The sequence below is a fragment of the Barbatula barbatula genome (assembly GCF_947034865.1).
Source record: "Barbatula barbatula genome assembly, chromosome: 22".
NCBI classification, from domain to species: domain Eukaryota; kingdom Metazoa; phylum Chordata; class Actinopteri; order Cypriniformes; family Nemacheilidae; genus Barbatula; species Barbatula barbatula.
Window position 1 is genome coordinate 13,317,020 of NC_136785.1, and position 141,208 is coordinate 13,458,227.

Sequence of the window (141,208 nt, forward strand, 5' to 3'; positions counted from 1 at the left end):
TTGTGGTGAGGAAACCTTCCCTAAGACGTTTAACACAGATCTACAGCTTTTTAATAAAAAAAATGTGTAATGTAGTTCCTGTGAAGTGTTTACTGCTCCCTACACAGACAACAAACAAGTATAAGAATAAATACGGCAAACTGTGACCCAATAAGTTAAGATAACCTCAAAACTTTAAAGTTTAACTCTATTCTTTTGAGTAAAGAACACAAACACATGAGGACAGTCCGCTCAAAAGAATTCATTTTGAGTAAACATTTTTTCATGATTCCATTTTACATTTACTTGAGTTTTACTTTGAACACGTTTGAACAAAAATGTTGTCTTGAAAGAACAACAGTCAATATTCTGCTGAAGCTTTACCAATCTATTGTCTTCAGATCTAACATTTGAGAAATCTGTTTTCCTCCTAAGGAAATGCTCTACTCGTCTGTACAATGATAACCTTTTAAAGTCACTGATGTTACAAAACTCTTTATATAACAATAGAACAGAATACTGAACATTTATAAGCTTCCTCCAGTTGTAATCTTGATATAAATACTGTACATCAAATAACACTTTATTTTTAGATTTACTTCTATAATCCAGTCCACACAAAGTATGCTGGAAATCACTCTGACGTCATTGTACAGTTACAATTTTTGAGTCGAGTGACAACTTATTTTTGGAACTCAAAATATCAAAATCGTGAAGTTTTGACAGTTCGCTTATAATGAGTAGATTATACTGTTCGGGAATACAGTAGTCTGCCCTATTTTAGGATTGGTGGAATCAAATAGCAATGAAAACTAATGTTGTTATTAAACTATAAGACGCAGCCAACATTTAGTGTTGACATCCATTAGGAAGCCTGATGCCTAAAGAATTCACATAGTCATGTTCACCAATGTAATTGCAGATAAATTGTAGATTTACACAATTTGTAGTCCAACAAAATCTAACGGCAAAAATGTAACTATTTTACAATGCGGCTAATTCACGTGGATTCGTACGATCTCGTTCGTACATTTTGGTGCGATTTGCTTTCGCGCCAGTGACATTAGATGAAGTGGGTTTAGGGGCGGGGCTTCTGTGTTGCTTTTTTTCTAGCAATCATACGTTTTGCACGATTCGCAACGTACAAATGCATACCAATAAGCCACCTTGTAAAATACACATGCAGTCCTGAGAGATCTCACGTTTTGGATGTCTGATACTGTGTGAACACATAAAATATGTAACTGTATTAAATTAAAAACGTTCATTTTCTACGCGTTTTAGCTGTTAACTTAACAGTGGTATGGTGGCTAGAAAATTTAAACCTTTAAAAATGCGTTATCGTGTAAAATACTAAAACGGCGGCAACGGCATGTGTATTACCATGAGAATCTTCTTTTGTGTTCTGCATAATAAAGAAAGTCCTACATGTTTGAAATGACACAAGGGTGTGTAAATGATGACAGAATTGTGAACTGTTGCTTTAATATCTCTCATCTTTGGTAATAGTGTGAACAGCATTTTCTGCACATGCAGATGAATTGGGAAAATGAAGCAGGAGATAAAGGTAGCGGTAAAGGTAAATGTATTTATCTGTCGTAACAGAGAGTCAAGCTTAAGTTTTCTCTTCAGAATGGGTGCAGGAACGCATCGCCTCATTAGCTTCAATTGATCTCCAGTAGTGGCGAGGCGTCATGTGTGAGAGACATATCTACAGAAGAACTGCAGCTCAATGGTTGGTTAATAATTCAGTAAAATACCCATAATGAAAAATAATTATTCAGTACAATCCATATATTTGATCAAACAATAGTGTGTGAGACAGGAAATGCATTAATGAAGAGATCCCAAAGAATAAGCAGGGACTGAAAACAAAACGTTACCTGTGCCCTAACTCGCCTGAAACGTGTTTCTTTCTCCAAATAATTATTCATAATTTCTGGTTACCTTGGTGTGTGTGTGTGTTTTCGATGGATGGTGCCCGAGACAATCACACGAGGTGATGACAGCGCCCCGGCTACAAACAGGGTCCAGCGGTCAATAAAGCTATTACCCACCCAGTGAGAGACGCTGACCGATCCCCCTCACAGATATCTCAGCTACACAAGGCGATATGAAAGAACAATCTTCTGCGTAAGATACAGAAACATAAATGACACTTTCTCCCAACAGATATCACCAACGGTCTCTTTCTAACAGTAGGCTGTTTAACTTGATGAACACATTGGTCTCTTAAGTCATACATTTTTAAACACAGTCATCAGGGTATTTGATCAATCCAAGCATGAGCCCGCTGGTCAATAATGCAGTGGAAATTAGTCTTTGTTCAAAAATTGGTCATCTGCTAGCGTACTGGCAGTTTAACGTTGTGATGCATCTATTATAAATTCAGGCTACAGTGTATTGAATAAGGCTTATGCGTACTTCAAGGTCAGTGGCCTCTAGAGGAGGAGCTCCTATGGTGATAGATCCATTGTACTTGGTCTCACTTGATCTCTCTTCGTCATGAAAATGACTTTTTTTCCTTTACCCAAAGTCATTTTACTTGTGGCGAGTTCACACTTGTACTCAAGCGTAAGGCAGATACAGAGATGGATGGGAAGGACAGCAGGCACAAGATGAAGCGATGATGGAAAAAGGTGAAAATGGTTTATTGAATAATCTTAGTTGCGCTCCCGTGCTCAGTCTGACTTTGTCGGAGTAGAAACATACTGTATTTGAGTGTGTTATGTGTTGTCTCATGATGTTATTGAAACCTTGAGACACCCATTTATCTACTTATGAAAACAAACAAAAAGGTTAGTTAATTCACATTTGGATAAGAAGTAATAATGGAATTTACAATCAATAAAATACAGCAATGTATCACATAATTTAAATAGAATACATGAATGAAAAACCACAAACGTGAATTTTAGTCACAGCTCAGATAACACGCAGGTTGTTTTTCAAAAACTCACATCTCACATGTTTTATGCCAAAATACATTTTAATGTTTGGTTTTCGACGTTCTTTCAAATATTTTCTTTGGTGTTCTGCAAAAGGAAGTCATAGGGGTTTAGAATGACATAAATAAATTACAAAAGAGTTTTTGGTGAACTAAAAAAACGCCATTTTTACAGAATGTTACTGGGTTTTTTTCAACAAAAAAATAATTACAGAAAAAGACCCCGAAATTCACAGGTCATTTTAGACGGGTGAAAACATAATTTTGCAGTTTATCTCTGTCGCCAGGCTGCCAGAACATTTTCATTTTATTTTGTAACAAGATTTTATCTTTTACAGTTTATTTTTGAAATACGGTAAAAACTGTAAATGAATGAAAAGAATTTACAGGAAAACTGGAAAAACTATTTACTATATGTCCTTATATCCTGTAATTTAACAGGATTTTTTTATTGTTATTATTTTACATTATATTTCTGTCAATCCAGCTGAAAGAAAATTAAATTTTTTGGTAAAAGTAAACATTTTGTTTGCTTCGAAACACAATTGGAAATGCATTTGGATGTGATGCTGCATTTTCCTTTTAGGTTTTATAAACAAATGACCGTTTTAAATGCCAAACCATTCGGGGTATCTAACATCAAGTAGGGCTTCGTTTTCAACTCATTTAAATGCAGAGGTGTCAAGTACTTGTCGCATTTTACTTGAATTGTTATTTTGGGGGATTTGTACTTTACTTGAGTACAATTAAACTTTTAGTACTTTTACTTAATTACATTTTTAAAGAAAAAAAGTTATTTTATTTCATTTTTGGAGTCTCTTCTTCCCTTACTACTAATGAAACTAACTGAATTGCGCTGATAACCAGTTAAACTTAAATGTTATTTATTCAGCTGATGAGATTCGTTTTAACATTCAATGAAATTTGCCAGACAAATTCATTGGTCATTTCGAAGTGACGTCATGTCACATCCATAACCACAATGCACTGCACCTTGCTCGACCTGGACCTGAGAGAAATAATCAGTGGAAGAAAATGGAGGAACACGATTCATCTGCTAATACAGTTCAAAATCCGCCACCGGATCAAGAGCACCCGTGACCTTCTTGTAGTGGAATGAATAAGGATTCGTATAAGATGAAGTGTGTTCTTTGTCTCCCGCTCACCAAGGAAATATCTGGACTAACAATTTTGAAAATCAGCTTCTGCTGAAGTTAAACCAGAGGTTTTACAACCTTGAGCAGCATGTTGCATATTAGAATTGGCGTGAGTTAAATACAATTAAATACAATCAGTTCTAAAGCAGGATTAGACATTGCATGGTTTCATTCACTTCATATCGTAAATTGTGAAAGATTAATGCATGAACAAGAATCTCTAGTTTATTTACATTTACTTTTACTCAAGTACAATTTCAATGTGGTACTTTTTTACTTTTACTCAAGTATGTTTCTGGCCAGATACTTGTATTTGAGTAAAATGTTCACTCAGTACTTGTACTTTCTCTTGAGTAACATTTTTGAGCACTTTTTACATCGCACTATAGCTCGCTCAGCACTGTTCATTAAATCAGCTGCATAGATAACTGGTCTCGTGAGGTTCACTTATGCAGTTATTTCCAATAACTGGGGCTATTAAGGGACTAGCCAAAGGTATTTACTTGAAGACCATTGCGATATAAAATATTTATATCTTCTGGCTGATACAAGCAGGTACTTGTAAATATTAGAATATATACGTGTGATGTAGCCGACAGTGCCGGCTTCTTACTTCAAATATAAATACTTTGGACAAATATTAATGAATTATTATTCACTATTATCTTATTTTAAATTGGTGATTTAAGTATGACAGAGCAACTTTTTCCGATACAGAAAGAACAGAATAATTCATGGTTAAAGTCTCTAATGAATGCTTGGGCTCTCTTCTCCTTCTAGGTCAGTTACTGTGAAAAGCGATCTTCTTATCAACATATTCGAAAACATGGAGGAGTTTGTGTATGTGTGATTGTATTGTTTCAGGAAAGTGAGAGTGGAAAATCATGAGACAGAAATAAAGTATTTTTAAATACTTATTATAGTACATATGCATGTCATCTTTGATAATCTATAGGACTATATGTCCTGTCTCATGACTTCAGAAGTGTTTGAGAGCTTTGTGCTCTTGTGTGATTATCCATTGATAACAAATCATGTGTGCTTGATTTACCCAAGTAATGGAGTTAGTCTCCGTTAGCTTTAATACTACTGCATTTTGGATGTAAGGCAGGACGGCCTGTGGAACTCCTTTGGAGTGCTGAAGACGACTTCTGCTGGCAAAACTACTTCTCTTTAGTGAATTTTCATCTATTAAAGGCATTCATGACTCGTTTTCCTTCATCATAACGGATCTTTTATTGTAAATCCCCTACATCACTATGGATCATATATATCCTGATACAGAGCTCTAATATTAGAATTCATTTCTGACAGACGCAACTTGAATAAAGACTGAAAGATTAAAGTGTTTGAGAAGTATTACTAAATGCATTTACAGCAGAGAAATAAGAAAATACTGACTAACAAGATTGCAATATTGAAACTCAAATTATTGGTATAATGCGTTTTGTCGGGGCAACTAAAAAGAGGAATGCTGTCTAAACCGGACTCATTTTTACGGTAATGCATTACATACAGCAGGAGATGAAATTGCTACAATTTCGTTACACAGAGGTCTAAAAGTAACCATTTTCACTCGAGACGTGTTTGATACAGATGGGCATTATCACTGTTGCTGTATTGTTTCTCACTGCTCTTATAGTTGCCAATATTTATTTACGGTGTAAAACAAACAGCAAAGGTGAAACTACATAAAATATTTATAGTGTAGCTTTAGAGCTCAGGAGATTCCTAAAGTGCTTTTCACACCCCCTTATTCAAGGGAAGGATATGTCAGCTTTAAAGGTGATACTGAAGCATGTGCTACTGACTGCGTTCCACAGAAGAAAATTAGGTTATTTACATCTTAAGAAACATTTTCATTTTGTTTACCTTAAACTAAACAAGTTCACACGTGACAAAAAAAATCCAAGTATTAACACATTGTCACACAATGTTCCTGCACACAACAAAGACGCTCATCTTATTTGGAGATCTAAAAATGCCATGTTTATTTGAAATCACAGTGTCACCTATACATAAAAAAAAGTAACAAATTGAAGGTGCAAATAAGAGCTTTCCCCAGCTAAAGTATTGAGCACTTGCCTCTGGTTAAAGCAGAAATCTTCCCCAGACTCTCTAGTACACATAAAATGATCAAATATAATATTTTAACACAAATAATAAATCATCACACATTACAAACATCCTCTCGACGATGCATGAAACCTAAGGAGCCAATTATGGAAAAAAGCTTATCCACAATTTGTGCATTTTGAAAGCTGGGAGAGTCCAAAAAAAGTCAACAGCCATACAGAAACACACCACCTTAAATAGTTTTAAAAGAGTATGTACTGCTACCACTGTTATGAATCTTGTTGAACGGTGTGGATATATTTTGCTTTTATCATTACAGTAACAGCAAGCTTTAAGTGGACCGCAGCAAACCAAACATTAAGAGTTTGGTTGTCTGAAGCCAGAGCTTGCATGCATTGGGCATCTCTGTGTATAGCAGCCTTGACACCAAGACCTGTCAGAACCAGACTCAACTGAAACCAAATGACAGTGAACAAACATAACTCTTACTGCCAAATTAAAAGATAAAGTTCTTTAGTCATCCTCGTCTTCATCATCCTCGTCATCTTCCTCCTCATCGTCATCATCATCATCATCGTCGTCGTCATCCACCTTGGGTTTAGGTTTGGATTTGGCAGATGATGCCCCTCCACTTCCTTTGCCCTTTTCTTTGTATTCAGCCACGTCCTAAGCAGAAAGGCCAAACAGTAGAAATTAAAATAAATAATTTAGCATCACTTGATTTAAACAAAAATGGTTTTTCCAGTTCATTTGCCCAACAAATGGGCTGCACCCAACTTCGGGTAAACATTCACAAACAATAGAGTACCTGTAGATTATGTCTGATAACAAGCAAAAGAAACGGAGAACCGTAAATTTGGCTCTTCAATATTTGGAATTTAGACGGATCCCAAGCTCATAAGGTTTCTTTAAATGTGACCAAACAACAGGTCCAACAAATAGTTTAATAAAAATAACATCCAAAATTCTTCCAATAGCTTATTTAACTCCAAAAATATAAACTAATAATATAAATCCTTGTATATTTAATTTGACACCAGCCAAACACACACCTTCTGATACTTGTCCTTCAGTTTGGTGGCTTTTGACAGGAAGGGCTGCTTTTCAGAATCGGACAGATTGTTCCACATTTCACCAAGTCTCTTGGCTACATCTCCAATGCCCAGGCTCGGATGCTGGGCCTTAATACTAGGCCTCTTCTCCGCACAGAACAGGAAAAACCCTGAACTGAAACCGCAAAGACAATTGACAGTTTAACACCACTTGTAACTTCTCAAAAGATCTGCACCCTTTAAAGAGCTCAGAAACACATACGCTGGCCGCCTCGGAGCATTGGGGTCCTTTTTCTGCTTCTGACCCTTCTTTCCTGGATTGTAGGTCATCATTTCCTGATCATAACGGACCTTGTCCTGTTTGGCAAAGTCATCAAATTTTGTCTTTTCTTTGGGTGACATGGTCTGAAAGAAAACAAATTTAAGACACCACGGTTAGTCTTCTCTCCAGACGAATTTGGAAATCTCAGGACAAGCCCCTCTACTTACTTTCCATCGCTCTGAGCACTTCTTGGAAAACTCTGAGAAGCTGACATTGACGCCAGGGTTCTTCTTGTTGTGTTCCTCGCGACACGTCTTCACAAAATAAGCATAGGCAGACATCTTGCCTTTGGGCTTTCCAGGCTCACCTTTCGCCATTGTTGCTGTACCACTCAAATATCACCACACCTGGAAAAGACAGATTACGAACCATGAGTGGAATAAATTAAAAGCAAATTGCCATTTACGCTGACTTAAGATAAAGCCACCGGCAAGGTGATGCGTTCTAAATTCACTGCAAACCACAGTGTCAACAAAACTGATATTTCATAGTGTCATAAACTGCAACATGTACTTATATTATAAATTCATCTTCCGCCAAACAACGTCGTTCCTGGCAACACAGCGGCTAATACTAATGCGATGACGTCACGGGTGCGTTTACGTCGAATTACTTCGAGCCAATCGCTGGACCAGAATTATAATAAAGAAATTATGCAGGAAATAATTTATCTCGAACTATAATGTCTTTAAGATTTTGCTTAAGCAACAATTTAATAGCATATGCAGGTCATGTTTTCGCGCTTATGTTGCGCCTGCTTAAATAAGGTCCACGTCGGCAGATTTATTAAACTTCCATTTTGTTAAGCGCAGTCATGAGAGAAAGTACGCTTTATTTTGGACGGCGAAGCTGTACATTGCTGATAGTTTCGTCAATACGCGGTCTTTCATCCTCGCGAGTAGTTTTGCGGACGGTTGCGTGTCGCATACAGTGCGTCGAGAGAGGCCGCCCTGGTCCGCAATCAGGCTTCATCTATTAAAATGGCCCCCATCCGTGGCGTGGAACAATGACTTGCATGCGTTCATCTGTGGACTCTCAGAAGACACAGTTTAGTCGGTTTTATATGCGCGAATTTAATGAAACTCGTTTAAACGGGAAGAGTTGTGAACGGCGTCCCCCCCTTTGCAAAGTTTTACCTCAGCATTCGAACGCTTGCGAATCCTACTATAGCGAAAGATCGGCTCATGAATATTAAATTACGTACTGTGGCGTTTACTCGGCGCGCTTTAACGATTGGCTAAACATCACAAGGGTGGGGGAGGCGTCAAAAATCCCTACTATGGCGTAGGCTCGTATTCGTGCGTTGCGTGACTGGACACTGAAAGGGAACGTAACGAACGCCGTCCCCGGGAGACATTAATATTTATGAGCGAACCCTTTGCCATAGTAGGATTTGCAAATGAGTGCCCGGCACAAACCCGTTTGTAACAAAGGCAGAGTCAAACCAGTCATGACTGGCACTGGCTGTCAACAGCGCTTTAACGCATCAATCCTTTCCACGACTAGCAAACACACAACCGTGTAAAACTTGAACTACGTTTAAACGTTAAAGAGCAAACGCAGCGAAGCGTCGCGACGAACTCCACGGCACCTTTTCAGGGCATTTAACAGCTCGTGGTTTATTTGAGACCGATTTTAACATCGCCATTTTAAAAGCACGCTCGTCACTAAACTTCGGCTTAACCGACACATATGACGATAATCGCTGGACGACGTAGTACCGACAAGCAAACTAGCACCGAAAGAATGAATTGCGCTCTACCATAATCATTTCACGATAAAATAAAAAAGGTACATAAGAGAAACGGGCATAGTTATATATAAATGCTACACAATCACCCCAAATAAGCATTTTCTAAATTACAATAACGTTGAAACACGGACACGCGGCTCAAATAAAGAGTTTAAAATAGCGCGTCTCACAGATACCTTCTGATAACGCTTGTCCCTTCGTCTGTCCTCCTCAGTCACACTAAACGGCCTCGCGCTTCCTCTCTTTAGAAGACCACACAGCCTCGCGCTAGCTCACTAGTACGAGACCTGCCTGATTGGTCAGTCGCGGCGTACGTTTAAAACAGCCTCCACAACTGCGGATTGGATGAGAGAGTTTGCATATTCATACGCCGTGTGCCGCAATTGGTCGAAGGCGTGGGCCGAGCCTCATTATTCAAAAGAAAGGCGGGAATGGCTATCAAAACAACAGTTTTAAAGGTCTGCGGAGAACCACGTGTGAGCGTTGACTAGAGATATTATACATGGCACCGCTGACCGAATGCTGACAAATGTTAAGAATTTCTCAAAAGTCGCACATGGTGTTGTCTGGACAATAGTCCAGATGCTAAAATACAGCAGAACTGTTTTGATCAAGTTAAGACTCTTGGACTGGACAATGCAAAACACGTAATAATTGAACTTCAGATGGAAAAGTGCGGGTTTCTTCTTGAATTAGCTCCTTTGTTTGTCATCTTTGCAATTCAGGTGAAATACTTTTTAATGCAAACATCTGAGCCTGAAAAAAATCATTATAGAAGAAAAGTGTTAGAAGCTTTTCCATCTGAAGTCTTCAATTGTGATTTTATTTACAGGAATAACTGTGTCTACACAAGTGATGAGGATATTTATACATGTTTATTATAAATACACAGTTCAAATATGACGTGTTTTCGGGAAAGAAACAAGCTTTGTGTAATTAAAAGCGGATGTGCAGAACATTGCAGCATACATACATTTTTAGTAACAAAACTCAATGTTTAACAAATGTTTTTATACAAAACTGATAAAATAGTCAGTTAAAGCATTTGGGGGTATACAAATCAGACAAATATGTTGTACAAAACGTAAGACATACTTCTTAAAAACCTTTCATTTCTATAGTAAAACGTAATAATTTTACAAATTAGAAAACCGTTGGAATAAAAAACGTATGTATACATGATAGTGTGTGTTAATCCTAAAAAATCGAAATACTTTTTTTTGTTTTAAGTAAAACTTGGTGCTGGCAATACAAGAGTTAAAAAAAAATTAGTAGCAAAACAATAACAATCTGTACATGCTTCATGGACTGCATTTATTATCAAAACCGTGGCAAAATACTTTTGTGCTTCGGAAAGAGACTGTCTGGAAACACAGGCTTTGGTGTTGAAATGTCTGACAATGAAAGCTGATGAATTCCGATGACCATGCAGGCTTCTGCAAAGAAATACTGTAATTACAATATATCTATATTGAACTGTATATATGCCCTTTAGGCAGTGGTTCTGTGGCCTTTGGGGGGCACCATTGACCATAGTAGTATATATTACAAGATTAGACAGGGATTTTATCATACAGATATAAACACACTTTATTTCTCTGTAACAACAGATAACAAGACCACTGAGATCAACACTCAGACAGTAGTCTGCATTGGCATCCCCTCATGCTCGGAGGAAGAGGAAAGAGATTGAGAAGAAGCTGCGTCTTGTTTCAGCTCTTCCACCCTCTTCTGCAGCTCTGATCTCAAAACCAACAACTCTTTTAGACTCTGATGAACAGGAACCTGACAGAAAAAGAATTTTAATGAGACCTACAAAGTTAAGACCAGACTGAACATGAATCATCCTCTTGATATCGTGCTCACCTGTGGTCTCATGTGTGGGTTCCAGCGTACGTAATAACTGACCCAAAGCTCTAGATTTCTCAGACTGGCTACTGGGTACAAAACGTGGTGCTCATAGTTCACATACAGAGGATTTGTAAAGTCCTCAACCTGACTGTTAACGTATGACCACAGGGACACAGTCCTGCTGTGAACCTCCTGCAAAAAAAGTAACAGCAAGTTTATGAAAACACCTTCATTTACGTTTTAGTGACTGTTGATTAATAACATCTGATAATAAACTGGTTAATGTTTAAACGGGCCGTATATAGACACACTGACGTCAATAGACTCGAATCTCTCATGGAAACTCAGGTGACTAAAATGTAAATCCCTTAAGCACTAAAAATACTTTTTTAATACAAAGTGAAACAAAAAACATGTCTAAAATAAAAACTAAACTAGTGTCAACACCAATGCACTATATCACTACGTTTATTTACTTTTGCCTGAAGTAAATGTGCGGTCCCTTTAAATTTGGATGGATTCTGATTGGCTGTCCTCGTTTCATCATTCCTCTGAATAGAATAGCCATAACTATGAAGATACAATTTAAAGTGATTTATAAAACTTATTCTTTATTAAAGAGCAATAACTAAATATACAAGATAAAGACAGGTCTCTTACAATGAGTAAAAACAACCAATTTGTTTCCTTTTTAGAATATTAAAAAAATGTGTTGCTGAAATTGCATACATTAATATCTGTGAAAACTAAACCCATTTAGTACATTCCATTGCCATATATAAGAAACATGAAAAAGAAAACGACTAACTTCAGCTTATGCATGATATATTTAGTTTATATAAATTCGTTTTAGTGTTTCTTTACTATTATAGCAATATATTTGTCCACATAAAAATACTGTAGTCAATCAGACTTTTATTTTGGCAAGATGTCGGAAGATGCTTATTTGTTACTGTGTGTTCACACCAAGCGCGAATGAAGCGTTAAGCGTGAGTGATTTACATGTTAAGTGAATGCATTGCACTGTAGTTAAATGGATTCAAAAAAGCTAAGGCAACAAAAATTGCCTCGGATGATTTTTTTTGTATTCGAGTTACTCGAGGAATCGTTTCAGCCCTACTTTGTGCGAAGTGCTGTTGTGCTTGCCTTTGAGACTCGCTCTTGCTCGCTGTTATAGAGGAACGTCCCAAACAGGCAGCTGTACAGATGATCGAGGACAGTGATGAGAAACAACTCGTTGAATTCAAAGGCAGAAGGAAACTACAAAGAAAACAAATGACTGGATGGCACATGGTGCTACATATAAACACTTGAACAAATGAAATGTAACAATTCGACCACCCGTCTGGTCAGTATATTCAATTAAACAAAGCAATGCTTTTAAAGAGCCACAGTTTATACTTGTCGGGGGAATCAACATACAAGTGACTAAAAGTGGGCGTCTTACCTGTCGGGTCATTTGCCAAACACAGTCTATGAACTGCGCAAAGAGAGGAGAACGCTCAGAGTTGGCATGATTCCCGTCTCCATGTCCCACACGCTAAAAGACACAAAACATTTGAAATGCATCCGAATTTGTTGTATCTACTGCAGTAACATACTTGCATACACTTAGTGCCAAGCCCGGATTGGCTAAACGGGAGGGCCTGGAAGATTCTCGGTAGGCCGGTCTGTTTTTTGGGTGCGAGGGCCGGTGTTGTTATGCCACAGCAGGGGGGGGGGGGCTGGCCATGTTGCATACTGGGCCGAAACGCAAAGACATGGGCCGAAACGCAAATGCGGACAGATTACAAATGCAAATCGGAATGGCCACATCTAACCCCACTGTCGACGGAATGGGTGGAGGGATGCCAGGGCAAATTTTACGTCCCAATCCGCCCCTGCTTAGTGCGAAGTATCAAAATACATGCACGCATGGACCTGAACTTTTCTGGTTATGGAAGCTAGTTTTTTTTGGGTAGCATTCTCATATCAACGATATGATTTAGTCCGTGTCGCTGTGAACCAGAATCAGCATTTACTGACCGAGGCAAAGCGGTGTCCAAAGCTCAGCCACTCCTTTTCCAGCAGCACCTGGAAGCCCCGGAGCGAACGGTAGTGGGCATCTAGCATGAGCATGGCCAGAGAGGTCAACTGAGCCGTACGGTCCCAGCCGTCACTACAATGGACCACCACCGACGTCTTTCCAGACTCGATTCGGTCTGCGATACGAACCGCACCTGCCAGCAGGAGCTACAAAGACAACATTGGATCATTTTCTAAGCATTAAAGAACATCTATTTATACAGTGCATATTTATTTAATAGCATAAAATGCCAAATTGGCAAGTGTATTTGCACACATAAGCTAAATTAACACAGCATATTGTCCAGTAGTGCGACCCGAGTTCAAGTCCTGGCTTGAGGTCCTTTATAGGCTCCTCCCCTTTCTGTCATTCCATGTCGTTTCTACACTACAGCCAAAAATAAAGCTGTGAAGTCCAAAAATATTACTTAAAAAGTATAGTTTAGCCTTCTAAACAAGCACCATGTGAGGTGCATTTGTGTTTGAAGTAAATCCGTTTGTTGTTAGGAGAAACAAAGTTCCGTTATTAGTTTAGCCAGGTGTTGACATATCAAACCGGTCAAATGTTTTGTAAGCACCACAGAGTAAACAATGTAAAAAGAAAACTGTGCTTCGTCATAAATAAGCCATTTGTAAGCGGTTGTATCTTTTTTGAAGCACCGTACAAGGAAAATTTCATAAAAAAATCATTCACCTGTACGACCCTTATGAAACGAAAATATATGGGCATATACAGGAAAATAAAATGCAATATATTCAATAATACATTTATATCATATATTGGAACCTAGTGATTATATTTGTCCATATATAAACAGCAGCAATTCCTTTTGTATTATTTAATATATTGTAATATAGCAACATGGTGTTATTCAATATATTTTCAAATGTATATTAAATGATGTAATATATTAAAATATAACATACAGCAAAATATATTTTCTTTGCATAAGGGGGGATTACTTTAAAATTGAAAAAAGATTACTTACATCAACAGAAGACAGACAGCAATGAAACTTTGTGAGTACACATGAAAGTCACATGTTTTCTGAAACCGGTACTAATGACCATCTCATGTGACCAAGAATTGGGTTTTAATCCAGGCATGACTTTAAAATGTTTACCAGATTCTTACCCTGATGTATTCCAGCCAGTGTGTGGAGTCCACCGATGAGAACCAGTGTTGTTGGTCGATTGCAGGATACACCACCTCCTTAAGTTTTCGAAGTGATTCTCTCATGACATGAATGTTGGGGATCTCCAGAAAGTTCAGCTCCACATTGATGTAGAAACTCTCATTCTCGTATCCTCCGTCTTTGGCCTTTAAAAGAGGAGCCGGTGAGTATTTGTGTATAAGACAACTTATACCTGTTCGAAGATTCAGTTTAAGATTGTACCCGTCCTCTCTGTTCTGCTTTTTTTATAGAGGAAACAATCACTTTTTTATATTTAAAAAATATTGTTGATAGACATAAAAATCTTCCTCCGAGGTCACCGTGTGCTAGCCTGTTGTTTACCATATGATTACAAACGGTTGAGTTTAGAATAAATCGACACTCTGTTTTTGTCCAACCTGTTACGTTGTGTCCACCCTGTTTCTCCTTTGTCCACCCTGTTCACTTGTATAATGTATGTTAATTTTATTTAATGAATACATTTACTTGCAAGGAATGAATTGGCAAAATGAGGTCTCTTATAGGACTATATAGCATTAAAGAGTCTTTTTATACTAAACGAAATGGATTAAAATTGTGGCGAAAACATAGCAAGGCTTTTTTTTAAAGATAATACTCAGTTTCTTTTTGGCCCTTAGAAAATATTATATTGCATTTTTTTATGGAACGTTACTGCTCTGAAATGGCACCAAATAGTAGAAATGATCCCATTTTCTTACTTTGTTGGTGTCGGCCACAGTGCTCTGTCTTGCATCAAAGATACAGAGTTTGTGGGACTGAGCATTGGCGTCGAGTATCGTCTGTAGGTAGCGCTCGTCCTCTCGGCAGCGGCGGTCTGATGGGCCCACCTGAGGCTGACCGCAGCGAACTATAGCCGCCTGGCTTTCAGGGTGAATCCAGGACAGCACCTGAGAGAAATATCACAATAGTTATTATAACGTCACGCAGGGCTGGCCATGGGGATTGCTGTTATTGCATGTGAGAATGACAAAGTAACATGGAGAATAAAATACAGAGCATCTGAAAATACAGAGCATGGTGTTTGCCAAACAAATTTAAAGCCAAAATGTAAAGTAGTGTTAGTTGTTTATATCTGCCTCACAGCACTGTTGCTTAACATTGAGTCAGTAAGGAGTTAAGAAGAAAATATTTTCATGTAGTCGCTCAATAACAGATTTTTGTTTATTTCTAGCCAAAGTGATAGTATGACATTTAGGCGTGCCTGACCCCCAGTTAACTTCCGGTTTGTGTTTGGCTAGTGTCTAATAATATACGATTTATATTTCATTTAATTTGTTGATATCAATTTGTATTATTATATTACTGTATAATAACTGTGTAATTGATTTGTTGAATGTTTATTATAAATTAACAATTTGTTGAATGGGTCCTGTAGTTTGGATCACATTTAAGGAAACCGAAAGGGACGCTGACATCTAGCGGTTGAGCTTGGTATATTCAACTCGGTTTCTTTTGTATGATATCAGAAATGATCTACAGGCACTCTATTGCTTGTGAATGCGTACTAGAGGTTAAGATGGGGTTACAAAAGTGCGCATGCACAGTAACCGTCTATACAATTCTAAATGAAAACATCAAATAAATGTTTTGATTGGTCAAAGAAATATTTTTAAATACCTTACACTAAAAATACAATTTAGTCTTAAATGACATGTTATAAACTAAATATTTTAATTAAAGTTAAGGCAGACCGGATTCCTAAATGTTTGTCAGACACCAACACGCACGCATCCACACACACGCATCCACACGCACGCATCAACACACACGCACGCATCAACACACACGCACGCATCCTCACACACGCACGCATCCACACACACGCATCCACACGCACGCACGCATCAACACACACGCACGCATCCTCACACACGCACGCATCCACACACACGCACGCATCCACACACACGCATCCACACGCACGCACTCATCAACACACACGCACGCATCCTCACACACGCACGCATCCCCACACACGCACGCATCCACACACACGCACGCATCCACACACACGCACGCATCCACACACGCACACATCCACACACACGCACGCATCCACACGCTCGCACCCATCCGCACGCACACATCCACACACACGCATCCACACGCATCAACACACACGCACGCATCCACACACACGCACGCATCCACACACACGCACGCATCCACACACACACGCATGCATCCTCACACACGCACGCATCCACACACACGCACGCATCCACACACACGCATCCACACGCACGCACGCATCCACACGCTCGCACCCATCCGCACGCACACATCCACACACACGCATCCACACGCATGCACGCATCAACACACATGCACGCATCCTCACACACGCACGCATCCACACACACGCACGCATCCACACACACGCACGCATCCACACACACACACGCATCCACACACACGCACACATCCACACACACGCACGCATCCTCACACACGCAAGTATCCACACACACGCACGCATCCACACACACTCACGCACGCATCCACACACACGCACACATACACACACACGCACACATCCACACACACGCATCCACACGCAAGTATCCACACACACACACGCACACATCCACGCACACATCCACACACACGCACGCATCCACATACACGCACGCATCCACACACACACGCATGCATCCTCACACACGCACGCATCCACACACACGCACGCATCCACACACACGCATCCACACGCACGCACGCATCCACACGCACGCACGCATCCACACGCTCGCACCCATCCGCACGCACACATCCACACACACGCATCCACACGCATGCACGCATGAACACACATGCACGCATCCTCACACACGCACGCATCCACACACACGCACGCATCCACACACACGCACGCATCCACACACACACACGCATCCACACACACGCACACATCCACACACACGCACGCATCCTCACACACGCAAGTATCCACACACACGCACGCATCCAAACACACTCACGCACGCATCCACACACACGCACACATAAACACACAGGCACACATCCACACACACGCATCCACACGCAAGTATCCACACACACACACGCACACATCCACACACACGCACACATCCACACACACGCACGCATCCACATACACGCACACATCCACACACACGCACGCATCCTCACACACGCAAGTATCCACACACACGCACGCATCCAAACACACTCACGCACGCATCCAAACACACTCACGCACGCATCCACACACACGCACCCATACACACACACGCACGCATCCACACACACGCATCCACACGCAAGTATCCACACACACGCACGCATCCACACGCACGCATCCACACGCATGCACACATCAACACACACGCACGCGTCCACACGCACGCATCCACACATGCGCATTCACACACACGCTTCCACAAACACGCAGGCACACAGGAGAGGCTCACAGGGAAGCGGCGTTTGGATCTGAAAGCTGCCACTCTCTTCAGCTCATCTTCTGTGACGTTTGAAGGCATGACCAGCAGGGCTGGGTACGTCTCACACACTTCATAACCACTGTTCACTTTACTGATGATCCAGCTCTCATTTGGCAGACCCTGTTATAACAAACATAAAGCATAAAGCCATATAAGCTGAGAAAATTACATTACTTAACATTTTTGATATTTTTGGCAATATATTTTAACTCCTTGTCTATGTGCGTATATGCACATTCAAAATTCATAGTTCTTTTATATAACCATTATTTCGCTACAATCATTGAACAATTTTATCTGTGAGGAGTTACTTGTATACCTGTCTCTTGTACTCAGCGACTGGGTCATAGATCTTCCAGCCATCTTCTGGAAACTTCTCTCGACACTTATAGGCAAACAGAGGCTGAGCGCAAAGAGGATTTATACAATTAAACATGTCACGGTGCTATGAAATAAAGTGTGTCAGATGAGTGTCTTGTCCTACCAGGTTGTGGGATAAAGGGAAAGCATACTTTGACAGTATTTCAAACACCTCCACATTACTCTGTCCTTCCTTTCTGTAAGCAAACCTGGCGTTCCTGATGTCCTGTAAAAAAACGAAAATGGCAGGGATGAGGAAGAGACAGTGACAGGGTGAAGACAGCTGATGAGATGAAGAGATTCTTTGCCTTGCAGACTATTTCAAGTCCCTGATTGTTCTCTCCATGGCTGTGAACAGCGATCGACTCCAGCCTGCTTACTGCTCCAAGATTAACGTCCAACACGAAGGGAGGATCCTACACATCACAAAAAGAAACGGCATTAATAACAAAGCAAAACACCAAGGTTATGGGATAGAAAAGCTGTGACCACCCTTTGCCTCACGCAGTTCGACACATCTCCTTCGCATCGAGTTGAATAGGTTTTTGATTGTGGCCTGTGGAATGTTGGTCTGCTCCTCTTTGCTGTGCAAAGTTCAATTTTGGCAGGAACTGGAACACGCTGTCGTATACTCCCATCCAGAGCATCCCTAACATGCTCAATGGGTTACATGTCCGGTGATTATGTTGGCCATGCAAGAACTGGGATGTTTTTAGCTTCCAGGAATTGTGCACAGATCCTTGCAGTATGGGGCGATACATTATCATGCTGCAACATGAGGTGATGGCCGTGGATCGATGTCACAACAATGGGCCTCAGGATCTCATCACGGTATCTCTGTGCACTCAAAATGCCATCAATAAAATGCACCCGTGTTCGTTGCCCGTTACCTACGCATGCCCATACCACAACCCCACCGCCACCACGGGCCACTCAATCCACAACGTTGACCTCAGCAAACCGCTCACCCTCACATTTACATTTAAGCATTTGGCAGATGCTTATAATCCAAAGCGATTTACATTGCATTATACTATACATTTGTATGTGCAATCCCTGGGATCGAACCTATTGCATTGGCATTGCTAGTGCCATGCTCTTACCACTAAACTACAGGAATCCCACACAACGCCATACATGGGATTAATCCGTGAAGGGAACACCTCTCCAAAGTGCTAGGGCCCATCGGATGTGAGCATTTGCCCACTCAAGTCAGTTGCGAAGAGGAACTGCAGTCAGGTTGAGCCCCCGAAGAGGACGACAAGCATGCAGATGAGCTTCCCTGAGACGGTTCATGACAGTTTGTGCAAATCTTCTTTGGTTGTGCAAACCGATTGTTGCAGCAGTTGTCCGGGTGGCTGGTCTCAGACGATCTCGGAGGTGAAGATGCTGGATGTGGAGGTCCTGGGGTTGTGTGGTTACACGTGGTCTGCGGTTGTGAGGCCGGTTGGATGTACCTTTGGAGAACGACTCAAGGTAGAGAAATGAACATTCAATTCACGGGCAACAGCTCTGGTGGACATTCCTGCAGTCATCGTGCCAATTGCACGCCCCCTCAAAACATGCGATATCCGTGGCATTGTGCTGTGTCACAAAACTGCACATTTTACCGTGGCCAGCCTAAGGCACACCTGTGCAAGAATCATACTGTCTAATCTGCATCTTGATATGCCACACCAGCAATAGAAAAACCCTGGGATCCTACATAATCTCAAAAATAAGCATTGCATGGATAGTTTGTGAATTAAACAAGAAAAGTGTGTTACCCGAGTCAAACTCTTGAAGTACAGCTTGTAGTCAGTGATGGTTAAAGTGCCCTTCACAACACCAGAGAACGGGCAGATATACATCACGTCTTTGACTATAAAAACACACAAGGTCTTATATGAATGATCTTTCGAATATGCACACAAGATCAAATAAAGGCATTTGAAAAAAACACTAACTAGAGCAGCTCTTGATTATAATCTTACAACTTTTATTATGACTTGAGTATGAATCAAACTCAAGCTGAAGAAGTTGTATTAGGACACATTAAGATGCTGAAGATGTCTTTTACCGATAGCTTTGATAGATTCTCCTGGTACACGTGGAGCTTCCTCCATCTGAGCCTGCTTATTTCCTTCTCTCAATGCCTGAAAGATAACACAACACACACAGACGAGAACACATATATAAATAGATTGATGTAATATTAGAAAATAGATTGTTTTTAAACCATCGGACGATATCCCACTGTGAACATTTTATTTTATCAACCGATACCGATTATTTGCCGATATATATCGGTGCATCTCTACAAACAAGTATGGTTTTAGGTTGGTTTTATTTGCATTGTGTGGTTGGAAAACGCCAGAACCAAAAATGCCCTGATCTGGTAAGTGCAAACAGATTCAATGGTGAGACTTCGCATGAAGTCACCATTCCCAAAGCAACCGGTCTGATGCTTTGTAAATGTATGAGCGAGTCTAAAGAAATGTTAGACTCCACCGGATGAGACTTTATGGATTTACTGGGCCAGAAGCCAACCCCCTAGCAACCACTCAGCTCACCCTAGCAACCGCACTGCAACACCCTGACAGTTTATATGTCTCTTTCAATGCATCTTTCTCTGAGCCCTTGTTCACTGAAGACCTGCAATGAGCAGAAGGGAATGAGCCAGATGAGAAGGGGTGGGGTTGGTAGGCCTGACAGAGCTGTTTGGCAGCCTCACAGACACTGAGGAATAAATGAATTCAGTCTCTCAGTTAAGACAACAGCTACAGAACAACGACAGCACTGTTCGACCTTCAACCAAACAAAAGATCTGTTCTGAATTATGGTAATGAAGCCCTGACACAGAGTGGTGACATTTCATAGAGACGTACGAGTCCAAAACATCTGTACAATCTGAAGATAAGAGAATGTGACATAGATATGAAGAGAGACATTTTGCCATCATTTATTTACTCTCATGACAGTACAAACATGTATGTCTTTCTTTCTTCTGCAGAACATAAAAGAAGATATTTTGAACAATGCCAGTATCCAAACGGTATTGACCCAATTGACTTCCATTCTATGGAGACAAGACCACTTCTCGAAATATCTTCCATTGTGTTCCTCAGAAGAAAGAGTCATATACAGGTTTTAAAGACACATGGGTGAATAAATGAACAAAACGTGAGCACTTATGCGCTTACAGTGATAACCTAGCAATGCAAAGTATGCAACTGTGCAATAATTGTTCAAAACATGCAAGACTCGTGTCACGACCAGATAAAGAAAAGAATAGGAAAAAAGAAGCTCCTTTCACCAGGTACCTGCCAGAAGGAGCCAGGAAGGATGTGGTTTAATTTTCCGTACATTACTTGGAACCAAGATCGCCCAAACTCCACCCAATAACAACCAGATTTTGCAAAAACAACTGAAAAAACGTAGGCCTATGCATGAAGAATGTTCGAAAACTTTAGAAAAATGTGACATTGGCACGCTGGACTGCAAGTACATTGTATACACGGTTTTGCTTGACTTGTACAAACTGACAATTTCCAATGTATTTACACAAGATACACAAATGATTGGCTTTAATTATTCATCTATGCACTGTACACGTTGTTATGAAATCAACACACACACACAGAAAGAGAGACTTGCCGAAGAGGGGGCAGTCTGCTGAGGGTCAATGTCCAAGAGAAATCCTTTAACTTCCACATCACAGTCCTGTGTCAGAAAACACCACAACACCACAGAAAGAAAGAATGAGAAGGAAAACAAAGCAGAAACATGTCACCATATCAGAGAAAACGAGAACGAGACTCATGCAGAAGTAATAAAATAAAAGTGTAGTCTAATAAAGGGGTTATATATGTTTTATTACTTGAGGTCAACTTGTTGTTGAGGTGTTTTTTTTTCTAACTTATAAAATTTATAAATGCTTCTTTGTAAACGACATCACTTTACTGCTTCGCAAAGAACTCCGGAAATAGTTGTTTTCTGAGTTTTACTAGATGATCTGCATGTGCATAGTACAATGAACTCTTTTATTTAAAAAGATTAAGGAACACGAGTTTCCTGATCTGAAACTCATGATATGAGCCCCTTCAAAACCAGAAACAGTCAGAAATTCGAAATGTCAATGTCATTAAAAAAGGAACTGTTTCTTAAATTCCTTGCCGGAAATGACCAGACACTTACTTTCATATTTCATATGGAGTTCTCTATGAAAAAAATGAATCCAACCAGTTTTGGAGGAGTATATAAATAGCAACCGAAGACTAATATGACACAGTTTATAAGCATGGTTCAGATCCACTGTGGTTTTGTGATAAAAACAGCGGTTGCGTGAAGTGTGCAAGACAGTTGTCCCATAAAAAATGCGACGGGTGGAGATCCCTTGCAATTTAAAACCTGTTTTGAATTAGTGAGCATTTGCCGTTTTTTGGTTTGTCTCTGTATACTGTGTCTATTACCACTTCTGTGTTCTTCTTACTGTAGTAAATAAAAGGGAAAAAACAGGAAACGCTACAGGTGTGTCATCAAACACACAAGTAGTTCTGCACCTTATGATCCTCTTCCTGCACAAACAGGGATCTGTGATGTATATATAGCAAACACGTCCGTACCTTGTACTCTCTAGAGATTATCTCTGAGCTGATGGGTCCTGAGAATTGACTTGACATTGTGGCTGCAATCAGTTGTTTACACCATTCAACATGAGCTCCTGTGGGACTGTGATACACAAGAAGTCTTAGTGAGTGTAAACATCAATAAAAGTACTCTTAAGAAGTGTGGGGTCGCGTACTCACAATATGACAACGTTACATTCAAATTTGAGTTTTCTAAATGAAGGAAATGAAGAGGTTGGGCATAATTATATGTTTGTCTATAAAGTTATTTTAAGATTATGAATTCTAAGTGACACAAACATTTTGACGGCCCTTAAAAGATGAACCATGACAGCGTTAAAAGTGTAGTAAGGTTTTTGGGGTTTATCTAGGCCAAACCTTGCAAATAAAACCAAAAACGCTGGTTGCTTGCAGTGCATTAGATATTCTACATATAATCAAAGTTCGTTGGATGCATCGTTACCTTTTTCTGGGGTTAAATTGACAGATGATTATTATTTGATACGTAATACAAATAAGCATTTAGTAAGTTTCTAGTAATGAGTATTACATTTTAATTGTCAGCTGGATATCTATGGAGGGGCCCAAGAAGAATATGGAGGGGCAATGCCCCCAGACCCTATTTCCCCAGACATTATTATAGTTAACAGTTGCTGTATTATTCTAAAAATAAGACATTTAACAAAAACAATATCAAAACAGTGGTTGCTATAAGCGAATCATATGACTGTTCTCAAGCGGTCACTCTGATGTGTGGATTTCTCAGAGGTTATCAGCGGGGGTGTGCTGTTATGCGCTTTGGATGTGCTGTTGTGTTGTGTTGTGCGCTTCGGATGTGTGTTATGCGCTTTGGATGCGTGTTGTGCGCTTTGGATGTGCTGTTGTGAGCTTCGGCCGTGCTGTTGTGCGCTTTGGATGTGCTGTTGTGCGCTTTGGCTGTGCTGTTGTGCGCTTTGGAAGTGCTGTTGTGCGCTCTGGATGCGTGTTGTGCGCTTTGGATGTGCTGTTGTGAGCTTCGGCTGTGCTGTTGTGCGCTTTGGCTGTGCTGTTGTGCGCTTTGGATGTGCTGTTGTGCGCTTTGGCTGTGCTGTTGTGCGCTTTGGAAGTGCTGTTGTGCGCTTTGGATGTGCTGTTGTGCGCTTTGGATGTGCTGTTGTGCGCCTCGGCTGTGCTGTTGTGCGCTTTGGATGTGCTGTTGTGCGCTTTGGCTGTGCTGTTGTGCGCTTTGGAAGTGCTGTTGTGCGCTTTGGATGTGCTGTTGTGCGCTTTGGATGTGCTGTTGTGTTATGCGCTTTGGCTGTGCTGTTGTGCACTTTGGCTGTGCTGTTGTGCGCTTTGGCTGTGCTGTTGTGCGCTTTGGATGTGTGTTGTGCGCTTTGGCTGTGCTGTTGTGCACTTTGGATGTGCTGTTGTGCGCTTTGGATGTGCTGTTGTGTTATGCGCTTTGGCTGTGCTGTTGTGCACTTTGGCTGTGCTGTTGTGCGCTTTGGCTGTGCTGTTGTGCGCTTTGGATGTGTGTTGTGCGCTTTGGCTGTGCTGTTGTGCACTTTGGATGTGCTGTTGTGCGCCTCGGCTGTGCTGTTGTGCGCTTTGGATGTGCTGTTGTGCGCTTTGGGTGTGCTGTTGTGCGCTTTGGGTGTGCTGTTGTGCGCTTTGGGTGTGCTGTTGTGCGCTTTGGCTGTGCTGTTGTGCGCTTTGTATGTGCTGTTGTGTTATGCGCTTTGGGTGTGCTGCGATGCGCTTTGGCTGTGCTGTTGTGCGCTTTGGATGTGCCGTTGTGTTATGTGCTTTGGATGTGCTGTTGTGCGTTTTGGATGTGCCGTTGTGTTATGCGCTTTGGATGTGCTGTTGTGAGCTTTGGATGTGCTGTTGTGCGCTTTGGCTGTGCTGTGCTGTTGTGCGCTTCGGCTGTGCTGTTGTGCGCTTTGGCTGTGCTGTTGTGCGCTTTGGCTGTGCTGTTGTGCGCTTTGGATGTGCTGTTGTGTTATGCGCTTTGGGTGTGCTGCGGTGCGCTTTGGGTGTGCTGTTGTGCGCTTTGGATGTGCTGTTGTGTTATGCGCTTTGGGTGCGCTGCGGTGCGCTTTGGATGTGCTGTTGTGCGCTTTGGCTGTGCTGTTGTGCGCTTTGGATGTGTGTTGTGCGCTTTGGCTGTGCTGTTGTGCGCTTTGGATGTGTGTTGTGCGCTTTGGATGTGTGTTGTGCGCTTTGGCTGTGCTGTTGTGCGCTTTGGATGTGCTGTTGTGCGCTTTGGATGTGCTGTTGTGCGCTTTGGATGTGCCGTTGTGTTATGCGCTTTGGGTGTGCTGCGGTGCGCTTTGGATGTGTGCTGTTATGCGCTTTGGCTGTGCTGTTGTGCGCTTTGGATGTGCTGATGTGTTATGCGCTTTGGATGTGTGTTGTGCGCTTTGGCTGTGCTGTTGTGCGCTTTGGCTGTGCTGTTGTGCGCTTTGGATGTGTGTTGTGCGCTTTGGCTGTGCTGTTGTGCGCTTTGGCTGTGCTGTTGTGCGCTTTGGCTGTGCTGTTGTGTGCTTTGGCTGTGCTGTTGTGCGCTTTGGATGTGCTGATGTGTTATGCGCTTTGGGTGTGCTGCGGTGCGCTTTGGATGTGTGTTGTGCGCTTTGGCTGTGCTGTTGTGCACTTTGGATGTGTGTTGTGCGCTTTGGATGTGCTGTTGTGCGCTTTGGCTGTGCTGTTGTGCGCTTTGGCTGTGCTGTTGTGTGCTTTGGCTGTGCTGTTGTGCGCTTTGGATGTGCTGATGTGTTATGCGCTTTGGGTGTGCTGCGGTGCGCTTTGGATGTGTGTTGTGCGCTTTGGATGTGCCGTTGTGCACCTCGGCTGTGCTGTTGTGCGCTTCGGCTGTGCTGTTGTGCGCTTTGGCTGTGCTGTTGTGCGCTTGGGATGTGTGTTATGCGCTTTGGATGTGTGTTATGCGCCTTGGATGTGCTGTTATTTATTTGCACTGACCTGTCTGGAGTTTCAGCGCTTAACTGTGTTGAACTCGATCGCTTGTCCATCCTCCACCGTGAGCGATATCGCATCCGTCGCGACTACGTCTCATATCCAACGATCATATGTGTCCGATGCTCGTCTTTGCTCTCCTTCAAACTTTGTGACCCTCCCACACTCACTCAAAAGTATAAATCCCACTATTAAGGCTTGCTCGTGAATACCAATTAAGTTTGAGCTTTCCAACCGTCCAATGGAAATGTCCTGTTTATGAATGTTAATAAGCTAGAGCTGACGTCGCTTTGGAATTATCCAATGGCAAAGTCCGCTTCATGAATAGTAAAACGGAGAAATCAATCTCCTCCTTCAACAGCACCGCCACGCCAGCACCGATAAAGACCTACAAACTACGCTACCCATAATGCAACACTAGAACATGAGAACACGTTTAAAAGATATGAAGAGGATTTTACTTTCGATGAAACCTTTGTATTGTACCGTACAGCATTGTATTTTATTGAGTATAATTTTGTTTTTATAAATAGATTTTTTTGTGTTGTGTTTTTTTAATACTTTGATCATCGTCTTTCTGGTGTTTTTAAAATGTTTTATATAAATAAAATTGTATTTTATTGTATAAAATTATGTTTGTTTATTGTGCATTGAGATAAATATAAATCAATCAGCAGTTAGTTTGTATTTATTTAAGCCATAATAACTCAAGACATAATAACACAATAAAATCCTGATTTTTTTAGTAATCTCAATTTGGAACCAAACTCTTCATATTTGCGAGGCCATGTTTCATTGAATTATTACAAGTTATATTCCTTTATAGTTAATAAGAAAACTTGAATGAATAACAACATTGATGCATTTCATTTATTGATATAATAAAAACACTTCCACCAAATATGCATTTTGAACATGATTTCAAAAGAAAAAATGAACTACCCAAGTGTTTCCGTCGACTCCAAACTTTATTGTTATGCATAGATACAAAATACACTTCTGTGAAGTAAACACACTTCAGCGTTTACTAAGGATAAGAAGGAGCAGAGGGCATTAGATGAATGGGAATGTGTACTGTCCACACGTCTTTATGCCCCCTAGAAAACAAAGGTTCAACGAGCCAGCGTGGGTTTGAGAGTCTTGTAAGATATTTCTGATCGAGTCCAGTCAAGCAGGCTGCTTTCTCTAGCTCTCTCATCTCTTCACGTGGCACATTCTCAGGACAGAGCCACGTCTCGCCAACATCCACAAGACCTGCACACATACAAATCATACAGGTTATAAACTACAGTGACAAGTACACTATAACAGAGATATGAGACACTGTACAGACATTTCTACGAGTAAATGTAGTTATTCTAACTAGTAATATGTAAATATATGACTTTATATTTTAATTCAAATACATACTATACACTCAACTAAAGGATTATTAGGAACACCTGTTCAATTTCTCATTAATGCAATTATCTAATCAACCAATCACATGGCAGTTGCTTCAATTCATTTAGGGGTGTGGTCCTGGTCAAGACAATCTCCTGAACTCCAAACTGAATGTCAGATTGGGAAAGAAAGGTGATTTAAGCAATTTTGAGCGTGGCATGGTTGTTGGTGCCAGACGGGCCTGTCTGAGTATTTCACAATCTGCTCAGTTACTGGGATTTACACGCATAACCATTTCTAGGGTTTACAAAGAATGGTGTGAAAAGGGAAAAACATCCAGTATGCGGCAGTCCTGTGGGCGAAAATGCCTTGTTGATGCTAGAGGTCAGAGGAGAATGGACCGACTGATTCAAGCTGATAGAAGAGCAACTTTGACTGAAATATCCACTCGTTACAACCGAGGTAAGCAGCAAAGCATTTGTGAAGCCACAACACGCACAACCTTGAGGCGGATGGGCTACAACAGCAGAAGACCCCGCCGGATACCACTCATCTCCACTACAAATAGGAAAAAGAGGCTACAATTTGCACGAGCTCACCAAAATTGGACAGTTGAAGACTGGAAAAATGTTGCCTGGTCTGATGAGTCTCGATTTCTGTTGAGACATTCAGAACTTGGCGTAAACAGAATGAGAACATGGATCCATCGTGCCTTGTTTCCACTCTGCAGGCTGGTGGTGGTGGTGTAATGGTGTGGGGGATGGTTTCTTGGCACACTTTAGGCCCCTTAGTGCCATTTGGGCATCGTTTAAATGCCATGTCCATCCCTTTATGACCACCATGTACCCATCCTCTGATGGCTACTTCCAGCAGGATAATGCACCATGTCACAAAGCACGAATCATTTCAAATTGACAATTTCACTATACTAAAATGGCCCAAATCTCCATCAACTGCAAGATGCTATCCTATCGATATGGGCCAACATTTCTAAAGAATGCTTTCAGCAACTTGTTGGATCAATGCCACGTAGAATTAAGGCAGTTCTGAAGGCGAAAGGGGGTCAAACACAGTATTAGTATGCTGTTCCTAATCATCCTTTAGGTGAGTGTACAGTGTTTGTGCAAAGGAAACCCTTTATTATCCGTGGTAAAATACTCTAATAGAAAGCTTTCATAAAATGTCGGCAATAGCAAATACATCACAAGCAGCACAAAGCAGAATATTCCTTTTTATACATGTGTTATTACAAAGATGTATTCAGTTTAACATTATAATTTCAATTGAATTATTCAATAAATACCTGCAATAACACCACGCCCAAACCTTTCTCCCGACTTCAGAAGTTGATCAATTTGTATGGGTGTCATTCCCAGTCCATCTGTCAGGATCTGTCTCCAGTCTTCCCCTTCCCAGTTCCTCTGTGCGATGTGCACCGCTAGAGTGCAGTTCCGCGTCTCCGCCAGCAGGGGTCTCCAGCGGGTCTCTATTGTTTTAACACCATTCAACACAATAGAAGCGTACGGCTGCCGAAATGATAAACAAGACACTTCTAAACTCATTCTTAGACGGCATTTATCATCACTATCTACACGCTCAAATAAGACGCTACATCCAACCGCAACTTGCCCACCGGTTTGTGGTTTGTTCAATGGGTCACGGCTGCCGTTTTTAAAATAGGAACCGTGAAAGTCCGTCCATATGTGAGATAAACATGTCACGTTTAAACACAGAACAACACCTCGGTGGCGCGACTGGATCCTACGCTTCCTGTTTTTAAACCGCTGCTCATAAAAGACGAGACACTTCTATGAAATAAAGGACAAATTATAGAAAGAGCGCCCCCTAGAGCAGCTAAACGCAAGTGAACTGGAAGACCGGGGCTAGTTGTCACACGGGAAAGGTGACTCACAAGATCTGAATTTGTGTTCTTTTCTAGGAGTGATGACCTCTGGGAAATATTTTTGAGACTAAAACGTGCCCAACCAATTTGGCTACAATTGTATACACTGTGGATTATTGAGAAGATACTCAAAGGTGTATGTAAATCATTCTTTCAGATATAAAAAAGAAATAAAGTGGCAGTTTTCAGACTTGACATCAGATGTAAAGTCTTTGTATGAAACCTTGGCTTTCTACAACATGCCAACCATAGTTAACATGTATGGAGGACCAAACCTGCAGAATAAACATATATATATATATATATATATATATATATACATGAATAAATAGAGAAACAGATGAATAAATGTGGTTTATAGGAAAAAATGAATAAACTACTTGATAAAATAAATATCATTCATTGTTAAAATATATTTTATATATTTAAAACATTAATATAATTTTATTAAAAATGAATCATATTTATTTTATCAAGTCGTTCATTCCTTTTTTTATTTTCCTATCAATCAAATGTATTCATCTATTTATTCATTTATATATTTATAATTTTTATATAAAAAATGTATTTCTGCAGGTTTGGTCCTCCATACACTTGTTCAGTTGGATCTAAGTAATTGTTAAACAATATTATTATCTATCGATATATTTTCCATGGCTGAAGTGTCCAAATGTTTGCCTCTGCATGTCATTTAGAAATAGCGCCGTGTAGCCTATTTGAACAAAAGCACTGTAATACAATAACAAAGCTGTTTTCAGAAACCATGTCATTAACATTTATTTATTTACTTTAATGTAATATTCTTGTGGGTTTTACAGAATTCGATCTTCTCAAATTCTACGTTTAGATTAGTCCTGTCAACATGTTAAAAATGATGTCATCAATACGTCAATATATTATACCTCAACCTTTTTAACTTTTTATTCGTTACAGCAATTCAAGACACGATTTAAATTACTAGTCAAAATTTAAAATAGTACGTTTTAAAATTATGTACAGCCAATTGAACTACACTTAAAAATGTACAGCAGCAACATGTTTCTACAATGTATCGACATCTTCTGTTCAGTACAAGATGATTCACAGTACCCAAACAAAGTCAAGAGTGAACTTGAGATTTCCCAAAATAAGCAACGAAGCCGCTCCACGATATAGTGTGTCTCTCATTGTAGGTCTCCAGACCGCTTACTCTCTCTCATCCTCTCAGCCTCCAGACAAGCTATGGTCCTTATGACCATTTCTGTTTTCTATAGTTGAAACGGTTGGACGTTTCTGGATCTTCCTCTGTGATCTGAGCTTATCGAGCCCGGTGGCTCTCCCCTTTTAGTGGTCAAAGGAAGGATATCGACCTTTGTAGTGTTTCCAGCTGTGGCTGAACATTCAAAGCATCTCAGTCCCATCAGTAGCTGCTTTCATGCCCTGTGAGGATGTACAGATTGCTCACGGCAGATGGATCGTCCGTTGGGGTACTTTGCAAGATTATATCCCTGGAAATGCATATAACAGCTATGTAATTAAAGTTACAATCAGTAATGATATGTTATTAAAAACTACGGCACCTGTTTGTTCCCAAAACTTGAAAAACTCGACTTCTGTCTGTAATCTCCTGAGTAACCTGCGACAAACAGCGAAACGTTTCATATTTTCTTTCTTCTTCATGAATACAGTATTTAGTTAGTAGACAGTACGTTTACCTCATTCGTTTGTAGACTCCTTCCTTTCAGACCGTGTTTCCAGAAGGCAAGAACACTGTCCTGTAAACACACTATATAAAAAAATAGATGACTGGTTTTGAAACACCAGGGGTCTTTATCCTGAAACACAAAATGGCTTACCAAGCGTCTGAATAGGAAAATCCAAAATCAGTTCAGAAGTCCTCTGATCGCTCGGACATCCCTGCAGATTCACAACCTTCACTGTGTCTGTAACGGAGATGAAGGATGTTTGTAGTTTCATTCAAAGCTCTAGCGCTTCTATTCTATTATGGAAACACTTTTATTTAAAAATGAAAAGCAAACCAATGTTATGAACATTATGATCAAATCGGAGACACAATATCATGGATTACACTGGAATGACATGGATTTGAGACACACAGTATCGCCTCCTGAAAGTCTAGTGTGACCACGGATGCAAAGTACAAAAACATGCATTTAAAAATGTCTTACTCTCCAGAGCGATAAGAACAGTGTCCCGGTCCAGTTGTATAACTTGCTTGACCTCCAGAGACTCTCCCTCTGTGAAACCACAAAACTTCACTCAGTTCAACAAAACACCACGGATCGCTTGATCATCACGTAGCTCACTTGAAAGATCATATACAGCCAGGTCATATACAGGTTAAAGTCATTTTCAAACCTTTCCTAAATACATGTAGAAATATGACTGTTGTGGTGCTTAAAAGTGAACATGAACTTGTTTTGTATGGCGTATTTGAGAGCAAGAATTGCAGAGCGTTATTTTGACCAGTTTTCGTTTGCAAATAGAAACAATTGCCCATTTCACATACTATCCATTCTAACTAGTATTCGAAAAAAGAATGAGTATGATCCCAAATCCTAGTATGCTGAAAAGAGTATTCTCAAAGTACCCAGATGGTCTACTGTTTCCAGTGAAAACTCGAAGTGTGAATCCATGTCAGGGGCGGTCTGGCCATCTGGGTCTTTTCCTGGTGGGCCGCATCTAAACATGGCCCAAAACGCGAATGAACATGACGCACTATTAGTGCATGGTATAACTAGGCAAATTGGGACAAAGCCATGATTTTGATTTCAAATTTGGTCGAAATATCGTTAGTAGCTCACAGAACGAAATAAAAACGATCATTTTATCCAAAACATCAGAAAAACTGATTTTGAAATGGTCCTTTTAATTTTTCCCGCGGCTGTATATAACGCGCAAGTAAAAGCAACAAGAAGAGACGCTTCTTTTAAAGTATTGTAAACACAACAGTGTTTGTCAACAACATGAAGAGGTTATAGATTGTAAATATTAACTGTAAAATATAATTGTGGATCTATCCACTTTAATAACACCTGGCGGACTGTACGGCGTGTCATCTAGATGCATGATGTCGAAGTGCATCTTTCCACTGTTGTCTCTTTTGTTGGGTGGGGTCCACACACCCACACAGACCTGTGGCAGCTCCTCAGTTTCCTGTACAAACAGCTCAAAGATGGGCAGAGACTCTGGCAGACTCAGAGAAATGTGCTGAGCAAAAATAAGAGAAGGGAGAAGCAACGTAAGATATAATAAATATTTCTGTCTATTTCTATTTGAATATCACTTATCTCTCCTTTCTCACCTTGAGCTGCATGAACTTCTCCAAAGGCTCGTACCACATGAGAAGAACCAAACCAGTGGGAACAGCGGCGCACAGGAACACGCTGTCAGTGTACGGGTTTCGCACTAAAAGCAGAAAAACAAACGTCGCTGAGTGCACACAAAGTGATTTATAAGATGCAAACTGTCATTGGTCCTCACCTACACTGCATCGTCTGCAGCCCTTGGTGTCTGGGATCTTCACCGATATGGCATATTTTCTGCAGAAAGATGAGAATTATGGCTATTTTGCGAAGTCTCTAGATCTTCCGGCCATTGTGTTCAAGGGTGTGTTATCACCACATAACCGCAAGATCTCGTTACGCTGTGGTTAACAAAGTGTTAGCCAAACCTTTGCACGTTTTAAATGCTTCAAACCTCGAGTTGATCCTCGTGCTCAGGCGATGGGCGTTGATGGCGAGATGGCCCTGTCGACGCTGCGTGTTCCTGCGATGCTCGAAAAGTGCCGGCAGACTGTGAGATATCAACTGCGAAGACTTCCCTGCGCACATCACGGATAAATGAAGATTTGCACGTCGTCCTTATATTATTAAATATCCGTGTTGACATACCTGAGATGGTCATGAGGACGTTGTTCATGGCAAACAACCAAGTGCATCTCTGAGGAAGCAACTGCAAAAGACAAATCTCAAATATTGGTTGTGTGCCGTGGGAAATCGTATCGAAGGTGACGCGTCATGTGTACCTTCTCTATGGTGTCCTCGTGAAGTTCATTAACGTTGAGGGTGTATATACCCTCCTCCGCACCCAGCATAAGGTATTGATCTGTAGGGTGCAAGAAGCAAAACTTGAATAGACGTACTGTATGCACGGCTCGAGAAAGATTTAGGGTAGACATGGTATTATGGCGGTTAACATTACCTCTGGTCTTTGGTAGGACCCATGTAACAGCACAGTAAGTCTTTAAAGGACAGCCATTGAACACTTTGGAGAAGCAAGCTCCCATCTTGAATGCGTGGAATAATGGGTGTTACATCAAAGAAAGCGTTCACAATTGCATTAAGACTTTGACTTGGCACTCACGTGCACTTGGGGTGTAGGTGGCAGTCCATGGACAACAGATTTCTGCAATTAAAAACAGTTTATTCTACTTTAAACAGTAGATAAGACAAACAAAAAGGAAAAGGTGAATCATAGGGCGATGTCAACTGATAGAAATGACATAAAATGTCTACTTATACACAATTTATTGCACATATCCTTATGTGAAATCCAGGCAAAAGTCAACAAAGCATTTGAAAGCATTATTTTCACTATCATTTCAATCCCTGGTCTTACTCAGTCAATATCAAATATATCAAAGTTATATCTTCACATAATGTACTGTACGTTATGTACTATGATTTTAGAAAGAAAACAGCGAGTCACAATAAAATGACTTTCACATCTTTGCACAAAATGTCTCCAAAAAGATTGTAAGTGACGTTATTGTGGCAGAGAAACTGTGTTGTTTTTAAAACACTGCGTCAGAAATCAATGAAACATACCGTCATTATCAATTACATTAAATTGACTTGGTGGCTTTACTTTTGTTATAAGCGCCCACTCACCGAGTCCTCCGTTTTTCTCCTGAGGGTGCTCCATTCCGGCGAGAGCGGACGCTCGAGCGCAGGGAAATTATTCCTGTTTCCTCCTGGATCTGGAGCGACAGAGCTCTCTGAAGCGTCACAGATGCATTATTAACTACTTATAAACATACAGCAAATCCTCAATTGCTACATTACATTTCACGGTTAGTGTAGCACGTATGCTGATGCGGTTTGTCTGCTGTCCATACATGCAATTGTTGTTTATCTTTAAAAGGAATTGTTTTTTATCACTACCACAGTGGGAATATGTAAATGGTAGTTAAAAGTGCCCGAGAACGGTTTGCTTTCCAAAGTAACGCATTTTGAAAAAAAGATACAATAATGTTTCCAATATGGTGGTCAATGACGTCCCGGAAGTGTCAGATGCTGACATTCTTCCAAATATATTTCTCTGTGTTCATCACAACGAAGAAATGTCTACAGGTCTTGATGGGCGAGTAAACCATGACAGACCATTTTTGGTTGGAGTACCCCTTTAAAAAGCGGCACTTATTTAATACTAAAGCAGGCTGGTTAGTTTGTCATAAGTATGCAAATAACTGTTCTTCTCACTGTAAAAGGCGAGATGAAGAAATAAGACAATTTTCTTTTCTCACGGTTCACTGCTGTAATCCCGAGTTTCAATGTCACTAAATAATGTAATGGCGTTAGATCGGTCAGAACTTTGTGACTAGATCAAATGTAAGGACAGATTTCTTATGACATCATAACCCCATACTGGTTCAAACGGTCACATCATAGCTTTTCTCATGCATATGCGTGATATGGTATTATGATTATGACATTTATTTTTGGCCATATCATTTTTCTCATTTTCATTAGAATGTAATCTGCAGGTCCACAAGATAATTTTGTAGTGCATTTTCAAAGTCAGACTTAAGGTCTTCGTGATGCACTGCAAGCATACCAATAAAATATCAGATATATCTTAGATATATCATATAGATATTTCTATATATATCTATTTGAAGATTTGAAAAACAGAGGTATTTGTATTAAATGTGTGGCATGTTCATCTGACCTTCAGTTGGTGTTGAGCAGAGAGACCCCAAACTGGTGGAATTACTGAGAATAGTGGAGTCTGTGAAAAGGCACGAGTTCGTCAGGATGGACATGTCGGAAAGTGTTGAACCCATCAGCAAAGATGAGTCACTGAGTAGGGCGTAGTTAGTGTCAGGGGCGGAGTCTTTTAGAGGGGTGGCGCCGATGAGAGGCGAGGGAGCTTGGATAGGGGGGCAGTGGGATGTTGAGACCACTCTCTTCACGGTGCCGTATTTATCCTCATCGTCCGGCGAGTGCTGTGGATTTAACATACAGGATTCGTGTTATTCCATAAAACCGCCCACTTGTTTTTGCTTCTGCTTTTGTATTGAACCGTTCCTCACCTCAGTCGATGAGCCCCTTTTTATAGTCAAACTCCTACGACAGAGGAAACCAAACGTAAGACATAACTTCACTAATGGTCCTGTATATTAGTAGATTGCAATATATCTTTTCTATCTTGTTTAACGGATAGTCGGTGTGTAGAAACACGCTATGAAAGTTATTTCACCTCTCCATCAGAGCCTCCTCTACACACTCTAACAGACTCCTGCAAAAATATCCAAAGACACAAACGTCAGAACTCACAGTTGGGAATCTAAAATCTTATTTTGCTGATATAATTTTGCCTTGCTTTTCCTTTCAATTCAAATGTAGAATGACATCATTTTTGTACATTACTATTTGGAAAGTGACATAAGCTGTCATAAGTGATTGGAGGATGCCACATGGCCAATCAAATCTCTTATTGTAGTATAGAATAGAATGGGGAATATAGAGATTAGAATACAGAAATAAATGATAACTCACTGTGAGTCCTTGTCCCCACCAATGGAGCTCCAGTCATCACACGCACCCTAAAGCAGAACAGAAAACTCTTTAAAATGTGTTTAAAAGTGTGAGGTGAGGTGCATTTAAAGGGACAAGTTATCCAAAGATGAAAGAATTTTCATTAATGGATGAACTGTCCCTTTAAGGGAGTTAAAGCAGTAGTTCGCCCCAAAAATAGATTCTGTCATTATTCGCTCTCCCTCATGTCGAACTGTATAACTTTCTTTCTTTCTTAACAAATCATATTGAAATTTCAAGAATGTGCCAGTCAGTCGTTTTCATGCAATTACAATGACTAGCGAGTGGAGAATAAAAACAAATATTGTTTGGCCCATACGATTTTATTACACAACTATCATCCGATTCGGACAATATTAGCTTTACTTGAATTTTACTGAACTGGATCCATTTAACATTTTAAGAGACGCACAAGTTAAGATAAAATACAACAAGACAGCATGACAATCTTTAAAGGTGATTTTTGCTATCCGACGCTAACATTAATTCATATTTGACTTAACGTTGAACATTCCTTCAATAAACCAAAAAAGTCTGTATTTTGCTCAAACGTTGGATTATTCAGACATGCGACTCATTGCCTCCATGCAGTTCATAAATAAACCATCTGTGCCATTTTCATGCTATTGCCGATATGGCGATGGTGTTAAATTCATCCAGCATCGGTGTATCCCTTATTCCTTAATATATCTAGATTTGCGATACGTCAAACTGCATTATTTTATTCGTGTGTGTGGTTGATTCAAACATTCCATCTCACCAGATCAGGACAGGGATCCGTCACTTTTCTCATGGGGGGTCCAAACTTCACATGATCAACTGCGAGAGAGAAGAGAAGCAAAAGTCAACAGCCCTTGAGCCAAAACAAACCAATTTTTTCTTTCATGTTCAACTGTATAGTAAAAGCGTGACGATCTACTTTCTGTAGTGTCTTATCTGCGTGATATTTCAAACACATATGAAACCAAACACACCTAAATGAACACATAGATTTGAGATCACCTGTTCGCACTTTAACAAACTGTGCACATTAAAATGTAATGAGATGATAGATTGTCGTTTATCAATGAATTATATTTACAGCACAACGGTAAAATATCCCTCTTTCTTTCCGGACAAACTTTTTACATGGACGAGCGAATGTCCAATTTTCTTGTCTAAAGGACATTAGGCACATGACGATGCTGAATGTCGAGCCCTGTGTGGGCGCTCAAATACAATAGCAGCTCTTGTCCAGCTACCCTTGGCTTGTGACCGTGCTGTAATCCCACAAAGTCACAACAATCGCTTCTCACTCACTTATGTCACGGTCTTCAGATGAGATAAGTGACCATTGTTGCTTTACAGTACTTCTACAATTCTTTGATATGTAAGATTGTCATGTCTGTCTTACCACAGTTCCCATCTGTAAGCTTGTAATAATATTTTCATCTCCAGGTACAATTTAGTAAGAAACGTCAAATTGACATCATCTGGTTTCATCCCGAGGCAAAGTATGTAAAATAACCTTACATATATGAAACAGATGCCGATAGCGAGGCAAAAGATACAGATTGATTCTTTGAATATAGAAATGAGCAACTGTGTGGCATTAAAAAGTAAAGTCAACACATAACCGCCCATATTTACACATCATCAGCACTTAGTGGCTGATGTTAATGTTTAACAGGGTTTGTGATCACTAGTCCTGTGTATTATAATATGAACAGGACTCACATTGTTCTTCAGACAGGGTTCTCTGACCTGGAAGATGTTTCACTAGAGAATGAATCTTATCGGGAAGAATACTGCATGTCTGTAAACACACACACGCACACACACAGACAGCAGAAACACAAAACGACATTTGATCATACAAACAATAATGTACAAAGTCATATCCAACTTAGTTTCATTTAGACTAACTAAACCGTCATAGCATCTGGCCCACAATGCAGCTCGTTGACAATTTATAATAGACCATCTCGGACATATACTTGATCACTTGACATATAAATGTTTCATGTTGTTTGTGTTGAAATAGATCATATCACAACCGACCGGTGTACAGCCTGAATGAATAGCTGCACAACAACCAAAATATCTCGAACAACTAAATAATATTTATCACACGTTTAAAAAAATGATGTATGAGGGATTTGTTTGTTTCTACATTATATTTGTTAAGCATTTAAACATTAAAACATCATAAGTGTCGGAAGCAAAAAATCTTTTCATGTATGCAATGAAAATGTTTTAATGGAACTAGTCATCCGAAAATGAACATCATGCCATTTCAAACTCTGAAATCATTTATCATATATATATATATATATATATATATATATATATATATATATACATATATAAATATATATGAAAAAATTAACATGTTTATTGTGTCTGTTTATCAAATAAAAATAATTGAATTATCACAGGGATTACTTTTACATGTATATTTTAATTTCCAAATTTTGTTCCATGTCTTGTTTGTTTATTGTATGGAAAAGTATTTAAAGAGATACTTCAATTCTGTCATCATTTGTTGACCTTCGAGTAATTTTTCATACTATGGGAGTCAATGGGGGGCAATTGCTGTGTTCATCAGAGCAAAGGAATGAATAAAGGTCAAATGTGAGTAAATGATGACAGAATTTTCATTTTGGGTGAAGTATCCCTGTAAGTATCAACATTTACTTTGAGTTCTGCAGAAGAAAGTCATATGAGTTAGGCATGAGGATGAGCAAGTGATGAGAATATTTATTTTGGGGTGAACTATATCTATAAAGAAATCTACTAAAATCATGATTTTCATCCGTTCACCTCCAGGTCGCTCTCATCCATAGTGTGTGTCTGCTGCAGATCAGGATTATTGACGGTGTCCAGCAGCTCTATGGCCAGGTTACGGGTGAGCAGCTGTGTTACAAATGCATGCTGAAAACACACAAGATAAGTCCTTTAAGTCAGTTTATTAAGCCCTTTATTAAAGATAAACCATCACACTATACATCACAGAGGTAAGACGTATTTTCCAGACATGCACCTGTAAGAGTTTTTCAGCTGTTGGTCTTTTGCGAGGGTTCTTTGTCAGCGCCATTTTGGTGAAATTGTGGAATTCAGTGGACCTAGTATTGCAAAAAAAAATTAATTTTGCTGACTAAATAATATTTGCTTTCAGTGCAAAAATGAAAAGTAAATCATGCTAAATTGTCACCATTTGCTCTTGTCCTTTAGCTTGGGAGGCTGAAAACTGCTCTTGGACATCAGCATCAGAGCTCTAAAAGAAATGAAAAACTTCAAGTTGAAACACGATTACTTTTTATCTGCATTTTCATGTTGTTTTGTCAAATGTAACATCACAAACCCACAGGAGAATATTGAATATTGTATCTACATCATAAACTATTACAGTATTGTATTGTATTGTGTTACAGTATATCATATAAATATAGTAACTATTATTATATGTTTGTTTACGTTTGGAGAAACACTGTTGCAAAGACTCAAAATAGCGTTATAAAGCATAGATGTGGTTTTAGAATTTGGCATACATATAAAATGTGCTAGTTGTAGAAGTGGTGCGGTCAGTTTGCACTTAGCTCGAGAAGCTTTAATAAACTACTACACCGTTGTTTTGCTTGTCACGTACTTGCACATACTGTATGACATCACCATTTTCACAAATTCACATTTTTGTTGTTAAAACGTGCATTTTGAATTGCCATGGTTTTTTAAAGGTCCAGTGTGTGAAATTTAGCGGCATCACGGGGTGAGGTTGAAAACTGCAACCAACAGCTCACTACACCGCTCACTCCCCCCTTTTGATGCACTATGGTGGCTAACACAGAACGAAAGTGCGATTTATTGTTCTGCGTCAGATCTACGAGGTAGCCTACGCAGAGCACCATCAATTACGGCCTAGTCTGACTTGCACCTCTCCAAAAATATAACAACCTGTCAACTCGACGCGGACCGCAAGCACTGTGATTGGTCTGCTTGAACACCTACCTCAGATCAAAAAACTCTACGATAGCGTTGTGTTTTACTCGTATGCATTTCCGAATTAGTTAGGTTTGTTCTGTATTTAACAATTCAAGCTGCAACAAAAAACACAGTTTATTTACATATATTACTGGTTAATGCTTACATCCGAGAGCGTATACAACAAGCCGTGTCTTCTTTGTCGCTTGCCTTGATACTGCCTGCAACATGCCCACGGACACTGCCTGCTAGCGGTCGCCATGTGCACATTGGCACGGACAACAACGCACAAGTATAAATAAAAACCCAAGCGTTGCCTATGCCGTAGCTCTGATGCAGAACCATAAAGCACGCTTAAGATGAAGGTGATAACGTATCAACGGAAATCAGTTTAGGTCTACTGTAGAAACAACATGACAAATACCATGTAAGGGGCCCTGCGGTGTATATAGATAGAAATGACTCATTCTAAGGTAATTAAAACATAACGCTTCATTATGTCCAGTATATTCCATTTCTGTCAATAAACCTCCAAAAAACACAGCACTTTTAAATCAATGGCAGAATGCATTAAAAGTTTTCAGTTTTGAGTTTAGTTAGTAGACATGTTAACACTCTCTTACACGCTGATGTCCCCACCATGCGACTTATAAACACTTTCTCGTTCGGCCAGCTTTACCAGAAAGCACAAGCAGGCTAAAACAGCATTTTTACAAGTGAATAACATAACAAATCATCACCACTAGCCAACCAAACCTCAACAAGGCTCTGTGGTTATGCACCTCATAGGATGGAGATCAAACATCGGTGGCTGCAGTTCTGCCAGTTCAATGCCTGTGATGCCCACCGCCCAGATATCACAAAGCTGGTTATAACCGCCTTTTCTTTCCACCGCCGCGACCTCTGGAGCCATCCTGAGGGAGAACCATAGAAAAAACTATATTAGATAACATTTCAGTATAGGGGCCAATTCTCAATATTAACTAGTTGTTATTAGCATGCCTATTATTGGCATATTGGCTGTTTATTAGTACTTATAAAGTACTTATTCTGCATGTCCGTACTCCACATCACTAATCCTACCCAATACCTAAACCTAACAACTAGCTTACTAACTATTAATAAGCAACAAATTAAGAGTTTATTTGGGGGAAAGTCGTAGTTAATGGTTTGTTAATAGCCCCCTATACTGAAGTGTGACCCAATATTACATTCCAAGATATCAAAACATCATATTATAAAAACGATATACACTAATAAAACAACCAGACGGAAAAGGAAAGAAAAAAAATGGTTGATAAAGCTTTAAGGCACCCAAAAATAAATAAATAACAATAGATAATATAAATAGAATTGTGTCACACAAAATACTGTATGGGTAACACATTAGAGGAGAGATCTTTGGGGGGTTTGGGGGGTGGGCTATACCTTTAAATCAGGTTCTTCTCTCTGATCACGTTCATCACGAACAGTGTAAAAACGAACTGAAGGAAATGAGTGTTTGTGTGTTTGAGTGACAGCTCGCATCTGTTTAAAGCGACTCACCAGTACGGCGTCCCGATGAAAGACTTCCTCTTAGCAACAGATGCGTTGATCTCAGCCGCCACTCCAAAATCCGCTGAGACGGAGGGGAGACAAATGACAAAATCAGATTTAAAAGAAGAGTTTTAGGGAATATACGTGTGTGTTGGACTTGTTTTCAGGGTAAACCCAGACTGACCTAGTTTGACATCTCCTCTCTCTGTCAAAAGAATGTTGGCACCCTGTGGACAACCGAGAATGACACAATAAGAACATCCACCACACTAACGTCACACACACACACACACACACACAAAGTGCACATCTCTCGACAGATAAGGAAGTCTATTAATATGACAATATATCAAACACATCTAATGCTCACAATAATAGCTTAAAAACCAATATTTACTTTTATGTCTCTATGCATTTTTCCAGCCTGATGGAGATGATGCAGACCCTGTAAATAAACAAACAAACAAACTCTAAACAAGTAAACAATAGGCTTCATAACATAATCCTGTGTTATTTTGCTTGTGAAAAGACGAAAAGATTGGTTTTACAGGTTCGCTGACCTGTAAAACCAATGTATGGTGTAAAGATTATAAGTAAATGTGTCCTCACCTGAAGAGTCTCTCTGCATACGTAAGCTATCTGTCTTTCTTTCAGAGGGCCGGTGACTGCAGAAAAACAATGACCTCATTTAGACCAAACATTAATCCTCTTACAGACAATAATCACTTTCTACAGAAACACTGTAAGTGCACATGACCCTTCATATGAATATGAAAACAACATATGGGAAGGCATGGTTTCAAAACCATAAAACTAACTTTGTTGGATCACACGCTACTTATATCTTAAAAGTGTGTTATCAAATCAAATGATTCATAAATAAAAAGTATTATGCAGCCCTAATAATGTTAAGGAACATACAAATTATTACATGCATTAATGGTAAATATATCATCTCAGTGAAATACAGATCTTGTACTGTACTGTACTGTACCATGGTAAATGTCCTGCAACGACCCTCCTCCACAGAATTCCATACAGATCCATAACTTGTTATTTCTGTGGAATACGGAGGTTACGTTGTTAGTTTCACTTCATTATACGGTGTGAGCTTCTACAAACTGCATTCAAAGGTTTATTTTCTGTTTCTTAAAGAGCTGACCTGAGGTAGCTGCCGAAATAGGCGACAATGTTTTTGTGAGTGCAGTCTTTCATCATGGTTATCTCATGTTGAATGCTTGAAATATCGTCACCTGACAGAACAAAAGAGATGTAAATCAGGGTTTGCTTTGTTCGTGGATTATAAACAGCATGGATTTGCAAGGATTAAGAGACTGGTGTGAAATAAATTCAGACCCAGATGTAAACAATTCAACAGCAAATATTTCAAAGCATGATATTAAGGGTCTCTTAAAGGTCCAATGTATGAATTTTAGCGGCATTAAGTGGTGAGGTTGCAAATTTCAAACCAATGGTGATGATTCCCTTCCCCTTCAAAGCACTACGGTGCCTGACACAGAACTAAAATGTTGTTACGTTTTTGCTTCTTTGCTTAGGGAGATAACGTATTTGCCAGTAATATCTCCTTCTAATATTCATTTATAAAAGATGACAGAACGTAACAATGTGATGATGTGATATCTTAAGTATCGATTCGTTTGTTTCTATAATTAAATATTTTCAATTTTATTTTGTAAAATGTAAATGATCATTTATTTGCTTTGTTTACATTTTATAACATTTGTTATACCTATGGCGTTATCGTTCATTTCTGCTCTTTAGATATCCATAAAAAACATATCAGTTTACAATATTACACATATTCATTAAAATCTTGCTAAAAAAATAAAAACAATACAGTTTATGTCTTACCAGGGTCCAGTTTGACCACTTTGATAGCTGCAATGACTGACGTCTTAATGCTACGGGTCTAAAAAGACAAAGAACAAACTGAATATAGTTTACACAACGGATAGATTACAGCATGTTCATATGTAGGTTTGCAACAGATGTTGCATCAATTGGCAACGTCTATTCTGGTTTTTAGTGTGTCCCATTCAACTTTCACAGCACTAAAGTTTCCACTTATAACCGTAATGTTAATACACATGATTATGTGATCATATTGCAACTGTTTAACACTTGATAAAGATTCACAATGGTTACAATCTCGCTGTCTCCCTACACTTTATTTTGAAAAAAAGAGACTTAAAGTTTGATTTATAGGTTTATTATATTGCTATCACATTAATATCATTACTTGACTTCATATCATTTTTGGCCAAGGTAATCGTAACGTGAAAATCTGATAAAGTGACGGCCATAGTTTCCTCATTCCTTTATATTAACGCATTTCTAGTGTAGTCTAAAGTCAAAATACTCTACACATATTTAGAAATATAATTTCTATAATAATACAAATGTGACCCGTCTCATCCACATCCAAGTTTTGACACAACACCACAGAGTGGATCCCCTCAAAATCTCTTAAATTGAATCTTCGACCAAAAACGCAACCATACAATTTCACGAACTACACTCTGTGTCAGTTTGGTCGACGCATGCCACAGAAAAAAAAATGAAGCCGTCTGCTTGTAACCATGGCAACCAGCACCCAATAGACACTGGAAAGGTGAAGTAGAGATGAAAAAAGTGGCAGCGCTCATTTCCTGTTTTCTTTCCTGCTGTACCGAAACACATCCTGCAATGTGTCTATCTCTGTTATCGAGGCCAATGATTCATGTTTGTTCAGGCGGATTGATATAAACGGCCAATCCACCCCAGCAGGGCACAAGGTCACTGCGTGAACATTTCAGAATGACAAAAATGCTGCAATGTAGTGTAAACCGAACATTTTATCTTTTGCTTCCTTATATGCACAAATACGGCACAGTTTTTGCACTGGGTTGTGAAGTTGGCACATCCATCCATTCTATGTATGTGTGTAAAATGCAAATCTGCTTTTGTTCATAATCGCATAAAGTGTTCAAAAAGAGATGGCCAGAAGGAGGTAAAACCGGTCTATGCATGCAGGAATGCACTTCTTTTAATGATGTCAAACATGCACGGTCTGACTGTCATCACAGGCACATGGGTGTTACTGAACATCAATGAGGTGTGAAAGTTGAAGTCATACAGTACATGGAAGACCAGTTGATACGCACCAATTCCATACTGGGAATATTGTGCCTAAAAATATTTTTATACACGTTAAAGCAGAGCAAAATGATGGGTAACCAAATTTGTTGTGTGTATTAAATCATAGTAACCACATAACCTACCATGGTCTCTCACTATAGAAACCACCACGGTATTTGTAGTAAAACTATGGTAATACACATTTTCATCAACCTGGCAAAAGAAACGTGGTTAGTACACCATCACTGTAATAAAACAGTGTTTTATTTGCTCAGGGAAGACGTTAAAGGTGCAAGACTAAGAATGAAGATGGTGTTTATTATACTGCACGACTACAATTAAATTGAAGATGAATCACATCGTTGGCACCTGTTATCTTACCTTAAACACATCGCCGTAAGTCCCGCTGCCTATGCGATGTATCAGCTCATAGTCCTCGAGCGGATCCGTGTGCGACACGCCGATCGCGTCCATAGCGGCGCGGCATTGATCGCTTTCTCACGGTGCGATAAACTCACCACTTCCTCAACATCCGACAAACAAGTGCACTACACTACACTACACACTACAGCAGAGACAGACTGAGGGCGTTCACTCAGGAAGCTTAATGAAAGAGTACGGGACAGAACACAATGCACGACGCGACGTATGATGTCAAGTTTCTGGATGAAGTTACTATCAAGGCTTGAATTAAAACGGATTAAAGGACACTTCTGCAGGTTTGATCTCTGCATTGGCACTTCACACATCTATAGAGACACACGTTGTTTCGATGGAAAATAAGGAATGGTTTACCATAATAGACAAATATATGTTTTTTTAACTAATTAAAACGAATTATTTGACAGTTGATTTTCTGTGGCCATTTGCTTTTCTTTGTCATTTGACCGAGTGCTTTTCTTCAGTACATTTGTTGTCTTTTTCTGGGAAAGAAATCTAGATCTTAACAAATGTAATATCGATTCTGCATTTTATTATGTAATATTAAGGTGAACTTTGGCACCGGTATTGCTTGAGTACATTTACAGTACTTATTAAAAATTGTTCATTTCTTTTTAAATGATCTTATTAATAATCGTGTGTGTGTGTGTGTGTGTGTGATCTGAAAACGTGTACGAGCGCCACCTAAAGGCCCGTGCGCGTCGGGAGACGAGACCGCAACATTGTTCCTACACACAGCATTTGGTTACGCTTGGATTACGGCAGACAGTCGGTCATGCACAAAAACTGAACACATCATTGCCTCTTATGATAATAAAACCGCTCTTAATATCCACACTCTTATTTATGGGTACATTGTGATTACAAAATGTAGTGTATGTTCACGCAAAGACACTTGTATAACATCTGCAAGTAAAATATAAAAACCCCATTAGTTGTCAGGAACGTGGTAGGGAAGAACCCAAGCGCAGGCAGCAATACGGGGTAACACGAAGTCTTTTAATGAAAACAAAAACCCACAATGGGGGAATAACAGGGACCACGACTAACTACAAACACTACTCACGTGGGAGCAAAAACTGGAGAAAACAAACGAACGAGCACAGGACAATGAACACGAGGATGTTTTAAAGGGAGACAGGCAAAGGATAATTAACAAGGGTCAAGTGCGGGTACTGAAACACTCAGGGAAGGTTAACGAGGAAACGAGATGGCGGAAACAAACACACGGACCAGAGAGAGAGCAAGAAAGCCGATCGAACCAACATCTCTCTCTCACATAAAACATAAGACTTTGTCATGAATCTGCCTCAAGACCAAGAATAGACATGACATGAAGGCAGATTCATGACATTAGTTTTTATAATAGAGTATAAATAGAATTAAATCTTTTTTAATTCCTGACTTCTTTATTTCCTAAACTTTGCATATTGTTTCCCTTAGATATTTACTGTAAATGTGCATCATTGTTAAAATTAGTTAAGTACACTTAATTATGCGGTAAATTGCAGTAATCTAAAGCGTTACCCAAAATTGCGAATACTTTATATCTCACTATTTATCACAAAATATCGAAATACAGTTCAGCGCAAAATAACATTAAAAGATTCAGAGAATCCAACAACTTGTCTCCTTAGTTATTCAAGTAAAATATATGTAGATATCAAATTATATATTTAAAAGACTAGAAATACGTCACATTACGATGCGCTGTTAATAAGTATTTCCAATAGATGGCGCTGTTACCAAGGTGGAGTCTTTGACGGAAACAAGAGGAGTTTCCGTATGTTACATCAAAATACGTCCCGACAGTCGTTTACGTTTATAAAAGCGATTCGTCACGCAAATAAAGTGACACAAATAAACAAGAGATATCTTTTTATTGAAACGCATTACACGTGGATATTGTTCATTTGGGAAATGAACGCATTGAACGCATCGCTTTGAACGTCGCTGTCAGTAATGCGGAAGTAAACTTTTCAAAGCCCAAGTCTTCATTCTCCCAGGTAAATAACATTTCGTTCATATTTGTTTTTCTAATGAATAAATTTGATTGCTTGTAATAATACGTGTTAGAAATTGCGTGGAGAGTCTCTAAATACAACCATGGTTTTATTATAAAGGGTAACCATGTTGTTTTTGTAATGTTAGATTGCTCATCGGTTGTTATTACTATAGTTTTACTGAAATAGCATGGATAATCTACATTTGCTATAGAGTGACCATGGTAAATTTGTGCTATTGTTGAACCATGGTTAAATTTCATAAGTGGTAGGCAAATCTTGTTAGAGAAGTTAGCTTGATGTTTGAGGTTTGTCAGATTGCCTCCTTCTTAATATATAAAACATTATATATTATTTAACATAGAAACGTTTATTTAACGGGGGCGTTATAGGGATCTGTTATGTTTAATCTAATAAGTTTTGATATGCACAGGTATATCTCTTTTGAATTCAAGTACACAGTGAACTATGTTGCCTTGAAACTCATATTGGGGCCATTCATTTTATATTCGCCCGTGGCTGTCCTTGCTTGCCAGGATGGCGGTGTTAACAGAATAGGTCACGTGACTGCCGGAGCTCTATACCAACTCAATACCTGCGATAAAGATTCATGTCAATAACATTTCTCATGATGTCCTAGTAAGTCATACTCTTTGGGTTTAAGTATTTATGTATTTTAACTTTTTTATTTGATTCTCATAGATGTCCTCTGCAATGATGGAAGGTTCTTCAAAAAGCGATGCCACAACACAGACCTCTGTTGCCGTACAAGTTCCCTTCATTAACCTCTGCACAGTTCTGGAGAAAATCCAAAAGACCAAACTCCGACCAGATAAATCCACGATCCTGAAAGACTTCATAGATTCTTGGAGGAAGTTCCATGCGGCTCTTCACAAGGACAATGCAAGCACTACAGACTCTTTCTACCCAGCCATGCGTCTCATTGTGCCTACATTTGAGCGAGAGCGAATGGCTTACGGCATAAAAGAGAACATGCTGGCCAAACTTTACATTGAGGTCTTGGGTCTTCCTAAAAATGGGCCTGAAGCAAACAAACTTCTCAATTACAGAGCCCCGACTACATCCCAAGGGGAAACAGGTGACTTTGCCCTCACAGCATACTTTGTCCTCAAAAACAGATGCACTAGCAAGGGAAATTTAAGCATCAAAGAAGTCAATGACTTTTTGGATTCAGTAGCGTTCAACAATGCCAGCAAACAGAAGGATCAGGTGAAGAAAAGCCTTTTACAAGTGATAACCCAGAGCTCAGCTTTAGAGCAAAAGTGGCTTATTAGGATGATCCTTAAGGATATGAAACTCGGCATTAGCAAAGAAACGATACTTAAGGTTTTTCACCCAGATGCACCGGAATTTTACAACGTCTCTACAGATCTGGATAAAGTGTGCAGGCAACTTCACGACCCATCCGTGTCGCTAAGTGAGGTGTCCATTAATCTGTTTTCTGCTTTTAAACCAATGCTGGCTGCCGTTGCCAACATCGGACAAATTGAGAAGCAAATGGGCAACCGCCCGTTCTATGTTGAGACGAAGCTTGATGGCGAACGCATTCAGATGCACAAAGATGGAGATGTGTACAAATACTACACCAGGAACTCTTTCGAGTACACGCAACAGTTCGGAGCCTCTCCACTGGAGGGCTCTCTCACTCCGTACATTCACAACACCTTCAAACCTCACGTGGTGAACTGCATTCTGGATGGAGAGATGATGGCCTATAACCCCACGACTGAGACCTTCATGCAGAAAGGCAGTAAGTTTGATATTAAAAGGTTGGTGGACGACTCGGATTTGCAAACTTGTTTTTGTGTGTTCGATGTGCTGTTGTTAAACAATGAGAAATTTGCAAACGAACTCCTCAAGAAGCGTTCCGAAATTCTTCACACCATCTTCACTCCCATCAAAGGCCGTTTCCAGCTGGTTTCTAAAGCCGAAGGGCGAACAACGCAAGAAGTGGTGAACGCTCTCAACGAAGCCATTGACAATCGGGAGGAGGGGATTATGGTTAAGGACCCCATGTCCATCTACAAACCCGATAAACGTGGTAAAGAATGGCTAAAGATTAAACCGGAATATGTCGATGGTCTAATGGATGAACTCGATCTGCTCATAGTGGGAGGCTACTGGGGGAAAGGCAGGAGAAGTGGAATGTTGTCGCATTTTCTTTGCGCCGTGGCCGAGGAGCCGAGTCCCGGGGAGAAGCCCACAGCGTTCCACACGCTTTGTCGCATTGGATCGGGCTACACTTTGAAAGAACTTTACGATCTTGGACTGAAGTTGGCCAAACATTGGAAGATTTACAATAAAAACAATCCTCCAGCGTCCATCTTGTGCGGAATAGAGAAGCCGGAGGTCTACATAGAACCGCGAAATTCCGTCATCCTGCAAGTCAAGGCGGCAGAGATCGTTTCCAGCGAAATGTACAAGACCAGCTGCACCTTACGCTTCCCCAGAATAGAACGAATCCGAGAGGATAAGGAATGGCACCAATGCATGAACTTGACCGAACTCGGTCAGTACCGTTCCAAGGCTTCTGGAAAACTTGCGTCCCGACATCTACACATCCAAGCAGATCAACCTGAAAAGAAGAAGCGTAAAGTTGCGGCCAAGCCCAAGAAGACCATCGGTATCATCGACCACTTCCGATCTCAGGATTTATCAGCCATCGCCAAAGAGACCGATATGTTCGAAGGGGTGGAGTTTTGCGTCATCAACGGAAACGAAGAACGCTCCAAGGTGGAGCTGGAGAAGTATGTGGCACGCGCTGGAGGTATCGTTGTTCAGAACCCTGGAAGGGACACGTACTGCGTGATCGCCGCATTGCAGAACATGAGGGTGAAGAACCTCATCTCTTCAAACCAGCACGATGTTGTGTGGGCTGCCTGGCTCGTGGAGTGTCTGGAAAAGAAACAGGTGGTACCGTGGCAGCCCCGTCACATGATCCACATGTCATCCCCCACGAAGGAACACTTCGCCAAGGAGTACGATAAGTACGGTGACAGTTATTACGTCGACACAAATGAACAGCTGCTCAGGGATGTGTTTGGAAGAATCAGACAAGTAAATGCTGAGGTTTCGTCTGTGGCACAGGTGGAAGCGAAGTACACTTGGGATGACTTGCACACTAGCATTTTTAGGCCTTATAGTGCATACTTTGACCGGTGTGCTGACTTAGGAGATCCGCATACGTTTATCAAGGGTACGTGTCTGGACACACGAGCCTTAGAATTTAGATTTCATGGTGGTTCCGTTGTGGAGAAACTGACGGAGGGAATCTCGCATGTCATAATAGATGATGAGGGAAGGATTTTGGACTTGAAGACGATAAGACGTCTTTATAGGAAGAAGTTCAAAATCATTCGGGAATCATGGGTGACCGATTCTATCAAATCAAGCCATGTGGTGGAGGAGATTGACTACCTCGTATAACAATGAAGGCTACTACACAAAGTTTTAAAACACTGATTTTTTTAAATAGCTATTTTAAAGACTAATAAAGAAAATATTGTTGTCAGAATTTTAATGAAGAAGATAAGGGTGTTGACTTTGCTTACAGTGTAAAAATGCTGTTTAAACAATGCTGACATCATATCCATCTAAAGGTGCATGGTTAGTTTTGCTCTGTTCTAAACGAAAATGGCCATTCAAAATCAGACATACTACAAAAAAGATTGACACTTTTCAACATTTAGAAATACTGATTAAATTGAAAATTTGAAATGGTCTTTTATGTTTTCCGTGGCTTTATGTAACTGCCAATCTGCTATAAACAAAACAGATTTCATCAGCTATTGCTAAACATTCTGGTCTTTCTCTTTTAACGCTTACTGACACCTAGATCAAGTCAAAGGGCAGTTCCCCAGTGGCTGCCCTCTCCAATAGATCGTATCTACACAAGCTACTGCTCCACTCATCATTCTCAGGTCACCCCGCTGCACATGTCTCATCATTTCCTAATCACTCTTGATCTCGACCTAACTTCTCCAGACACTACACATGCTTCCGTACAGATCACATTCCGGTGCAACCTACGAACATGCTCTCCCTCCCACTTATCCTCTGCGGGTATCTTGGATACTAACAGTGTCACCGACACTATTTGCTCCACAATAACTTCCTGCTTAGACAGCTTATGCCCTCTTACATCTAGGCCAGCCTGTGCATCCTCTTCTGACCCTTGTTTTTTTGATGTTCTCCGTGAGCATCGTGCCGCAATCTGCTGAGAGAAAGTAGCACAAATCAAAAGATCCTACTGACCTCTGACTCTATCAGTATCTCCTCTCTTCTTTCTCTGCTGATGTCTCCTCTGCAAAAACTTAGTACTTCCACACTAGAATCAACAACTCCAACCTGACTCTCGTGCTCTCATCATAACGCTCAGCAGATACCCATGACTTAAGGCTACCGAAATACAAACAGCTTTGGAAAGGGCTTGAACCCAGCTTTTCTTTGGTGTCAAAACCTGTAATATGTACATTTTCACCATGTGTTGGGTTTGCCCAGATTGCATCACAATGATTAATTCTTTTATGTTAATTTTCTTTTCATGTAAAATGTTATTTTCCTGTAAAGGAAGCGTCACTAATCTTTCAGCTGTCTAGTCTGAAATATCCATTATATCCACCCTGGCCTACAACACAGAATCAGAAGATCAGAAGAATCAGAATCACATGGAAAACTGGCATTTTTAGACATCTAGTCATACTGTTTTTTTTTATCTTGCTATATCAAAAGTTTTTGTTTATTATTATAATTTTAGTGCTTTAAACCTATTATAATTTATTTCTGAGGCAACATTTCGATTTTTGGATTAGTTTTTAGGCCAGTATTTAATTTTTATAAACAGAAACGTTTTAAAAGTTTAAATTTTAGTAAAGTAAAATAACCTTGGTTTATATTGATGTAGACAATATCTTCATCAAGTATTATAATTTTTCACTTTAACAAATGAATGCACGTTCATATAGTGTGTTACGTCATGTTAACAATCCCTGCAAAGAATAAGAGTTATTTTTATTTTCAATATCTTATAGGCCAGTCAACTCAAGCTCAAATGCAAACCCATCCACTCCAACAGGTAATGTGGCATTAGATTTTCACACCTAAACACGAGGCCAGGAATCAGAAGCTGATTGGCTACTCTTTGCTGGGACTTCCAGGAGGGGGAACGGTTTTAATCCGTATCAGCATCAACGAAAATCACTTCTCCATTCTTACTCTCATCCGTCACAAGAGTAAGAAAGGCCTTGGCGACATCATCAGTCCTGAAAAACATGATTATGAATTAGACGTGTGAAGTAAACAAACAAAACAAGAAACAATGAAGGACTGAAAATAGTAGCTTTGGCATGTTATTCGTCATTGAGGCACTATAGGTAGTTAACTCACTCAAGAATGCCACGTTTTGCCAATAATTTCTCTGTCACATCCTTAAAATTAGTGAAATCCCCAATCTGCTCCTCTGAATTCAGAAACGGCATCAAGCTTGTGTCCGCAAACCACGGGCACAGAACATTGACTCTCACCCTGGAGCCTGCTGTCTTGAGAGCAGCCTGTTGACACATGCAAATAGAAAAGTAATATCTGCTTATTTGGCAAAGATGTTTATCGTTCAAAATAACTCAAGTAAATTGAGAAAATGTCGCTGCCAGAAAAACGTTACTTAGACTGAGTCGAAGACTGTAATGCATTACATATTTTCTTTCACCAAAACTGAAAACAAAATTCATTCTACATGGAACGGCTGAATCCCACCACTCCATGTTCTGCCCCTGCGTAGACGGGTGGCGTTATCATTGGCCCTAGACCTGGCAAAATGCAAAACTTAACAAAATGTACGTACTTGATTTTTCATTCTGTGTGTTACCACTGGTGTATTCGTTTATTTTTTCTCATGTTATTTTTCCACATAATTCCAAATAATTTGAGATTTCGAAGAAAACTGCAAGAGATGAAATGTTGACAATGACTTTATTAGTTGTGTCATCCTTTTGTGTCCTCATTTCTTCTAGAGCCAGATAGGTGCCCCTGATCACTTCACCCTGTATTGATAAAATACACAAAATGTGGATAGATGGAAAGATGGATGGCTGGATCAAGTAGAAACATTAAAGAATCCTACCAGGACTCTTTATAAACTCATTTTATTGCTAAAAAAACATCTTTAGTAATTCACCTGTGCACCATTTTTCAGGAGTATTTCAACAAAGCTTCTGCCCAAACCCCGAGCTCCTCCTGTCACTATGGCCACTTTATCTCTTAAATACATCATCAGCTACACACCTGCAAACAAAACACGCAATCACAAATAACCTATCTTTTCAACTCTTTAAAATCACATCATTTCAATCTCACAAGTATAACTGTACCTGGACAACCCCAAACATGTTCATCTCAAGCGGATGAGAGTCAGGAGTAACTGCCTTGTTGAAAACCTCTTTTTATAGGGGATCTTATAGGGGAAAAATGAATTTGTTTTGTGCTTTCCATCTATTTTGTTTATTCCATTTATTCAATCGTATTTTACCATTACATGCAAAGAGGATCCCATATATTTAGGTTTATAGCCAGCAGGGTGATGACAGAATTTGTCATTTTGAAGGTGAACTTTTCCTTTACATAATCGAGACCAGAGAGATAAACAAGAAGACAAAACTAATTTTAATAACTAATATTAAATGTTGCAAAAAGTATTTGCGTTCTAACCCCCAACTTAACTAAACAATCATGTATAACGCCTCTAAAATATATAATTAATAATACCCCCCCCCCCCCGTTTTCAAATAATACATACAATTTACATATATTTATATAAACAATAAACTTTTATTGAAACTTGCATAGAAATTACAGAGACTGAAATCGTAAATTGTGAGCCAGTCATCCGGCCAATCAGCGTTGCGCTCGGGTGTTACGTATATATGAAAAATGGCGGCTACCCACAGCAGTGAGGTTGGCGACTTGGTTCAAATAAAGAAACAACTTATTTCCATTATAGCACAATGCAAGGAGAGAGGGCTCGTCCACAGCGTGAAATGGTAACATATATGTATTATTTTGGTATTTTACCCCAGGGTTACGAGAACACTCTTTAGGGGCGGCGTTTCCTTGGGTGACAGTCTGCTAGCATGACAGCTAACGGTAACAAAATGAAGAAAACAGAAAAAATATAGCGTTCTCTCAGAGCCCAACTTAGTTGTAGGGATTATGAACAGCTTTGGCATTTAAACGCTCCTATTAAATGACAATTTTAGTGGTGTAAGCACAAACTAGCATAGAAAGTTACTGCTCATATTCCACATCCAATGTTGAATGCAGGTGTTACACCTTTCATTTCAAATGTATTTCTCTTTAGTGTGTTAAGAAGAGTTTTGACATTTTGTGACACAGGGCATCCGAACTGGCGTTTTCTCTGGAGACTCTTCCTCTGCATGAGATCCCCCCACAACCTGAACTAACCGAGGTCAGTCTGAAGCCCTTCATGTTTAATTCATTTGTGTGGCACAGTTTATCTGACCGCACTTGATTCTGTCTCCAAGGAGGATGCCCAGGATTTGGATGCTCTTTGTTTGGCCAAGTCATATTTTGACCTGAAGGAATACGACCGAGCTGCATATTTCCTCTGTGGCTGCCGGAGTCAAAAGGCATATTTTCTGTATATGTATTCACGATATCTGGTGAGAGGGAGAACGTCTTTGTTGCTTTATTGTTTAATACGAAGGTAGGTGGAAACGGACAAATGTAAATCCTGTTGTTTGTCCTCTTAGTCGGGTGAAAAGAAGAAAGATGACGAAACGGTCGATAGTCTTGGTAAGCTTTGACTCTCTTTTTACACGGCGTTTCCGACACCACGTCTGACGCTCCTGAAACGAGCGTGTGTCTGGTTGCAGGTCCTTTGGAAAAGGGTCAGGTCCGAAACGAAGCCTTGCGAGAGCTGCGAGTGGAGTTGAGCAAAAAACACGGTGCAGGCGAGCTGGATGGATTTGCACTTTATCTGTATGTATCATTTAGAGAAGTGATTCTTAAATGGTACTTTATGACTCTGAAATAGTAAGAAATAAAATATCGAATGCACTTGGGAACAGTCTTTACAATTTATGAGACCATTGAAACCATAAACATTTAGAATAATAATTCAAATAAATGTTACAGATCCACTTGGCATTCTGGTAGTGTTCGTAAAAGACTTTTAGTTAATGTGCACTTTTTATTTCTCACCAGCTATGGGGTAGTCCTACGGAAACTAGATTTGCTTAAGGAGGCGGTGGAGATCTTCGTAGCCGCAACACACGCTCTCCCTCTGCACTGGGGCTCATGGCTGGAGCTGTGCAACCTCATCACCAACATTGAAATGGTAGGTCTTTATCAAGCCCATCATGCACGCTATTGGAGACCGATTTTCATCATCTCCTCCTCTGTCTTTCTCAGCTCAAGTCGTTGTCTCTGCCGGACTGTTGGGTGAGGGATTTCTTCATGGCACACATGTACACAGAACTTCAGATGATCAAAGAGGCACTTCAGAAATATCAGAGTCTAATGGAAGCTGGGTTTGCCAAGAGCACCTACATCATTTCGCAGATGGCCGTGGCTTACCACAACATACGAGGTGACAGAGAGACTGTCATGTCAAGCTTGAGATGATTTTGTGATGATTTTATGCTCACAATATCTTTTGGTATATCCACCTCAGATATTGATCAAGCGTTGAATCTGTTTAATGAACTGCGGGAAAGAGATCCATTCCGCATCGAGAACATGGACACTTTCTCCAACCTGCTCTATGTTAGGGTGAGATCGCCGAATGAGTTTGTGTACGCGTACATGCATGGAATGTTGTGGATGACCGGTAACTGCCATTTTATAAAACATCTGTTGTGTTTTTATCTTCAGTGTATGAAGCCCGAGCTCAGCTACTTGGCACATAATCTGGTGGAGATAGATAAATATAGAGTAGAGACGTGCTGTGTTATAGGTCAGTATTTAACCCTGATGCACACATTAAAACTTGACGTAAAAACTTCTAAGTGTATTTGCTTCCACAGGAAACTACTACAGCCTGCGCTCTCAACATGAGAAAGCTGCTCTGTATTTTCAGCGAGCGCTGAAGCTTAATCCACGCTGTCTGGGCGCCTGGACTCTCATGGGTCACGAGTATATGGAGATGAAAAACACATCCGCTGCCATTCAGGCCTACAGGTACATTTATGTTCAACATGTACACTTAATGTGTCACTTAACTGGCCTTATCAATGCATGACCTCTGTGTGTCTTTAGACACGCGATTGAAGTAAACAAAAGGGACTACCGTGCCTGGTATGGACTAGGACAGACCTACGAGATCCTAAAAATGCCTTTCTACTCACTTTATTACTACAGGAAAGCCCATCAACTCAGGTGAGGACAGCATTGTGTGAACTGGTCCGTCTGTGTTTTCATATAAAAGTATTTTATATTCATAAAATGTTTTTTACGCTCAGGCCGAATGACTCCCGAATGCTTGTAGCTCTTGGTGAATGTTACGAAAAGCTATCTCAACAGGTCGAGGCTAAGAAGGTAACTCGTGATTCAGTACTGTATATATAGATTGTAATATAAACACTTTTTAATGGAAGCTTGGATTTTCTCCACCATTTTGTTTTTGTGGGCGCAGTGTTACTGGAGAGCGTATTCTGTTGGAGATGTGGAAAGAATGGCTCTTTTAAAGCTGGCAAAGTGAGTTAATGTTCGTTTCTAGGGCTGGGTATCGATTTTAATTTCGATTCAAGTCAACAAATATAGATTTAATACAGATTCTATAGTTTTCAAAAGAAGATCAGTAAATATCACATTACACCGGTGAATTACAGAATGAAATGAAGAGCCACAAACCTGTATATTAAACTTTTGTATATACACTTTGGTATATTGAAACGGAACAGGTTATTTCACATTTAAGATTCAGTATAACAAACAAAATTAGCTGTAAAAAGGGGCTGCAATCATATAAATATTTTTTTCGTCTATTTATTCGATTTGTATTTGTTTCCTTATGTCAACGTTGAAAATGTGTTCGTGTGAATATTGATAATAGTTTTAATTTAGTGTTGATCTCTTGTTTGCTTGTTTTTAGGCTTCATGAGCAACTGAATGAATCTGATGATGCTGCACAGTGCTACATAATATACATTCAGGATATTTTCTCATGTGGTGTAAGTCGTCTTGAAGTAGATTCTGCATAACACACAAACACACATTTTATCTTGGAATACTAAAAACTTTATAGACAATTAAAATGGTGTTTTGTACCATAAAAAGGAATTATATTACTGGTCTCGGTTATATAAGAAGAAAAGAAACACTGTTAAACCCATGTGTGGTGTTTGGGAACATGAACCCATATCGTATTTATTTCTTTTTTACTATGTCAACAGGTAAGTTATAAATATTAAACGTAGAAGCTTTCTGTGTTCCTTGTAAGTGGGATAAAGTAAAGAGCTGTTAAGTATTTTTACTTAATATATTTAAGTACTGTTTTATTTAACATGCACGATTAGAGCATATATTTGTTAAAGAATGTGAATTGTCATTGTTCATTTCAATATTAAACTAAAAGTAAATGTACCTATTGTGATGAATACTAATCCTGAATGAATCCTGTGTCGCAGGAGCAGTTGGTGCACGCTGAAGTGAGCACCGCTCTGAGATATCTCGGTCAATACTACTTCAAGAACAAACTCTATGATGAAGCGTCTCTTTGCGCTCAGCGCTGCTGTGACTACAATGACGTATGTTTCTTTTGATCTCTCAAAATAATGTAGTCAACACTGATTTTAACTGGCTTCCAGTTGATAAGAACATGCAGAGATCATGTCAATGTTATTTCAGTTGTCAAATTTGTTGCCTTTTCTCAGGCTCGTGAGGAAGGCAAGGCTTTGTTGCGACAGATCTCCGCCGTGCGAGAACAGGGAGAGCATTCTTCTACAGACATAACTTTACCCTGCGTCTTCAACCCCCTGTCCAACAACACAACTCCAGTGAGGAGAGTTTCTCCATTAGATTTATCATCCGTTACACCGTAGCCCACGTTTATCATTTTTCCAGTTTGATGCCTTTGCCAATACTGTACAATTTAAGTTGAAGTTTTTTAATCATCAATCAATTTGGACATTCAGATATGAAAAAGATCTTCAAGGGATACATGTAAATAACTTTGTATAAACAGACACCGTGTTCATTATACCAAATAAAGAATTAGACAAAGCATTGAACTTATGTTTTATTGCAGATATCACACAAGTAGTACGGGTTTGATAATACTATCGAGAGAGAGACATTGAAAAGTGACAAACTATCAGACATAAACAAGGTCAACCATGCAACAAACCTCATGCAAATGTGCAAAAGAGCAGCCAAAGCAATAATGTAGTGCTTCAACCTATGTATCAGAAAACCGTGCATGTTTATTTGGCGCCTGGCAAGATCTTCCAGAATTACACTTAATAACATTGTGTATATATATTGTGTATACATATTAGAGATACGCATGAAACTGCTTTTTCCTCAATTTTGTATGTACAGTTGATTCTGGTTTGCATAGTACGTATAATAGATGTGAGAACTCAAATGAGCTATACAAAACCAGTCTGCATATACATTTTAACATTCAAATCACATCCAGACTACAGTAGTGTCCTACCGTAACATTCTGCTTTCGAATGCAAATGATAAAAGCCATAAGAAATATTAAAACCAGGCCCTTACAAGACCAGCAGATTCATTCTTATCAAAATAAATCCCACTAATGAGTGAGCAAAGCCACCTGATTATATTATAAAGCTTAAAAAACAAAACTTGATCCTCTGACCAAATTAATATTTAACCCTGCGCTGGAGGGGAGTGGACGGAGGTGAGGGCTGTCGCGAGCGCAGTATGCGTGTGTAAGGCGTGGTGACCTCTGCCCGCTGACAATTCTGCCTCGCGGGGGTCTTGGAAGGCGTGCGTGAGGGGAACAGGGAGCGGAAGAAGGGGCGTTTCTCTGGAGGTTGGTTCTCGGCGTAAGATGCCGCTGCTGCTCCACATCCTCTCTTCTTGCAGGACCCGGGTGTCATGGGGCGCTGGGGCGGCATTGTGCCCTGCAGCTGCACCAGTGTCTCTTCTTTCTTGCGCAGGTCTGCTTTAACCAGCTGCAGGCTGGTGTGCAGCTCCACCAACATTTGGTCCTGGCCGACAGAGACGAGAAGGAAAGGGGAGCGGACAGGGTTAGAGAGGCCAGAGGGTAAAGTGAGGCTGGAAAGTGGAGTTATACGAGCAGCGTGGGTGTTTTAATTCATTCACAGATTAGATTATATGAGAACATCACCGAGAGGAGAAAGAAGAACGAGAAACGGCATTTCTGAATCATGCGAATCAGTAAGCTCTGAATCATTTCCATGTTATAGTGTGCATTTCTTTCTTGGTATGAACTTCCACAATCTAATCCAGGATAACAGGGTTAAAGAGAGAGTACAGAAAGAAAGAAAAGGTGTTGGTGCAGTAGAGACTATGAAGCATTTATAGTTTAACCTCAAACTAAATTAAAATGGCTGTGTGTGGTGTTAACATGATACCTGTTTGGCGAGTTTGCTGTCTGCAGATGAGAGCGCGTGGCGCAGCTTCTCGCCGTCTGTGTTGCGGCAGCACGCTCTCTCTCCGGACTGCAGTTTAACACCCAACATCTGTAACTCCATCCTCAACTGCTTCAGGTTCTGAATGCAAAACACACAACCACAGTATTTTAACATCTTGAATTCCTGACTAGAATCGTACACTGGATTGATAAAATGCTATGCTGGACTACTATTGAAATATACACACACACACACACAGTGTTGGGTAAATTTCTCTGGTTATGTAACTAGTAATTCATTACTTTCTAAATCCTGATAAGTTAAGTGATTCAAGGTTAGACATGAACCGGCTCTTTTCATTCACTCAAATAAATAATATAAAACTACATTAAGTGCACAGCAAAATCACCAGTGTTAAAAAAAGGTCAAATTAACTGTGTATCACAGTGTGCACTTTGAGAGTGTGGATTAAATATACACTGCGAGTGTTAATTCGACATTTTTTTAACACTGGAGTTTTTACTTTGTAGTAATATTAACTGACCAAAGTATAACAAATGTGAGAATTATACATTAAAGCACGGATTGTAAAGTTAGACTATGTAATATGTGTGCGCGCAATAGTGTAATAGACATCTAAATTCACAGTATTTAGTTTAGTACTTAAAACAAAGACCAAGAGTAATCCCTTACTTTACTTTTCCAAGGGGAAAGTAATTAAATACCCAGTAACTAGTTACACCCAGCACTGTATATATGTATATATTAGAAATTCATTCAGTACTGTATACAATATATGTATTGTGGTCATTCCAGTCCAGCGTCTGTTGAATTTCAACAAAATCAAACCTCAGGAGTGATAAAGTCATCCAACAGCAATGTGAAAGACTGACAGCATGACAAGACACATAAAAACTGTGATAAAATCAAGGTCATCTCATGAAACATTTTTTTTGAACTTTTCCTAAATACATGTAGAAATATGACTGATGTATTGCTTAAAAGTGAATATGAACTTTACTTTTGCAGTGTTATATATATATATATAGAGGCAAGGCTCAACACTTAATAAGAAACAAAGACTGCATATTCCTCACCCTCTGACCCTCCTCTAGTTTCCTCTCAGCTGTAATAGTCTCTGTATTTGTTGTGCCAGAGAAAGGAGGATTCTCTTGGAAGCGCTTCAGTTCTACAAACAGACCAAAATGTATATATGTTATTTTCCATAGAATACTTTTTCTTTGGTCGGAAAACAGATGTCACATGCAGAAGTTACCAAGTGTTTTCAGCCGCAGTTCAGTTTGCTTGAGGTCCAGCTCGGCTTTACACTGGTCCAGCTCGGCTTTACACTGCATGAGCTCTGTGCACTCGTGTTCTGTGTTCTGTCTGTGTGTTGAAGCCACGCGGCGTGAGCGGCGGGGAGCGTTAGCGTCCTTCACAGGCGGGAACATGGGAGTTGGGGCTATACCGCCCTCTTCCCTCTCTTTGAGAGCGGAGGTAAGTTCTCTGATCTCCTCGTCTCGTTCCTTCAAGAAATCAAACCAAGCATCGAGATCTTTTCATGTTCCCATTAACCTGCATTTTAAAGTGACCAGAGACCACCGAAGGTACTATCATTCTCTTGAGTTCAGTGTGTTAAAACTGCCTCTCTCTCGCAGGACGCACCTCTAATTCTTGGCTGTAATATTTTTTCAAGCTGCTCTTCAGGTTGTTGATCTTGTTCTCGCACCTCTTCTCCATCAGATCCCTCTCGTTCTCCAGCGTCTCACTGTAGAACAAGGGAGAAATTTTAAACTACCAACGATACAAACACATCTTCATACTGACACTGCGTTGTTCGTTGGTTACCTGAAGTCATCTTGCATGCGGCTGATGACCTCCATCATTTCAGCACACACCTCCTCTCGAACCTTGGCCTCCAGTTCATCTTTCTCCTGCCGCTGACGTATCACCTCGCGCTTCAAAACGTCGATGGCCTTTAGGAGGGCCTGCCCAAGACAAATACATCCATTTGAAACAACCGAACACCTCTGAGAATGAAATCCCAGAGACTAGAATGAATCTAACGGTGTGGATTTACCTCCGGGTCAAACATGGTGATGTCTCCTTCCTCATCGCTCACCTCCTCTTCCTCTTCTAGCAGTGTGGAGTCGTTTAGAGGAGCTTGCTGATCACGGAGCAGCGACAAGATGTACGCCACACGTGTCTTGCTGCACGGGCCGTGCACCAGCTGAAGGACATTTGCTTGGTGAGTATTTAAACGCTGATGCACAGAAAAGTGAAAAGAACAGCATCTTTTTACCTGTGTGGCGATGGCAGAGAACTTGAGCGCTTGGAGGGTCTCGTCATAGGTGGAGGCACAAGGGTTGATGTTGACCACCATGCAAGAGCGTCCGTGACCACAGAAGAAGCTCTGGAGGACTCTGGTTAACTTGCTGTCTCTGAATGGAACGACCAGGGGAGGCCGTGACCTGTGCACAGATGAGAATCGATTTGATGTCAATGCCACAAAATTTTTTTTTTGCGTTTCATACAGATGTTATGAATATACAGACGTGGAATTTTCATTTTGGGGTAAAATAACCATTTAGAGGGATAATTTACCCAAAAAAGAAAATTCGTCATTTATTCACCATCTTCTGTCCAACACAAAAGTCATTGGGGGCTAGTGTGGTTTTGTTTCCAACGTTCCTTAAAATATCTTCTTTTGTGTTCTGCATAAGAGTATTGTCACTCACTTATTGGTCTGATTGTGTCTCAGAGCGGTGATGCAGCGGCCCAGTGTGAGCAGGGAGGTGTTGATATTATTCGCCTCTTTCATTCTCTCTCCGTTCTGCTGATCCTTACAGCGCTCCGAACCAGCCAGATCACACACCGAGAGCCTGCCGATTAAGACGGTGCCAAACACTTTAGATTACTACAGAGTTCTGTCCTTAAATGGCTAGATTATAAAAGAAAGAGCTAAAAGAACTGAGTTTTACTCGCTGATTCGGGTCATCGGTCTCAGATCAGCTTGGGGCTGCACTTGTAGAACACGGATGGTAAAGATGCAATGACTAAATAATGAAAATCGAAAATTAGTCTTTCACAACAAACGTGTTTTTATTCATGCTGTTGTACGGCCATCTTCAAGAATGTACAGACTGGGATATTGAGCAAGTAGCTTTAAATTGACATCTCCAATCTTCATTCTAAAAACCCATGTGGTATACTGATGTTGTTCAGCGGGTACCTGCGGCTGGAGTTGTGGTTTAGATGAGTGCTGGCAAAGCTTTGGTTACGACGTCCAACCTTAAGCACTTTCCAAGCCTCTTCTGCACTTTGTACGTGAATCCATGTCAGATCTAAAAAAAGAAATGTATTGATTTTTTTTTCAGATCGTCATGAAAGCTGTTTGAAAACATCTGTGCGAGATTCCTACCTTTCACATAAGGATTTCCATATTTGTCATCGCTGAGGCGTAGAGTGGCTCTCTTGCGGGACTGAAGAGAAGGCGGGGCATCCAAAAGATCGTACAGAAATTCGTTGTAGATCTCATAAAACGAGACCCAAACTGAGAACTGCGCCCCCTCCTCGAGATCCTCCCCACCGCTGAGGGACAAACCGTTCACCTCCAGACAAAGACCATCTGAATCTGGAGCACAAAGATTACAGTTGTAAAGAGAGGTTATATGATTTATTGTGTGGGGTGGCAGATAGATGCTCACCTTCGAGCTGTGTTGCAATATGACTAGTAGTTGAGAGTCCACCGATGCCGCTGTCCCAAGACAGACCTGCACGCAGCCTGGACTCATCCTAAACAAAGCACTGACAGTCAGATACAGCCCAGGCGTCTCTATAGGACAGTATATTTCTTATGTCTTTTTTCACCTCTTTCAGCAGAGCGTCACGCCGTGTTTCCTCAGCACGGACCTCACTGGCATCCAGTTTACGGACCTCCTGGCTCAGTACAGGCTTGAGGTCCACGGCCGAGTACAGTCGGCCGGATAGCTTAATAAATACAGACACCAACGCCCGTGGCAACAGACCTGCCTCTCCACCGCTCCCTGTTCAATCGAAGCAATAACAGGACATGTTATCCAATTGACACGCAACATTGTTTAAAGTGACCGTTCACCTATAAATGAAAATTCTATCATTGTTTATTCACCATCTTGTCATTTTAAACCTTCATGACTTTCTTCTGCAGAATACAAAAGCAGATATTTTGAAAAAAAAAAGTTGGTAACCAAACCGCACTGGCACCCATTCCCTTCTATTATATGGACAAAAAACCAATGTAAGTGAATAGGGGCCGGTGTACAAAATCTTCTTTTGTGTTCTGCATAAGAAAGTCATACAGGTTTGAAATGACAAGAGGGTGAGTAAATGACGACAGAATTTTCATTTTTGGGTGAACTATCACTTTAAACTAGAGCCCGACCGATATGGATTTTTGGGGGCCGATGCCGATATTAACTTGAAAAGAGCCGATTTATAAGCCGATATTTTGATTTTGAAAATAAACTGGATATTAGACCCATTTCCTATAAACTGCACTTACACAACATTCAATAGCAAAATATCTGCCTGTTCTAGGTATGTGGGCTGTATAAACCATTTTCCAGAAGGGATGTTAAAAAAAGCCTTAGATTACAGTCTCAATGACTAAACAATTGCACATTTAAAGTATATATTTTTCAATGATCACAAAACAGTCTGGTTTTAAACATTTAACACTTTTATTTACTTCCAGTTGAAGCTGGTTTTAACAGTGTGAACTGTAAATAAATTATAAGTTAAAGTTAAAGTAAAAGAGCTATACCAAACAAATTCAATATTCCACAAAACCACAATAAAATTAAAATAAGTTAAATGTATAGCTACATATACAATAAATAAATATAAAATAAATAAATAATACCAAAATATAATTAAAACAATGTAGAATGTTCTCAAAACGTTGTAACCTTTAGATAACGTTCCCCTAACGTTGTAACCTTACACAACTGTCTGTGCATGAGCAGGAATTAATTATTATATATTGGCAGGAATGAATGAACAGGCAAACTTTAACTTGATTAGCGTTAGAATAACGTAACAGTTGTTTTTTCGAGGCACGCTGTACATAACTTCTAGTCATTTACTACACGCGCCCCCTGCCACAGATACGCGGTCATTATGTGGGAAACACTGCAGATATATTTAGAATAAGTTAAACGCTAACGTTATAGTTTGACCTCTTATTAACGTTCGCGTTCTTCCACTGATAAACATGGTTTTAGTTAGCTTTGTGGCTAATCTAATATAGCAATGCATTAGCGGCTGTAAGTGATGTTACAGAATATTTAGAAGTGATAATGATAGGACCGTTAGCTAGAACTACCACACCGTTTTTATATGCAGTGTATGAACTAAATCTACAATCATTTCACATGACGAACGACAAAGTTGTTTTCGCCAGCTCTACCTTAAGAGAGTCCCAGCTAGTCCCGCGATTCACCCGGGGGACCTGCCCGAGCAGCGGGCTGACCTGGGCGGACTCGGAGACCGCCAGCACCCGGCGGAAGAAGCCGAGTTTCAAGCTAGCGGCTCGCCGGGCCGGCCGATCCGGGAAAGAGGCGCCATTTCCGGATTGAAAACGGCCGACGTTTCGGTCCGTATCTCCGCGAGGGAAGGTCGCAGCGATGCGTGGCCGGGCTCGTTGGAAAGGTCTCGGCCGTCCCGTTCGAACGACGCCGCTGTTGTCAACTGGGGAGTTGCAGACCGCCCTCTGGTGGGCAAACTATGCAACACTCATAACATGAGTGAAGCATGAGACACTTTTTCTCATGTTTTATCGGCCGTTATAAACGCCGATGCCGATTTAAATGCCATTAGCTCATATCGGCCGATAATATCGGCCGGCCGATATATCGGTCGGGCTCTACTTTAAACTAAATGAAAGATTGTGCATCGTTGTCCTTTTACCTTGTATGGTATAGGTTTTGCCAGAGTTGGTCACACCATAGGTATAGAGGAGGCGATTCTCTCCGCGCAGAACATCTCGCACCATCTCTCGTATGGTGTGATCATATACTTCCTGCTGAGAAGTTTGTGCTCCAAAAATCTGGAAGACAATCCTTCAGTTCAATAACATGAATATTTGACACCATACTCATCGTCTCATCATTTTTACTGGAACTATAAATGTGTGACAGTTTTTTCATTAAATATCAGTGGTTGTGCGCATATCTTTACGGTTTCTTTTTAAGTTATACAATGTGGAAAGTTATACATTATATAAAATGCATCACATTAGCTTTAAATCTGTGTAAAATGTTTCAAATTGACAATGAAAACGTGTGTAAGGTATTCGAATCTAAATATTGTTTTATCCATTTTTATACATCATAAAATGGCGTTTCTACAACAAAGTACTTCGTATTATCGTGTCTTCAACAATTTTGCATATTAAAATGAATCAAGCCAATTCGATTAGAATTGTTTTCAGTTCTTTCTACGAAGGACACGGATTACCTTAGTGAACGTAAACTTGTGCAGGCTTTGTGCGACCCCTCGCTCTGCGTTCTTCATGTTGTTGGAGTCTTTGGGCGCTCTGAGCAGCAGGCTGTCCTCAGACTGCACATTTACACAGCCCTAAACACAACATTTCCATCACAATCATTCCTGTGCAAACATGAGGTCAGAATAGCCCAAAACACCGCACCCAGCCTGCTGCACTCACAGAGGCGTGTCAAATTCCTCATGACTTTACCTGCTCCCCTCCCGGCTCCTTCTCGGCCTCGGTAAGAGGACGGATCCTCAGGAAGACCTTCAGCTTCTCTGATCCATCATCAGCGCTGCCACTTCTGCTTACGTCCCCCTTGAGCTGTTCCGGCGGGTGACAGAGGAGACGATGTAAGAACAACGAACATAAGCGCTGGAAGATCGAATGCATTACAGTGGATCCATTCATAAACAAGCAGTTTGCTTTACCGGAGGAAAAACATAACTCACAGCCGTTTGTAATGAAAAGAAGAATTGTAAAAGAGTCAAGGACATTAGGAGTGACTGAATAAACACCAATGTCACATCTCCGGGGCAAGTGTCTGAGCATCTAACACATTACTATCAAACCTATAAATGTTACATCAACACATATGTTTTCATTCAACAGATACCACTTGCTTTTGATGTTGTCACCTAAAGATACTTAAACTGTGTGAAAAAGAGAAGTCATAACATGCCATCATACCGCTTTAGTTTGAGAGTCTGCCGCAGGGGTTATGACTGAAATCTCTGGCAGGTGGGACACAAACCGCTTAGATCTCACGAGTCCTCCGATATCAGCAGCCGTGGATTCAAAGACAGCCCCGCACTCATCCTCATCGGACAGTATTCCGCAAGGAGACGCCAATGTCAGTGCCATTACAACCGATCTGGACACAAAAACACAATCGAGTCTGCATAAAACGAGCATGCGTAATGTAGATTCCGTTACTTAAGATACAATGTGCGAATAACACGAACTATTCCCTTTAAAGGAAAACGTTTACGTAGCTGGCCGGATTGCTATTAGCAGCTAGCATAGCATAGCATATCGTGTTATATAAAATAAACGTATAATCTTACCTTTCTTAATGCCGTCCTCTGGAAAATAATACAATCCGAAATGCGGCGTTACGAATACGTGACAGCTAAACTAAATCTAAAGTGTTTAAAGTGTTTCACTGAGCGCATCTGATCTGTTCACCTGCACATCCGCACTAACGGCCACCACTGAGACAATAGCCGATTCAAAAACAGCGCTCCGCGCTCTCCGCCAATCAGAGCTCCAAGGCTTGACCAATGAGTGTCGCGGGAGATAATGTTGGCTTCTGATTGGTCAACGTTGCAACGTCGCCACTCCCCAAGAGGCGTTCCAGTCATGGTTCCGTTGACGTTTTAAGCACGTGTTTTCAGTATTTAGCAGCTAGGCGCCGTAGTTTGGGCGGCATGGAGGTCTGTCATCCGCCGTTTAGGATCCGATATGAAGCTTTTTAACAAGTGGTTCACAAAAGGGCTCGTGTTTGGATCTGTGCGTACTCTCATTTATGCATATATATATATATATATATATATATATATATATATATATATATATATATAATGGACCCATCCTTAATAAACTTTGACTTTGAGTGAACTGTGTCATTCTTGGTCCCCGGATCTGCTGAGTGTTTCATCAACTAGATTTGTCAACTGGCTACAATTTATGCCGCAATGCTACTTTTTGAAAGTTCACCTGTGGCAGCAAAGCAGCTTTTGGATCTTGTTGGACTAACTTTGTCAAGATAAACTCAACAGAGCAGCCCCTAAATTCAGCTCCTTTTTGCTTGCTATAGCTGTTGATGATATGTTCCGCGTTCTGCGCTTTTATTGAGTAAATAATGACACTATAGCAACATATATTATGATAATAACAATAGGGGGTTCCCAAACACAGTTATAATCAAAGGTAGCCTTTTAAAATAGGTAAACAACACACATTCACTCCCTTTACCTTTTAGTTTACTAGTTGATGAATGAATTTCATTTCAATATCAAAATACCTTATTGTGCTGCACAATGATGGCATACTTTTTTATATTATTCCCCTTGATATTGTAAGTGTGATTAATAATGTTGATTATATTTTAATGTTTTAATAAACGCGGCTACATGCTTCATGCTGTAAATGTGTCCAAGCACAATACACGTTTGAACTATACAAGAAATTGTTAGTTGCTGGAATAAACTTTTTTAATGCACCGCAACAGCATGTGGCTTTGCGTGACCCTCCGACCCAAAGTCTGAGAACCTTTGATATAAATGACCATACTTCCAGTTAGTGTACCGGGGTGATACATTTGGGGATGATATTGCGGGTTCGCACACTCATTTCACTATTAAATAACATCAATGGCCGAACTTAGTGTGCGATTTGATTTATTTTTATCCCTTGAGGTCTAATAAACGCAACTTCCTGTGGCTCATTGGTTGGAGCATTAATTGGGTTGGTAGGAAGACATAATGAAAATGTATTGCCTGACTGCACTGTAAAGCTGCAGACAATAACTGATATTTGGATTATCATATAAAATAGTCTACGTAAGATCTTTAGGTTGACTGTTGTTTTGAAAATAGATGACATTGACTGACTATAATTCGTTCTGCTGACAAGCGTGCCCCACTGTAGTCATATGGCGACACCAACGGCGCCCCGGTGGCCTAATGGATAAGGCACTGGCCTCCTAAGCCAGGGATTGTGGATTCCAGTCCCATCTGGGGTGTGGTTCAGCAGAGTGGCGCAGAGGAAGCATGCTGGGCCCAGAGGTCGATGGATCGAAACCATCCTCTGCTAACCCATCATGGGCAGTCGTGGTTAGACCAGAAAGTTGCCAGTTTGATCCGGCACCTTACCTCTACTTGCTCCCCGAGCCCTGCAGTGATAGCTGCCCACTGCTCTGGGTGTACGTGTGTTCACTACTCTCAGTATGGGTTAAATGCAGAGGTCACCATAACTGACAAATAGGTCACTTTCACATATCATGTTAATGTCAAGCTCAACCGCTAGATGTCAATGTTATACAGTAAAATAAATAATACTTTGTTGATAAATTTGCTGTCTTTAAATTTAAATCGGTCACTGTTTACCTTTGCTGATGTTCAAAAAAGAAACCTTCATTAAAACCCTGTTGTGTCCCAAGCCAATGCATTTCTGAATCAGTGGGTTTGCACATTTGAACTTACATACACAAAGAGTCAAAAGCTTGGGAACGTGCATGTCTTTATCATTTTAAAGTCCAAATGCATAATTCGCATTTGTGTTCTTTTATTCATTTAAATAACTTTACCATGACTATTCAAAGAAAACTGCATTTAATAACAATGCATGGATAGATGCAGTAGCCTATGACTACTGATTCAGAAAGAATCTGTGGGACAAATCCAGGAGACAAATGTTTGGGACGTGAGCGTGACTCTTGTCCCAAGTCTGATTGGTGTCTTGGGGCTCCATAAAAGGAAAGAGCATTCAGACAAGCTCCTGAGAAGCAAAGAAACAGCCCGGGCACAGTATACAGAAGAACCGAGGAAGAGCCTCGTGGTGAAGGACAGAGAGAGTGCATCATAAAACACAATCGAGTGTTTTGGTGGACATTCTGCGGATGTAGCTATTTTATTTTCACGACTACAGGTGAGTTTACAGGATGACACCTCTAACCTTACAGTCTTTCTGCTGAAGTTACTCTTTTAAACACATTTGCATCATTGGGTGTAAGTGTGGCGTAAACAAATTCTCTTTTTCCTCAACATCGTTTACGTTTCTTGAGCTGGATCAGACCGGTGAGTGAGATATTCTGTCCCCGACTTAACTTAGTCCTGACAATAGTTCCTGTAATGGTGGTGTACGGTTTCAACACAGTGAGAGCAGTTGGTGTACAGCAACTATATTTAGACACATGTAGTGACCAAAGTGCTGACAACAAGGTGACTGTCAAAGTTGTCTTTAAGCAATCAGAGCCTCGGTGCTTATTTCAATATGCAAAGAACCGCCTGGACGGATATGACATACTATTTGTATATTAAAAATCAAATCCCTCGACTTTTTCTTTTAAAATATTTTACTAGATATCCATGAGCCCGTTCTTTTTTTGTTGCCATGGGCAACTACAGCTCTGCACTGAATGCTGGTAAGAAATCTCTCTCTTCCTTGCTTGTATGATAGGTTTAATGTGTTATGATTAACTAAACATTTATGTATGCATTATTTAATTCTCTTAGTCATATTATTCTTCTCAAAATAATGCATTCATAAATACGTACTGTATATTTATTCTATACGCAGACACTCTGTCCGATGTGAAGGTGTAATATTTATTCTGCTACTTTTGTTTAAAGGATATAGTCAAGAATTGCATTCATGTATTCGTATGCTGTACAGTTTTGCATAATTCTTTATCTTTGTTTGTTTCATGAAAGATGTTGAAGATTTCAAGTTTATCATTTCAACCTTAGAGAGTCAGCAAACTCTCATTGAGCATTACGGTCCGGAGAGCACACAAACACTTAATCATGTCAGTAAGTGAATAACTCTCTAATTCAAGATTGTGTGAATATTCTGTCTGGATATATATCTGAATGGCAAAACAAAATGTTGTTTAAGAGAAATATCCATTTTGACAGCGCTATTAAAGATGACGTCTAACTTCAGTTATCGCTCGGCTGCGTGTGAACCAGGGGCTTGTTTTTCCGGCAAGTGACGGTGACAAAAGCTCTCGTGCAGAGGAGACATCCTATTGGAACAAAACGAAAAATACTGGGTTCGTCAGCGGAACTTACTGCGTCATTTGCTGGAAAAACAAGCCTCTCAAATACAGACAGCGATGTGATTAAATAAAGACCTAAACTAAGAACACAAAACAAAGACTCAGAAGGGGTTAAAACACAGAGGAACAGGGACTAGACTAGACTAGACCAGACCAGACCAGACCAGACCAGACCCAACTAACAGAACACTCGACAAAAACTAAAAGTTATGAAGGACTATGAAATTTGACCATATTTTTATCATGGGTTTTGTAGTAAAGCACATTAACCACACATTTACAATAGTTTTATTATAGTAACTACAGGTAACCATGATATTTGTAGTTAAACATGGCTGCTATGTGTCGAAACTGGAAATCAATAAGGAATTGATCAAATTCAAACGATAACATCACAAAACCTTAATGGAGAACCACCATCTAAATCGTACCTTTCTTATTTTATTCATACGTTTTTTATTATTTAAACTAACCATAGGCTCTAACTAGTTAAACCGACATTGGACGCCATTGACACAAAACCACCGAGACATTTCTCAAAATATCTTCTTACGTGTTTCACCGATGTCATAGTTGTATAGGTTTTGAACAACATGAGGGGGAATAAATGATGACAGAATTGACATTTATGGGTGAACAGTTCCTGTTGCCGCTGTTTCCTAATATGGCCTAAAGGAGGCGCTATGGTCATGCACACAATCCTTTTATATACAATTATTGAATTATAGTAGGACTTAATACTGCTATGTCCATGATTGTGTAAGAAAATGTCATTTTTAGAACACTCGTGTCTATAAAATAACAATCATTGTAATAACCAAACAGATCTCATCCCCTATTGACTCCCATAGTAGTTATTTTTCCTACTATGGCTGTAAATGGACGATGCGATCTGTTTGGTTACTGACATTCTTCCAAATATCTTCCTTTGTGTTCAAGAAATGTATACATGTGTGGAACAAGCTGAGGGTGAGTAAATGATGACAGAAATCCCTTAAATGTTCCCCTTCAGGCTACTGCCGAGGAACAAACAGGACCGGACAGTAATTACGTGAAGCAAGAACCAGATCTGCTGGCCCTCAAGTTTCTGTTTACTAACACAGACACACCCAATGCCATCACAGTAAGTCTCAAACAGCATACTATTTCAAACCCCCCATGACATCTGGTCATGCAAGAACCATTTTATTATGATGTTAGGAACCTGGAACCCAAGAACCCGTCCAGAACTGCGCCTCTGCCCCAAAGCCAGTGGAAATAAGCCCATCCCTCTCCTCTATGATCTCTGCTGCCCTCTCTGGATCATTACCGGTTCAATTCAGGCCGGCCCCGCAGGGACCCATCACCATGGAGCAGATGAAAGTTCAGCTTGGAGAATTACGGAACGAACTGGACCTGCTCAAGGCTCAGCATAAGTTAGTTCAGTACAGATGCACGTGTTAACTAAATGAAAAATAGCTTCGCTTTAGGACATTTTATTTCTGTGGTCTCTTTATGCACATACGCTGTGTTTCAGGAAGGAAATCACACTGTTGATGAATGAACTGGATGAGGAGAAGAAGATGCGATTGTCACTGCAAGTAAGGGAACAGAATCTTCAGATGTTAGTTCTTCATTAGCAGAAACTGTCATTTTCATATTTTATTCACATTTATTCAAACTTGTATATGAGTGTGGAACACAAAAGAAGATATTTTGAGAAATGTAGTTTTGTCCATACAATGGAAGATAATGGGGTGCGATGTTGTTTGGTTACTAACATTCTTTAAAATATCTTAAAAAGAAAGTCACACAGGTTTGAAATGACATGAAGGTCATCTCTAAGAGTTATTAAATACACTTCCTATTTAATTCCATCATCATAACACGGATCATACTGCATTTCTGGCTTGTGATGATCTCAAGTCATTGAATCTGTGCTTTTCTTTTCTTCAGATCGATGTTGAACGCATTAAGAAACACATGTCCAAGTGACTCAACACTTCACCTCACAGTATTTAAAGCACACAGATATGCCACTGTGAATCTGAATGGGCAAATCAAATGTACATATGAACTATCAAGATTGTGAACAAGTCATATCAAGACTCAAGTCAAATGAGTGACAATATTTATGGTCTAAAGTTATGTTTATGCATTTTGTTAAACTCGGCATTGTATCTGAATAATATGTTGTAGTGTTTTACGATGACAATTGAACCGCTTTGAAGATCACCTTCAAGGTTATGTAAAGGATCCTATAGATGCTGTGAGAAGAATACAATAGAAAACAATGTATGGATCAATATAATTGTAAACATCACACGTTCGTTTAAAATTGAAATTTAAGTTTTTATTCACAGCATTTTAAAATAAAAAGTAATAAAACCAAGCAATTCCATAAATATCACTGATATAAAGAGACAATAAAGAGAAAACCATATGTACAACAATATGTACATTGCATATAAAAGGCATTTCAGCTGTACCTTCATTTATAGAGTAAAACAATGACGGAAGGCGTGACCCGAAAAAACTGGATACTGAAAGGGACAGTTCACCCAAAAATGAAAATTCGGTCATCATTTACTCACCCTCAGGTGGTTCCAAACCTGTATGCATTTCTTGGCTCTACTAAACACAAAGGAAGATATTTGAAAGAATGTCAGTCTCGCATCTCATCCCTCATTTTTACTGCCACAGTAGGGAAAATAAATACTATGGGAATCGTCCCCTATGCTTGGCTGTTTGGTTACTGACATTCTAACAAATAACTTCCTTTGTGTTTAACAGAACAAAGAGATTCATACAGGTTTGAACAACTTGAGGGTGAGTAAATGATGACAGAATTGTCATTTTTGGGTGGAGTATCCCTCCGAGTTAAACACTACACAAGCATGAAATGACCGCTGTGTCACAAGTACAGAGACGGTGATCGAATGACTGCTCTGTCAAACTTTTATACTTCAACATTGTTTGGGAATCTCTGGATCAAAAGTTCGAGTCTTCACAAGGAATCGGTTTAAAGGTCACATCTTTATTCTCTTCCAGAACAAGATCATAGCGACAAAGAGGCCTGTGTGGAAAAAAACATTTGTTAGCTGAATGAAATGAACTGTCTGATCTCACGCCACTAAAATGTCAAAATTTAGCATCGTGTCTATTGTATTTCAGATCGGTAACATGCAGGTATTTACAGTATATATTTATCAATAAAAACATTTCACAATTATTGTAAATGCTGAAATGTATGACTTTAAACCAAGCCTCTACTGTTCGTCATTTGACCTGGTGTTTCAATCTCTTTCGCTTTTACTCTTAATGTTTACTTTATCCCTCAAGGCTACAGAAGACACATAGTGCCTGAAAGTTTCCCACACAATCGTAAAACATCGGTTCCAAAAACAATCAAAGGTCATTTCGCAATCACAAACTAAGAGAACACAGACCTGGATTTGCTATTTAAAGGAGTGAGACGGATGCTGAGTATCCGGAGTTTGTTTTTTGGACAGAATGCTTTTGCTGTGCAGAACTTGATAGTGATCTTTTTAACCGGCTGGATATCTCTATCAAACTGAGCAAGAACACTCGTCTCCACATACTTTTCAAAGGCGAAGGCCTTACTGGAATAAAGAGGACAAAAATGTGTATCATTTCATAATATGAATAATATAAAATAAAACACGTCATTAGAGTGGGATGTCTCAGACTTACTGCTTGAGTTCAGCTTTTGACTCCTGCTGTCCATCTTGTAATGTAATGGTTAAATAACCCCAAAGTGTTTTCTGATTCCAGGTCACAATATCGACCTTGTAACCGAACACTGGTGGAGTCAAAGGTTATTAATAAGAGACAACTTTACACAACACACAAGACCTCAAAAATGTATTACCGACTATTCACAAACAAGCACCATAAATTCTGTGAAAATCTGCAAGTTTTATTCATGCATGACCATTTGATCTGCTACATGAAACATCTACTCTATACCTTTAAAAAAGATAACACTGTTTAATTGTTTTTAATAATTTCATTACATTGTTCAGATTGGAGATTCTCAGCGGGGTCCGCAGTCTATAGCTAGGGGGTCCGCAAAATAATATGTGTCCCATGTTAGCATAATGAGTCAGAATGTGCACGGTCTAATTTTGAGCTACAGACAAAAAAGTGAAAAATTATGATTTTGGCCGAATTGGAGGTTTTCATTAAAATAAGAACATTAAGTCTAAATAATATTTATTGAACATCTAAAATGATCTTGATCCTGAAGTTTTTTAATAGAGAACGTTTATAACAATTATTGGGCTCAATGCGACTCAATTCGCCAGGAGGAGACACATTTGCTATAAATAAAATAAAACAAAATCATTTTTTTTACAACGCTTCAATAATCTACAAACCTTTTTGAAAGAAAACGTTTAAAAGCACATACAGGGTTTAAAAATGACTCAAGATCAAATGTAAGTGTTTTTGATCCTTATTTTTATTATTTTGTTTAAATATGAAAAGTGTTTAAAGTATTTAGTTTAGTTTAGTTAATTGATCGTAATATACTGTAAGAAATGCTATTGAAATGTTTTAAGGGGGAAGTTCACCCAAAAATCATCTTTGTGTGATTTTTTACTAGCCCCGATTGCCGTTGAACTTCCGCCGTCTTCGGAGCACAAATGAAGATATTTAGGTGACATCCGAGAGATTTCCAGGCCTCGTCATGGACATCATGTTGTCAGTTTTTTTTCAAGGTCCAGAAAACTACTAAAGACATTGTTAAATTGGTCCATCCACGCATAGCGGCTCAGGTGAATTTTTTGCTTTATGTGTGAAAAACAAGGCAAAATACCGTCTTTAATCAATATTTTGTCTATTGTGAGTGTATGGCGCATGTTCGCGATAGCACTTCTTGGACGAGAGCACTTTTCCGCGTTGTGATTTAGAGCGGCGGCGTCCAATAGGGGGAAGCCCACAAACCTAATTCGCATGAGTCAAACTGCTCTCGTCCAAGAAGAAGACGGTGAAGAAGTGTGCCATACACTGACAAGACAGAGGAGAATATTTCGATTAAAGTCGGTATTTTGGTTTGTTTTACGCACATAAAGCTTCAAAAAATTCAACTTAGCCTCTATGAGCGGATGGACCAATTAACAATGTCTTCAGTACTTGTCTGGACACCAAGATGTCTATGAGGAGGCCTGGAAATCTCTCGGATGTCACCTAAATATCTTCATTTGTGCTCCGAAGATGCCGGAAGTCCTCTAAACATGTTAAGCGTGAGTACATGTGGGTGAGTACAAAATCACACAAAGTCGATTTTTGGGTGAACTTCCCCTTTAAGAAGAAACTCACTGCAGAATGGTGAAGCTCCATTAGTTTGGAAAAATGTCCGCGTTTCTTTAAACTGCACCAGTGTTTCATTCCATCGAATAGCATCATAACCTAGACAATATCAGAATGAAACATTTAACCTCTCGGTGCAGAAAATGAATCAAATTAAAAACCAAAAAAGCTTGCACATTACATTTCAACAATTTGAAGCTTACCAAAAACAGGGCATCCGGCAGATCCGAACTTCCTACAATCCATGCACTTCCCATCGAGGAAGTCTGAGTAGGAGTCACAGGGGTAGGCAACAATAGGACACGAGCCATTTACAGAGCTCATATACAAAAACACTGACCTCTGGTGATCACACTTGAAATACTGGGATCCTGTAGAGAAGAAGTGAGAATATGGAAAATGCATTTTGCGATTGTTAACATTGTTAAGGAATATCACTACCACTAGGTGCTGCTACGCCGGACCTTTAAATAACTACTTTAATATTAAGTTTTCATCCTAGCTGACCTGAAAAGATGGTCTTGGGGCATCCTGGCTGGTCGGCTCCACCGTTTGCGTAGTAGTCGATGTGACCCAGCAGATTCCTGTAGCCCAATGCTGCAGAACAGTGATGATGATGATAAAATAAACTCTACTTGTCATAAGAATTAATGGCATGTTCCTCAGTCGTTCTCAAAAACCCAAACCCAAGATCATGTGACGGACACCTACCATCCATGTCTGTGTGAAGAACGTCCACAAACTTTGCGTCAGAGGGGTCGAGACGGTCACTGTGTGGGTAACCGTTAAACTGCGGCCCTGCTGGATCCAGTGCTGGGGACAATAGCACATGAAAATGTATTGAGTTTACAATCTCACAACAACTTACTGTACAGATAAATGACAGGGTTATTTGGAGGAATGGATGCGTCCCACCTGTTATTCTGCCAATTTCACCATTAAACGCGGCCCCGGTGAAACCTGAAATGTGCGCTCCCAGACTAACACCAATCATGTGTATGGAGCCAAGCACAGCCCCGTTTTCCTAAAAATGACAACCACAAACAGACATATGCAAGCCTGTCTGTGTATGGAAACGAATAATGCACCATAAGAAGGGATCCCCCTGTCATAAAGGATTGCGATTTGCTTCCTCTCATGCCATTGAAATATTCATGTTATTTTGCCCGTGCACATATTATGACTATTATGTCAACATAATAAGGTCTGAAAAAGAGAGACAAATGAACCTTGTGTGTTCCTGCAGTATGCATGTATCCACGAGGGCAAGTTAATGATTGACATGTGATTATAAAATGTCTGCTGCACTTCACCTGTGAACACACAAACTGCCTTTTCTTATGCTAATACACACAACGAGTGGCAAATGTCCACAGAAACTTAAGACCTGGTTTCACAGACAAGGCTTACTTACTAAAATCAATGAAAATGAAAATAAGTTTCCCTGACAGTGCCATAGTCTCGTCTCAAGATGCACATCAGTAATGTTTTTTTTCAAAGGCATTTTAATAAAATCGTTTTAAATAGCCTTGTCTATGAAACCGGGCCTATGTGTTTAGGATCATATTTAGGATCACTTTTAAGGGTTAGTAAATTGGTTCGCAAAAATAAAAAATGCACCAACAATTTTGCAACAATCTAACTGAAAAAAACAGACTGTCTGATGTCAGTAACACAAGTCGCCAAAGTGACACTAAAAAGTATTTTTGGACCGAGTAGAACGTTTTAAGGTGAAAAGTGAAGTGAAAAGTCTGTCATCATCTACTCACCCCATGTCCTTTCAAAGCTGTATGATTTGCTTTCTTAAGAATGACGTAGCGTTAAGAAGGTTTCGGGAAACCCATCCCAGGTCATACAGGTTTGAAATGACAAGAGTAAAATGATGAATTCATTATATTTTTTGAGTGAACTCTCACTTTGAAATCTAAAAAAAATCTCTCGCATTTCTGGAAATATCAGTTTCCAACCATTAGATATTATAAATTGATGAATAATACAGCAGCAATTTTGTCCCAGCTGAAAAATCCAGGTTACGCCAACATAAGATCCTTTGCGGGTCTACACTGTTAGTGCTTGTTAAAGGGATTATCACCAAAACAAACATTTCTGTCACCATTTATTCACCCTCACATGGTTTTTGTGGAACACAAGAGAAGATATTATGAGAAATGTCTCAGTGGTTTTGTGTCCGTTCAATGGGGACCAGTGTTGTTTGGTTCAGCTTTTATCCAAGTCGCTTTGGATAAAAGCGTCTGCCAAATGAATAAATGGTTACCAACATTCTTCAAAATGTCTTCTTTTCTGGTCTGCAGAAGAAAGAAAGTCAAACATGTTTGAAACAACATAAGAATAAATAAATGATTCGATTTTTAGATGACGCTATCCCCAGTTAAACCTGTATACTCTTTCTGGTGAAATTGACCAAAGCTGTTTTTCTCTCTACTATGCTTTCTACTAAATATTCTTTGCAACAGGGAAAACTCTGAAAAACTTGCATCTGTAAAAAGCACACCACCACAACTAAATCACAGGCCGCAATGAGAACATTTTTTTCACCTTCATTTTTTGGACGAGCTCCGTAAGCTTCTTGGCCACAACACGTGTGTTTTTCACCACTTTTAGATAGTTGACACTGGTTGCACCGCGGTTCCAATCCACCACGATAACATTAGAATCACTGCGCATCAGAAGAAACTCCACAAACTGGTACAGCCACACTGGGGGGGCGCCGGTGGGACGGTACCCGTGGATAAGGAAGGTGGTGGGCCGGGAGAGGTCAAAGTCAGAATTGCTGAAGGGGTCTTCATGAGAGAGTAGCTGACCGCAGGAAGCGTTTGCCCGTGTGTAAAACAGTAACCTCACATCCACAGTCGTACCGGTAATGGAGTCTTTAACATTGAGGTCCGTCATTTTCATGCATTCCTCCGCTGTAGGAAAAACGTTGATAATATTACAGTTAGTACAGTTAAATCGATTAATCGTGATTTATCTGGTAAAAAATAAATGTTTTTGTTTGTATAATATATATGTGTGTGTGTGGCATGTATAATTATATACAGTATAAATGCACACCCATATATATATATATATAACAAATATGTACATAAATAACTGTATATACATTTACATTTAAATACAAGTTATATTATCTATATATACAACATATTTTTATAAATAAATACATTTATAAATAAATATATATATATATATATATATATATATATATATATATATATATATATATATATATATATATATATATACACTGAATGACTCATATTTCTTAAATCTAAACATTTGTGTATTTATATACATAGACATATATTATATAAACACAAACATTTATTTTGGAATCGATTAATCATGATCATTTGACAGCACTAGTTACAATAATTTGACAAAAGCTTGATAAGTGACTTTACGTGCGAAATGTGAAATATCACCAATGACCTAAAGATGCGAGATGTGTAATTTATTGGCACATTGTTTAGTTAAACCTATTCCATTATGACTCCAAATAAGTATTATTTTATTACCAACAGACTGTGTGCATGTGTTTTATAGGAAACGCTGTATAGTATTGCAACATCCATGAAATCCCTGGTATAATTTAAGAGACCCGTAATCCCATCATAAATGAGACAGCATACCGTTGAGAAAAGTCATTTCTCAACATTAGGATTTGGAGAAACTCACGTGGTCCTTTAAACGCCTATAAAATAATTTGGTAACACTTTCTATGAAGCCTGCATTTATAATGCATTATAAGGGCCTTCTTAATTCATTATAAGGTATGCATAATGCCTTATAAACAGCCTTATAGTATCTTATACTATTTATTGCAACATCTAAACCTACAACTTGCTTATTAGACCCCATACCAACTAAATTATTAAAAGAGTTACTACCTGTTGCAATTGAGCCCATTTATAACATTATCAACTCGTCAATTAATCTAGGCCATGTCCCAGGACCCTTTAAGATGGCCGTCATTAAGCCTCTAATCAAGAAACCAAACTTAGATCCAAATGAACTAGGAAACTATAGACCGATTTCAAATCTCCCATACCTGTCTAAAATTATAGAAAAAGTAGTGTGCACTCAGTTGGGATCTTTCTTACAAAATAACGACATACACGAAAAATTTCAGTCAGGCTTTAGATCGCATCATAGCACTGAAACTGCGTTTTTTAAAATGACAAAGACCTGCTTATAGCATCAGATAAAGGTCACATCTCACTCCTGGTCCTGCTTGACCTTAGTGCTGCGTTTGATACCGTAGACCATAACATATTTCTAGATCGCTTACACAATTATACCGGTATTGAGGGACAGGCACTACAATGGTTCAGATCTTACTTATCAGACAGACATCAATTTGTCCATTAAAATGGGGAATCATCCAATCTAACGCAAGTAAATTATGGATTACCTCAGGGATCGGTTCTGGGACCCGTGCTGTTCTCCATATACATGCTTCCCCTTGGAAACATTATTAGAAAACATGGAATTAGCTTCCATTGCTATGCAGATGATACTCATAGGGTGGCCATTTCCATAACACCAAAAAGGAGGACACGGCATTTAGTGCTGGCATGTCGGTCAATGGCGGCCTTCCCTTTACTACTAACGTCCACTTCACAGCGACATAGTGTGCAAAATCCATGGAAAGCATCTCTACTGCTTTTTGATATGAATTTGTGGTCTTTTGTCCATTCCGGATTAAATGATGTCGGACGTTTCGGCATTTTAACGTTATAATGTGACGTAGCCAGCACGTGGACTCCACCTCCACGTCATGGAGGCTTGTTTTCGTTTTTAAACCAATGATATATCAGATATTTATTTGACACCTCTTTCAGCCAATCATTTGTTTGACCGGAGATCTTACGGCATCAGACGCTATGCTGCTGTGTCCCAATAAAGGTTTTACAGCGTGTTTTTTAAGGCCGATTCAACGCAACTACAAAAAGGAGGACAAATGAGTGTCCGGCTTGAGGCTGTGCTGGACGCTGGACAGGGGGCTTAAAATCTGGACTGTCCGGCCAAAATCCGGACGTATGGTCACCCTAGATACTCAGCTATATATCACATCAAGACCAGATGATTCCTCCCAGCTATCCAAACTAGCAGAGTGCATTGTAGATATAAAACATTGGATGACCTGTAATTTCCTTCTTTTTAATTCTAATAAAACGGAAATATTACTTATCGGACCAAAGACACGCAAACCGAATATTTCTTATTATAAACTGCAAGTTGAAGGATGCACTGTTACTCCAACAAATACAGTAAAAGATCTAGGCGTTATATTAGACAGCAAGCTGTCATTTCGAAATCACATCTCAAATGTCACAAAAACAGCCTTTTTTCCACCTAAGAAATGTTGCCAAGTTACGAAATATTCTGTGTGTTGCTGACGCGGAGAAGCTTATTCATGCATTTGTGACCTCAAGACTTGACTACTGTAATGCTCTACTTAGTGTTTGTCCTGCATCATCAATAAACAAACTACAGTTAGTTCAGAAAGCAGCTGCCAGAGTTCTAACCAGGACCAGAAAATATGATCACATAACCCCAATGTTATCAACCCTTCACTGGCTACCCATTAAGTATCGTATTGACTTTAAAGTTCTTTTAATCACTAATAAAGCCTTAAAGGGTTTAGCCCCTACCTACCTAACAGAGCTTCTATCACACTACAACCCATCACACTCTCTAAGATCTCAAAACGCACGACTTTTGATAATACCTAGAATAACTAAATCCACCAAAGGGGATCGAGCTTTCTCATACGTAGCACCTAAACTCTGGAATAGCCTTCCTGATATTATTCCAGGATCAGACACACTCGCCCAATTTAAATCTAGATTAAAGACGCATCTTTTCAGCCAAGCATTCACTTAATGCAAAATATGCTAAATAAACTACCAGGAGATGCTGACATTAGATATTATTTACTAGAATAATTTAATTTCTTATATAAAACACAGTGTAGCGTGTTTTACCCTTTTTTGGGGTTTTTATTTTTTCCCCTGTAAAGCTGCTTTGGAACAATGCAAATTTTGAAAAGCGCTATATAAATAAAGTTGAATTGAATTATACTGTCTTATAAATAAAACAACAACAATTACAATATATTATAATACACACCTATTTGTGGTTATAACTTGTACGTGTTTAATAATCTATAACATTTGCATTATAAGGTTGTCTTTATAACAGATGCCTTAATAACTTAAGTTAAATAACCTCACAAAATGGATTGTATCGTCTCATGAATAATCAAACATTGGTTGTAATGTTATAATACTTGCTTTTTTGTGGTTAAAACTTAAGAGTATTGAGATGTATAACACATGATAAACTCCACATACTTAGTTATGTAGTTTTAGTCTGTCTTGACATTGTACAATATCTTACACATAGAAAGAACTCTTGGGCTGTAAATAACAAGATACAAATAAGAGGATTATCAGTGACATCACATCTAGATCTAATGGATCAACATTACCTGTGTAAGAGTCAAACAACACCAGCATCACATGTAAGAGCCCCCAAAAGACCATCTTACTGACCTAAAACAAGAAACAGGGAGCAAAGAGAAACACAATGAAACTTCAGAAAATAGACTGTACTTACAGTCTTAAAAAATGTGCGCGCTACAGAAGGTGTCATAATCTAAAGTTTGTTTTGTGTTAAAGGTAAAAGCCAAATATAGCATAGTCAGCCTACCACAGTATACAGAGCAAAATGTAAAGAATGAAACGCAGATGCTATTTATATATATTAGCACTTTTCACCTTGTGTGAAGTGGCGGATAGTTTTGCAGATAGTGTTGCACAGTATTGCACACAAGAACAAGAACATCATTCCGGTTTGTTCATAAGTTGAGAGGCACTATTTCACTACACTTTTTAATATTTTTCCACGTTTTAGAATAATAGTAAACTTAACAAAACTTGCAATAAAACAAACGTAAATACATGAATTATGTTGTGACTAAAGAAAAGATCAAATCCTTCCAAAACGTATATTTTAGCATCTTAAGTGTGGTCGACGAAGATATGTTGGTGTGAATGACGACAGAATTTTCATTTTTAAGTGAACTTGGCTTTTAAATTCTTGAGGTCTGAGATGCTTTTTATTGGAGCATTTACCATCTGTACTGGCTGCCTTTATTTATCCATACTTATTATTCCTTCTAAGTCACCCTTTAAAAGAAAAAACATCTATTAAATAAAACATTTTTGTACAAAGTTTTGTAAACATTCAAAGAATCGACTATTGCAGCGTACTGTATGTTTTAAGTTCAAAAGAAGCGCTGCACACAGTGACCCTGAACTTTTGAACGGTATACTGCTGCTTTTATTATTGTTGTTTTTATAACTTTTAAAAACAATTGTGCAGCTTATTTGGAAACCACACTTCACATATTTGACTCATAATGAAACCACAAGCACCAGCTCACACATTCACAGTTTCTATATTACTCACATGTAATTCATGCAAAGACCACGAGACGAAACAACAGTCTCTTCCCACACAGGCAGACAGAATTCTTAACTCTTTGTCTATTTGATATGTTGTCTATAATTCTGTTTATAATGTGACTCTTTGTATTGTTAACAAATGCAGAAAAATATACAAATATTTTTGTTTTGCATGTATATTGCATCTACAAAAGTATTGATAGTTCCTTGCTTTTACACATCTATTATCTTTAATAATAGGTGATAAGTTAGACTGTGATTTATGGTTTTACTTTGATTTTATTTTACGTAGTTACTAATGCTAAAGAATGTTAGTAATATGTGTACACTTACCCGAGTCGAGGAAAGTTGTTATGGAGGGTTGTTAACCTGTGTGTATGTTTTATTAAGTAAACTAAAGTATTAAAACAGCGGTGTAGCAAATTAAGTATATATTTCAGACTAACAAAAGACGAGCTCGGCGGAGACGAGCCACACGAAGAGCAAACAGGAGATGCAGATCCTATCGAAGGCGACTTAAAAATGCGGTTGGCAAATGAGGAAACCAAGAGGCGGGGTCAAGAGACCAGACAGGAGAGCACACGGCCATCATAGACAAACGGCAGTGTGTGTAAAATAACATATATTAAAAACTCTCTGTGCATGTTGTATATTTGGAGTTGAAGTCTAAACTGCTCCCAGTTCAAAACACAGCAGTTAGAGGTTTGAATAAAGTATGAAAATTGCTATTAGAATATTAAGATAATATTAAATCTACCTCTTTCATTTCTTTTTTTGTTTGTGTATTCAGCCTAGTTGTGCAAGCACTGTCGAGATGCAGCAGTAGTGCCATATGAGAACTGGTTCCCCTGGCTGAGTTTTGGGTTCCACCGTTGCACACTGGCTGCACTCGTTCTGCCCGCCGGGGGGGCTGCTGACATCAGCTTAAGAATTTTTTATTATTCTTAAATGTAACATTTTGCGTGAATTATTATTATTACCCCGTATAGAAATTGAACGTCTGCATAAAATAATAACTGTGATTCTCTTATTTCTTCTGTCTCCATCCGTGTGTGGTTGGTGTGCATTATTGTGTTTCAGTTCATGCATGATATTTAGTGGATTTATTATAGTTAACATGTTTTCACGTACAACTGCTTTGTAACAATGAAATTTTAAAAAGCGCTATAGAAACAAAAGTTGAGTTTAGTTGAGGATAGTATTTAAAGGGTAATTTTGGGGCAGGATCTGTTTTACCTAACTGTCACATTTCTACCCCCTTTACACACACTACATGTTACACACATGAAATGACACATGATAGCTGCAAATAAACCTCCATTTTAGAAATACGGCTGAACAATAACTTTAACCACTAAAGACTCCTTTCTCCATATTCTGCCTGAATTGTCTCAATTCTCAAGCATTTCTGATAACCTAGAACATCTTGATACTTTCACCGAAAATATTAACTCTGTCTTCTCCGAAACACAAAACAAAGTTGCTCCTTTGTGCCTAAAGAAAATTAAAGATAGAAAACCAACACCGTGGTATAATGAGCACACCCACACTCTTAACTCTTTCTCTGCCAGCCTTTTTTAAATAAAGTTGCCGGCCTACGTCAGCGTTTTTTTACATTTTCACTACATTTTGATGGCTCACAGTACATTATCTGTAATTAATTTAAGGACAAACAATATATCAAATGAAAGAACAGACTCTCTGCTTTCAAACAAAAGAAACTGAGAAAAAACATATTTTTTAACCCCTTAGATGTGGGTAGGTTTCTTCAAAAATGCATCACTTTGATTAAACAGCTGAGATAATAAAAATGTTTTGGTCAAAGACTAGATTCGACTCCTATATTTTATCTGTTTTCAATGATTGTTCTAGGTTTATGTAGAGATTATGTACTTTTCCCAATGGTGTGTGACAGCACCACCTGCTATACAACAGCACAAACACGGATTGCCGTAATAACTCGTCTTTGGCAGGGAACGGTTGGTTTTTAAATGACGGGATAACCCGTCAATGGCGGGGAAAGAGTTAAGAGAGCAGCCCGGAAAATGTAGCATAGCGTGGAAGGACACTTTCTTAACATACAGGAACGCCCTAAAAACGTCTAGATCCGCCTCCTTCTCATCAATAATAGAAGAAAATCTGCACAAAATGAATCATCAGCGTTTTCAGATGTTGGACATCAGCATAGTAGTGACGACTTTATAAACATCTTTACAAGTATAAAATTGATAATGTTAGAGAAATTATTAAAGCTAAGCAACAAGTGCTGTGTAGTGGACTTTGGACCTCGCTCATGAAGGCAGTCTGTGTCAGGAATGCGGTACCGTGACCTGAGGACGTTTCCTTCTCTTCAAATGCGGCAAAAGTCATATAACAGTTATGAACTAGAACAGTTATACTTGCTTTTTGTTCAAAACAAATACTCAAATTACATTTAGTGGTTTCTGTAAAACCATTGTGGCTTGAAAGTATGATTTGAGTAATGACCATGGACTGTATAAAACAGGAAATGACTAAAATATTTGAAGATATGGGATTGGATTACTTTTCTCTCGCCACCGACTGTGATGAAAGAGCGAAGATACATTTCTATGTTTTCTTATATATTTTCATATTACCAAACTGTTCCTAATAAATCTCCATACGTCACTCCTTGTCCTGCATTTGGGCCATCATATAATATATTACTTAATGTGAATATTTGCTAAGAATACTTGTGTGTTTAATAAAACCTTAAGTGAGAACGTGCCACGGAGGAATCCTCTGTCCGAATTGTAAGTATTAGGATTTAGGTCAGATTCAACTTGCTTTACCTAACCTGAGAATAATAAACAAAAGGGTTAAAGGTGTTTAGGTTTAGATAGACACCATAAAACAGTATGTACTGTTAAATGTCTATTTATTGAAAACGTGCTGCTACTGTGCCACTAAAACACTAAACAGCACTAAATGTTTGTTCGCGACAAGGATTCCTGAAAAACGTTTAGATTTTTCTCTGTCCTTTATAACTCAATACCGTGTAGTAGGGCGAGTGTCATTGTGAGACACATTAGGACAGCTTAGGATCTGTACACTGTGGAAGATTTTCAAGTATGGGACTGTGCATTACGAGTGAAGTGATGAACCAGAGTATGAAATATTAAACTATAGAGTAAGCATAACCATTTAGATTCAAGCTTGCTCTCCCACTATTCTCTGCTTGGTAATGGGAAGACATAGCACAACCTATGTATGCAAGGTCTAAATATGTGCACTGGTAAACATCCAAGTATGCTACAGAGAGGTACATAGTGTAGCAAAGAATGCACATGCAGACAAAGGCTGAGAATGCATAAGCAACACCAGTCAGGCGTAAGGCATGCCACGGGAGGTGACAACGTCATCCAGGGGAGTGTGTATACACATGGGATTGAATGAAGACTCTCTGGTCGTTCTGCAGGCAAATCTGCATTTTATCTTTGATATTTAAGTATATCTTTTGGCAATGGAACCCACTGTTTTCAGAGGGATTCTTCATAGCATTAGAAATAACCACAGCAAACTCTCAGCAGTCGAATTTGGAAAAGCCCAAAAGAAGCCAAACTGGTTTCACCCTGTTTCCACGGGGAGTGTATAAGAATGTGCTCTCTGAACCAGCGAAACAGTGTCATTGACAGTTTTTTTCATCCACAAAGTTGATTGTACACAGATCAGATAGAATATCTTAACAAAACACCAATTTTAACAGTCCGACAAACTTAAAGTCGAACCCTCGTGTGTTATTCAATGCCCATTCAAACACAGAAACCATTACACTGCCAGTATTTGCATAAACACCCCCACTTTGAATCCTCTAAAACAAACATCTCCGGAAGCGGTTTACAAGAAAAGAGGAGACGTCTTACCATGGTGGAGGATTGACCAGATCTTTCATCTGCCTCTGAGAGTTCAGTGTGAAGGCTGCTGAAACTTCACCAGGAAATAAGGAAGGACAACTCCTCCTCGACTTCGCCCGTCCCACCAATCCTACAAACGTTCACCTGCAGGTGGCACATTCCTGAAAGCTGATCCTGACTTCACTACCTGTTGTGAAGAAAAGCAGGATGGACGCTGTGATGAGGAACAATTCACAAAATGACCTCTGGTGACCTCTGGGCATCACGGATGCGTGCGTGCGTGAGGTTAAATCATTATTCATATTTTGTGGTTAACTTTGATTTCTTTTCTACAATTTGTATTCCAAAGAAGAAAAGGAAAAATAAAATGATTTTATTTTTATCAAATGACTTTTTAAATCAGTTGTCACTTAACTTTTAGGTAAATATGAATGCTTGTTTTCTCCTGTTGTCTTAAAGACTGTAAAAAGCACTTGGTTTGATATTTTGTCATGTAAAAGCGTTTGATCTTTAAGCGTGTGCGGCTGAACCAGTGAGAATTAAAACGCTTCCCTCTTGCGACATCTCCTGGATGGACGCGCCACTGCACTGTCGCAATTTAGTATAATCACGACATCCCGTCCGTTCAAAAGAGGCGTTGGAATGCGACCGACCATCCAAATAAGAAATATATATATGTATGAATCGCGTTTTGTTTTTCCGTTTCGAAATCCTAAATAGTGACAAATAATGAGTGCGAGCGATCTGGAAAAGAGCATCTTTGTGGGAAACATACACAGCTGTGTGACGGAGGAAATCCTCTTTGAGTTGTTTCTGCAGGTGAGCTCATCTCGGTCATTAAAGGTTCAAAGTTCAAATGATTCGTTAGTAACAGTGTTGAATGGAAACTTTATATTTATATAATTATTATATCGGTTTTCTTTTTGATCATTGGAGGCGTACATAGACACGATTTCATTTATATTTCGTTACAAAACGCAGGTTTATTGTAAAGTTGATAATCTTGATAAAACATGCTTTTCAAGAGGACCGTTTCATTAGGAGCGTTCGATTTGCGCAGACTGATAATCACATGGCATTTAAGTATCGCGAGATTAGAAATCCATGGTGCGTCCACGTTGCACTCGCGATAATTAGATATCATTCTCCGATTGTTCTGCGCAGCGCCGCATGAAGTCGCCTATTATCGCTAGTTAATCCCAATATTGAATTATTTGGCAAACATACGGTTTTGTTATCATTTGATTCCCTCACCAGGCCGGACCGGTAGAAAAGGTGCATATATTCCGAAATGGGCATCAGATGCCATATGGAGTGGTTTACTATAAGCACGCTGAAGCTGTGCCCTACGCTGTTGAACTTCTGGACGGCATCTGGATCTATGGACAGCCGATCAAGTTGCAGTGTAAATATGGTGGGTAACTCGAAAGATCAGCTTTAAATGTGTTATATTGAGCACCCAACAACAGAATGTGTTTATTGTAATGATTTTAGGAAGACAAGATTATCAGGAAAATGACATGTGGTGCACCTCAAGCATGAACAGTGGAGTGATAGCAAACAGGTGTGTCACATTATAAATGTGATAACAGTAAAGTGACATGCACTTGTGTAAGTACTACTGTTCGTTGTAAATACTATACTCACTTTTTTTGCATTGCACATATGTCAGCTCAGGGTTTATTAAAGGAATAGTTCACACCAAAATGGAAAATTCTGTCATCACGTATTCAGACTCTTGTCATTTCAAACCTGTGCCATTTTCATTTTTGCAGAACGCAATTTTTGAAGAAAGTTGGTAACCGAACAGCACCAGCCCGCATTCACTTCTATTGTATGGACACAAAACCGGTGCAAGTGAACGGGGGCCGGTTAACAACATTCTTCTAAATACCTTCTTTTGTGTTCTGCAGAAGAAAGAAAGTCATACGGGTTTAAAATGACGAGAGGGTGAATAAAGGATGACAACATTTTCATTTTTGGGTGAACTATCACTTTGACAAGCGTCGTACGTTTTACACATGAAGATGGAGGTGTGTATAAAGTCCAAGATCTCTAAGGTTGAGCACAGTAAAAAGTTAAGCTACTTGTGCACAAAGGAAGAAGGTTCCAGGATGGATCCGGGGGGCCACAGAATTTTTGGCTTTTTATGAACAAAAGACATTTATCATAGATTTTCTGCAATCAAACTTCATAAAAGTAAGACGAATTGATGTTATAACTGAATATGTTTTTGGTTTTCTTACAGTTTTTGGTTGTAAGTCTGTATTTTGGGGGGGGGGGGGGGGGCAAAGCGATGCATCTACACAAAGGGGGCCTTCATCAAAAAAAGTTTGAGAATCACTTTCCTAACAAAATGATTGAATTTTTTATTGTATTTTACATTCTAACGTAACTTGTCATGTATTATCTATTAACGAAATAAATGACATGTTTTATTTCTATTCTCTCTGTATGTTTTCTATACAGCAAGGGTGCCGTGTACAGGGACAATATGGCTTCGAATGTAAATAACAGTCCAGGTGTTGAGAACCATTGTGAAACCCCACACGGCTGGAGTGACACGGTAACCCAAACAAATCTGAATGGCTTAGTGCATGGAATATTTCATATGTTCATCGTTGAATTTTCTAACAAACAATATGTTCAAAGGCGATGTCAAATAAGTAACCAATCTTTTTCATTCTCTATGTCTTAGCCGCTCAACAGATCCTTTGATATGTGCCTTTCAGTTGTGCCAGCGGCTTTGTGGTACAGTCCACCCCTCCAGCAGTGGATGGAGTCTGGATTCCCCCCATGGACATCCTACCGGAATGAACAGTCCTTTTTTTTTAGGGCGTCTAATACCAATGTGGGTTGTGCAGATGTGAGTTTAATGAGTAACAAACATAAACACAGAAAACTGTAAAAAAAGCATAATGTCATGTTGTAAATCATATTTTGCTTGATACAGCGAACAACTGTTACAAACACTGTACAAATACACAAATATTATACTCCCGAAACCAAATCTAATTCTGTAATGCCTTTAATAATAAATTTCTCTAAATGCATGTCACAGTTTCTTTGTACGTGTAAGAACAGATGTATTTATCTCAATGCTTGCTGATAAATCTTGTTTTAGATTAATGTTCGGTGGAACTTTGCATCTCGTGTAGCCAAATCAGTTACGGTAATGAAAAAGTCAATAGCAATATGAATGATTGATCAGTTTTCTTTCTATGTAATGAGGGAGCAAAATGACGTGTTTTATGAAGGATGACAGTTCAGTCATTTGCATATCAAAAGGTCGCTCCCTCATAGCATGTTGTGGTTTGGGCAGTCTACTGACTTGTATAAAAACACAGCAGATATTATAACACATGCTTTTATCAAAAAGTCAGATTTCACTGCCTCATTAGAAGCGATTTGTCAAAATCTGAAAAACAAATGATTCAGAAATCGCATCTTTGTTTTGACATGTTGTTTTGGTGTTGTTTATCTACAGTGGTTGGGTTTACGCCTAATGGAAATGCTGATAAAAGTAATCAATAAAGCTAAGCCATATAAGCTCAATAAAAAAGTATTACCCGGTTATATAAGAGAGACATGAGGACGCCAAGAGACAAATGAGAAACCTCATCCAGACACTGTCCCATTACAATTAGAAAACTTACAGTAAGTCTCGAGGTAAAGTTCTCAGTCTAAATATGTCTAGGAGAGGTTGTCGTCTGTCATCCGTGGACGTGCTGCTTTTGACGCTGGTGGCTGTTCTGTTTGTGGTGTGTGTGAGTCTTATTGTGGTCTCTTGGCTTGCGCTGGACAAAAATGGTATGAAACACTTTTTTATTTCAGTATGTTCAGTATGTAATTACTAGATGTTCTTTGGTATTACATTGTTGGGTTATCTCACTATTAGAAAGTCGAATGTGTATGTAGGTTGTGAGCCACGTTTTTTTCCTTCGATTTAGCTTTAGGAGACGATGATTCAGGTTCAAAGTTTACCGGGCGACTTGTTATCACAAATGGAGCCGTTTTCACAGCGGATCTCCTCAACAGAAGCAGTGTGCTGTTTAAAGCCTTGGCTTACGATACTGAGCAGAAGGTACATTTGCCATTCGTATAGTTTGGGTTGACACCTTTTCATACTGCATTTTCCTGAAGAGCATCTGCAAGGACATTACCTTTTATAACGGGTTTTCAAATCGGGGGTACAGGAGGCCTTCAGGAAATTCAAGGGGGTCCGCCGAAAATCTCAGAGAAAAAAATGAATTCAGAAGTGTTAAAATGAAGTATTTATCTCTTCTTGCTTGCTACATGCATGCGTGCCAGAATTGTTTATTTTTCATCTTTATAGTGTGACTTTTTCTCACTACAGTTTCCTTTATTTTATTCACTGGGCTTTGTGGAGTTGTGTTTGTGAAGATGAAATGAAAATTTCAGGAAAGGGGTCCTCACAAAATATTCTCCATATTTGGGGGTCCCTCACATCATAACGTTTGAAAACCCTTTGCTCGTATATATTATCCTTGTTTGGTATATATTTGATGTACTGTTACACTTTTGTAAGTTTAGTTAAAAAGTAGAAGTATATTGTCTATTACAAGGCCATTTCCGACAGACTTTTATGATGCAGTCAGTGTTTCAGATAAAGAAGACGTGTTTTGCTGCTTGCTTGTAGATAAATGAAGCCTACAGTCGTAGTTCCCTTAAAGAGCAGTTTCAAAACTGCAAGATTAATGAATTCAGGTAAGACTATCTAACCAAACTTCGCATGGGTTATTCTTAAAAGAAGAAAAAATGATATTTGTTAAAATAAAACACTGCTATGCCCTGATATTTCCAGCTAGTTTGATTATATTTTTTTAACAACAAAATGCATTTGAATTGATCTTTTTTTCTTTATTGTTTCATTATTACTACACATACATGATGTTAACATAACATAACATTCTTTTCAGCGAGGGCAGTGTTGTTGTGCACTTTGACGTCCTCTTTCGTGCTGTTCTGGATTCTAACACGGCACAAGAAGAATTAATAGATGCTTTGAAACAGAGTGACACTGGATCTAATGAAGGACTTGTGATTGACAGCAGCAGTGTACAGATCTCTGGTACTGCACGTTTCTTATCTGTACCGTTTTGTCCGAAGACTTTTATGTTGCCAAAGAGTTCAAAGGGTTGCCAAATGTTTGATACAAAGTTCACATAATTCTGTTATGTGCCCTCAGATAAAGAAAGTACAACACAGAAGCCATCTACAACTAAACCAGGTAAGATGTTTTTTAATGTTGTTGTGATGTTGACTATTGTTACGATGTATGGCCTCACTTAATAAAAAGTGAATTCAATGACATATTGTCATGTTAGGGGACAAAAACACTACTTAGTTGTAAATAATTTAAAAACATATATCATAATATACAATTTAATTTATTTGATGACAAACTAGTGTAATTATATAAAGTATATGTATAAACTAATAATGTGGAGCTCAAAAAAGACGAGAGCGCTTTCAGTTTAGAGAACGCTTTGGGTTACTTGGCTGTAACCCTGTTCCCTGAAAACAAGAACAAGATGCTGTGTTTCAAACGCTATGGGAGAACGTCTTTGTTCGACCGGTTGTGAAGCACGTGTGTCAAACACGCCTAAAATTCTTTTGGCTTTAAATAACCTCGGCAGGTAATTTGGTTAATTACACCAGCACCTGCAGGTTATAAATACGTTTGGCGCGAACGCGTCTTCAGGTTCCAATTTTGTCTGAAAGGACGTCCGGCACGCCTACAGTGTGGCATTGAGGCGCAGCATCTCGTTCCCGCTTTTTCAGGGAACAGGGTTACAGCCAAGTAACCCGAGACGTTCCCTATCAAAAGCTACACTCGATGCTGCGTTTCAAACGCTATGGGAACGAGAATACCAACGCCGCCGCACTGGAGGTGTCTGGACCCCCCACGGTTGTGTGGTATGTGTGCACAAGCCAAGAGAAGGCATCAGACGTGACTCTGGGATGTAGACTCCAGGACTTGTGAGCCTGGAGTAGCGTGGACATCCAGACTATAAAATCTTACAAATGTGTGTGGAGAGGACCAGCCCGCCGCATTACACACTTGCTGCAAGGGGACACCTCTTGCTAAGGCCATAGAAGATGAAACCCCTCTTGATGATTCACCGGGATGATTCTCAAGGTGCTCTGAATGGATTCGACACGTGCAGGTGACAGTTGTGCCTGCATTGCGATCGAGTCCCATATTACCCCCAGATACGTTGTATTCTGTGTAGGGGAAAGAACGCTCTTTTTGACGTTGAGTCTTAACCCGAGAGTCTCGAGATGAACTAGGACGACATCCCGATGTCGAAGCGCTAGCTCCCGAGACTGAGCTAAAATCAACCAGTCATCTATGTAATTCAAAATGCGGATGCCCTGGAGTCGCAGAGGAGCCAGAGCTGCATCCATGCACTTTGTGTATGTGCAGGGTGACAAGGCTAGGCCGAATAGAAGAACCCGATACTGGTAAGCTTCGCCCCCGAAAGCGAACCTCAGGAATTTCCTGTGTTGTGGCAAGATCTCTATGTGAAAGAATGCGTCTTTGAGATCGATCGTCACGAACCCGAGGTGGCCTGAGGGGCACGGTGGGCCGTTCCCCTGCTTCTTTGAGGGGGGCGCGATTCGCCACACTCTGCCTGACGATCTCACATCTCAGGTAGACCGGACCCACCCGAGACTGTGTGCCTGGCCGGGACTGGGGAACTGGTTCGGAGTGGGTGGACGACACTCCAGACGCTTGAGCACGACGGGGGAGATACCTCACGAAGCCTCCTCGTGGCGTCTCGACTCCCGGAACCTGGTGACTACGGTATTAACCGCATCACCAAACAGTCCAAAAGGCAAGATCAGGCATCATGGAGGAACGCACGGTCCCGGTCCCTGATGCCCGTGAGCTTCAACCACAGGTGTCTCTCCGTGGTTACCAACGCAGCCATAGAACGGCCGATGGCACGGGCCGTCTGCTTGGTCGCACGGAGAGACAAATCTGTGGCCCGGCGTAGTTCTGAGAACGCCGTTTCATCTATCACCCCGACAGTGCTCACGTCATGCAGCAGGTCAGCCTGGTATGCCTGCAGAACCGCCATGGTGTGCAGGGCAGCACCAGCCTGACCGGCTGCCTGAAAAGCCTTCCCCACCAGCGCAGATGTAACCCTGCAAGGCTTGGTAGGGAGAGAAGGCTTTTTCAAGGATGACGATGCCCCAGGGGAGAGATAACTTGCCAGTGTCTCTTCCACACGGGGCACCATCGTGTACCCTCGTGGTCTCACGCCGACAATAGTCGAATAAATCGACGTTGACGGCACGAAAACACGGGAGGAATGAGGTCTCTGCCATGACCGAGGCGTGGAGATCCTCCAAAAATGGGAGAGCCCAAATTTTGGGCTCCTCCCCTTGGCCACCCGACAGATATCTGTCGTCTAATTTTGAGTGTTTGGGATTCTCTTGTTCCTGCGGCCAGTCGAGCTTTAGACGGTCGACTGCATTCGTCACCGCCCCGAGCAGCTCATCTAACGCTTTTGCGTCGCGAGAGGAACGCCCCGAGGCGGCGCTCTCCAAACCCACAGAAACAAGAGATGCCTCGTCCTCCGCCCGATCCGATGAAGTGCCGGGGCACGCTTCGGAAGCGGACGCGAGGACGTCGCGGCTCGGCGAGTGCACCGGAGAAACGGCTTCCGTCGCCCGTGCCTCGGCTAGATCGAACCGCAAATCCCAGCTCGGGGGAGAGACGGCTCGGTCGCTCTTAAAGAAAGAACACAGAGCACGGAGAACTCGAATGTCGAACACATCACAGAGTTTGCACTGTCCCTCCAGTCCCAGGGTGGCATGATCAACCCCCAAACACTCAAAACAGAATTCATGTCTGTCCAGTTCGTCCAGGTACCTCTGACACGGAGGCACACATTTCCGTTCTGGACTAGACATGATCCTTTATTTTCACTCTTATTTTTATTTGTAACTTAAAGAAACCTTTGGTGCTTATAAGTTCAAAAGAATATCTTGCTTTGCTTTGCTTTTCACGCGCACACATGCATACAATGCGGTCCTTGAAGAAAAAAGAACCTGAAGACGCCTTCACGCCACGCCTATTTATAACTTGCAGGTGCTGGTGTAATTAACCAAATTACCTGCCGAGGTTATTTAAAGCCAAAATAATTTTTGGCATGTTTGACACACGTGCTTCACAGCCGGTCGAACCAAGACGTTCTCCCATAGCGTTTGAAACGCAGCATCGAGTGTAGCTTTTGATAGGGAACAGTGGTAAATACCTTAAAATGCCATTTTTTATTCACAACATGATAACATAATTTCATATTTTTTACAAGTTTTCCATTATTCTGGAATATCAAAATCTATAAAGAATGAGTAAAAGCTACGACAAGACTGTTGCTTGAGTGTTTTTTCCCCGATTCTCGGTCTGGACAACTCAACCATTGTCGGAGAAATTCTGCGCCAGTCTTCAGGTTTTGATCAGTCCGCCTTAAGTGGATTGTTCACACCAAAATGTTAACACTGTCATCATTTAGTCACCCTCGGGTTGTTACGAACTTGTATGAATATCTAAAGTAATGTATTGGGAAATCAGATCTCGTCCCCCATTTACTGCAATAGTAGGGAAAATAAATACTATGGGAGTCAATGTGGGATGAGATCTGTTTGGTTACTGACATTCTTCCAAATTTCTTCCTTTGTGCTTTGCAGAACAAAGAAATCTTTACATGTTTGGAACAATCTGAGGATGAGTAAAGGAGTAAATTTAAAGGAGCAGTTCCTAGTCCCAAAATGCCCTCATTCCCTTTCCATAGTAATTTTATTCTATAAATATACTATAATGTTTTCTTACTATGTATGTTGTGTCCGTCACTGCAGTGAAGTGTCCAGATGGACAGAAAGCATGTGTTGATGGTACATGTACATCCACAAGTCAGTTCTGTGATGGAATAAACGACTGTCCAGATGGCTCAGATGAGCATCAAAGTGTCTGTGGTATGTATTTAGACACGTATGTAACTTAATATAGATATAAAAAATAAAGACGCTGTTAGTTGGCTGAAATGAGAGATGAATTTAAGATGCGTTTTCTGCCCTATAGCAACTGTGTGCGATGGACAGTTTCTTTTGCTCGATCCGACCGGGTCTTTCCGCTCGAAAAACTTTCCGCAGGACTACGAGAGTGACATCACGTGTCGTTGGGTCATACGGTACTGCAACACTTCATTCATACCATAAGAATCCGCAAAATAAATGAAAAAAGTGAATGTAAGGTATATTATAAACGTATAGTGTGAAATGTAATGTTTCACTAAAGCTTCCGTTCCACCCACAGTGTAAACGATGGCCTAGCCATCAAAATAACCTTCCATGATTTTCACACGGAGGAAGACATTGATGTTCTGGACCTATATGAAGGAACAGGACTGACGAAAAATTTAACATGTGAGTAAACGATATTAAATTCATCGGCTGTAAATCTTTAAAAAGTTGTTTGAAATCGAGTGGATTGACTCTTTCTCAGATTCTCTCTCGGGAATGGCGTCTGGAAACATCTGGCTGTTATCTCGAGAAGCCACGGTTGAATTTCACACAGACATCATTCACAACTTTCCGGGCTTCAATGCTAGTTACACAGAAGAAAACATCAGTCGTCTCTCGAGTGGGTATCGCTTTTAGCAGAACATGTACATATCAAGTCAGTTATGTACAACATACTGAGTTTCTAATCTTTGGCAGATGATGACAAGATAAACTGTTCGTTTGAAGAAGACTTCTGTTTCTGGAGACAGGAACTTATACATGATCATGGAGACTGGTTGAGAGGCCGAGGCTCTATTCCTCCCCTTGGCACCGGCCCGAGTTTTGACCACACCCTGGCCAACCGATCAGGTGCCATTCAATTTAACAACTGTTTGAAGATCCAGAGTGTAATTCTTTGGATGTTCTATTGACAGAAATGCAATATAATATACATAATTATGTGTTCAGAGGTGTATAAAGAGCTTACACAATGAAGCTCATGTTTTTATTGCCTTAGAATGAGCTATTTCTATCTACATACACTGCGGGTCCGCTTACATGGAGTTCGCCATTTTGTTTCTACAGTAGCCTTAAACGGACAAACTGCTCTATGGAATGCGTTTTGTGAATATCTTATCTCCTTCGACAAAGAAGTAAAAACATGACGACATCTTAGCTCTGTGTCAGCCACCGTAGTGCTTCGAAAGGGAAGGGCGGAGTGAGCGGTTGGTTGCAATTCGCAAGCTCACCACTCGATGCCGCTACATTTCATGCACATGACCTTTAAATCTTTATATTTCTTAAAATGCTATTTTTCAATATTTTGCAGCACACTAGTTCATAGATATCCGTAAAATTACCTTATTTAAAAGCAAAACACTTACTTGTCTAGTTCATGGGGACTTTATGGGCCAATTCAATTTATTGATTTGTCCTTTTATTTTTTTGACATACATTACACCTGACACAGATGTTTTTCTCTATTTAGGGTACTACATAGTGACCCCTAGAAATTACGGAAGTTTGGAAAAGAAATTGCGTCTCTATAGTCTTCCACTGTCTCCTGTGAAGGAATCTATGTGTCTGAGATTCTGGTTAGTTTTTTTATGTTTCACATTTTGTGCATTTTCTTTCCTGACACCTTTGTGTCATTCATGTTAGTTCCCTTCGTTTGCATTATGATCTGTAAGCGTGATTCAAGTCTGATGGTGGTCTGTGTGCTCTCTAAGGTATCATATGTTTGGAGATGACGTTTGGCGTCTGATAGTCATGACGGAGGAAGGATCTACTGTCACTGTCCTCTTTCAGAAGGATGGGAACTATGGTGACAACTGGAACTATGGCCAAGCCACACTGAACAGCACGGCAAATGTTGTGGTCTGTACAAATGTACATCTGCAGATATTAAAGCATAGATATCGTGCTGGTGTGTAATGTTGCTGTGTGTGAATGTAAGCAGTCTGCCAAGTTGTAAAGCCGAAAGTGAATGAATAACAAAGTTACTGCTTTGGAAATAAGGAGTCGACTCTGAATCACTCGAACAAGTCGTTCTAATTTAAGTTCCGGGTCCGATTTGTGTCACTTCTACGTTCCATTTGCGACACTGCACGCGGTAGACCAATCACAGCAGACTAGACCATCTGACCAATCAGATCAGATTAGGCAGACAGAAAGGAGGGGATTAGACGGATGACTCGCCGAACGAATCATTTGAGATTCGGTCAAGAAGTAAGCTAATAATAACTGCCTATTAATAGCAAATGAAAGTTTATACACTATGTATGTACGTGAACTTTTTGTTGGACACTCCAAAATCAAAATATTTACTCTTTAAACAAATAAATCGCATAATTTGTTGTTGGTTTCCCAGGTTGTGTTTGAAGCTCAGAAAAGGGCAGGCGTCCTGAATGATATCGCTCTCGATGACATCAGCATTGAGCCTGGTTCCTGTGTGGAGGGGCCTCCCGAGCCCACCCTGGTCCCCCCGCCCATCACCCCACCTCCAATGCCAGGTAACAGAGGATGGTATTTACTAACACACACTGTATTTGATCAACAATAAGATGATGAGCCTCACAGATTTACAAATGTAAAAATAAATACTCTCACATACTGTTGTTTGTCGTTATAATAGCTGACTGTGGGGGTCCATTTGACCTCTATGAGTCAAACTCAACATTCAGTTCTCCAAATTATCCACTTGGCTATGGATCGAAAGCTTCGTGTAAGTACTATATACACACACACACAGTGTCTTAAAATTTTACATGTAGAATCATTTATGGAATAATCTATTAAAAATATAAACACATTTATAATTGTTTGGGTATCTTTTATAAGGTATGTGGACTCTGCATGCTAAGGAAGGACAGAATATCCAGCTGCATTTTCAAGATGTTGCTTTGGAGGCGTCTTATGACGTTTTAGAAGTTCGGGATGGCGTAGAGCCCAATTCAGAATTATTAGGTGAGTCCATTTGGAGCGTGAACAAGAATAGAAATCAGAAATATGAGTATACAAATATAATAATGAAGCTGTCCTAACAAAACATAAAGGGTGACTAATTATAAAGAGATATGGCAAAACATAAAAATAACAAAATATGGAGATACAAGGTTTTCTGAAGCACAGCAGCAATATATTAAGCATAACGAGCCACATGTTTATGAGATGGAGCTGGTTATTTCAAGCCGTAATATGAAATATAGATCATTTTCATAGGATGTGCTATTGAAAATACATTTGTACAGTACCTGAAAGCATTAAAGCTATAACAGGATGTTAACCAAACAATTCACCTGTCACATTCACGTGTAAAGATTGAAAAAATAAAGTTTTTATAAACTGAAAATACTTGATTCTATTGTAATATTTGTACCAAATGAAACATGCTCCTTTTAATTTTCTGTCACATTTCAGACACCAAACAACATTAACAAATCTGCCATGACGTGCCTTTATATGCCTCATTTCAGTGTGGATGTTTCCTTTCTTTTCCACAATGTTCAAACTCAAAACAACAGATAGTAGTAAGAGTCTTTATTTTCACAGCTGTCCTTACCGGGGACCGATCCTTCCCGGATCTCTTCTCCAAAACCTCCCAGATGACCGTCCTGTTTTTCACCGACTCATCGGGAAGCGACAGAGGATTTCTAGCCAACTTCAGCACCGGCTTTCTTCTCGGTCGACCGGGTATGTTTTACCCTTTTCATAAGCTCAAAAACGAGAACGCTGTCGTCATTTACTGACCCTCAAGTGGTTCCAAATTTTTATCAAAATCTTTGTTCTGATGAACACAGAGAAAGATTTTTGGAATCTATAACCAGCTCTTGGCCACCATGGACTACCATGGAAAATATATGTGAACATTTCTTTGTTCTGTCGAACACTTAAGAAGATATTTTGAAGAATGTAGATCAGCAAACAGTTCTGAGGCACTATTGACTACCATTGTCATCTTTCCTACTATGGTAGTCAATGGTGGCCAAAATCTGTTAGGTTACAAGCGTTCTTCCAAAATATCTTTCTCTGTGTTCATCACAAAGACATGTACACTGATTCGGAACAGCTCGAGGGTGAGTAAATGATGACAGAATTGATATTTTTGATTGAACTGTTCCTTTAAGTCTGAAGGCGTGCAAAATCTCTTATCTACAGAGCTGTGTGTGACTGGCCAGTTTCAGTGTGGCACGGGAGCGTGTGTGTCTGCTGCTAGCGTGTGTGATGTTGTAAAACATTGTCCCGACGGCTCTGATGAAGCAGACTGTGGTAAGTCATCGGGTTCGACAACAAAGCAAAGACGTCTTCAGCAATTGAACAATTGTTCACAGACTCTTTTGTATTTCAGTGCATCTTATTACAAATAATGTTACCGATGATAGTCGGCTAAGAATTCAAGTCCAGGATCATCTATACACGGTCTGCTCTCAGAACTGGACTAGAGGTCTGTCAAGGTTTTTTTGTCGCTACTTGGGCTACAGGTACCTCATGGCGAAATAGTGGATCGTGTCAGAATCATTGTTGTTTTTACAGAATTACAGCTTGTTGTTATTACAGGTCGGGATATCATACATCATTAAAGATTAAGGATGGAGATGCTCCCTTTACTACAGTTGGTCTAAACCCAAATGGCACATTGGAACTGAAACCAAGGTGAACTCCAGTACAACCATTTTTGGTCTTTGTAGGATTACACTTCTTTAATTCTACAATTGTTTGCAGATCTCCTATAAAATCAAATCCTTTTGTGCTTTTCCACAGTGAGAAATGTGTCAGCGAGAATATTGTATCGCTATACTGTAACAATGACCGTAAGTTTTAAATCTTCGACTAACATTAGGTTTGACATTAGACATAAGAACATCACAAAACAGCGCTTTCTGTTTAAGCATGTGGCGTTCGTAAAGTGCCCCCAAAAAGTGACCCAGACAAGAATGCAGGAAGGGTGGTTGGAGGTCAGGAAGCTCCGAAAGGGTCGTGGCCGTGGATTGTGTCTCTGCAATGGCAGGGGGGTCACGTTTGTGGAGCCTCATTGATTGACAGCGAATGGTTGGTTACAGCCGCACATTGTGTTTATGGGTGAGTGCTGCTCAGCGGTTTTATTGTAATAACAATAACAGGTGAGACTAACTGAGCATTTTTTGATGTTGTAGAAAGAACGTTCAGCTGTCGAACTGGGTAGCTGTTTTGGGTCTTCACGCTCAGTTTAGTACGGATGAGTCTGACAGTCAATACCGTTCGATCGATAAGATTTTTATGAACAAACGTTATAACAGAAGGACAAAGGAATCTGACATCGCACTAATGCATTTACAGACGCCTGCCAACTTCACAGGTAGGGCTACTCGCAGGCAACAATTCACTTGTATTTTTCTTTTATGTAACATTTTTATATAACTGTTGTTTTGACTTTATTCCATCATTTTAAAGCTAAATTAAAAGAAAAATATATTTAATTATGATATATGGCTTATTGCTCCCCGAACTCTTTGTAAGTTGCTTTGGATAAAAGCGTCTGCTGATTGACTAAATGTAAATATTTTGAAAAAACCCCAAATGTATTATAGGATCATTTAAGATATTTTAAATTGTGATGTTTTCTCTGAGTGAAATATGGTTTCATCTTCACAACATAAACAAACAATACCTCGAATGCACACTTTTGTAACCCCAACTTAAGCAAGCCCAACCACTTGATATCAATGTACCATACGGTTTCTTAAAATGCAACCAAACTACAGGACCCATTCAAGAAATTGTTTATTTAATTAAATGAACAAACAAAAAAATCTATTTTATTATTTAATACAATCATTATTCAATACAATAATAATACATATAAATATTAACATCAATTTAATAATATTCAAATAGGTATAGTATTACACACCAGCTAAACACAAATCGAGAGTTAGCTGGGGTCAGGCGGACCATGCGTCTGATGAATCGGTTTATACATTTTTCCCAATAAGATTTGCATAAACAGTTATTTTTGCTTCTGACCTTCCTAAGCCTTCGATGTCTAAAATGGCTATTTTTCTGGAAATGAAAAAAAGATGAATGACTAGGTTGTTAAAGTTGACTAGCACTTTTAATACTTTTTTAAATTGGTTTTATTGGTTATATATTTGCAAAACCCTGTCTAATAATATTGATTAATGGCAAAATGTGGAGTCACAAGGTTTAAGAAAGACAGCAGAGACTAAGACTTAAACTTAAAGACTTTTGAAATAATGATAAAAGTAAATTATGATCTTTCAGATTATGTTCAACCCATCTGCATACCAGAAACCGGAACACTATTTAAAGAAGGCACAAAGTGTTTCATCGCTGGTTGGGGAAGACTATTTGAAGAGGGTAAGACGAGCACATCTCTTTTACATTCTCTTGTGTTTTCTATATTTATTCAGCTTGAAACGATTTGAGGCATTATACAAACTAAGATTTGAATTTACCACGTTCTTTTTATCTAAATGATTATCTGACTTTGTTTCTGAAGCATCACATGTTATGGAAACCGGGCGTTTAATTATGTTATGGTTGTGTTTGAGCTGTTTATTTTTGTATTTGTGATGTCCAGGATCGAGAGCTAATGTGTTACAGGAGGCTGTTGTACCGCTCATAAACAACACACAGTGTCAGCGGTGGCTGCCTGAGTACAACATCACAGATCAGATGGTGTGTGCTGGGTATCCTGAAGGTGGTGTGGACACCTGTCAGGTGTGTACTTCTTAAACAATTCATAACAATGCAACAATGCTTTTGTGAATACATAACTGTGTAGAAATGTCACAATATTTTGATTGAATATGATTCGTTATAAATGACAGGGGGATTCTGGAGGTCCACTTATGTGTGAGGAGGACACCCATTGGGCCACTCTTGTGGGGGTGGCATCTTTTGGAATAGGCTGCGGTCAACCGCGGCGTCCTGGTGTATATGCGAACATCAATCCTTATGTTGACTGGATTGCAGAGACACGACGTCTCTACTCCAACTGGAACGGTCATTAAATATAAAGTGAAGTTTCATCTTAAATATATCGTTTTCTATGTGCTTCTGGACATTTGAGGCCTCAGGAGTCATGTTCTCCCAACTACCTGACTTGGTCTTTGCTGTGATCTGTGAACTTCACGGAGCCGCTTATGAAAACGCAAATGTGTATTTTTTTTGTAACCGGTATTCATCTCATTTTGATAAAAGAAAATAAGATGTATTCATTCTGGTGTAATATCTTGTACTGTAATTGTGTGTTGAAATTGAGTATTGTTGCTAGAATGTTAATCAACGCATCATAATGAATGTATAATAATTTAATTTAATACTTTTGTTTTTCTTTGTGATATTTAAGGGTTTGTGAAAAGATAACTATTGCACTAAATGAATGAATTCAGAGGCGTGTGAGTTTTTCCTAGGGGACATTACACGAATAAAGTATTTTAAAACAATTAAACTGCATAAATAAGAATATCATAATAATAACAACCAAATCCTTAAACAAACCCTTTCAATCAAATAACCATTACCCCAACAACTCAAATAAATAAAGTGTTTTATGCATAATATTTCACGCCAATAAAGTAACGATTTGAGGAATATATGATTGTTTTTATACATGCCATTATTTATAATGACGTTGTTTTCAATGACGTTTTAAATGACATGTCACATACGGAACTGTATGTGTGGAGTTTCTGAATGACGCCGGAATGATTTAGCGGCGCACCGCAACATAAGCGCCACGCTCAAAACTTCCCTGTTTCTTTAGTTTTTATAAATGAACCGGTGTGTGTACCGACAAGTCTGATATATAAAAATGAATGTGTTATCTCGCATATATTTTAGCAGTTGTTAGCACTTGTTTTTTTGTCATTTATTACATTGTTGACCGTAGTGCTGCACAATGATCTGTCAGGTCAATATTAAAACAGCATCTGTTGCTTTCACTCTGATCATTATCGCGGTTTTAAATGCGGGGTTTTGTAAAGACATTGACATCGACCCCGGTAAATGTGTTGTGTGGGGTCCTGGACTGAATCCCGATGTTGTGCTGCCTGTCAGATACTTCTACATACAGACTGTTGATTCACAAGGAGAAAACATCACCGTCTCTCCTGGTAATGGATGATGATGATGATGATGATGATGATGATGATGATGTCGTGATCTGTTATTATATGATATAGCTCTGTTTATTAATGTTAGGGAAGTTGGGTTTTCACACTATGCCAAACAAGAGATTATAAATGGTCAATATTATATATGCATGAATTGACAGAAATTCACCTTTTGCTTTCTCTCTGTTTATCCTGTATTTCAGCTAAAGACTCTTTCAAAGTAAAGATAACTTCTTTGGAAAAGGAGCATCTTCGTATCCATGTGCCACTACCGCTGGACCGGGCTGATGGTTCGCTGCTTGTTAGATACCGTCTGTATGGAAGCTCTACGAAGGGTTTGAAGATTGAAGTGTTGTATAAAGACAAGCCCGTGGCAAAGTCACCGTACACTCTTAACGGTACAGTCATGTTTTGCCATTGACCATCAGCAATAGCAAATTGCACTCGCCAGGCAGAAAAGTATATAAATATGCGTCTCTCTTTCTCTTTAAAAATCCTTTCATTGGGATGTGTTTGATCATTAAATAAAATGGACATACTGTACCGTCATGTATTTCAGGCATTACCATCCGGCTTTGAATTTGGAAAGCATAATACAAACAAAACTGTTGCATAATAGGAATGTAAAAAGAAATGTCATCATAAATCATGTTGTTACCCGCTTTTCTCATTGTTTTCACAGGTCCTGTTTATCACGAGTACTGTGATTGTTTACAGTCAGATGTGGCTGGCTGGCAGAGGACCATGCAGTGCCCTGAAGAAGACCCTCAAGTACAAGCGGACTTCAGTCCGTTTCCTTCTATAGACCTTGAGCGACTCTCGCAAGAGGTGCCGCAACGCTTTGCCAAACGGGGAGGACTCATTCACTACACCATCTTAAATAACCAGGTGCATCGACGCTCGCTGGGCAAATACACAGACTTCAAGATGTTCTCGGATGAGATACTCCTCTCACTCGCTCGAAAAGTAAGCTGCAGGTGTATTATCCTTTACATCATTTGAAACAAAAATGGCTTTTGTATTTGAACTACTCGTAAAGAGTAGACTACAAATGAAATTATTTACTATAGATGAGCTATGTAACTAGCACTATTCTGTGTTATTTTTTGTCTCAACCAGGTTAAATTACCTGACGTGGAATTTTATATTAACGTAGGCGACTGGCCAATGGAGACTAGGAAAGTGAGCGACAAACCCGGACCAGTGCCAATAATCTCATGGTGTGGGTCAACAGACACACGGGACATCATCCTTCCCACTTATGACATCACGCACTCATCTCTAGAGGCCATGAGAGGCGTCACAAATGACCTGCTGTCCGTCCAGGGGAACACGGGTGCTTGTTTAAATATAAGTGCTTGTCTTGAGAACAAATATTAGCTTGCGTCTCATCTCTTTGTAACATTTGCATTTCTGTTCTAGGTCCTGTGTGGTCTAATAAAACAAGCAATGCCTTCTTCAGAGGCCGAGACAGTCGAGAAGAACGCCTACGATTGGTGACCTTATCGAAAGAACATCCAGAGCTGCTTGACGCTGGAATAACGGCGTATTTTTTCTTTCGGGAACGGGAGAAGGATCTCGGCAAGGCTCCGCTGGTTGGCTTTTTTGACTTCTTTAAGGTAAGCGAGACAAGACTTCTTGAGTAATGTTGAATGTTTGTCAGGGATTATGATGAGACAGTGTGACCATCTCGTGGTCTTTCTAGTACAAATATCAGGTAAATGTAGATGGGACAGTAGCCGCCTACAGGTTTCCGTACTTGATGCTGGGCAACAGCTTGGTCTTAAAGCAGGATTCACCGTACTATGAACACTTCTACACTCATCTGAAACCAGACTTGCACTACATACCTGTGAGGAGGAACCTTTCAGATCTCATTGAAAAGATCAGTTGGGCCAAGGTACAAAAACCATGTTCCAGACACATTTAGAGATGCTAAATTACAGAGTCACCTGAGTGCCTCCAACATAAAACGCATGCACCTGTATAACTCCACCTTCACGTTGTACACAGAACAACGATGCAGAGGCGGAGCTCATAGCTAAGACCGGCCAATCACTGGTGAGAAATCTGCTCCAGCCTCACAGACTCTACTGTTACTACTACTCTGTGTTTCAGGTGAGACTAACTAAACAATAAAGCTTTTATCATTTATTGAGATTTCTAATAATAGTTCCTAAATAGCCAAATGAATGTTAAACTTTCAAGATGTACACGAAAAATGATATTTCATTGCAATATAATATTGTCGCTAAATTTGAAATGATGTGTAAAGACAGTTTCAGTATTTTATTCTTATACCTTATAAAGCTTTTTAAAATGAGTTTACTGTTGTTTTGTTGTATTGTTCATATCACCTGATGGCAAAAATATACACAGGTTAGGGTCACTTACATATTCTTTTTTTTCCACATTCTTTTTTTTAATTTGTCAAAGCTGTGAAATTTTGACAAAAAATGATTTTATGTTTACATTTCCGAAGTATCTGTACTTTATATATTTTTTTCTTTGTAAAATTGACTATACAACATCATAAAGCATATGTTATACTTTTAGTCCACTACATTTCATAAATACGTTTTTGGATGCTTTTTACATCTTTAATACAGAGTTTAATAACATTAAATGTAGTACTTTTCTACTAATAAGACTAAAAGTACTGAAGTAAAAGATCAGAAATATATGTACTTGATTTGAGCTTGTACTTCAGTATTAGAAGGTAAACAAACAAGGTTTGGTTATGAAATGTAGTGCAGTAAAATGTATGATACACGCTTTTGTTCATGTAGTGAAGTAACAACACTCAAGTCAAAATGTACTTGAGAGCAAAAATACTAAAGTAATATCCACCTTAGATAAAATGAAATTTGTTGTCCCAATCATATTTTTGTCTATAAAGCGTTTAAACACATTCCTTCATATCAAAAGATTTTTAACAAATCATAAAACCAAAATTGGTTCATTTGTGTTTATTTGATCAGATGTACTTTTTTAAAAGCATTTTGCACTTGATTTGTGGTCCGCTTTTGACCGTCATGTGCGTTTTTGCGATTTCACAGATCTATGCGAGTCGACAGACCTCTCCACCTTCAGTTCATCCTGACATGGAGACGGTGCCTCAGCCCTCTGATCACACAACACTGTGCAACTGTGAGAGGAGATCAATGGAGCAGAGGGATGAGCTCTGACACAATCCACAACACTTCCACTTAAAACAAGCAATGTTTACAAAGACTTTTAAGAGATGGTGTTGACTGAGCAGACGCTTGTGTTTCTTCTCTGCTACTTGTGTTTACTTTATATTTTGTATGTGGTTTACTTGGGAATGTTTTTGTTCTTTCACATTTATGCCTTACGGATAACACTATTATATAGGACTAAATAAGATGTAATTTCATTAGTATTCTCAGCTCATCTACATGGCGATCAAATGATCATTTCACATGACTTGTTTTTAATCCATTCTTCTCATTTTTTTTTATGATGGTAATGTAAACCAGTTGTTCTATATGGGCCATATTGAAGATGTATTGAGCGTAATTGTAAGTATTATAGTTAAAGCATACTGAAATTCACAATTGACTTTTTTAAATGAAACACTAAATGTAATGCAATTGAAATATTTGCACACTGGAAGATTTTGTACAGATAAATACAAACATAGGGATGTTTAAGATAACATGTAGTACAGAAGCACAATTTAAGATGTGCATGTGATGCCAAAATCTGAAAACATGGAGTGTGCCTTAAACTAAAAGTGTTTTGTTGGATTGGATATTGTTTATTTGTTTCTCTTTTTTGGTCAACAAGTCGCTCTTAAAATACAAGTGTAGTTCATTTTCACAGGGCCCGGGACATTCCCACAGCCCCTCCTTTATGAGTGCAGACCAAACCCATACAGTTTGCTTCATGTATAAAACACTGAGTTATTACGTTTTATTTTTTTATGTAGTTATATTTGGTTTGGGGCATGCACTCTGTGTAGGGAAGCTACAAAAAAGCTGTATGGAAAAGTGTGTGGTTGTTTTGGGCTTTTTATGGTTAGGGTCATTTATTAGATTTTTTAATAGCGGGTTGATTTCCTGTGATGTGGTATGGGGGTCTCTCTCCCTGTCTGTATGGATTTTCAATGACCGGCTCTTTGGATTTTGCCCCCCGGTGATGTTTTGATGGTCGCATTACTACAGAGCAGCTCAATGATAATTACATATCACAGGCCTGTGAGTTTCCCCTCAGTGTCTTCTATACTATACAGACACATTAAGTTGATTTGCAAAGATGTAAGTGTGCAGGTTTTCAAAATGACTCATTCTTCGGACGTCCATTTAATCTCAAAATGCTCTTTAGGTCTTTTGTGTCACAGCCTTGAGTTTCGACCCTTAGGAATGGGAGCAAATAATATAAGGCAATCATTAAAATCCGTCAACGTTACTACTAAATGAATGAAATGTATTCACATTATGGCCTTGAGTTACGCTCTTGGGAAAAGATCTGATTGAAAATGCAAGAAAAAATACGTGACCCTGTGTGTGGATTACAGGCATAAATCTCAATTTGAGTTTAGAAGCATAAAAAATTATTACATTTCATATGGTCATGTTTGTTTTGCAATGATAGATTATTATAATCTATAGATAAGAGATTTGTGGTACAATACAGTCAAATTTATAATACTACAATGATTTTAAGGGTTACGGTAAAACAGGAATAATAATTTTATTGACACTACGTTTTATATATGTTTTTACACGATCTAGGATGATTTCATGTAGAAAACAACAAATTCACCAAACTGTTTTCTTGTTTGTAAAGACATTTGTGGCATCTACCGAAACATTTTACAAAGATGCAATATAACTGCATACTCGCTTCGAAAAACATTTAGTTTGATGCTTCGATAACATTATTTTGGTATCTGATTTTGGTTCCTGCAGCTCAGTTGGTAAAGCATTGCAACACCAACACACAGGTCATAGGTCAAACCGCGTGAAACATTAAAAAAGTATAGGTTGAAAGCACCCTACGTCTGTTTGGATTAGAGTGTCTTCAAAAATTCATTATGTAGTTGTCTTTAAACGTTAAAATGCACAAATACACACAAAACATTTTGGAAATATTGTACATGCTGAATGCATTACAGTGTCTTTATGTGTGAAACTGAGTCATATGAGCAGAGGAATTCAAATTGAGAGGTATAGAGTGCTTCAGGCACCAGCCATGAATTGACGTATGACCCCTCACGCACAGAAGCTGACCCAAAACGCTCACTTTTTTTCTGGCTTTGACATCACAATGCAATTGTCTAATCCACCCACTCCACATATGAATTTGACTTATCGCCCTTAAGCATTTACAGTATGTTAAAGAGAGGTTACGTAAAACATTTCTATGGCGCAAAAAGATTTTACATAGAAAGATAATTTATTCCAAAAAGACACCGCTGTTTCATCGACTGCATGTCTGGAATCTGTCTCTATCTACCCACCCATGCACCCATTCCTTCATGCATCTGTCTGGACGTTTATTATACCAGTGGGAAATCGCCCAATTGAATGCCCTCCGCTTGGTGGGGTTTCTACAAAATATCTTTTGATCTGTCCGGGTGACACCTCGACTCATTCTCTGAAGCATTAAGAATTATTCAGTCTGCGTAGGACTAAAACAAGTGGGTAAATAAGTTAAAAAAAGGTTTCATAGGAGAAAGGTTTAATAGTTCATCTGAAACATGAGTGAGCGTGTACCGGGTGTGACCATCAGAGAGAGCAAAGTGTGCAAAAACTTCACACAGGCGCCACTAGAGAGTAATAAACAGCCACTTTTAATTCACCACTTTTAGACATTCAGCAGCAGGTAGTGTGTACAAAAGAAATGAACAGGAATACACTACTTTAAAAAACAAAACCTCTTAATGGTTGAAGGAGCATAGAGAAAACAGTTGTGCTTGTTTCCTGGAATGACACAAACTTAGTCAAAGACGTGCTGTCCAAACATTACACACTTACACGGCGTTTCTAGTAAATGCTTCACACCAAGTAGGTCTAAGACAATGTCGACTTACTAATAATGGCACAGTTTTAAAAGAAGCATGATGTGTGCGTGATGTAAAAACAGTACCCACAACAAAGCACCATGATGCAAGCAATTCAAGCCTCGCAGTTTTTACACTAAAGAGATGTTTTACTGAAGTTTAGAAACACAAATGTCTTACGCCTGGAATACAGACACACAAACCGTTTTTAGCTTCTGTAAATAACATCACACACACAGGTTTGTAGATGGTTTCAACAACATAAACATTACGCGGGCCAAACGTAACTTCCGGTTGACCTCCGCAAATAATCAATACATAACTGCTGAGCATTCATTTAATTTAATACAACATTCATATACATTATCATTAATATAAATTAAATATAATATATATTGTTCAATCAGAATCAAACAAGGTTCAGGACAGGCGTGTGCGTCCAATGAAACATACAATCCCAAAATCACACCCCTGTAAAACAGAAACCCTTAGCATTTCTACATTTACAAATAAGCAACGTTTAGTAGGTTTATATTTCCTTGTAAGTCATCTCAGGTTTTACTGTCCTTGTGGGGACATATGGTTCTGACAATGGAGACTACACGAGTACACACACACACACACAGAGGAAAGGCTCAGCTAATGTTAAACTGCAGAACACTGGCCGTAGCTCACATGTTTATGAGGACGCTGATGCGAATAACATCAACACGGGGAGATTATGCAACTGTTCATTGCCATTAGAATCATTACCTTTTTTTAATGACAGATATTTTCCACTCATGTCTCTGTCATTAGTCTCACTCAAGAACCCACGCTGCCCTAAAAACGAAAAACCCATGAAAAAAATATCCGCTGGATCAATATCTGTGTTCGCCCTATGGACAGGTTGTTCCAGAATCTGTAAACAGTCGCACAATAACAAACAAAAAAAACAAACAGACCATTCTCATTCTCATTCTCATTCTCATTCTCATTCTTACTTCTGAAATACCTTATAGGTTAACAACATTATTCAAAAAAGAATCCACATTCACTGTTTAAGCAAAAAGTTTGGTTTGCACCTTATATGTGAATTGTGTTAAATATACAATCATTACTTGTGCGTGCAATGTCATGACATAACCCTCGAAGACATAACCCTTTCTAGATAAATCTTTAGCTGTAACCTTATATTGATTTCTCCGTGGAAATGTTGAGGGGGAAGTGCAGGGGTCGAAGAGAGCCACTTGGCTCTTTCGCTTTTTTCCCTTTCGACAAGAACAGCTGGATATAGCACAGACGGCAATGCGCACCTGTTGTGCCCCATCACAGGGTTAGATTTCGCCTCTGGAGGAGCGCCACAGAGGAAAGGATCTGTGCCGAAGAGCCCCGGCTTGAGCTCTCAACGGAATGTAACGGTACAAAAGACCCTCGTTGGCCCGCTTGAGCTCCATTCGCCATCTGTCAGCGGATTCTTGGTTTGTTTGTGTGTACATTGAGGCGTTTTATAATACATGCAATAAATACGAAGACTGGTTTTGAGTTGAGTTGTGTAAGAGTGAGGTAGTAGATGGAATCCAGAGGTAGATGTTTTGGCTTTCCAACGGTTTGTTAAGATTTCATGTGCGCTGAAAGGGACAGTACAGTCAAAAATGAATTTGGTCATAATTTATTTAACCTCATATCATTTTAAACCTGTATGACTTTATTTCTTTTGAAGAACACAAAAGAAGATATTATGAAGAATGTTGGTAACCAAACATTATTGGCCCTCATTGGCTTCCATTGTATAAAAAGAAAGCCACATTTCACCAAATATCCAAAGAGTCATATACAGGTTTTGAACAACATGATGGTGAATAAATGATGACAGGATTTTGGATGAACTATACATATAAACTAGACATGGCATTTTGTCCCAAACAGTGCAGTTGCTAATATCCATTCATGTTAATGTCCATATTTCCCATGTGTTCACAATCACATCAGAAAATGTCACAACAATAAGTCATAAATATAATTCTGAGGCAAACCTTCATGTTTTTTAAAGATCAAATGGCACGAGCCATGTTTGCCACAATCTGTAGTGCATCAAAACTATATACAGTACATCAAGGACAGGCTTACAAACGTTCAAGAATGACTAAATGATGGACGTCACAGCTTTATTACAATTCCCATTTGTGTTCTTTGTGTCTGCGGACAAACAGTGAACACCCATCTCTGTTTCACAGTTTGATGGGGAAACTTCCCGTTGCCTGGTGGTTTTCGTGTGGACCTTCCAGCTGTGACCGCTGTAGATAGATCCTTTATTATTACTGGTGGATGCCAGGCGGGATGTTCTCGAGCACAGGATCTCCTGAAATGCGTATCTGAACTCCGGGGTCCTGCAGTAGATCAGGGGGTTGAACACCGAGTTGGCGTAGCCGATCCAGTTTAAGATCCTGAAGGGCAACGTGATGTTGTCCATCTTCCAGATGGACGCCACTACATTAAGCACGAAAAACGGCAGCCAACAGAGTGTGAACGTTCCCATGATGAACCCCAAGGTCTTCAGAGCTTTGTGGTCTTTCATGCAGAACTTGGTCCTCCGATTCTTCACCTCGTTTCCCTCCTGGGTGCTAAAGCTCTGCGTCCGTATTCGCCCCTCGATGCGGTCAATTTTCTGGAGCTGCCGACGGGCCTCCTGGAAGACCCGGCTGTACACGAAAGCCATGATGACCAGCGGTATGTAGAAGGAGATGATGGAGGAGGTGACTGCGTATGCCGCGTTGGTGTTGAAGTCACAACAGTAAGGGTCCCCCAGGCAGCTCAACGCCTCGGGTTCCTCTGACACCCACCACTCCATGTAGATGGGTAAGAACGAGATAAGGGCGGCCACCGCCCATACTCCCAACACCACCCCGCATGCCTTCCGCTTCGTTAGCATCGACTGATACCGCAAGGGCCACATGATCGCCGCGTACCGGTCCAGAGCGATCACGCATAGCGTCTCAATGCTAGCGGTCACACACAGCACATCAGTGGCTGTCCAAAACACGCAGAAGAGGTTTCCGAAGTGCCACGTGTTGAGGAGAATGTAACACGCGCCGAAGGGTACCACCAACAGGCCCATTACTAAATCGGCGCAGGCTAAGGAGCTGATGAAGTAGTTTGTGACTGTCTGCAGACGTTGGAATCGTACAATGGCGGTAATGACCAGGAGGTTTCCAAAGACGATTCCCAGAACCAGCAGTGCCATCAGGATGCTTATTAAGACCACTTCTGCGTCGCTGTACTCGGAGCCGGCAAGAGAGAGCGGGGAAGAGCCATTTAAACCAAGCGAAACGTTCCCACGCATGGAGACGTTCTCCCTGTGCCACGTGTCCTCTTCCTCCATTAGCTATGACTAACAATAACTAGAAAAAAGGTCAATGTAAAGAATAAAACGGTGGGAAAGAAGTTTCCAAAATAAATAAACAGATAAATACAAAGTTGGTAATAACAACATCAATAACAACAGAAGCTATAATAACAACAATAATAATATATCGATAATAACAATATAATAACTACAGTTATTATTATTAATAGTTTTACCTGTTTAAAACAGATAGAAAATCATAAAACATGAACAAATATGTCCAGCATTTCATAGGTGTGAGACCTCTGGTTACTTTTGTTTGCATATTACATTAAAACAGTCACAGACACAAACAATAAAGTAAAAGGCAAATACACTTACTGAAATCAGAAGAGTTTCAGACTTGTCCAAATGATTTCCTCTCCTCTTTGGCTCCAACGATATCCAAATAAAATCCTTTTGAATTAAGTTTCTTCCAAAATGTGTCGTGTTGTGTCATAGTGCGTAGTCATGATTTCGTTGTCTCACTTCTGTCATTCTAACCGTGTGTTTCTTAACATGATTACATGCACAAGCACACGAACACGCTGACCAAATGTGTCCCTGTGTATCAGCTGGCTTCTTATAGCAGCTGGTGATGACATCACAGCCCACCAGCAGCCAATCAGATTATGCCTGCCTTACACTGTGTAGATGAATATGTTTGTAAAGAGAAGTAGCACCTGAATATGAAAGTGGATCAATTTTATGACACTTTTCGATTATATTATTGAATTTTAAATGAAGTTAGTGGATAAATATAATAACATATTTGTATAATTGGATAGACAGATGGACGGACGTACGGACAGACGCTTGTTTTGTTCTTGTTTTAATCATCTCTGCTGTGAAACGGATGGTCTGTGTACCCTGTCACAATTCCTAGTGTGTTCTTCTACCATGACTGTGTAGGATCAATACTTTTGTTCATCTGTGTTTAAATTTACATGAGGTTAATACTTCTGGTACTCCTGCAAATTGAGAGTTTGGTTATTAAACTCATACCAAGCATAGTATCAAATATCATATACATAGGATCAAATTAATTCTTTACATAAGACGTCTGTTATAAAGTGTGGCTGTGTGTATTAGTCCAGAAAATAAACTCACAAGATTTGTTTCTTTCTAATGTGTTGTCTATGCAAGGGAATTCAAGACATTCTCGCAAACTGTAATCTATTAATGCTAAATTCATATGTATAAATATATATTAACGCAATATGATGGTAATTCATACTTATTTAACAAGGTGGCTCATTCGTGTGATATCCAATTTCCTCCAATCTCGTTGGTATGTTTTGTATTGATTTGACTTTTCCCCTGTGACGTTTAGGTTTAGAGGCGGGGTTAGGCGACTCATTTATCATTGTCTTGCCACCCTGTGAAACTTGCGTTTAGCCTTTGCGGCTGTGTTTTTAGGGTTTGGTGTGAAGTAAGGTGTTGGTTATCCCAATGGACTTCTTTTGATATCAGGCTATAAATTTATAAATGTAAATGCACACGCAGTCTGCGTATTGAAAGTCGTGGTGAGTGACACGAAAAGAAACTTGTGCTGAGTGACATTAAAAAAAGATTGTGTTCACTGACACGAATGAATAGATTCTAAATTTTCTGTCTATGCCACGAAGTGCTGCGATATTGGGTTGCGTGATCCTACCTCTTCTGGTCATGATTTTTTAGTCTTTGCCCTTGTGTTTGCTGTCCTGTGGTTTTTCGTTGTGCTGTGTGCATACCATTATTGTATTCTGCTTTGGTGTGCATCATGTCCTGAACTTGCCTTGCCTTGCCATTCCATGGCTTATCGTGCATCATGTTCTTGCCTTTTCTTAATGTCTAATAGTCTTAATCCTAGTCCAGTCAAAGTTTTGTCGAAGTCTTAGTTAGTTATCCTGTTCGCTTGTTTTCTGCACCCACGTGGGAGGTCTTTTGTTTCTGTTTAGTATTCGTGAAGATCTTGTTTTACTCCCCATCGTGGACTTTTGTTTTGTAGTTAATAAAGTTTAAGTTGTTCACGTGCTGCTGCCTGCCCTTGGGTTCTTCCCTCCACGATCCTGACAGCAAGTCCATTTTGTCCCAGTTTGCCTATACTTATGCTATGTCCCAGAAGTAAGTGATAATTGGCGTGAGTGATAATTGCAACCAGCTTTCACGGAGGAGATCGGGAGCTTAAAAGGACGACTGGCAGGACTGTTGACGAGAGAGGGCCGGTCCCGGACATATGTTTAGTTTATGTGTATGTTTTATGGCCGGCAGTCTACCGTGAGGTGGCTGCCGATTACTTCCGTGTCTATTGTTTATTTAATTAAAGTTTTATTGTTTGAATGTTCGCCGGTTCCCGCCTCATTCCTTCCCTTCTAACGAACTTTATTATACTGGTGCCGAAACCCGGGAGGAAGGAGGGGCATGCTGTCGAAGAGCCCTCGCTGCCGACGGTGGTGCTGTAGGAAGATGAATCGGCTGGGATCGAGAGCCCGCTGCCGTGCTCCTGGGCCGAGGTGGGTTGACCACCTTCCAAGGGGAGTGGAGAAGTCGCCGCCGATGCCAGAGGCCGAAGCCTGCTGCCGTCTGCCTTAAAGGGGAGGAGCAGGGAACGGGGGACTTGCGGCCAGCTGCCCGAGCAGGAAGGGTCATCGCCAACCGCCAGGAGGCGGAGGAGGATCAGGCCGTCCCCCCGACGTCCGGCACCACCGCATAGCACCGTGAGGAAGAGCCTCTCGGCTGGGCTGAGGACCGAGAGACAGCGTGTCGGGGAACCGGACAATTTTTTTTTCTATTTCCTCTCTCCCCTCTCTCGTCCCTGTCGCTCCGGGGGCTCCCGTCTCTGTTCTCTTGTCTCGTCGGTGCATACCCCAAGGCGCTGCCGACTCCGAGACTGGCTCCCCGCCTTCTTCCTTCCCTTCTATGGAACTTTATTACAATGACATAAAGTTACGCAACAGAATGCAAAGACAGAGGTGAATAGAGAAAAAAAATCAGGCTCATTCCATCATATATTTATGTGGAGAGCAGGGCGGGACGAGAGCCGAGAGGCAACGGTGCATGTGCACCAGTCTCGCATCTCTCATAGAGGAGCTGCGAAGGCATAAGAGAGGAGCGACAACAGGGAAGGGCGAGGGAAAATTCAAGGACTGGTCCTCTCTCGCCCTTCCCTGTTGTCGCTCCTCTCTAATGCCTCCGGAGATCTTTATCACTCGCGTCACCGGCCTCGCGCCATTGTTCCTAGTCACTTGCATCAAAAAACTACTCCTCGCCATTCAGCTTTTCTTTATTCATGACTTCATATCTAATGTTTACTGTGTAATTTTGTTTATCGTTTATTGTAGCATCACTAAACCCTCCCTCTCGCAAGGAGTCATAATCATTTCAAGGTATATAAATGTATTTTGAGTATGTTAGAAACTCCAAAAAAATGTATAAGCCCACAAATAAACAATGATTTATATTTCATTGAAAATAATTCATAAACATCTGGCATATTAGTATGTGAATTGGGATGCATTGGTGTTTACATCTAACAGGCATGTTCTTGCTCAGTTCATTTCTAGGTTTTCAATCAAAATCAGATAAGACATGAAAGTAGCTCCCAATGTTGAGTCAAATGTCTATGCAACACATCCCAGCACATGTTTAATCATTCACCAGAAGCTATTGCCCTCCGTACGTGCTTATGCACATGCAAATAACCATGTTGTATGGGCAGTGACTATAGCATGTTCTACCATATTAACCTTTGTATTTATGCATTTGACAGATGCTTTTTTTATGCATTCAGGCCACACATTTTATCTATGTCTGTGTTTGTTCCCCGGGATCCAAACCCACAACCTTTGCGCTGCTAATGCAATGCAATCCACCAATGGAGCTACAGTTAACAACAAAACATTTAATGGCACCTGAACACTGAACCTGAGAGCGTCTTCATTTACATTTTGCCTGCATTAAGAAACCTGACTGATTACCCTATGTTAACCTCCACGCTATGTCTAAATTCGGTGATGAGCACGCATGCGTGAAAAGCGCGCTGTTAATTTAAAATGTGCCACGAATGTTCTGTTCCTCTGTGTCAAATTGCAGATTGAACATACTGTGCCACCATGAAGGCAAGATAAATGTTCCACCTATTAGGATATTAATGCACCTGAATTATTTTAAGGCCCAAACTATTTAGTTGATGGCACGCTAACACATAAATCTTGGTATTTCTGGATACTGTTGCATCAGCTTGGCTTTGAAGAATAACGGGGGGGGGGGGATGCGTCAGTTCTAGGTAGATCATGAGGAAATGGCGTTTAGCGTCAGAAAAACAATAACCTTGTCATAAATACCAGCGCACATCCGTATGTAAACACAAACACATGTACGTATTGCACTTTGAAGTTTTCGGTTAAGAGAAGCGGGAGCAGTTAAGGAAATGAAAATGCTTGGTGGGTTTTCCACAGGAAGACTAGTTTTTTCAATGACACGCATGCAGGCTGCATTCTGGTGCATTGCCAGCGAAATCTGACGGGCCACAGTCTTCCTGGGGAAATGAGGGTGGGGGAGCTGGATGCTTGTCTGTTTAGCCAGGCATACTGTACCATAAAATATATGTGAAACAAATGTATTTGTGTGACACAAAAACACAGATAAGCTGTTTTGTTACAATAAAATAATGCATTCAGCTTCGAAATCATTGCAGGCTCAGCGTTCTGTTTACTTTCTGTCACGAAAGCTCACTGTGCTGCATTCTGGGACAATAGTGTTTTTATTGTCATTATTGAGAAGAGGGGCATCCTATTTGGCTGGAAACTTGGACTTTATTTACTGATTTTGCCTAAAGTGTACCTGTCACTCAGGAGAATGCGTTAGTAATGCAAAGGTTCGATTTCCAAATGAAAACGTGCACTAATAAATAAACTAATAATAGCTTAAATGCAATCTAAGTTGTGTTGGAAAAAGGCGTCTTCCAAATGCATAAATGCAAATGTAATTTTCTTCCCCAGTTGATAAAATTATCTTAAAAATCACAATAGGTCGAGCACACAGTCTCCATGTTGTTACATGGTTGCTTCATCACAGTCTTTATAGGTCCTGTTTAATTGTACACCTACTACTGTACTACTTTTTAGAAACAGTAATATTATGGCAGCGTGCCTACTGTTTTTGCATAGTGAGGTTTCGGACAAACTTATCTTCGCCTATTATATAGTATGAAAGTAGGCAATTTCACACGCAGGGAATAGAACCCCTAAAAACAAATTATTACTAAAAATTTTGTCCACACCATTACATTTCATACCCATTAAGAACAAGGCATTTGTTGTGCCGTTTAAAACTTTGGACAACAAAACATAGCAACATTTTGTTTTGAATAAAGTCCGAGGAGAATGAGTGCTGTGATAAAAAGATGTAAATGTAAATATTAATACCGATAGAGAATGTGAAGCCAACGTCACACCCTATGTTGCGCCACCATCTTGGGAGGATCATGCTCCACTGCTATTATTGGTTCGATATGTACCGTTACTTGTTTTGTTTGATATATGGAGAAATTGAAAGTGAAAGAACTTTTCCTGAACTACTCTGTGTAATGCTATTGCATTTTTAACACAGCAAGACCGACCTAACCTTAGTTATATGTCAAACAAGACAGCACTAACAGCGATCCTCCTAAAATGGCGCAACATTCAACACGTCGTGACGTAGATTGACAAGCTCTATACAGCTACAGTAAATAAATGCTTTATTTCCTGTGAGTTTTTGTTTTGCATTTCTTGCATATTAGAAGAATTGTCTCGATCCCTGTCTGTTTCCCCAAATATTATGGACTATTAGTTTGTATGCCTTAGTTCTTTGTAGTTCTTTTGTTCACTGGTTTTGTGTCATGATCTGTTTCAGGTGTGTCTTGTTAGCCCTCTCGTAACCCTGTGTACTTTGATTGTTGTCAGTTGTTAAATGTTTGATAGTGTTCCCAGTGGTTCTGCTTCTGATATTTTTGTTCCTTTTTTACCTTTGTTATTTGTTACTTTGTCTTTTTGTTTAATAAAACCTTATGCTGCACAGGGATCTGCTTCCTGCCTGGATTACTCACGTCACAATAATATAGAATATATAGTATATTACAATAAAACCAATTTTGTTACCCCCTTCTCAGATTTTGATGGTTTGAACCTAAGGTTGCGTTAAAAACAAACATTGTTCAAATAGGGCCCATGCCCTCCAGACATCACTTATGTCCACTACTGTACATTGACTGAATACGGGCCAGAAATAAGCTCATTCCTACTTGACTTTGTATGTCACAAAAGAAACTTTCATAATCCTGGAACTGATGAATTTAGGGCAATAAACGGGTCGACGAAAGGTTAATTAACTCGCGTCCAAGAATTGTTTTCCTCTGAATTGCCTGTTTAAAGGAAAGAATAAGCAATGGCCCACTTTAGCTCCTTAAAGAATTCCAACCTCTACCGTTTCAGTGATGGAGGAACGCTCACACCAAACAGCACCGCTGACCTGATCCATTTCTTATTAGAATGCAGCAGCGAATGAATTGTCAAAGCAATGCACCGATGTAATGAAAGCAGACAGCAATGCACTCCGGTCAATTATAGATAAAAGCTTACTGTCCCCAGAATCAATCAAGAAAAATCTACCGCATTTATGCTCATATGATGGACACGTGTCCTAATACATGCTCAATTTAGGGTAATATTATGTTCGATTCGTTTTCTTTATCTGTCTGTCTGTGGCTCATTTCGGAAAGCAAATTGAAAGCGGGTTGTAGTATAACCAATTACATCATTTTTTCAGACTATACTTTTGCAAAAAGAAGAAATATTTTGTAAAGTGACCTAAAGATATGTTTGAATTTGTACACAATATTTTGTCATTTTTAATGCTCACATCAGGTTAAGAAACTGGATGTTGTCCAATGTAGGTCATTATGCAACCAAGGTATTTGTAGGCTAAGGATTTTTTTCACAGTTATTCCTATTATTTTAACACGTTCACAAGCAGAATATTAACCAACAATCTTATGTCAGATTTTCTTTTCCACTCAAATCAAATATAAGGAGTAAAAATATCCAAAATCCAATTGAAAAAACATCTTTAATAAATGAAGAGTTTGGTTCCAAAACCAAATTATTCCAAAATCGTGTTTTTTATTATGTTATCGTGTTTTATTGTGTTAGTTAGCCGTATGTTTTGAGTTATTATGGCTCGAATCAAAACAACCAACTGCAGTTTGATTGATATTAATTGGACTGCACAATAAAAAACATGACTTTTGAAATTGTGATCTCATTTTGGAACCAAACTCTTCAAATGTTGTTTACACTAGTTGGCATTTCTGTTGTTTTGATGTTTCCAAGCTGTTTGCGGAAAGGTTAGAGAGATTTAGCAATTAATTGTTAAGTCTCTGGTTTAGACGTTGTGCGCCACACCTATTAATCCATCTTCCTCCGAGGTTTCTGTTGTCGCTCATGGGTTCACAGTTCCGTAAATTAAGATACGCATCATCCTGGCCGGCCACGCCGATACCCGATCATATAGTTTACAACATCTGCCTGTTATCAGGGGAGGATCTATCATGCATGGATTAATTTGCCGTGACGCTGAAGAAGACAGGTGCAAATCAGGACACGGCTGGCTTTGTTTTGTGTTGCATAAGTGAGAGATTTGTTAGATGGGTTGGGAATAAAGGATGACGTGTCTGTTTCTTCAGTTGAACACATGAGATCAGCGTTTTGGCGGCAGGGTAGTTTTTGCAGTTATTTTACTGTTAGTGAAGAAATTCTACAAAAAGGTTTTCATATAGAACCAGCATAGGTTTCTTTCAAAAATATACTAAAAACACAGAATGTTTGTTTTTGGTTCCATGAAGGCTTTTTAAGGTTTTTTTTGGTTATCTCCTTCACAACTCCTTCCTGGTGGAACATTCTTCCTAACTCGGTCCGGTCAACCACATCTCTCACAACCTTCAAAAAACGACTTAAAACCCATCTCTTCTGTGAACACTTGACAGACAAATGGGAAAAAAGCAGGTTTACTGCAAACTCATCTACTTGTGAAGTCCGTACAAATGCAGCATCCAACAGAATGTAGAATATAGCATTAAGAAAAGTACATAGAATATAATAAATAGATAGAGATTAATATTATCTATAGCTAATAAAGTAAATATGTAGCAAGATAATAAAAAATTATAATAAGGAAATTAGAAATGAATACTACACAAAATGTATGGCTGTACTCTCAAGTCATCTTAAGGAAATACACACACACACAAGCAGGTTGCTTTTAAGAACTTCAGATCCTACATTCTATCATGGTTTACAAGTTTTCCGAGGGTGGTGTTTGGCGTGGTGAGGGAATATACTCATCCCTCTTGGGCGGAGAACAGCTTCATCACTCAAATGTTCACATGTCTCACTCCATTAATTCTTAATGTACAGAGGCATGAGTCCGATATTTTGAACTCCCTGCAGTGAAATTTAACTTATAAATAAAGAATTAGGATTTTTCTGGCTGTTTGGCAGCATTTTCTAGCTCAAAGGGAAAAACTATTACCAGTTCCAGGAATGTGAGTTAATGACATGCTTAAGAACAAAGCTAAAATACCTTGCAATATTGCACGTTTGTTTCATATACGCTCCAGAGTCAGTGGTCTTTTCAGCGGGGTGATGTTTAACTGATTCAACATTGAAACAATAGAAACACGTTTACTCTCATAAATGTCTATTCAACATTTTAAAGGTTGACTGCGAGATCAGATGTAAAACCCTGTGCGCCTGACATGTTTTCTTGTATATTAACATTTTTATCTATTGGTTAGTTCAGTAGTATCACATGAATGGCAATTAAAATGTTATTAGTCTTAAAATGCTTTATTTTCACAAATGTCACGTTAGTCATTTCCTTGGAAAATGGCAAATTTGACGGTCTTTAGCGGCAAAACCTTCTAAGTATATACAAGCTTAGTAAACAGTTACAAAATCACTTCCAGGTCCAAGTCACAAGTGCACGCCATTTAGAGAATTCTGCAGACAAATCAGTATTTCTGAATGGCATGTATCACTACACAAGGCGGATGAACTGTGCCACAGAAAGGAAGTGAACTGGAAATTTAATGGTTTATGCCATGCGACAGGTAGGTATCCATCCAAAGGAAAGAATAAATCCAGAAGTAAACAAAGATCCACAGGTAAACAAACATCCACTGGTAAACAAACATCCACGGGTCAATAAACATCCACGGGTCAATAAACATCCACGGTAATAAGGGTCAGTACTTGAAACATGAGCTTACCAACAACCGACTACTAAACAACTAGACCTGACAATGATTGAGAACAATCACAGGGTATATATCGAGTCCATGGGAATGTAAAACAGGTGCGTGTACAATTATGTCTCTCAAGTGCGGATGTAATCAAAGATTGCTGACGGGGTGCAGTGCATGATGGGGAATGAAGTCCATAGTGTGAAAAAACATGGAATCTGGCAGGGCAAAGAGGACTGTTCCCTCCAGGAAAGGCGCGACCTTTCGCCCACAAGGCAACAACTGGGGAGGTGGGTGGCCGTCCTGGAAGCTCCCGGCATGACGACCCAGGGGACCTAGGGAGGATCCAGCAGTTCGGGCGGCAAGGGCGATGATGGGACCTCGGGAGGCCAGGGTCTGGGGTAGCTGTGAGCTACCACGGCCATGATGGTGTAGACAGAGTGGAGTGGCAGGGGATGACGGCCGCCGTGGCGGTGTTGTCGGGGAAGCAGGGGCTGATAATGGCGCAGCCTAAAGTCACTACAAACAAGGCAAGAGGTTCTTACGGACCCCTGGCTTTGTGGGGGAGTACCTGGATGGCCACTGCAGAATGGTAAGGGTTGTCTCGGCCAGAGGGACAGGCTTGATTGTTCCCTTTTCCAGAAGGGTGGTGACCTCGGGGCGAAGCAGAGGTAAGAGAATGTCCAGAGACTTTGCCGGGTGCCTTGTAAACCCGATCATGTGGCCGAGACTTATCGTCCTCACTTGGCACCGTGACGTGCTGGGAAACTTTGACCAGGCCCCCAGACATCCTAACGGAGGAACTAGCAGGGAGATTTGTTTCATTGCCCCCATGGGGAGAAGGTTCTGTGCGGGTCGGGGCCTTCAGGGGCGACCGGGTCTGCTGAGTTCCCTGCCTTAAGTCTTTGCTGCAGGACGCACCATTGCATTGAGAGTGCGGAGCACTGCGGAAGTTCAAGACACAAGTGAACTTGTGCAACGAGAACATGCTCTACCTGGAGTACCGACATAGCCCTTAGCTGTTCAAGAGTCAAGGGAAGTCAAGGTGACCAAGCTCGTCTGCCGGAAAACACATTGAAGGGGGCATTCCCGGTTTTCGTTAGCTCTTCATGCACTGCCAGTGTCAAAACGTCAAAACGTGTCAAAACGAACACGGCCAGCCCTGACCGCAATACCGTTACCATGAATGCTACTTCAGCATGCCGGAGACCCAGACATGTGACGCAGGTATCGTGCCTGTCTGGCTTGAGGATGGTGCAGTCGCACCCAAGCGGTGAGACATAACTGGTGACATGTGTACGCTGTAGGAGAATTTGCTCTTTTAGAAATATGCTCTTTGAAGACACCTCTGATCAGCTACTGAAACGCCCAGGGGAATCACAAACGCCAGGACAAGTTCCAGTAGGAAGAATCGAAGATTGCTCAGCATAAGCCTCACAGGTTCCGAACAACAAAAAGGTGAATGAATGGGCATGCCGTCCCATTCGCCAAGTTCATTGGCTTTTTCAAAGTATAATCGGAGATGATAGGTTTTCAAGTCAAACCCCATTCTGTCAGTCACGTCGAGAAACCGACAGAAAGAGAACAGCTCTCAAGCCAATTCAAACACAAATAAAGTACTGTACTTTCTCTTTTAGGTCCCCCTGTAGTCGATCTTTGATCAAAAAAATTTAGTCTTTCAACTTTAAAATTTTCAGCATTCAATCTTCTTTTTCCCTTTTCATGTAATTCATGTAATTCATTATGTAGTTAATGGATTTTTTCACTGGCTGACTGTATTAAGTGTAGTCATGAGACCAATTGTGCGTGTAGTAGCCGCTGACTGATCACTGCTGTCATCTGAGCGCCCTGATCACATTCTTGAGCTTCGTGATTAAGTGCTTTACGGTGAAGCTGTAGACAGTTCTGGCTGTTGTCAGTGCTTTGAAAAGACTGCAGCTTTGAAAACTATATCTGATAATATATACAGCTTTGGAATGCACATGTCAAATTATAGTGGCAAATGCATGTATGCAGAATTTCTTGAGTATATTTTCAGTGCACATAATTTGATGACACAGACCACAAGCACACGAAAATACTGATTGACTTTGTAACTGTGTCATATTCTACACATGCATGTGACAAGTGTCCTAACAGAGTCATTTTGAGTGCTGCGAGACAGCAAAAGTCCAGCTATTAATAACAATTTTAAGGAGATAGGAGCTTTTTTTGCTCCGTTATTTAGTTTATTCCTTTTTATGTTTCTTTTTACAAGTATAAATGAGCATAAATCAATATGCAGATGGGTAAAAGCACAGAAACATTCAGTCATTGATTAGGCTTGTGTGCTGTTGTCAAGGACCTAAATTAAAATTAAAGTTAATCAAATTACTGTGTGAAATTACTCAAATCGAATTAAAATAATGTTAGGAGCAAGGATCTCCATTATTGTGACAAAAGAAAAGCACAAAAAAATATAAATTGGTGTATTCAGGATAAGCTCATATATGTGCAATATACCTGTATATATATACTGTATATATATAATGTACAAAAAGGGGTCATGTGGCACAAATACGTGTTTTTCTGTGTCTTTGGTGTGTTATAACTTGCCCATGCATGTATTAGACACGATAAATTGCAAAAATTAAAGTATCGGAACAAAAGATGCGTTCTATCTGAAAGCGAATGCTCACCCAAACCTGCCTGAAATGCCTCGTGTAACCACACCCCCACAAATCTACATCAGTTCGTGGTATGACTTAACTAAGACCGCCCAAATGGGTGCATCCGTCAAAATGATTACTTTGGAACCTGATGCGTTACATTTCCGTCACACACTTGCAGTATTCGAGCAATCACCACGCACTGGTTCACTGGCCAATCATAGCACACCTCGCTTTTCAGAGCGATGAGCTTTTTAAAAATCTGCATGTTTCAGAGAGGCGGAGCAAAGAGGAGATGCAAACATACACGTTATGTGGAAAATACAGCATTTTCTAACCTTATATCGTGTATACACAATGAATTACATCTAAAACAAATGATAATATTTATTTTAGCCGTGTCATATGACCCCTTTAATACGTTTTTGGAATCCCAAAGTTGGAAGACCAAAATACACCTTAATTGATGATGTACATGTATGTACACTTGATCCATAACTACTGTATTACATTTATGGAAACACTGTATCAGCATTCAGTACAGATTCAGTACACTGCTCCCCTCTCTCTATTTCTATAGTTCTCAATTAACATTCTGTATGAAGATGTTTCCATGATCGCCACACTCACGTTCACTTTAAATAAACTGTGTAAGAAATATTGAATCAGACATTGTGCAAATCCAACTTACTGTAAACAAAGTTAATGAACAATTATTTTAAACGCTCTGTTTACATTGTAGTTTCCTAAGACAATGAAGGTGCGGCTTCCTGTTAGGTTCTTCCCAAAATGTAGAAGAACTGAGGTGTGGCTAGATAGAGATGGAACACAAAGTAAGACAATGAAGTTATATATCTTATGCAGTCATTACTTGGCTATAGAAACTGAGCGTTTGATGTAAAGAGGAATTATTGAGGTTAAGACAGTAGAGGATGAAAGGTTAAAGTATGGATATTTGAGTACAATAGGTTACTATAGTTCAATTCAATTCAATTTAACTTATATTGCGCTTTTCAAAATGTGCATTATTCCAAAGCAGCTTTACAGGAGAAAAAAGGAAAACAAAAAGGTAAAACACAGCACAGTACATGGTGTTTATAGATCAAGTTCTCACGTTGATGCTTGACACGTTTGGCTTTTTAGCTAAAAGGCATCTCTTAGACAACGTTTTTTTATGCCCAGATGCTTAAAGAGAGCATTGCTGGATTGCTGAAGGATTGTGTCTACATTTTAAACTTATAACAGGACCCTTGGGAATAATTTGGTTGTTTTTTAATCAGAAGATTTATATTTTTGTTTGTATTCATAAATAAAGCTGTCTGGTACGCTGTTTGTGGGAATCTAATTAGATTTCAACACATGTGAAGAAATGTATGCAAAGTAAACTGCAATGTTATATTCTACACAGAGATAGAGATGCTGAAGTTAGAGACTGAAGCTTTAAGGGCTGGGCTGTTGACATGTCGCGTCAAAAAATCGCTCCCTGGCATTTGCTGGGAGCTGCACTTTCCACCACAGTAAGTTTAAAGTGTAATAATGAATTGATAAGTGTTATAATGTTTCAACTGTAATTAACTGTACTTACAATTATTCATGAATCATTACAATGCATTATAAGATGCATTACAAGGCATTAATGCTACTTTTATAATGCATTATACATTAATGCTTTAAGTAAAATGTTAATTTCCTAAATAGTTGCACTTTTGTCCATATAGGTTTCCAATCATATCAATGCAATCAGGGCATCTATATTTTTTGCCCAGCTGTTTTTTACAGCCATTTGTGGCACCTTCATGACGGTCCACTTATCTGCTGCGGTAAACGGCCTTTAAGAAAGACTGTAAGAGCTTGCTATTCGTGGCGAAAACAGAAAGTGCCTCAATGTACTGTAACAAGCGACGGAAAGAATGTTGTTGTGACACAGTTCTGCTAGCACCTTTGATGTGGGTGACACTGCTTGACCACGACAATTGAAACTAACCAAAATACCTCTGTGCCTAAATTGGCAGTGAATTAATCCACCAATACAAATGCACAAGTGGCTTTTCGTACATCGTGTACCGACTTCTCAGTCTGATCAGAATCCCATGAGGATTTTGATAGAACATCTCCATGGTGACGAAACGCTTGACTGGTGAGTGCCAGCAATGGCGGTGGGATTCTTACAGGGCACGCGACAAAATAAAATAGATTAAATAAAACTTTGTAGTTACTTGTGTGATATTCCAAGGATTTAGCGTTATATAGATTAAATGAGTCTGTGAAGGAGTCATTAAAAGGTGGCTTTAACACGGTCGCCTTGTATCTTGCCACCAAATCATAGTGGCTTCTCTTTGTAAACACTTCCCTGTGCCTTCCCTTTGTAAATCGCTCTTTACCAATCAGCTGTGTTTTGGTAACTATGGCGACTGAATCAGCATCTTGTTTGTGTCTGAGGGCCAACGAGAGAGCAAGTGATGGAGAAAAGAAAAATGAATGTAGGATTATTGTACAGGGCTGGGCAATTAAAAAACTATTGAGCCTGATGTTTCTCTCAGAACTGAAATAAATGAGCTTGCTGAAATACATTAAACGGAATTGAAATAGCACCCATGCAATGCTAATATCCAACTTTAATGGACATTCCCTGTACATTTCAAGCCTTTTATGCAAAGTAGCCCAAATGCAGTCCTATAAAGTGAGGACAGGAATTATTTAATAATTGTCATCAGCTATTATGAGTTAAGACAACTACAATAAAATGAAATTTGGCTGAAATTAAATACAGTTCTACTAGTACTTTGTCATCAGAAGGTTGACTTGTCAAAACACGTGGCTTTTTACCAAAGTTACCAAAATATCCAGAGGTACAAACATTTCTGTTGGTCCTTTTCCTCTATGTATTCATCCTATATTCCTCCAAGCATTCATCCTTTTAGCTGGGAGCTAAAAAGTTATGCAAATTCATTATTTTTATAAATGCACACATTCCCATTTATAGTACTGCAAATCTGCTTTTGCCCCCTTGACGCTGGGGCTTTATTCTTGCATTTTAAGTACATTTCAATTTTTTATGTTTTTGATTCACACGCTTCAAATTTATACAAAATTGCCAGAATCACATTTTCTTGTTAATAATGCAACATCGCTCAAGTAGGAGTGTGAATGTCATCATACGAGCATGGCTGTGATTAGGCCAGAAGCACGAGGCAATCACAGCCTTGATGATATAAAGCAGTGTTTCTCAAACTTTCCCTACTTTGGAGGTAAGGAAGGGGTGCGAGGCCCACCTGTCCCCAATAGCCAAAAACAAAAATGGTAAACGCTTTGGATAAAAAAAGCGTCTGCTAAAAAAAAGGACTAAATGTAATAAGGTCCACTGTCTGTCTTGGTTTTCTCTGCGGTTGCCGAGTCGATTTTCTTTTCGATTTGATGTTGTTTTAAGTAATCTTAAGTTTTGAGTGTATGGTCAATAATAAAGTAAATAACAGAGATGACAAAATGTCCTCCAATCTGTCGCGCCCCACTTGTCATGTCTCTATACCCCACCAATGAACCCGCCCCACACTTTGAGAAACACTGATATGGAGCAAGATACAACAGTTCGACGGTACAAGGGTGTAGATAAATCAGAAAAAACATTGGATGGTCCTTAAAACATTTTATTGATATCTAAAGCATCATTCATTCAGTCTGAATGGATTCATTCCTAGACTTTATTCACCACCTATGCAAAGTCATCAACTATACAGCCGTGGAAAACATGAGCTAGTTTGATCAGTTTGTTTCATTCTGTGAACTGGTGACAACATTTCTTCCAAATTCCAAATGAAAGTGTTTGCTGATCTTAAATACTGCAAAGAAAACACATTCGTATTCATGTTAAACTACTCCATACTATAATGTCATTTAACATGTATTTATGCTCCAGTTTACATATTAATTTGATTGGGCAAGCCTTTTCTTCACAACGTTCATGTGTCATTGAGTCATTCTTGTATTTATGTCATTCTTGAGGTTTGCTTCGTTTGAAAATAGCTTGGACTGGAATTGACACAATGCATCTAGAAATGGTGTCTTTTTCCCACAGCTATATTATTGAACCAAAGTCACTTCACACTTTACAAAATCTCGAAAAAAACACGAAATTTCCTGACAGCTGGCGCGTTTTTACTGTAAATTTGTGGTATTTTCTGTACATTTCATACATACAAGAAAAATCTGAAAAGCAGTCAAATCCTTTAGAATTGCATTTTTACATTATATGTGGAAAACTTGTTAAAAAAAGTAAAACAATTATGTAAAATTAAGGTTGTTTTTACAGGGCTTTTTTCAGGAGACAGTCATGTCTAGCTTGTTAGTTTCTCCTTTTTGTGTTTCAGTCATATGGATCGGAAATAATCAGGTAAGGGAAGTTATCAATATTCAGTGGACACATGAGCGGTCTCTCTCGTGAGCTGTCGTCGCTTCTGCATTAGTAATCGCTTACGTAAAACAGTCCAGGTTGCTGGCAGGCCTCCAGTGACCTTTTACGGGCTAAAGCTCCACGGAGACTCTTCTCAAGAGCTGCACTCAATCTCATGAGCTGCCAGGTATAATGCTCTTTGGGGATAGAAAATAGACCCATCACGCTTACAAACTTTAGCGTAATATGTTATTAGGAGCTCTTTAAATACCGCAGGCCTGATCTGAAGCAGGAGAAATGCCAGGACACACATATTGAATGGGATTAGCATGAGGTGTAGGCATCGCGCTGGGATATAGTCGTGTATTGAGCCGGAGACGGATTTGTGGTAGATCACATGAGCAGTGAGGCTTCATCAGGCTGTCTCGTGGATTGAAGGTGTGAGTAGGTCCTGGTTATTGGAAAATCCTCAAATGAATTGTTGGTCACATGCGAGAAGGGCTTCCAAGAATGTTTGGAGAGTATTTTGGCAGCATGTTGTCACAGCGACATGACGGTTTCCTGCTCCTGGGAAAACACACGCACGCACGCACACACACACACACACATTAACACGTAGACAGAGTCAATGACACATTATGTCCACTATCAGTGACACTTATTGTATTTCAATTACTCTAAATTGAGAATCGCCTGATATGTGTGACTTGGTAATTCCTCATCTTGTCTTTTTTAATTGGGGTTTTATGAAAAGTGTTGAAAAATCCCAAGATATTTGTTTGGAGTTCTCATTGTGTTTAATTTAAACTTCAACATAGTCTCAGTAATTTATCCTAAAATGGCTCACATGAAAAAAAACACATGACACAATAAGAAAAACTGGATTTGGGTCAATTTGAGAAGAAACGCTTCGTATTACTGTAATATGAATTTATATTGAAAACGTCAATTAAATTGACCTTTCATTGAATGAGTTTGTTGAGATCTCTTCTGAAACTCTATTGGAGACTCGTGTAAGATGTCTGGGTTTATGTCTCAGGAAAAATATCTTGTAACGCTTTAGATTACAGTCCGCAATGTACCGTATATTTAAACAGGATTTATAGCGTAACTAATTATAACATTAATGCACCTCTACAGTATATATCTGTAGTAAAGGGGAACAATATGCAAAGCTTGGGGAATAAATATATAAATAAAGAATATATTTTTTATACAAATAAAATAAAAATTGTCAAAACTTTAACCATAGTCTGTTTTCCTGCCACTCAACTGTTATAAATGTTACTGCTTCAAAATGTATAGAGACCGTGTCTGTAAAAGTAATAATACTACTAAATAATAATTTTGGCAAAAGTCAGAGAAAAAATCTGATCGTGATTAAACCTGAAGACAATGTAATAAATGACCAAAACCAATTCATAAAGTTAGGCATACTTAATATTAGATCACTAAATTCAAAGGCAGTTATGGTAAATGAAATTATCACGGACAACAGTTTTGATATACTTCGTCTTACCGAAACTGACTTAAACCAAATTATATTATCAATGGACCCACTCTATTGTCTCTAATACATTAGAAGCTATCGCACCTATGAAGTCAAAAAAGATTAATGAGAAAAATATAGCACCATGGTACAATAGCACCACTCTCGCCCTTAAAAGAGAAACAAGTAAACTGGAGCGCAAATGGAAACAAACCCAATTAGAGGTCTTTAAAATTGCGTGGAGAGAGAGTGCTAACTTTTATAAAAAGGCACTAAAAGCAGCAAAGGCTGAGCACCTCCATAACCTCATAGAAACTAACAAAAACAATCCAAGGATTTTATCCAAATAAACAGACCTCACCTGACCTGGTTATTCCGCCACACCTTGGTAGCAATGAATTCATGAAATTTTTTTTTAGAGAAAATCGAAAACATACGAGACAAAATAGTAAAAACTCAACCTCCAAGTCTGTCCTATGAATTAGTACCAACCATCGTCCCAAAAGAAAGGCTACAGTGTTTTTCACCTATAAAACAGGAAGATTTAATTAAACTTATTGCAACATCTAAACCTAAAACTTGCTTATTAGCGCTGGGGTCAGGCAGATCACACCACAACCTGAGAAAGTAGTTACAATAACTGATTTTGAAGAAATTGATGGCAAAAATGTGGAAGAAACCGTTCAACACCTTAAAACATCAACCTGCGCCCTTGACGCACTTCCCACATCTTTTTTCAAAAGTGTGTTAAACTGTTTAGAAGCAGATCTCCTAGATGTGGTAAATGCCTCACTTCTCTCTGGAAGTTTCCCAAACTCCCTGAAAACTGCTGTTGTCAAACACCTCTTGAAAAAGAGCAATCTGGATAAGACCATATTAAACAATTATAGACCGATCTCAAATCTTCCCTTCATAGGCTAGAGCATTGAAAAAGTTGTCTTCAACCAGCTGAACAAATTCTTAAGCTCAAACGGACACTTTGACAATTTTCAATCTGGGTTCCGCCCACATCACAGCACAGAGACAGCGCTCATTAAGATAGTAAATGACATTCGCTTAAGTACTGATTCAGGCAAATTATCCGTGCTGGTCCTACTCGACCTCAGTGCTGCATTTGACACGGTCGATCACAACATACTTATAGACATGCTGGAAAACTGGGTGGGGCTTTCTGGGATAGTCCTAAAATGGTTCAGGTCATACCTAGAAGCAAGAGGTTATTATGTGAGTATAGGTGACCATAAATCTGAGTGGACATCCATGACATGCGGAGTCCCCCAAGGCTCAATTCTTGCGCCTCTCTTATTCAACCTGTACATGCTCCCAATGAGCCAAATAATGAGAAATATCCAAATTGCTTACCACAGCTATGCAGACGACACACAGATATATTTAGCCCTATCGCCTAACGATTACAGCCCCATTGACTCCCTGCTCAAATGCATTGATGAAATAAATAGTTGGATGTGCCAAAACTTTCTTCAGTTAAACAAAGACAAAACTGAAGTCATTGCCTTTGGAAATAAAGATGAAGTTCTCAAGGTGAACGCGTACCTTCACTCTAAAGGTCAAACAACAAAAAATCAAGTCAGAAATCTCGGTGTGTCTCTATAGTCAGACCTTAGCTTCAGTAGTCATCTCAAAGCAATAACTAAATCAGCATACTATCATCTGAAAAATATTGCAAGAATTAGATGCTTTGTTTCCAGTCAAGACTAAGAGAAACTAGTGCATGCTTTCTTCACCAGCAGGGTGGATTATTGTAATGGACTCCTTATTGGCCTCCCCAAAAAGACCATAAGACAGATGCAGCTCATACAGAACGCTGCGGCAAGGATTCTGAGCAGAACCAGAAAATATGATCATATCACACCAGTCCTCAGGTCCTTACACTGGCTACCAGTTACATATAGGATAGATTTTAAAGTTTTATTACTGGTATATAAATCGTTCAATGGCCTAGGACCTCAATACATTGCAGATATGCTCATTGAATACAGACCAAAAAGAACATTCAGGTCCTCTCCAAGCAAGGAGAGTCTGCATTTAGCTATTATGCTATTATTATTATTTGTTTATATTTATATTAATTATTTATTTAGACCGCATCATAGTATTGAAACTGTGCTCGTTAAAATGACAAACAACCTGCTTATAGCATCAGATAAAGGCAACATCTCACTCATAGTCCTGATTGACCTTAGTGCGGCATTCAATACTGTGGACCATAACATAGCCTACATCTAGATCTTACACAAATATATCTAGGCACTACAATGGTTCAGATCTTACTTATCAGACAGACATCAATTTGTCCATTTAAATGGGGAATCATCAAATCTAACTCAAGTAAATTATGAATTACCTCAGGGATCAGGTTTAGGACCATTGCTATTCTCCATATAATGTACATGCTGCCCCTTGGAAATATTATTAAAAACAGGGAATTAGCTTCCACTGTTATGCAGATGCTATACCTGTATATCTCATCAAGACCAGATGATTCCTCCCAGCTTTCCAAATTGGCAGAGTGCATTGTAGATATAAAACATTGGATGACCTGTAATTTCCTTCTTTTAAATTCTAATACAACAGAAATATTACTTATCGGACCAAAGACACGTAAACCAAATATTTCGGATTATAACCTGCAAATTGAAGGCTGTACTGTTACTCCAACAAATACAGTAAAAGATCTAGACATTATATTAGACAGCAACCTGTCATTTCGAAATCACATCTCAAATGTCACAAAACAGCCTTTTTCCACCTAAGAAATGTTGCCTAATTACGAAATATTCTATGTGTTGCTGACGCGGAGAAGCTTTTTCATGCATTTATGACCTCAAGACTTGACTACTGTAATTCACTACTTAGTGGTTGTTCTGCATAATCAATTAACAAACTACAGTTAGTTCAGAATTCAGCTGCCAGAGTTCTAACCAGGTCCAGAAAATACGATCACATAACCCCAATGTTATCGTCTCGGTTACGTCTGTAACCTCCGTTCCCTGATGGAGGGAACGAGACGTTGTGAGAGACTGACTGGGGTTTGATCTTGAGAACCTACCTTCTCCGAGATAATTAATTATAAAACGCCAATGGGCTTGGCGAATGGCACGCGCACGCCAGTCTCCGGGTATAAAGGAAGATGGCAGCGGTCATTCACTTACCCTTTGTACTGAGGAACCTGAGAGGGCACTCCCGTTCACTGCAGTGATTCGGTGCAGCGTTGTGGCATGAAGTCACAACGTCTCGTTCCCTCCATCAGGGAACGGAGGTTACAGACGTAACCGAGACGTTCCCCTTCAGTCGGTCTCTCGACGTTGTGAGAGACTGACTGGGGATCTATCTTAAACGCCACAGCGCTTGCACCGACATCACGACCACTAGCGGAGCGACCCTGACTAGGCTAGCGAGTCACAAGAGTGCTACCGCAAGACGTAATCTTCCAGTCACATAGTATTGGTCATACTGAGAAGCCTGTACTCACTGCCTCACGGACAGTGGCGTACGCCTCTAGTAACGAGGAGCTGTCCGGAGCCGAACACTGGGGAAACACTGCCCGGAGGGGAGGTTACATGTGGAGGCACTAACATGGTCTCACCGGCGGGGAGAACAACATGCGCAAAAAAGGTGTCAGCCCGAGTAGGGGGACAATTCCAGGTGGGATTACCACCGGCGGGGAGGTCACAGATTCACCAATCGGGAAATCATGAGTGAGGAATTCAACACACAGGACGACCCAGAGGGGAGTCACTACGTATGGGGCACTAGTCCTAGTACAGGGGTCTACCTGAGCAGGGATGACTCTACCTATACCGGACCTGGTTCCAACAGACGGCTCCGTTCAGTCTGTTACCAAGTGCAAATGCTTAGTGATGGATGGAATGCCTATACTTCGCCGCGAGAGGGGAAAGTAGGGAGGCTAAAATAGCGCACTAATCTCACCTGAGGAGGGGAGAATGCGCTTTCGCAGGCGTACGCCCAAACCAGGAGCCCAACCTAAACGTTGGCGGTGTTAAGGGCATGTGCTGCAACTGGTTCCACGTGGAGATTGTAAAACCTTGTGAAGGTACTGGGCGTAGCCCAACCCACAGTTCTACAAATGTCTGCCAGAGAGGCGCCCTGTGCCAGTGCCCATGAGTGGAGTGGGCTCTCACTGCGAGCGGGCACGGCGATCCTGGGATTGGTATCCAGTGTGCCACCTCTGTTTGGAGTGTGCCACCTCTGTTCTGGGAGACAGCACCCCCCCCCGGGTGCTGTCTCCCAGAACAGACCAAGAGCTGCTCAGAGCTTCTGAGGCTCCGTGTGCGGTCCAGACCGAGGCGCAGTGCGCGTACTGGACACAACACAAAAAAAGGTTGGGTCTTCCTCTCCGGAGGGGAGCGCCTGCAAGTTCACCACGTGGTCCCGGAAGGGAGTAGTGGGAAGCTTGGCACGTCGCCGGGACAGGATCTCAGGACCACGTGAGAATTACTGGGCCCGAGTTCCAGGCACCTTTGGGACACAGAGAATGCCTGTAGGTCCCCCACCCTCTTGATGGAGGTGAGCGCCACCAAGAGTGCATCTTTCATCAACAACTGAGGAAGATACGCACTCTTGGGGGCTCACCAGGGCCGTACCAAGGCCCTGTAGCACAACATTAGGGTCCCAAGAGGGTACGGAGCACGGTCAAGGTGGATACACCCTTCTTGCGCTCCTGAGGAACCTGGTGACCAGGTCGTGCTGAGGGGGATACTTACCTGCGGGTCAGCACTGATCCGATCAGGCAACTCCGCGGGTTCTCCTCCCGGGGAGAACACCAGGACAAAATGGCGCCACGTATACCCGCCTAGAGGCGGGGCTCTAGCCTGTAAGACAGTCTCCCGGACCGCTAACGGCAAGCCCTCGTCCCGTCCAGGGGCCAGGCATGGAGATTCCAGAGGCCTGCGTTGGGGTGCCACAACGTGCCCTTCCCCTGCAACAGAAGGTCCTTCGTCAGGGGAATGGGCCAGGGGGAGGCCATCGTCAGATCTACCAGATCCGAGAGCCAGATCTGGTTGGGCCAGTCTGGCACCACTGACCAGAACCTGATGCCCCTCTTCCCTGACCTTGCACAGGAGCTGTGCAAGGAGGCTCACTGGGGGGGAAGGTGTACTTCCGCTTGTCCCGCGGCCAGCTGTGTGCTAAGGCATCCATGCAGAGGGGACCCTCGGTCAGGGAATACCAGAGCGGGTCCACCTGTGCCTGCCGAACCGCTTCCCATATAAGCCGGGCTGCACGGGGATGGAGTCGCCACTCTCCGCGGGGAGTACCCTGTTGAGAGAGCGCATCGGCTGTCTGGTTCAGGTTGCCCGTAAGAAACGTGGCCCGCAGGGATTTCATCTGCTGACTCCAAAGGAGGAGGCGTCGGGTGAGTTGTGATAACTGCGTTGAGCGTATGCCGCCTTGCGATTGATGTACGCCACGGCAGTCGTGCCGTCCGACCGGACTAGCACGTGTTTGTCCTGCACGAGGGGCTGGAGCCTCCTCAGTGCCAGAAGGATTGCCAGCAACTCTAGGCAGTTGATATGCCAACGCAGTCGGGGACCCGTCCACCGACCCGATACTGCGTGCCCACTTGCACACCGCACCCCACCCTTGCAGGGAGGCGTCTGTGAGACCGCCGTCTGCCGCTCGTAGGGGACGAACCAGGTGAGCGTGAAGGGGTGTAGATGGTCCGCGAGCATGAAGCTGACGGAGCAACATCTATCGAAATCCCCAACCTCGCCGAAACGGCAGCTGAACACGCCTGGGAAACAGACGGGGTGGTGGCGCGCTCGAAAGAACGTAGCCAATCGTGACCTCAACACCCTGATTGTTATGTCCACACACACGGGACATACCGCATCAGTGAAACCTGCCTCAGCATGCTTGAGCCCCAAGCAAGTGACATGGGTATCATGGCCGTCAGACTCCGGGACGAGTCTGTCGCACCCAAGGATACATCTACGAGGCATGCTCGTAGCCGGAGGGACTTACCTCTTAAGGTCCGTAGCCTTCTGCCGAAACGCCCAGGGGAAGTCCACCGAAAGGGGAAGTCTGCTGCTCCCTATCATAAATCCAGCAGGTTAAAAGTTTTCTCGAAGTCGAGTATCGCGTGTAGCATCAGCAAACACACAGGTTCCGAAGAACAAAGGATAAGTGAATGACCGCCACCATCTTCCTTTATACCCGTATGTACGTGGCGGAGACTGGCGTGCGCGTGCCATTCGCCAAGCCCATTGGCGTTTTATAATTAATTATCTCGGAGAAGGTAGATTCTCAAGATCAAACCCCAGTCAGTCTCTCACAACGTCGAGAGACCGACTGAAAGGGAACAACCCTTCACTGGCTACCCATTAAGTATCGTATCGACTTTAAAGTTCTTTTAAATGGTTTAGCTTCTATCACACTACAACCCATAACGCTCTCTAAGATCTCAAAAGTCCAGACTTTTGATAACATCTAGAATAACTAGTTTTAATGTGTAAAATGGGCAAATTTATGTTGACACTTTGATACTATAATCAAATATTTTTGGAGCGGTTTGATTTGGATGTTTATATGGCATGCAGTACCCCCATAAATCTTTTTTTACCACTTTATTCCGCAAACTTTGCATATTGTTCCCCTCTATGTACAGATATGTACTGTAGAGGCACAATATTGTTACAATTAGTTACTCTGTTAATCCTGTTTAATTATGCAGTACATTGTGGGACGTAATCTAAAACGTTACAAAATATCTTAAGCAAAAGCTCTATTCACACTATCTAATTTAATCTTATTGATATCTAGAAAGAATAATTTAGATTATTCCTTAACAATTATTAACATAAGGCTGTGTGTGGAATACCCGGTTGCACCGACCTGGAATGCCCGGCTGGGGATCTTTGGCGGCCACAGGATTCCGGCGGCTTCGACCCTGGAGGGAAGACCGGCGGCCTCGCCCTGAGCAGGAATCCGGCAGTCTCAACCCTGGAAGGGAGTCCAGCGGCCCCGACTCAGGAAGGGAGTCCGGCGTTCTCGACCCTGGAAGGGAGTCCAGTAGCCTCTAACCCTGGAGGGGAACCCGGCGGCTTCAACCGCTGCCGCATTGATCCCTCTGTCTGCTGGGTCCGATTGTGGATGGTTCATTCTGTCATGGTTCTCGAGTGGTGAGACAAGGACACAGGACCCAGGTGCAGACAGCGGGTAAGGGGTTAACATATATTTAAAAAATGGGTACTGTCCCCGAACCGGTTTCCTCAAAATGACTAAATCTAGCTTCCCGCATGTTATTATCCCTTTCACCTGCCCAGCATAATGATCCCTTGTTAGCTCCCCTATTTAATGCCCTTGTGTTTGCTGTCCTGTGCTGTTTCGTTCTGGATGTTTGGTTTGTTAGTATACTAACCTCGTCTCTTGGTTCCTGTATCCCTGATCTTGTCTAGTCCCCGTAAAGTGCTTAGTTTAGGTTAGTTTATTCTCTCTCTATTGTTTTTGCCCCCTCCTGGAAAGTCTTTGTTTTGCATTTGTGATTTTTCTGTTGTCATTTTGCCCCAACATGGTTATTTATTTTCTTAACCATAACATAATTAGACGTTTATTCATAGCATTGCAAGTATTTAGAAATATGAGTATTTTAAAATAGCCATGAGCAGAATTCATGTCAAATAAATACAATAACTGCGCAAAGTTTTGTGGCATTTATCCTTAAACGTTATAACTACACTTTTGCCTATAGGCATTAACAGAAATTGCATTCACTTGCATTTACGTTGATACAATTACATTTGTCAATAGAAAACGACACATCATAGTGATCCAAACAATTAATAAAACATATTGCATGTGTTAGTCAGATCAATGTATTCTCACGCATGAAACACTGCAGTATTTGAAGTCTGTAGTTGTTTAATCCAAACAGTGCTGCTATGATTCCCTCTTAGTCTCCTCCAGCCTTCTGTGATTTGCATTCGGTGTTCTACAACGAAACTGTGTGTGAGGAGAAACAGGGAAATGCTATCGTTCACCAGCTATTACTTTTTCAGAATTTTTGAAGATTATGTACTGAACCTAGTGATGTTTAGAATGTTTCTTCTCGTTACAAAATAATTCTGAAGGACGTCCCGAAGGAAGAATCCTGCAGGACCTGCACATCTGCAGATTCCTGGAGGATCCCACAGGCTTTTTGTGATCATTTTCCTGTGGGACTCCTGCAGGAATCCTACAGGACACACAAAGGACTACCGAATGAACCCTACAGGAAACCAACAAGAATCCTGCAGGAATCCGATTGAACTATCATGTATACTAATCCTGTTGGACTGCCGAAGGACAATTCAGGGCCTTCCAACAAAACACTTTTAAAAAGCAATATGATGTGTTTCAAATTTAAATTCCAACAAAAAATTTAAACGACTTAAGAAAATGTTCATTTTTAATTATATTAGTCAAAAGTGCATGGAAAGTTGAGACAAGTTGAGACTTTGAACAAAATGTGGCCCATCATTCTGCAGAAAAATTATTCTGGACTCTTGAAAAAGAGAGACAAAACTTTGCTAACAAAACATGTATAAATAATACATGCTATGTTTTTGTAGTGAAGTTTGTAGTGAAGTTTGTAGTGAAGTTTGTAGTGAATTTGCGATCACCTCTTAAGTCCACACAGTATTGCAGCATAACAGTGTCCTTCTTATGTTGCCTGAGAAATATGAGTATACAGTACACATATAGAAATGCTCAAATATAAGGTACTGTCAATATAAGAATGGTAAATGATCATATTAAAGATTAGTTGATATGTGAACAAAATGTGTATAACACTTAAAATATCAAATGTAAATTAGAATGTAAAACCGCTTAAGTCATCATTTTTTTCTTTTGGTTCTGGAATAATTTTCTGAACAGTCTCTGAAAGAGAAATATAAATACACTTCCGATTGCTCACGTCAGATACTTGTTATGAGAGAATTTTAGGAATTATTCACAATTAAACACGAATCACAAAAGTTTATAACTAAGCCATTTTGGGTCACAATTGACTCCCATAGTAGTCTTTTGTTCTAGTATGGGAGTCACGGGGAGACCCACTTACAAATTTCTTCATTTGTGATGACAGGAGGGTGAGCAAATGATGACTTTATAATGATTTTTTTGGGTGAGCTATTCCTTTAAAGACCTTCAACACTTGTATACCTTTAATCAGTTCCACTTTTGTGGGTCCAAAGGAAGCTCGGTGTGTGATTCTTTGTTGGCATTTCGAAATTTTCCAGAAAGGTAGCTAACATGCTTCTAAAAACAGCCATGGCAAAATCCATGATCATTGC

General features: G+C 40.0%; 13 protein-coding genes across 24 annotated transcripts; 6 read left to right on the top strand and 7 right to left on the bottom strand.

Moving 5' to 3' along the window:
• Window positions 1-5,298: 5,298 nt before the first annotated feature.
• hmgb3b (high mobility group box 3b) lies at window positions 5,299-9,713 on the bottom strand. The gene is made up of 5 exons (XM_079486205.1): window positions 9,463-9,713; window positions 7,701-7,880; window positions 7,474-7,616; window positions 7,212-7,386; window positions 5,299-6,825 (listed from the first exon to the last, which is right to left on the bottom strand). Exons 2-5 carry the CDS (start codon window positions 7,848-7,850, stop codon window positions 6,673-6,675), a joined length of 621 nt encoding a protein of 206 aa, XP_079342331.1. The 5' UTR covers window positions 7,851-7,880; window positions 9,463-9,713; the 3' UTR covers window positions 5,299-6,672.
• Window positions 9,714-10,143: 430 nt separating this feature from the next.
• On the bottom strand, window positions 10,144-26,019 carry mtmr1b (myotubularin related protein 1b). 5 transcript variants are annotated; one of them, XM_079486301.1, is made up of 17 exons: window positions 25,793-25,973; window positions 22,826-22,931; window positions 21,858-21,923; window positions 20,281-20,356; window positions 19,988-20,082; window positions 18,530-18,637; window positions 18,346-18,447; window positions 18,181-18,264; window positions 17,832-17,981; window positions 15,096-15,284; window positions 14,337-14,522; window positions 13,163-13,369; window positions 12,585-12,677; window positions 12,284-12,397; window positions 11,153-11,329; window positions 10,876-11,071; window positions 10,144-10,722 (listed from the first exon to the last, which is right to left on the bottom strand). In XM_079486301.1, the coding sequence occupies exons 1-16, from the start codon at window positions 25,864-25,866 to the stop codon at window positions 10,922-10,924; spliced, it is 1,977 nt and encodes a 658-aa protein (XP_079342427.1). In that variant the 5' UTR covers window positions 25,867-25,973; the 3' UTR covers window positions 10,144-10,722; window positions 10,876-10,921. The 5 variants fall into 5 exon arrangements, with proteins under 5 accessions (XP_079342427.1, XP_079342429.1, XP_079342426.1 ...); XM_079486303.1 differs by lacking the exon at window positions 21,858-21,923 and having other exon boundaries at window positions 25,793-26,014; XM_079486300.1 differs by having other exon boundaries at window positions 10,144-11,071.
• Window positions 26,020-26,459: 440 nt separating this feature from the next.
• Window positions 26,460-28,946, bottom strand: LOC306911411 (protein EOLA1). The gene is made up of 2 exons (XM_079486740.1): window positions 28,473-28,946; window positions 26,460-27,040 (listed from the first exon to the last, which is right to left on the bottom strand). The coding sequence occupies exons 1-2, from the start codon at window positions 28,729-28,731 to the stop codon at window positions 26,814-26,816; spliced, it is 486 nt and encodes a 161-aa protein (XP_079342866.1). The 5' UTR covers window positions 28,732-28,946; the 3' UTR covers window positions 26,460-26,813.
• Window positions 28,947-29,827: 881 nt separating this feature from the next.
• Window positions 29,828-45,412, bottom strand: map4k6 (mitogen-activated protein kinase kinase kinase kinase 6). Of its 3 annotated transcripts, XM_079486091.1 has the most exons (32): window positions 44,909-45,412; window positions 43,262-43,319; window positions 42,552-42,642; window positions 42,384-42,448; window positions 41,999-42,054; window positions 41,787-41,834; window positions 41,574-41,616; window positions 41,399-41,471; window positions 40,636-40,767; window positions 39,087-39,149; window positions 38,916-38,997; window positions 38,696-38,806; window positions 37,610-37,688; window positions 36,654-36,712; window positions 35,855-35,901; window positions 35,556-35,594; window positions 35,389-35,422; window positions 35,025-35,301; window positions 33,965-34,071; window positions 33,438-33,479; window positions 33,276-33,360; window positions 33,100-33,179; window positions 32,966-33,026; window positions 32,772-32,895; window positions 32,556-32,614; window positions 32,377-32,480; window positions 32,108-32,282; window positions 31,241-31,309; window positions 30,908-30,994; window positions 30,767-30,837; window positions 30,632-30,687; window positions 29,828-30,559 (listed from the first exon to the last, which is right to left on the bottom strand). In XM_079486091.1, exons 1-32 carry the CDS (start codon window positions 44,999-45,001, stop codon window positions 30,472-30,474), a joined length of 2,658 nt encoding a protein of 885 aa, XP_079342217.1. In that variant the 5' UTR covers window positions 45,002-45,412; the 3' UTR covers window positions 29,828-30,471. The 3 variants fall into 3 exon arrangements, 2 of the variants coding, with proteins under 2 accessions (XP_079342217.1, XP_079342216.1); XR_013788230.1 differs by having other exon boundaries at window positions 32,560-32,614; window positions 33,100-33,360; window positions 44,909-45,064; XM_079486090.1 differs by having other exon boundaries at window positions 33,100-33,360; window positions 44,909-45,064.
• Window positions 45,084-51,732, top strand: lig4 (ligase IV, DNA, ATP-dependent). 2 transcript variants are annotated; one of them, XM_079486094.1, is made up of 2 exons: window positions 45,084-45,246; window positions 47,674-51,732. In XM_079486094.1, the coding sequence occupies exon 2, from the start codon at window positions 47,674-47,676 to the stop codon at window positions 50,416-50,418; it is 2,745 nt and encodes a 914-aa protein (XP_079342220.1). In that variant the 5' UTR covers window positions 45,084-45,246; the 3' UTR covers window positions 50,419-51,732. The 2 variants fall into 2 exon arrangements, with proteins under 2 accessions (XP_079342220.1, XP_079342219.1); XM_079486093.1 differs by lacking the exon at window positions 45,084-45,246 and adding an exon at window positions 46,866-46,974.
• Window positions 51,733-53,866: 2,134 nt separating this feature from the next.
• cdc23 (CDC23 (cell division cycle 23, yeast, homolog)) lies at window positions 53,867-58,270 on the top strand. Its single transcript, XM_079486095.1, has 16 exons — window positions 53,867-54,026; window positions 54,379-54,451; window positions 54,528-54,665; window positions 54,756-54,798; window positions 54,879-54,984; window positions 55,210-55,342; window positions 55,417-55,594; window positions 55,679-55,776; window positions 55,879-55,960; window positions 56,031-56,184; window positions 56,263-56,382; window positions 56,466-56,541; window positions 56,639-56,700; window positions 57,098-57,176; window positions 57,633-57,752; window positions 57,879-58,270. The coding sequence occupies exons 1-16, from the start codon at window positions 53,917-53,919 to the stop codon at window positions 58,044-58,046; spliced, it is 1,740 nt and encodes a 579-aa protein (XP_079342221.1). The 5' UTR covers window positions 53,867-53,916; the 3' UTR covers window positions 58,047-58,270.
• Window positions 58,049-67,377, bottom strand: kif20a (kinesin family member 20A). The gene is made up of 19 exons (XM_079486092.1): window positions 67,167-67,377; window positions 66,790-66,973; window positions 66,310-66,423; window positions 66,072-66,191; window positions 65,523-65,661; window positions 63,444-63,619; window positions 63,281-63,368; window positions 62,995-63,207; window positions 62,806-62,917; window positions 62,555-62,629; window positions 62,312-62,455; window positions 61,876-62,044; window positions 61,654-61,803; window positions 61,422-61,561; window positions 61,239-61,341; window positions 60,850-61,099; window positions 60,671-60,762; window positions 59,574-59,711; window positions 58,049-59,186 (listed from the first exon to the last, which is right to left on the bottom strand). The coding sequence occupies exons 2-19, from the start codon at window positions 66,961-66,963 to the stop codon at window positions 58,836-58,838; spliced, it is 2,748 nt and encodes a 915-aa protein (XP_079342218.1). The 5' UTR covers window positions 66,964-66,973; window positions 67,167-67,377; the 3' UTR covers window positions 58,049-58,835.
• A 2,178-nt stretch (window positions 67,378-69,555) lies between these two features.
• LOC306910967 (SH3 domain-containing kinase-binding protein 1) lies at window positions 69,556-74,119 on the top strand. Of its 4 annotated transcripts, none has more exons than XM_079485918.1 (7): window positions 69,556-69,750; window positions 70,185-70,246; window positions 70,536-70,634; window positions 71,895-72,005; window positions 72,083-72,297; window positions 72,399-72,462; window positions 72,818-74,119. In XM_079485918.1, the coding sequence occupies exons 3-7, from the start codon at window positions 70,629-70,631 to the stop codon at window positions 72,854-72,856; spliced, it is 435 nt and encodes a 144-aa protein (XP_079342044.1). In that variant the 5' UTR covers window positions 69,556-69,750; window positions 70,185-70,246; window positions 70,536-70,628; the 3' UTR covers window positions 72,857-74,119. The 4 variants fall into 4 exon arrangements, with proteins under 4 accessions (XP_079342044.1, XP_079342043.1, XP_079342045.1 ...); XM_079485917.1 differs by having other exon boundaries at window positions 69,591-69,750; window positions 70,536-70,630; window positions 72,818-73,330; XM_079485919.1 differs by lacking the exon at window positions 69,556-69,750 and having other exon boundaries at window positions 70,159-70,246; window positions 72,818-72,971.
• lipia (lipase, member Ia) lies at window positions 73,196-88,432 on the bottom strand. Of its 2 annotated transcripts, none has more exons than XM_079485914.1 (12): window positions 88,339-88,432; window positions 87,573-87,750; window positions 82,710-82,773; window positions 78,752-79,122; window positions 77,111-77,219; window positions 76,907-77,008; window positions 76,703-76,792; window positions 76,399-76,566; window positions 76,205-76,294; window positions 74,576-74,684; window positions 74,311-74,484; window positions 73,196-73,937 (listed from the first exon to the last, which is right to left on the bottom strand). In XM_079485914.1, the coding sequence occupies exons 2-12, from the start codon at window positions 87,573-87,575 to the stop codon at window positions 73,853-73,855; spliced, it is 1,365 nt and encodes a 454-aa protein (XP_079342040.1). In that variant the 5' UTR covers window positions 87,576-87,750; window positions 88,339-88,432; the 3' UTR covers window positions 73,196-73,852. The 2 variants fall into 2 exon arrangements, with proteins under 2 accessions (XP_079342040.1, XP_079342041.1); XM_079485915.1 differs by having other exon boundaries at window positions 87,573-87,746; window positions 87,974-88,372.
• rbm11 (RNA binding motif protein 11) lies at window positions 88,084-91,116 on the top strand. Its single transcript, XM_079485916.1, has 5 exons — window positions 88,084-88,382; window positions 88,821-88,977; window positions 89,058-89,127; window positions 90,033-90,129; window positions 90,262-91,116. The coding sequence occupies exons 1-5, from the start codon at window positions 88,293-88,295 to the stop codon at window positions 90,469-90,471; spliced, it is 624 nt and encodes a 207-aa protein (XP_079342042.1). The 5' UTR covers window positions 88,084-88,292; the 3' UTR covers window positions 90,472-91,116.
• A 21-nt stretch (window positions 91,117-91,137) lies between these two features.
• On the top strand, window positions 91,138-103,992 carry tmprss15 (transmembrane serine protease 15). The gene is made up of 25 exons (XM_079485912.1): window positions 91,138-91,373; window positions 91,514-91,647; window positions 92,224-92,291; window positions 92,504-92,655; window positions 92,773-92,814; window positions 96,456-96,572; window positions 96,679-96,787; window positions 96,913-97,022; window positions 97,102-97,239; window positions 97,317-97,469; window positions 98,089-98,194; window positions 98,330-98,477; window positions 98,971-99,112; window positions 99,235-99,324; window positions 99,441-99,566; window positions 100,152-100,292; window positions 100,758-100,868; window positions 100,948-101,080; window positions 101,157-101,252; window positions 101,361-101,410; window positions 101,489-101,678; window positions 101,753-101,934; window positions 102,861-102,956; window positions 103,180-103,319; window positions 103,430-103,992. Exons 1-25 carry the CDS (start codon window positions 91,253-91,255, stop codon window positions 103,610-103,612), a joined length of 3,078 nt encoding a protein of 1,025 aa, XP_079342038.1. The 5' UTR covers window positions 91,138-91,252; the 3' UTR covers window positions 103,613-103,992.
• Window positions 103,993-104,280: 288 nt separating this feature from the next.
• Window positions 104,281-109,152, top strand: poglut3 (protein O-glucosyltransferase 3). The gene is made up of 8 exons (XM_079485913.1): window positions 104,281-104,716; window positions 104,920-105,114; window positions 105,399-105,682; window positions 105,836-106,052; window positions 106,139-106,335; window positions 106,422-106,616; window positions 106,730-106,834; window positions 107,776-109,152. The coding sequence occupies exons 1-8, from the start codon at window positions 104,503-104,505 to the stop codon at window positions 107,902-107,904; spliced, it is 1,536 nt and encodes a 511-aa protein (XP_079342039.1). The 5' UTR covers window positions 104,281-104,502; the 3' UTR covers window positions 107,905-109,152.
• Window positions 109,153-112,272: 3,120 nt separating this feature from the next.
• On the bottom strand, window positions 112,273-114,668 carry adrb2b (adrenoceptor beta 2, surface b). Its single transcript, XM_079487134.1, has 2 exons — window positions 114,451-114,668; window positions 112,273-114,124 (listed from the first exon to the last, which is right to left on the bottom strand). Exon 2 carries the CDS (start codon window positions 114,103-114,105, stop codon window positions 112,870-112,872), a length of 1,236 nt encoding a protein of 411 aa, XP_079343260.1. The 5' UTR covers window positions 114,106-114,124; window positions 114,451-114,668; the 3' UTR covers window positions 112,273-112,869.
• Window positions 114,669-141,208: the final 26,540 nt, after the last annotated feature.

What these genes read in the sequence shown, in the direction of transcription:
- LOC306911411 (XM_079486740.1), bottom strand. Translation starts at nt 28,731, where the DNA reads ATGAGTTTAGAAGTGTCTTGTTTATCATTTCGGCAGCCGTACGCTTCT. An exon ending in TGGGCGTGGTGTTATTGCAG is followed by an intron (nt 27,041 to 28,472) that starts GTATTTATTGAA and finishes GTATGTGTGCAG; the next exon opens with GTCTTGTGGATGTTGGCGAG.
- lig4 (XM_079486094.1), top strand. Translation starts at nt 47,674, where the DNA reads ATGTCCTCTGCAATGATGGAAGGTTCTTCAAAAAGCGATGCCACAACA.
- tmprss15 (XM_079485912.1), top strand. Translation starts at nt 91,253, where the DNA reads ATGTCTAGGAGAGGTTGTCGTCTGTCATCCGTGGACGTGCTGCTTTTG. An exon ending in TGCAAGATTAATGAATTCAG is followed by an intron (nt 92,292 to 92,503) that starts GTAAGACTATCT and finishes CATTCTTTTCAG; the next exon opens with CGAGGGCAGTGTTGTTGTGC. An exon ending in TGAGCATCAAAGTGTCTGTG is followed by an intron (nt 96,573 to 96,678) that starts GTATGTATTTAG and finishes TCTGCCCTATAG; the next exon opens with CAACTGTGTGCGATGGACAG.
- map4k6 (XM_079486090.1), bottom strand. Translation starts at nt 45,001, where the DNA reads ATGGACGCGATCGGCGTGTCGCACACGGATCCGCTCGAGGACTATGAG. An exon ending in TATGCAGAGAGACTCTTCAG is followed by an intron (nt 41,835 to 41,998) that starts GTGAGGACACAT and finishes GTTTATTTACAG; the next exon opens with GGTCTGCATCATCTCCATCA. An exon ending in CTGCTCAACACCAACTGAAG is followed by an intron (nt 34,072 to 35,024) that starts GTCAGATGAACA and finishes GTGACGCTTCAG; the next exon opens with AGAGCTCTGTCGCTCCAGAT.
- LOC306910967 (XM_079485917.1), top strand. Translation starts at nt 70,216, where the DNA reads ATGGGCAACTACAGCTCTGCACTGAATGCTG. An exon ending in GCACACAAACACTTAATCAT is followed by an intron (nt 70,631 to 71,894) that starts GTCAGTAAGTGA and finishes GTTCCCCTTCAG; the next exon opens with GCTACTGCCGAGGAACAAAC. An exon ending in CTGCTCAAGGCTCAGCATAA is followed by an intron (nt 72,298 to 72,398) that starts GTTAGTTCAGTA and finishes GCTGTGTTTCAG; the next exon opens with GAAGGAAATCACACTGTTGA.
- kif20a (XM_079486092.1), bottom strand. Translation starts at nt 66,963, where the DNA reads ATGGCACTGACATTGGCGTCTCCTTGCGGAATACTGTCCGATGAGGAT. An exon ending in AGGAGCCGGGAGGGGAGCAG is followed by an intron (nt 66,192 to 66,309) that starts GTAAAGTCATGA and finishes TGTTGTGTTTAG; the next exon opens with GGCTGTGTAAATGTGCAGTC. An exon ending in TCTCTGCCATCGCCACACAG is followed by an intron (nt 61,804 to 61,875) that starts GTAAAAAGATGC and finishes AATGTCCTTCAG; the next exon opens with CTGGTGCACGGCCCGTGCAG.
- poglut3 (XM_079485913.1), top strand. Translation starts at nt 104,503, where the DNA reads ATGATCTGTCAGGTCAATATTAAAACAGCATCTGTTGCTTTCACTCTG. An exon ending in AAACATCACCGTCTCTCCTG is followed by an intron (nt 104,717 to 104,919) that starts GTAATGGATGAT and finishes CCTGTATTTCAG; the next exon opens with CTAAAGACTCTTTCAAAGTA. An exon ending in GTCCGTCCAGGGGAACACGG is followed by an intron (nt 106,053 to 106,138) that starts GTGCTTGTTTAA and finishes TTTCTGTTCTAG; the next exon opens with GTCCTGTGTGGTCTAATAAA.
- mtmr1b (XM_079486301.1), bottom strand. Translation starts at nt 25,866, where the DNA reads ATGCGATATCGCTCACGGTGGAGGATGGACAAGCGATCGAGTTCAACA. An exon ending in AGAATCTATCAAAGCTATCG is followed by an intron (nt 20,083 to 20,280) that starts GTAAAAGACATC and finishes GTGTTTTTATAG; the next exon opens with TCAAAGACGTGATGTATATC. An exon ending in CTGTGGCCGACACCAACAAA is followed by an intron (nt 14,523 to 15,095) that starts GTAAGAAAATGG and finishes CCTCTTTTAAAG; the next exon opens with GCCAAAGACGGAGGATACGA.
- adrb2b (XM_079487134.1), bottom strand. Translation starts at nt 114,105, where the DNA reads ATGGAGGAAGAGGACACGTGGCACAGGGAGAACGTCTCCATGCGTGGG.
- hmgb3b (XM_079486205.1), bottom strand. Translation starts at nt 7,850, where the DNA reads ATGGCGAAAGGTGAGCCTGGAAAGCCCAAAGGCAAGATGTCTGCCTAT. An exon ending in AGTGCTCAGAGCGATGGAAA is followed by an intron (nt 7,617 to 7,700) that starts GTAAGTAGAGGG and finishes GTTTTCTTTCAG; the next exon opens with ACCATGTCACCCAAAGAAAA. An exon ending in TGAAGGACAAGTATCAGAAG is followed by an intron (nt 6,826 to 7,211) that starts GTGTGTGTTTGG and finishes CTTTCTGCTTAG; the next exon opens with GACGTGGCTGAATACAAAGA.
- cdc23 (XM_079486095.1), top strand. Translation starts at nt 53,917, where the DNA reads ATGGCGGCTACCCACAGCAGTGAGGTTGGCGACTTGGTTCAAATAAAG. An exon ending in CACAACCTGAACTAACCGAG is followed by an intron (nt 54,452 to 54,527) that starts GTCAGTCTGAAG and finishes TCTGTCTCCAAG; the next exon opens with GAGGATGCCCAGGATTTGGA. An exon ending in AACAGGTCGAGGCTAAGAAG is followed by an intron (nt 56,542 to 56,638) that starts GTAACTCGTGAT and finishes TTGTGGGCGCAG; the next exon opens with TGTTACTGGAGAGCGTATTC.
- rbm11 (XM_079485916.1), top strand. Translation starts at nt 88,293, where the DNA reads ATGAGTGCGAGCGATCTGGAAAAGAGCATCTTTGTGGGAAACATACAC. An exon ending in CAAGTTGCAGTGTAAATATG is followed by an intron (nt 88,978 to 89,057) that starts GTGGGTAACTCG and finishes TAATGATTTTAG; the next exon opens with GAAGACAAGATTATCAGGAA. An exon ending in AGTGGAGTGATAGCAAACAG is followed by an intron (nt 89,128 to 90,032) that starts GTGTGTCACATT and finishes TTTTCTATACAG; the next exon opens with CAAGGGTGCCGTGTACAGGG.
- lipia (XM_079485914.1), bottom strand. An exon ending in GTTGTTTGACTCTTACACAG is followed by an intron (nt 79,123 to 82,709) that starts GTAATGTTGATC and finishes TTTTTCCTACAG; the next exon opens with CGGAGGAATGCATGAAAATG. An exon ending in TCTTCACACAGACATGGATG is followed by an intron (nt 76,793 to 76,906) that starts GTAGGTGTCCGT and finishes ACTGTTCTGCAG; the next exon opens with CATTGGGCTACAGGAATCTG.